General features: G+C 39.3%; 1 protein-coding gene across 1 annotated transcript; it reads right to left on the bottom strand.

The window, feature by feature from the left end:
- Nucleotides 1-14,461: 14,461 nt before the first annotated feature.
- On the bottom strand, nucleotides 14,462-111,705 carry LOC124613094 (nuclear cap-binding protein subunit 3-like). The gene is made up of 8 exons (XM_047141690.1): nucleotides 111,491-111,705; nucleotides 92,093-92,259; nucleotides 91,856-92,007; nucleotides 68,248-68,522; nucleotides 67,953-68,160; nucleotides 67,668-67,865; nucleotides 53,114-53,268; nucleotides 14,462-14,859 (listed from the first exon to the last, which is right to left on the bottom strand). The coding sequence occupies exons 1-8, from the start codon at nucleotides 111,698-111,700 to the stop codon at nucleotides 14,545-14,547; spliced, it is 1,680 nt and encodes a 559-aa protein (XP_046997646.1). The 5' UTR covers nucleotides 111,701-111,705; the 3' UTR covers nucleotides 14,462-14,544.
- Nucleotides 111,706-135,772: the final 24,067 nt, after the last annotated feature.

Genomic DNA, 135,772 nt, shown 5'->3' with positions numbered 1-135,772 from the left:
TTTTCACCGAGATATTTAAATTGTGGGACTCATTTAATTTTGCCATATTTTGTCTCCATGAATTTTGGTGCTTGTTTGATGCAAGTCATATATTCTGTCTTTTCAAAAGATACTTGCAGGCGGACTTTTTCCGTAGTTTCTTTCAGGAGTTCAGTCTGTTTTTTGGCTGTTGAAACTTCGCGAGTTAAGATGGCTATATCATCTGCAAATGCTAGGCAATCTACTGTTAATTTTCCTCTGATGAGAGTAATTGGTTGGTCAATCTTGAGGACTGATTTCAGTTTGTGCCATTCTTGTATCACCCTTTCAAGGATGCAGTTGAACAGTACTGGAGAGAGTCCATCTCCTTGCCTTACTCCTATTTTGATCAGAAAAGGATCAGATCTAACCCCTGTTCTTTTAATATTTTGAATAATGATTGATGACCGACTGAATCATAGGCTTTTTTAAAGTCAACAAATGTGCAAACTACATCTTTGCCACTTATTCTCCGATGTCTTAAGATTAGTTTTTAATATATCCGCTATCCGTGGATAGGAAAATCTCAGAGTGTGAGTTATAGAATTTTTATTTAAACTAAAGTCTTTCTTCAAAATCTACAAAACAATATTCGGGAGGTAGCATGATCCTCCAAGCCTACCAAGAACTAAATCAGACATTCTTCCAAACATAAACTGTCTGTAGTAACCATACAACTTCACCAAACCAAGCCCTGGGCATCTCGTGAAGAGCGGCGTGGAGTCCACGTTGCCGTCACCTGAGTCCGAGGACGAGTAGAGGCCCTGCGAGGATGGCTCCGGTATGCGGGTGGCGGTGGACAATGATGCGGCGGCTACGATGACACCAGTGGGCTCGCTCGGCGTGAACTGCCTCTCCAGGCTCCTGCGCCAGGCTAAATACTGCTTGGTGCATGGATATGGCTGGCTCTATTTGCAGTCACGTGTCGAGTGGAAGGAAAGAGGTCCGTGGCTGTAGTGACCTCTTGCAGCGCCGTGGACGCCTCCTGGTGGCCTCTGGGAAGCATCTGTGTTTCCGGGACGACCGGCGAGGCTGACCCCTACTCGGTTCAGGGCCCACTGTACCGGTCTGCTTCGTGGGAAGCGAGAGTTTCAGGCGGACACAGTAGTTTTAAGTTCAAAATTTGCTCTGGAGATGAACGGCCTGGTCTGAATCCCACCTGATATTCTCCAATTTTGGGTTGTAGTAGTTGTTATGCTCTATCGAGAAGGCACTGGGATAGAGTTTGGTAAGCTACTGATATCAATGAGATTCCCCTATAGTTGTTTACACCATATCTATCTCCTTCCTTGTGTAGAGGATGAATTAATGCATTTGTCCAGTCATCTGGAATTCGTTCTGTTTGCCAAATGTCTTGTATTATTTCTGTGATTTCTTTTAGAGTATTTGGGCCTGGTGATTTGAGGATTTCTGCTATGATTCCATCTTCAGCTGCAGCTTTATTGTTTTTAAGACGTTTGATCTGTTTGGCGATTTCCTCTACATCTGGTGATAATGAGTTTGGGTTTGTGGATTCAGGTTCCTAAGGCAGAAATCTTTGTGTTCGTTCTGGGCAGTTCAGTAGTTTTTCAAAATATCTTCCAAATTCTTTGCAATTTTCTTGATTGTTCAGTGCAAATTGCCCATTTCCCTTCTTGAAGCAAAGATTTTGCGGCTGATATCCTGTGAGTTTTGTTTTGAAATTCTTTTAAAAATTTTGCATGTTGTTTCTTTCAAAGTCTTTCTCAATTTCAAGTGGCTGGTGCTCTTTGAATTTCCTTTTGGTGTTTCTGATTAATTGGGCTGTCTCTTTCCTCACTGCCAAGATGTTCTGTAATTCTTCCCAGCCTTTCTGCTGTTCCACTTACTGCAAACTTTGTCGAGATTGGATTGATTGTTCACTTTCTTCGTTCCACCAAGGGTGTTTTTTTTTCTTTTTTGCAGAGGTATCAGTGTTTGTGCGGTTTCGATTAGTTTGCTTCTGTGTTGCTTCCAATTGTTGGAGCGTTTTTTCTCTAATTCTTCTGTGAAAGATGGTTTGATCTGACTAGTGTCAAATTTTGGGCTTAGTGGCTTCCTTTTTGTGAACCTCTGAGGTTTTAACCATAGTTTGATTCTTATTAGGTAATGGTCTGAGTCTACATTTGCACCCTTTCTTACTTGGATATTCATGATTTCTCTGTGGTTTGGATAGGAAATTGCTACATGATCAATTTGGAATTCACTAATGAGTGAGTTGGGTGATCTCAACGTCATTTGTTTTGATGGTTTCTTCTTGAAATACATTGACATGATTTTAAGGTTGAATATCCTGCAGAATTCGACCAACCTCGATCAATTTTGATTAGTCCATTTATGTGCTGGGCAGTTTCCTATTGTTTTCCTATATTTTCTTTCTTTGCCCAGCTGCACACTGAAATTTTGATGTGGTTTTGTGGAATTTCTAGTGTTTCCCACAATTTGTCTACCTTTGTGCGATCTGTTTTATTGTCATCATTGATATGCACGTGTGCGTTGATCAGTGTGTATGTTTTGCTTGCACACTTTAGGGTGATTGTTTATAGCCTATTATTTACAGGCTTCACATGACCTGCCAGGATAGCCGAGAGCGCTAATGCGCTGCTTCCTGGACTGGGGTAGGCGTGCCGGCCCCGGATCGAATCTGCCCGGCGGATTAATGGCGACGGCCGGTGTGCCGGATAGCCTGGATGTGGTTTTTTGGCAGTCTTCCACATCCTACTAGGTGAATACCAGGCTGGTCCCCACGTCCCGCCTCAGTTACACGACTCACAGACATTTGAAACACATTACCACTATTTCACGATTTACACTAGACGCAGACAGCTGGCGTACACTCATTCCATCCTGAGTGGTACGGGGTGGCGGCAGGAAGGGCATCCGGCCACCCCTTAAAATTAACATGCCAAATCCGGTTAACCATGGCCGACACTGCGTAACTGCAGGACAAGGCGCAAGCGATAGATAGATAGATTACAGGCTTCACATGAGTTACTGAGTTGAGTGTGTTCTTTTGACTGCAAAAGCAAGTCCTAAATGTGGTGTATTTTTGAGAATCCGTTTGTATGATTTGCTTTTGAAAAGTCTATAGTTCCTTAAATCCACTGCATTTTCATCGGTCAGTCTTGTTTCTTGGGGTGCCAGTATTTCCAATTTTTGTTTGTTAAGGATTTTCTCTAGTTCATACAACTTCCCTACCCACGAGAGAGAATTTATATTTAATGTTCCGAAAAATGTTTTGGTATTTGGGCAAAATTGGCCAGAGGTCTCAGCTTCCCTCTGTATGTGTGTCAAGCCAGACTCTCCAGAATCCGATAGTCTGGTTGTGCTGTTGATGGCAGAAGTGGATTGGTTACCACCTGAGGTACACATTTGTTTCCTGTCACGCCTCCCAGTACTTGCTCATCACAAGTTTTGGACGATAGTCCAGTTTCATAGGACTTGAGTGGATAGCTCCAGAACATACATTTTCAGCTGCACCTCTGGTGATCAGATGCTGACCACTTTGCCACTTGTTGCAAGTCAGATGCAGAGTGCATTTAAGTCAGTTCATCCTCCCTCTGTGCCATTAAGGTTTCCCCTCTTCTGCCTTCGAGACCATTGACCATTTTCCTCATTCCCTCAGTTGATCCGCGGGTGCTTATTTGGCTATGCCTTATTCACACCTGTCCTGCATATCTACAGGAATTCCCCTACCAACAATTGGGACGCACCATGTCAGGATTGAGGACCGCCATCCCAGTGTCATACGCAGAGTTATGTCTAGCTCTTACTCAGTTCAGAGCTAGACCCCCATGTAAGCTGACCAGGCATGGCTATTTATTTATTTAATGCTTGGTTAAAGTTGAAAGCGAGTGTTTTGAAATACATGATGAATAAAGTAAGCAGCGCCTATGGTTAAGAGTCGACTGAAGAAAACTAAAGGTAATTGCTGGAACTGACACTTGGTAACCGTGTAATCCCTGGAGTGTACTGATTATATCATATTATTATAATTTAAATATAAAGAGAAAGATTTTTTCCAAAATACTGTGGACCATTCAAACTAATCCAAAAGCAGTTTTTTAGCAGTCCTTGAAACAGGATGAGGAAAATGATTATTAAATATTGATACAGTAGAGAAATTTAAATCTCAGGAGGATCTGTGTGCTTTGCAGATTTTGCAGTTTGATGTACATCAGGTGTCTGAGTTAATTATTTCACTACTTCACATTTCATTTGCTCTAAAGTAGTTTCTTTTACTCTTGTTATCTTCTGATCTTTAACTTGAATGTATCTCTCACTGTCCTGTCCTAATTTTAGTTGTCAAATGACATGTCACAGAGAGACTTAACATAATTCTGTCATAAATATAAGAAACATATATAATACAGAACCCATTACAGTTATTGTATATGACAAGACAGAATTGGCATATACATGATTATTAATGTATATTAGGGGTAAGCAGAATTTTTTTTATTTTTCCTATACTATGACATATTATGACTGCATTTCTATGACAATTTGTAAAGGAAGTTATCACCTTGCTAGTAGCAACATGCGAAGACAGAGATAATAGACAGACTTACTTATAACAATGACTGTTCGAAAAATTATGAATGTATTGTTACTCCATACCATCATGCTTGCAGTAGGTGTACATTAGCATCAATTTTTGGGGTGTGTACAGGTGAAGCTGAGACAAGTCCATTCTGTGTGGTATGCTGACCACACTCCATCCTTTGGTGTCTGGGTGAAGAACCCATTAGCGAAGGGATCATGGGGTGAGGCTGGTACCTATCCTGTCATCCCTCTTGCCATATTCACATGTTTCTATAGCTGAAAACTTTCTTGTACATTGGCCATATTGTGATAAATACAACCTATTAACATAGGATAGCATGAGGCAATAACAAACCTACAAGACAGTCTTGTCTGACACAGACAGTATATTTGGAAGTAACACATATGTACATATGTTAGCCAAGTAAAAAAAAAAAAAGTAAAATAAATGAGGGAAGCACAGGAGTGGAATACATTCCCTAAATGAAGGAATGAAGGTAGCTGCCATGAACTAGCTTATAAATAAAGGTAAAGCAGCAATCCAGAGAGAAAATTGTTTGGTGGCCATATCTGAACATGTTTTTATCTTTAGAGAAGAAACACTAACAGACTGATTAATACACTCCTGGAAATTGAAATAAGAACACCGTGAATTCATTGTCCCAGGAAGGGGAAACTTTATTGACACATTCCTGGGGTCAGATACATCACATGATCACACTGACAGAACCACAGGCACATAGACACAGGCAACAGAGCATGCACAATGTCGGCACTAGTACAGTGTATATCCACCTTTCGCAGCAATGCAGGCTGCTATTCTCCCATGGAGACGATCGTAGAGATGCTGGATGTAGTCCTGTGGAACGGCTTGCCATGCCATTTCCACCTGGCGCCTCAGTTGGACCAGCGTTCGTGCTGGACGTGCAGACCGCGTGAGACGACGCTTCATCCAGTCCCAAACATGCTCAATGGGGGACAGATCCGGAGATCTTGCTGGCCAGGATAGTTGACTTACAACTTCTAGAGCACGTTGGGTGGCACGGGATACATGCGGACGTGCATTGTCCTGTTGGAACAGCAAGTTCCCTTGCCGGTCTAGGAATGGTAGAACGATGGGTTCGATGACGGTTTGGATGTACCGTGCACTATTCAGTGTCCCCTCGACGATCACCAGTGGTGTACGGCCAGTGTAGGAGATCGATCCCCACACCATGATGCCGGGTGTTGGCCCTGTGTGCCTCGGTCGTATGCAGTCCTGATTGTGGCGCTCACCTGCACGGCGCCAAACACGCATACGACCATCATTGGCACCAAGGCAGAAGCGACTCTCATCGCTGAAGACGACACGTCTCCATTCGTCCCTCCATTCACGCCTGTCGCGACACCACTGGAGGCGGGCTGCATGATGTTGGGGCGTGAGCGGAAGACGGCCTAACGGTGTGCGGGACCGTAGCCCAGCTTCATGGAGACGGTTGCGAATGATCCTCGCCGATACCCCAGGAGCAACAGTGTCCCTAATTTGCTGGGAAGTGGTGGTGCGGTCCCCTACGGCACTGCGTAGGATCCTACGGTCTTGGCGTGCATCCGTGCGTCGCTGCGGTCCGGTCCCAGGTCGACGGGCACGTGCACCTTCCGCCGACCACTGGCGACAACATCGATGTACTGTGGAGACCTCACGCCCCACGTGTTGAGCAATTCGGCGGTACGTCCACCCGGCCTCCCGCATGCCCACTATACGCCCTCGCTCAAAGTCCGTCAACTGCACATACGGTTCACGTCCACGCTGTCGCGGCATGCTACCAGTGTTAAAGACTGCGATGGAGCTCCGTATGCCACGGCAAACTGGCTGACACTGACAGCGGCGGTGCACAAATGCTGCGCAGCTAGCGCCATTCGACGGCCAATACCGCGGTTCCTGGTGTGTCCGCTGTGCCATGCGTGTGATCATTGCTTGTACAGCCCTCTTCCAGTGTCCGGAGCAAGTATGGTGGGTCTGACACACCGGTGTCAATGTGTTCTTTTTTCCATTTCCAGGAGTGTATATGAGCAGAAAATGTATCACAGGAGATCCAAGTTATCTCTGAAGAGATAGTGCTGGTATGTAAATCATTTTAATAAATACAATAAAAGGCAGTAGTTATTAACATATTTCAGCTTTTAATCTGAAATCGATGAACTGATGAAATAATAGGTAGGTGTGTTATACCTTACAATTATAGAGAAGAGTTAATATAGAGTAAGACTAAACTTAAATTTTTTTCTTAGTAGGACTCGAGACAAGGCTTTTAATATATAATGCGAGTATGTGTCTCAAAATGTGAAGACTAGAGTATGTTATCAGTAAGATGCCCTCCAGCAGAATGTTTTTTAGTGTGTGTACAATGCGACTGCTGTGGTAATACAGAAAATATGATTTAGTAGTCATTATTAATTAACAGATAGTACTTACACAAACGTAACTTATGACACTGGAGGGAGAATAGGTCAAAGTTATAAAAGAAGGAGTTAGGGAACATATGTTTGGAAAACTGCGTAGAGACAGTACACTGCAGAGAAACTTCATCATTAGAATGTTTAAAGAAAAGGGGTGATTTAAGATGGGGTGTACCCAATTTTGGGTAGGTGTTGGAGATTAAAGGGGATGTGAACCCATGGAAGGAATGGCCTATACCTACGTCATGTGAATACAGAGACTGAATTATCTCTACCACTTCTTTTATGTACAGGTCTGAGAAGAAGGACACTCACTCTGAAGAGATTAAAAGGTATTTATGCAGCATCTGCCCAAAGAATAAAGTGTGAGCACAGCTCTTACAGAGGTATGACACTTTACAGTGATGACTAGTCATGCTGTCAAAGTGTTCTCCAAAATAGTTAAAGTATAATAGACGTAGGGAGACGAAAATTTAATAGTCATGGGTGACTGGAATTCGAGAGTAGGAAAAGGGAGACAAGGAAACATAGTAGGTGAATATGGATTGGGGGTAAAAAATGAAAGAGGAAGCCGTCTGGTAGAATTCTGCACAGAGCATAATTTAATCATAGCTAACACTTGTTTCAACAATCATAAAAGAAGGTTGTATACACAGAAGAATTCTGGAGATACTAGAAGGTATCAGATAGATTATATAATGGTAAGGCAGAGATTTAGGAACCAGGTTTTAAATTGTAAGACATTTCCAGGGCCAGATGTGGACTCTGACCACAATCTATTGGTTATGAACTGTAGATTAAAACTGGAGAAACTGCAAAAAGGTGGGAATTTAGGGAGATGGGACCTGGATAAACTGACTAAACCAGAAGTTGTAGAGTGTTTGAGGGAGAGCATAAGGGAAAATTGACAGGAATGATGGAAAGAAATACAGTAGAAGAAGAATGGGTAGCTTTGAGGTATGAAGTAGTGAGGGCAGCAGACGGTCAAGTAGGTAAAAAGACAAAAGCTAGTAGAAATCCTTGGGTAACAGAAGAAATATTGAATTTAATTGATGAAAGGAGAAAATATAAAAATGCAGTAAATGAAGCAGGAAAAAAGGAATACAAACGTCTCAAAAATGAGATCGGCAGGAAGTGCAAAATGGCTAAGCAGGGATGGCTAGAGGACAAATGTAAGGATGCAGAGGCTTATCTCACTAGGGGTAAGACAGATACTGCCTACAGGAAAATTAAAGAGACCTTTGAAGAAAAGAGAACCACTTGTATGAATATCAAGAGCTCAGATCGAAACCCAGTTCTAAGCAAAGAAGGGAAAGCAGAAAAGTGGAAGGAGTATATAGAGGGTCTGTACAAGGGCGATGTACTTGAGGACAATATCATGGAAATGGAAGAGGATTTAGAGGAAGATGAAATGGGAGATACGATACTACATAAAGAGTTTGACAGAGCACTGACAGACCTGAGTCGAAACAAGGCTCCGGGAGTAGACAACATTCCATTAGAACTACTGACGGCCTTGGGAGAGCCAGTCCTGACAAAACTCTACCATCTGGTGAGCAAGATGTATGAGACAGGCAACATCCCCTGACCTCAAGAAGAATATAATAATTCCAAAACAAAGCAGGTGTTGACAGATGGGAAAATTACCGAACCATCAGTTTAGTAAGTCACAGCTGAAAAATACTAACGCGAATTCTTTACACACGAATGGAAAAACTGGTAGAATCCGACCTCGGAGAAGATCAGTTTGGATTCTGTAGAAATGTTGGAACATGCGAGGCAATATTGACCTCACGACTTATCTTAGAAGAAAGATTAAGGAAAGGCAAACCTATGTTTCTAGCATTTGTAGACTTAGAAAAAGCTTTTGACAATGTTGACTGGAATACTCTCTTTCAAATTCTACAGGTGGCAGGGGTAAAATACAGGGAGCAGAGGGCTTTTTACAATTTGTACAGAAACCAGATAGCAGTTATAAGAGTCGTGGGGCATGAAAGGGAAGTAGTGGTAGGGAAGGGAGTGAGACAGGGTTGTAGCCTCTCCCCGATATTATTCAATCTGTATATTGAGCAAGCAGTAAAGGAAACAAAAGAAAAATTTGGAGCAGGTATTAAAATCCATGGAGAAGAAATAAAAACTTTGAGGTTCGCCGATGACATTGTAATTCTGTCAGAGACAGCAAAGGACTTGGAAGAGCAGCTGAACGGAATGGACAGTGTCTTGAAAGGAGGATATAAGATGAACATCAACAAAAGCAAAACGAGGATAATGGAATGTAGTCGAATTAAGTTGGGTGATGCTGAGGGAATTAGATTAGGAAATGAGACACTTAAAGTAGTAAAGGAGTTTTGCTATTTGGGGAGCAAAATAACTGATGATGGCCGAAGTAGAGAGGATATAAAATGTAGACTGACAATGGCAAGCAAAGTGTTTCTGAAGAAGAGAAATTTGTTAATATCAAGTATAGATTTCAGTGTCAGGAAGTCGTTTCTGAAAGTATTTGTATGGAGTGTAGCCATGTATGGAAGTGAAACATGGACGATAAATAGTTTGGTCAAGAAGAGAATAGAAGCTTTCAAAATGTGGTGCTACAGAAGAATGCTGAAGATTAGACAGGTAGAACACATAACTAATGAGGAGGTATTGAATAGAATTGGAGAGAATAGGAGTTTGTGGCACAACTTGAAAAGAAGAAGGGACCGGTTGGTAGGACATGTTCTGAGGCATCGAGGGATCACAAATTTAGCATTGGAGGGCAGAGTGGAGGGTAAAATCGTAGAGGGAGACCAAGAGATGAATACACTAAGCAGATTCAGAAGGATGTAGGTTGCAGTAAGTACTGGGAGATGAAAAAGCTTGCACAGGATAGAGGATAGAGTGGCATGGAGCGCTGCATCAAACCAGTCTCAGGACTGAAGACCACAACAACAACAACAACAACAACAACAACAACATAATAGACATATCTGGGCACAGATGATTCTTTGTTGTCACATTTTACTTATCACAAATCTGAGATCTGCGGTTACAAAAGGGATTGTAGTTTAAAATGTCAGGATGTAACTCCTAATGGTAAAGATAAAACTAATCATTTCTGTTTTCTTCTAAATAAACTTGAGAAACTTACTGTATTTACTCGAATTTAAGCCGCACTCGAATCTAAGCCGCACCTGAAAAATGAGACTCGAATCGAGGAAAAAAAATTTTCCCGAATCTAAGCCGCACCAGAAATCTGAGACTCGAATTTCAAGGGGAGAGAAAAGTTTTAGGCCGCACTTCCAAATCGAAACAAAGTTGGTCCATTGTAATATGAGACACAATTTAGGTTGAATGAATGACGATACAGCTGTAGTAGTTTGGCTTGAGTCGTAAGCTTAGCAGTTAAGCTTTACCAGGTAGCCGCTGTTATGCTTCAGGCGCTCTGTCCGTATTTATACGGGTACCCTTCCTTTTTCACGTGCTTCGTCTGGTTTGAATTGATTGCTTATTTTTCTTTGATCTGACAAGTGCAGTTCTCTTTGTTATAAGTGTTTCCGTCACTCAAAGCTGAAAATGCATTACAGTACTGTGTCATGCATTGTTTGTCGCATTCTGAAAATGAGGGTTTACGGCCTGTCGCCGCTCGCGGCATGGCTTGCTTTTGTGCACGCTGTCGCCGCTCGCGGCATGGCTTGCTTTTGTGCACGCTACCGCCGCTTACAATTTTAAAAAACAAAGAGAGGAATCGTCTCATCAGCGAAACAATGGCAAGAGATTGCTACTCGTTGCTACTTACACTGCTGCTTTCTTTGATAATGATCAACAAGAACCAAATAATAGATTGCGTATGATAGATGATGTTCTGAACGAGAATTTAGCGAAAATTTTTTCCGTTTGAAAATCTTTGCAGACGCCTCTTTAGTACATTACATTATGCCCAGAAATTAGAGTCATCTTAGATTTAAAAATCTAGTCAATTGCCGTGCTTCATTTCTGACTGTATCACTATTAGGCATAAGAATAATACGAATATAAACATGACATGGTATGTATATTCTTCCGCGTCTGCTGTTGTCTCACTCTAGTTTCGTAGTTTATTAGGCGGACAGGATTTAAATGAGATAGTAGCAAACACGAAAGAATACATGGCAAAATGTTTATATTCGTATTATTCTTATGGTGAAGAGAATACTGTATGTGATTCACAATTCATAAAAGTTCCTATTAGCAACGATTTCTTCTCACAGGTAGGAAAAAATTCAGAAAGCAGAGTTGACCATATTGACAAATATCCCAAACAGTCTTGCCAGTCGGATTTTCGTAGTACATTGAAATGCTGCTACGTTCGAAGAGGAACAATACGGAACTTGTGTTTACTTCGTTGGATAATGTATGAAAATGCAGTGGTCGAAACTCGGGGCGGAGAAAAAAAGCTCGTCTTCCACCTTTTTTTATTTATTTACTGACGCAGAGGTTTTGGTGCCAGTATTTGTCTTTGTGCCTGCGTAGCGTTACATATATTCGACGACAGAAGTTAGTTGTGGCGGCACCTACCAACATTTTTCAGAACTTCCGCTTACTTTGCACTCGATTCTAAGCCGCAGGCGGTGTTTTGGATTACAAAAACCGGAAAAAAAGTGCGGCTTAGATTCGAGTAAATACGGTATGCTCTTATAAATAATAATGACAAAGAACAGTTACACATGAGAAACAACAGTGTAGTCTGGATATGCAGCCCTACTATTTCTCGTATTCTTTGCTGCAAAAAGGGAAACAATGTACACATAAATCCCACACAAAGAGAGGAATAAAATACAAATGGGAAAAATTATTTACTGGAATGTAGGAGATTATGAAGAAAGGGATGAATGATCAATTAAACATGGACAAATATTCCCGATGAAGTATATTACGTACAACTTGATCCTTTGTCTGACTGAACTGGATTGACTGATTGAGATTCATTTTATAAAACGGAAATGGATTTTGTTTTAAAACACTTCAAGCACTGAAAATCATGATAATAGGAATAAGAATAAACCTATTATTATTATCATCTAAAAATATGTTGTTATGTGATGTTCCAATTAGTTAAGTATCTTGAGTTACACATATTTCATCTAAGTGGGTGAATCCATGGTGTAATTTGGAATTCTTTGCAATAACATGCTCCACTTTTATCTTCTTAGACCAATGAAAGATGTTCATGAGATATGAAAACGTAGTTTAGGTAGTTGTAACCCAAAACATCTCGAGGAGGTATCTGCTCCAAAGACGTAGCTGTAGATTTAGTAGTAGTATCAATACAAATTATTGCAACGGTCATCCAGCACTGAATGTCCCATTGTGCACACTCTCATTTTCTGTACATACAGATGATGTGTAAGTCATATCAGTGCTGGGCATTGGCAAGGCACAATGGCAGATAAACTCTCCACCAGCTGTGGTGGAGTACTTGTTTTTGCCGTTAGAGGATCTTGCCAATGAACATGGTATCCACACTGTTTTCAGTGCGGCCATGAAACCATGCTACTCTGAATGGTCAATGCTGGAATGTTCATCTTGATATTGGTTTCCAAATCCATCAGCAGTACTAAATCCTTCACCCTTTTAATAGAGATGTAGGGTCAGCAGTGATCAGACCTGTATTTTACCTGATAAGGGGGAGCATTGTGCAGGTAGCCCTGCCAGAGGCTCCAACAGTGTGTCAGTTTCGGGGTTCCCAACAACAAATTTAAAGCATTTAACAACTGAAGAATTCCGCATTATGGCTTGGTAACCACAAGGAGACCCAAACAAGACTTGGGAACCTGTTGGATACCCACATTCCGGCTTGAGAACCTGCAGTAAAGAAACCCACTCATGGCTGATCTTGCATAGTTATCAGGCATGGCCCCTCGGCAGTGGGGCTACCACTCACCGAGATTAGTAGTGGCATTGCCACCATGGACCAACATAAGGATTTTTCTCAAATTACAAAAAAATTCAATAGTTTAGGTGCCATTTTTGTACCTTACTCAAAGAGACACAAAAATGAAAATAAGTTTTTCTAATAGAATGAAATGTGCTCTGTTGAATGGTGTTAATGAATGTAATGACTTTTAATACATTCATGTTTTTTAGCAAATTTACAGGATGGTTGTACAGTAACTAAACACACAAGCCAGGCCCAAATTTGTGGTATACTAAATACCTAGACAGACAGTAGTTTGGCAAAAGACAGGTCCATAGCGCACTTTCTCCACTACTTATGCCTCGTTAAAGTATGGGACAAATTTCTTGCGACATGATTTGTTGCCACTTTGAACCGAGATTAAGCCAAATTCATTGCTTTCTGAACTCTACTTCCATAATTTGTGTGTAGAGCACAAAACGTTGTACCACTATACCCAGAAGCAAGAGTCTTGCTCTTTTACATTACGAACAGTGGAATGCCAAACTTGAAGATTTCTTTGCGACTTTTCGGTCTCGGTAAAATTGGTCTTCACAAAAGTGGCTCTAGCAACTCAACCAAGTTACAGGTGAGCCTGAAACTTTACATAAGGTCATGTAGGACCCTCAGGTACATACTGTACAAATTTCACCAAAATTTAAGATGGCTGAGCTGGGAGCCCTAGGACACTTCACATGGAATGACCCTACAGACTGGTTAATTAGCACTGCATTTTAAGCAAAAACTAATTTTTCACAAATCTCAATGTTTATAACATCATATTTTCTCAACTATGTGTAGTACAATGATATAAATTTGCAAAGATGTTCAGTGGTACACATGGGTATTGAATGCAAAAACCGTTGTGACTAGAGAGGGGAAGGGGGTACTAGAGAAAAGAAATGATAAATGCCTCATTGTGATGTTTTACTGCATGAACAGCCAAAATGTAGTAAGCGATATGCTTTTCTCTTTTCATCTTTTTGTTGGGGTGACAAGTGAGAAAAAGTTTTGTAAAGGTTCAAAATTGTGTGTGAAGACTGTCAAAAGAAACTAAGTGCTCTCATGCTCAACTACTGGATGAAGAGTTTGGGTAATTTGCACATCATGAGCTACACTGCCTCAGTACATTTACAAAATTTCTAACTGTATTACTTACCTTAACCATGTTAAACATTAAACATATTTTTATACATTTTAATAAGTAATTACTAAAAATTTCTGAATGTTTATATTGTCAATAATTGTATAAAATATTGAGAAACAAACTTTTGTTGGCCTTGGAAGCATTAGATGGGCAACCTGCAACTAGGGCAGTGATTTTTGCCCCAGGTTAACCACTTATTAAGATACATAATGCACAGAAAATTAATAATAAAAACAATTTTATTACTCACATCTACCACACAAATTTTTATGAGCACCATTCAGGCTTACCACTCATCCATTTAAAAATTAACAAAAAAATCTGTACGCCATTTCAAGGGAAGTACTGTATGAGGGAGCAAACTGAAAATTGAGACACACAAATGTATGTAACACTAAAAATCAGTCTGACTTTTTCAACTTATCTGATTTTAATAGCATATGAGTGAATATTATTTCTGTCAAAACAGAAAAAGTATAGTATACAACAGTTACATTCGATCACTTTCTAGAAATTTATAGTATTCATCATTGTCTATTTCTATTCGCAGTGGTGACTTCTGTCTTGCCTTTAGTTTAAGTGTCTTTTTTAAATTAAGCTTTGAGCGGAGATCACTTGTAGTAATAGTATCGGGTGTAACTGCACGACGTGCTTTTACAAGTCGGCGACGCAGATCTTGTGATCGGCTGTGGTCACTTGGTGATGGAGATCGTGTGCGCGGTCGCCTGGTGAGCTGCTGAGATATGGCGCGACGCCTCTCCAATCGTATTTGTTCCTCATCAGCATACATCCGCATTCTTGGAACCTGAAAAACAGTGCATGATGAGGTCTCTGTTTGAAACAATTTTGACTGCCTGACTGAATGACACACTCACTCTCTCTCTCTCTCTCTCTCTCTCTCTCTCTCTCTCTCTCTCTCTCTCTCTCTCTGTGTGTGTGTGTGTGTGTGTGTGTGTGTGTGTGTGTGTGTTTTCCTGGACACCAGACAATACAAGGACACAGAATGGGCACCCAAATGTTTTAAGATTGTGTAGATTCACACGCATAGAGGGAAATAGGAACCCTGTTTGAAGTGCGGGCTATATAAACATCCAATCTCTTTTCAAGGGATTTTGTTGAAACTGTGGCACAAACACATGCATCCACTGTTCTTTGAAATACTGTGCACTGTTACGTGAAATTCTGGGTTGTACATAAATGCAGTACAATGACATTTCCAGCCACATATTTGCATGTGATGACTACTTTTAGAACATAAGCATCCCATCTGGTAACAATTTTTGCTGTCAAATCATGGAACATAAACATAAATATAGACTGTTTAGAAAATACTGAAAACAATAGAATGGTATTGACTATTAAGGTACCTTTGGGCTGTGACTCACAAAGAAATGGACAATACAACACACCAAATTGTTTCCAGAGGAATTCTTTGTTATTCTGTAGTATGGCACTGATGGAACGATAGGAAAATATGTACTAGATTCACAGACCTACACTATAGATGCTCATAATTTTTGGATAATGGGCAGATCATGGAAGATATTTAACTTCACATACTTGTTCATCAAACAACAACAGAACATGCCAAGTAGCTTTCATTGTAGCACTGTAAGTCTAGAATGCTGGATCTTGGTTGGAAACAAGATTTGTAAAACAGGAGGCACTAATCCACATTATCCTGTGACAACTACAATAGATCCAATCATTACTATGATACTGTTGGTACACATCATCACAGTGTTGCTTATGGGTCTGATAATAAGAAGCACGGTTAAAGCAAAGCTTTATATTTAGCCACGGTGTTCTCACATTTTCAACACTCCTGTACAGACTATTTATTTTTATTTATTTATTTATTGTTCCGTGGGACCACATTAAGGAGAAGTCTCCATGGTCATGGAACGAGTCAATACATGAAATTATAACACGATTGTAGAAACAGATAAAATGAAATATAAGAAACATATTCAGGCGACACGTCGTTAGTTTAAATAAAGAAAATCAAGAATGTAACACTGGAATTTGCTTAATTTTTTAGCTCTTCCAGGAGCTCCTCGACAGAATAGGAGGAGTGAGCCATGAGGAAACTCTTCAGTTTAGACTTAAAAGCGTTTGGGCTACTGCTAAGATTTTTGAGTTCTTGTGGTAGCTTATTGAAAATGGATGCAGCAGAATACTGTATTCCTTTCTGCACAAGAGTCAAGGAAGTGCATTCCACATGCAGATTTGATTTCTGCCTAGTATTAACTGAGTGAAAGCTGCTAACTCTTGGGAATAAGCTAATATTGCTAACAACAAACGACATTAAAGAAAATATATACTGTGAGGGCAATGTCAAATTCCCAGACTATTGAATAGGGGTCGACAAGAGGTTTTCGAACTTACACCACACATAGCTCGAACAGCCCGTTTTTGAGCCAAAAATACCCTTTTTGAATCAGAAGAATTACCCCAAAAAATAATACCATATGACATAAGCGTGTGAAAATATGCGAAGTAGACTACTTTTCGTGTTGAACTGTCACTTATTTCAGATACTGTTCTAATGGTAAATAAAGCGGCATTTAGTTTCTGAACAAGATCCTGAACATGGGCTTTCCACAACAGCTTACTATCTATCCGTACGCCTAGGAACTTGAACTGTTCCGTCTCGCTTATAACATGCCCATTCTGTCTGATTAAAATATCAGTTATTGTTGAACTGTGAGTTAGAAACTGTAAAAACTGAGTCTTACTGTGATTTAGCATCAAATTATTTTCCACAAGCCATGAACTTATTTCATGAACTATATTATTTGATAATGTTTCAATATTACACACAAGATCCTTCACTACCAAGCTGGTGTCATCAGCAAACAGGAATATTTTTGAATCACCTGTAATACTAGAAGGCATATCATTTATATAAATAAGAAACAGCAGTGGCCCCAGCACCGATCCTTGGGGAACGCCCCATTTAACAGTGCCCCATTGGGACTGAACATCATTACCACTCTCAATATTGCGGAGAATTACCTTCTGCTTTCTGTTCTTAAAGTAAGAGGTGAACCAATTGTAAACTGCTCCCCTTACTCCATAATGTTCCAACTTCTGCAGTAATATTTTGTGGTCAACACAATAAAAAGCCTTCGTTAAATCAAAGAAAACACCAAACGTTCGCAACCTTTTATTTAATCCGTCCAAAACCTCACAGAGAAAAGAGACTATAGCATTTTCAGTTGTTAAGCCATTTCTAAAACCAAACTGTACATTTGACAGCAAATTATGTGAATTTAAATGCTGCAGTAACCTTGTATATACAACCCTCTCGATAACTTTAGCAAACACCGATGGCATAGAAATAGGTCTATAATTATCAACATTATCCCTGTCTCCCTTTTTATAAAGTGGCTTCACTACCGAGTACTTTAATCGGTCAGGAAACCGACCACTCCTAAAGGAAAAGTTACAGATATGGCTAAGTACTGGGCTAACATACATGGAACAATACTTCAGTATTCTGCTAGATACCCCGTCATATCCATGAGAGCTCTTGGTCTTTAGTGATTTAATTATTAACTCAATCTCCCTCTTGTCAGTATCATGGAGGAGCATTTCAGGTAACTGTCTCGGAACACTTTTTTCTACGAGCGCTATATGATTCCCTGTTGGGACTAGGTTTCTATTTAGTTCACCTGCTATATTCAGAAAGTGATTATTAAATACTGTACGTATATGCGACTTATCAGTAACACGGACATTCCCACTACGCACTGATTCTATATCCTCGACCTGTCTCTGCAGACCAGCCACTTCCTTTACGACTGACCATATGGTTTTAATTTTATCCTGAGACTTAGCTATTCTATCTGCATACCACATACTTTTTGCCTTCCTAATAACTTTTTTAAGCACCTTACAACACTGTTTGTAATGGGCTACTGCATTTAGATTGTGACTGTTTCTAACGTTTTGATATAATTGCCACTTTGTTCTACAAGATATTCTTATACCTTTACTCAGCCACCCAGGCTGCCTGTTTGTGCTAGTACCCTGTTTTGAACGTTCTAATGGAAAGCAACTTTCAAAGAGCACGAGAAAAGTCTTGAGGAAAGGATTATATGTATCGTCTACTGTATCAGCACTATAAACATCTTGCCACTCTTGTTCCTTGATAAGGTTTACGAAAGTCTCTACAGCAACTGGATCAGCTTTCCTAAAAAGTTGGTAACTATATTTAACATGTGTTGCAGCACAAAAATCTTTTAGACTTAAAATTTGGGCATCATGATCTGAAAGGCCATTCACCATTTTGCTAACAGAGTGCCCTTCTAGTAATGACGAATGAACAAAAATATTGTCTATGGTTGTTCTACTGTTCCCTTGCACTCTCGGAAAGAATACGGTTTGCATAAGATTATATGAATTAAGGAGGTCTACCAGCATCCTTTTCCTTGCACAATCACTTATACAATTTATATTGAAGTCACCACATATAACTAACTTTTTGTATTTCCTATAAAGTGAACCAAGAACCTCCTCTAGCATTAGCAAAAATGTTGTGGAATCGGAGTCTGGGGATCTATAAATAACAACAGTTAGAAGTTTAGCTCCGTTAAATTTAACCACACCTGCACAACATTCAAACACCTTTTCAGTGCAGTTCTTTGAAACATCAATTGACTCAAATGGGATGCCGTTTTTCACATACATGGCTACTCCCCCCACACCGCAAAGAGCTCCTCGAAAAGCTGCCAGCCAACCTGTATCCTGGTAAAGGAAGCCTCTGAATTATCTCCTTTTTTAAGAAGTGTTCAGATATACCAATAATTTCAGAGTCAACATCTATAAGCAGTTCACTAACTTTATCTCTAATGCCTTGTATGTTTTGATGAAATATACTAATTCCCTCATTAATCGGATACCTAAGCTTTGTCGAAAGTGGTTTCTTTGTTAGAGAGACTTCCCTTAAGCAGGAATACCTGTCAGCTGACTTAAATCTAAAAAAGGTACAGCTCTAACACCCACAACTACCGGAATTTTCCCATGAGTGATCCCAGCACCCCCACCTATGCTGTCACCTATAAGCATTGCCAACCTCCCCTTTCCACACCTGTTGAGGTGCAGGCCATGTCTAGTGAAGGAAACCAAATGACCCTGCAGTTATTTTTGAATTATTTTGATTTCCTCTCACGGTGTGACCTCATATGGATGCCGTTCTGACTTAACAGCACTTACCAGAGCACATATATTCAGATAAATATGGAGGTACATTCATTTTAGCATATCAGGCAGAAACTATAGGTATTAATGGTGCATTTTTAAAATTCGTTAAGTCATCATGTTCTGTAGATATCATCAATAACAACAACCTTCAGAGATGTGGAATGAGTCCAGATATGCATTAACATGAGACAAAGACACCATAGAAACAATCTGTGTACTGAATAAACAATAAACTAACACAACGTGGCATTAATGCTGTTCACACTTAGGCAACCTAAATTTAATCCACCAAGTCAATAATAAAAAAAAGGCTACCTTGAGAAAAGCTTATCCCTTTATTATATAGCTGCTTTTTATCACTATTAGTAGATAATATTTAGTTGATTACACTGGTATTTTCAAAGAGAATATTAATACATCTATAAAGTCTGCTGTTCTGACCAGTTTTGCCACAACAATCTCTGTGGCTGAAAGTAAAAGAATGTTCAATAGTAAAATGTTATCACTACTATCACCCTACTTTGCATACCACAACTCTTTTAAAAAGAATCCCAAATTTTTGGGGTAGGCCTATTCTGAAATTTGCATACGAAACCATAATCAAAATCACTAAACTCAAGACCTTGGGCCACGAACACAGCTGAACTGCTCTAAGCAGTTTCATAATGGCAATCAAAGCACATCAGGTGTCCCTACAATGGAATGTTTTCTTCACAGATCTTGAAGCTTACCGGACCTCAATATATTTCCCGTCACTTTGGATGAAAAGTGCAAAAATCTGATTACTAGACAATAGCATATAAACTAGTAGGTGCAAGACATTCTTTGATTGGATATCCAAACTGAAACTTCAATCAGAGGACAGGTCATTTAAACTGCAACAAAATAAAATGTTGATATGCAAGACTAATGGCATTGGTGCTGTAGCGGGACTTTGAATTTCGCCGCGCTACACTCGTTCCCTCAGATAAAAAATATCCCGTCGCAGCGGTATGAGCGCTCGACGGCAGAGAAACTACTAAAATTGTAACTCTTTTTTTTGTTTTCTATTTGTTTCTTAATTGTCTCTTGATAGCGGAAGCTGAAGGCAGATGTGATCTGATGCTGACGTAAAAAACTTAATAGCTAGTCTTGATCTGATTGTAATGCGTAGACATTGTGGAAGTTGTTATGAAATTCGGAGCAACTAAAATAAATTGTATTTAAGATCAAGACGGTTTTGTATACATTAGAAATTCCTGGACAATGAAACTTATTACAAGATTTCGGAGGAGACTTTTCACGCCGAAATGAAGATTTTTGAAGACCTGGACGCCGCATGTAAGAAGACATTTAACCTGGTAAAGGATGAACTCTTATCTACGTCATTTCCCCCTGTCAGTTACATTTTGTTATTCTCTGTTCTTTTTCAATACTTTTTGTAGTGGAAATTGGTTTAACTTTTGCTCAAAAACGCCACCAGGACCACCCCAACAATAGCTTTTCCGAATCACAAAGTCCGATAGCTTCTCTGTAATACGAAGTCCGACTTGCTTTCCAATCTTTCCTTTTCTTTTCTTTTCCCTTTTTCTTTTTTATTTTCCACTACAACTGGCGACCGAGACAGGACGCAAATTTCGGATGTGTCGCTTTTGAGCAAATTTGAAACTTTAATTTGTATTTTTTCCCAATAGAGAATATCCAAAAATCATGAACTTTAAAAGGGTAACTAAAACACCAACTTTATTCTACCTAAGCAAATGATCATGCAACAATATTGTAAAGAATTTATGTAACCAATTCAATCTGTTTTTCTTTACATGGGAATCTACTGATGCAAAACTTATTTTGAGACCTTTTGGTGATTATCCGATGGAGATGTATTAAGAAAATCCATATTTTGATGAATACGATTTACGCAGAAGTGATTGACCAGCCACTGCAGGACAGAAAATTTAATGGTGAGTCACACAATTATGTTTCATTCAAGCATTCAATAGCCAACTGCAGAATCCATTTTTCCCTTTCCAGACATCCTGTAGTTTTCATCTACATGTTTCCAAAATTATCTCTCTCTATTGTAGTTTGTGGTAATTATAGTATTGTTGTAGCTGCATATGAAGATCGTGAATTTGACCACCAAACAGTCATTTGTTACGAAAAATTTTGTCCGCCCTGCTGCATCTTTCTCAACCATTGTTTGCAATAGAGCAACCATTTACATTGACGAGAAAATATTTCAACCTAAATTTGAGTCAAATCTTTATTAATAAGACTCATATTATTCCCTTTTGACTTACGATTATACATCCTATTACAATGGAACGTGGTAAGGTAGAGAGAGTTTTGGCAAATGACTTAAGTGAACTAGATTCATTGTGCAACCAACAAGAAAGTCCGCGTTTCCCTCCATGGACGAGTTCACAGATCAATGCAATGATTTTGCCTCAAACTCGCAACATTTGTGATAATACACAGATGGTGACTTTAAATGACGAAATGTGGAATGGACGCGAGACTAGACCGTCAGCGCCATTGTTAACATCAATGTCAGAACCGAATATGAGACAAATTCAGCAATGTGACACAAATCGGACACAGGAAACTGACAAACTGGACCAACTATTAGAGTTATTTGCAGCCATGAAATGAAACGTTAGGCAGAAAATTGACATATTAAACCATACTATGACCGAAAATTTTGAATGGACGACAAAACAGATGACAGAATTAAATAACACCACTCAACAGCTCAGCCAGCGATTTGAGACATTGTCCGATCGAGTCACTAAACAGGAAGAAACTTTGGTTACATTCACACATGAAACAAAAAACAATATCACCCGATGTGAGAATCAGTTAACTCAAATAGTTAATGTGCAGCAGGAAGTGAACACTCGTGTGGAAGAGTTAGCTCAGGCCCACACTTCAGCTAGCTCCACCCAAGAAAAGCTGACTGAAGAAGTGGGAAATATTACCCAACAGCTTACAATGGTAGTTCTTGAACAAACCCACCTCAAAGAAAAGATAGAAAAATTAGAAGACCGAGCGGACCTCGCGTAACTAAACAACAACACCAACATGGCCGAAAGAATCGTACATGAATGTAAATTGTGTGACAACTATCTGGAGAAAAAACTTGAAACAATTACACAGGACATACTTCCAAAAACAAAGATACATGTTAAAGACGAGACAAAACACATAGAAGACGAAGTGACAAAATTACGAGACAATGTTGTGCCGTGTTTGGTGATTGGTGCAAACGCATCGTCAGGGAACGACAAAACAGCTAAAACCATGGCTAATGACACAGACAGAACACCTATTGTGGAATCACCTATTTCCAATCAAAATTACAATGTGCCGCCTTCTTTTCCATCAAACGAGCAATATTACGATACGACATCTAGAGTAGCAAGTGACACAAACTACGTCAATACAGTTATGCCAACCGGCATGGCCGATGACACGTTTGTAAGACATGGATATTTCCAGACATTTTCCAGTGAGGACAAGCACAAAGTCCACCCTATTGTGTTTATTAGATCATTTGACGGTGTTTTCCCACGTAGTTGGTCAGAAGTCGATAAAATCAGATACGTCACCAATCTCATGAGAGGATGAGCAGCTAAGTGAGGTGCTGCTATGAAGCAGCGAGCCTTACGTTTGAAAAGTTTGAACAAGCCTTCTTGGACGAATTCTGGTCCGAGAATGACCAACAGAGTCTAAGGAGAGAAGTGTGCAACCCCGAGGCCTATGACCCTAAAAAAGAGACATTAAGACAATACTTTGAGAGGTACCTAGACAAGACACTGTACTGGACCAAACCAGCCGACTTGCCAGCGATAATTGACACTTTCCATACCGAGACAGATTAATAGGAGTACCGGAGGATGACGTTAAGACATTCTTAAACTTCTTAGATCAAATGGACGTAGTTTACAGAGGCGATTCACGCCATTCAAATTTTACTCATATTAGTAACCAAAATCAGCACCCACCCCAAAGGAACCGTAGTGACGGTGGTTGGTGGAACCAGCCCTCCGTGCCGCGACACAGTACGATGCCTGCGCGCAAAACATATTCAAATGGAAACGTGTATGACGGTAGGAACAACCGCAGAAATTCGTGGAATAATAATAACAACAATAATTATCACCCATATCAAAATGGTAACTACATGCAAAATGAAAATCACACACAGTACAACAACAACCGCAATAGGAGACATGAGAATAACCGGTACAACCCGGGCTACTTTGACAGGAACAAGACATATAACAGACATAATTACCACCAAAACAATAACAATCCCAATAATCACCGACATAATATGTGGAACATGCAAAATTCACGCACGACAAATCATAACCGTCCACGGAGTCCACCGCCGTTACCCAGTACAGTTATGCACTCCCCGCCACGAAGTAGCAATAATTGCGGCGCGCCATCAGCTGACGCGTAGGCGCCAACCGGCCGGAATGTAAACATAGTGGAGCTGGTCAATGAACCCGGCCAAACACAGCAGACGACGGAAAACAGTCGACGACCCAGCTAAGCGCTCGTGCTTCGGTCGTGAGGTGTTCTAAGAGTGCAACGGCTAAGACGGTTTGTTTCCTCAGGTACGACGACAAAATGACAGCAGAACAGCAATTAACAAACCTATCGGGTTGAGGACCTTGTTCTTTTGCGTTCACATCCCAAGTCTACAAAGTTAAAACAACTGAACAGAAAATGGCAGCTATTATATTCAGGTCCTTTTAGAATAGCAAGCATACCTCACCCAGGTTGTTACTCCCTATAATACCCGTTATCTCTCAAGCCGAGGAGGCTGCAACCCCACAGACATTTGAAACCCTTTGTGCACTAAAACAACATAATATAATGACAACTAATTTGAACATGAGCAAGTTTCTGATCATAAATATTTGTACTGAATACACGAACATTAAGTTATTCAGCCTAAGAACACAAACGTTAATATATGGAAATTATATACTGCAGTTACACTTGTACACATAATTATGAAGAGAATGTAAACCCAGGTGAGTACACTTACTGAATGAGAAAAGATATTCATGTAGGAATGAGATCTACACAGGTTACGTTTGTTGTTAATTGTAAATTATAAGGTGAATCAACAACTAGTTAGTTATTTCAAGGCACTATAATGAGAGAAAATAATAGCTATTGAGATCAGTAATGACATAGGTATGTAGCAGAATGAATGAGGATGTAAGAATGAATGATCAGTATGAATGAGTTAATATTTAAGTTAATATAAGAAAGTAAGTTACTGTGAAGTAGTTGATGGAGACAAGAGATTATTTGAGGAAGATGATATTGGAGTTTTAAGAGAATGGAAGTGCCAAATGGCCCCACGTATGTGATATATTAATGTTTGATGAGGAATATGTTTAATGTATAAGAATATATATATTATGATGAATATGTGAGTAAGGAATGAGTGAGAATGTTTTGGTAATATTGTGCTACATCGAGAAGTGAGTAAACAGTCTACATCTTTAAGATTACATAAGAATTTCAGTTTGAAAGAAAACATTTGTGATGAGTTAGAACACGTGAGTACAAGGAGTTAAAGGTGAATCTATTTACAGTGTCCTCGAAAATGAACAAATGCAAGAAAAGCAGAGTGAACATAATGATGATTACAGCTGTTGAAAGAAGTGTAATAAGAATGTGACTCATAAACACACAAGCTTTAATTTATTTCAGAAGTGTAACTTAGTAACCTTTCGTTAAGTCATTGTGCGGAAGAAAACATTTATATTTCGTGTTCAGACAGGAGAATGATATTTTAAGGAACTTAAGTTGAAATATAGTTTTTTACACAGCCCATATATATATATATATATATATATATGGGCTGTGTGTGTGTGTGTGTGTGTGTGTGTGTCTATATATATATATATATATATATATATATATATATATATATATATATATATATATATATCTAAAAAGAAAGATGATGAAACTTACCAAACAAAAGCGCTGGCAGGTCGATAGACACACAAACAAACACAAACATACACACAAAATTCTAGCTTTCGCAACCAATGGTTGCCTCGTCAGGAAAGAGGGAAGGAGAAGGAAAGACAAAAGGATATGGGTTTTAAGGGAGAGGGTAAGGAGTCATTCCAATCCCGGGAGCGGAAAGACTTACCTTAGGGGGAAAAAAGGACAGGTATACACTCGCACACACACACATATCCATCCACACATACACAGACACAAGCAGACATTTGTAAAGGCAAAGAGTTTGGGCATTTTTTGGGCAGAGATGTCAGTCGGGGCGGATGTACAGAGGCAAAGATGAAGTTGAAAGACAGGTGAGGTATGAGCGGCGGCAAATTGAAATTAGAAATTAGCGGAGATTGCGGCCTGGCGGATAGCGAGAAGAAAGGATATGCTGAAGGGCAAGTTCCCATCTCCGGAGTTCTGACAGGTTGGTGTTAGTGGGAAGTATCCAGATAACCCGGACGGTGTAACACTGTGCCAAGATGTGCTGGCCGTGCACCAAGGCATGTTTAGCCACAGGGTGATCCTCATTACCAACAAACACTGTCTGCCTGTGTCCATTCATGCGAATGGACAGTTTGTTGCTGGTCATTCCCACATAGAACGCTTCACAGTGTAGGCAGGTCAGTTGGTAAATCACGTGGGTGCTTTCACACGTGGCTCTGCCTTTGATCGTGTACACCTTCCGGATTACAGGACTGGAATAGGTGGTGGTAGGAGGGTGCATGGGACAGGTTTTACACCGGGGGCGGTTACAGGGGTAGGAGCCAGAGGGTAGGGAAGGTGGTTTGGGGATTTCATAGGGATGAACTAAGAGGTTGCGAAGGTTAGGTGGACGGCGGAAAGACACTCTTGGTGGAGTGGGGAGGATTTCATGAAGGATGGATCTCATTTCAGGGCAGGATTTGAGGAAGTCGTATCCCTGCTGGAGAGCCACATTCAGAATCTGATCCAGTCCCGGAAAGTATCCTGTCACAAGTGGGGCACTTTTGGGGTTCTTCTGTGGAAGGTTCCGGGTTTGAGGAGATGAGGATGTGGCTCTGGTTATTTGCTTCTGTACCAGGTCGGGAGGGTAGTTACGGGATGCAAAAGCTGTTTTCAGGTTGTTGGTGTAATGGTTCAAGGATTCCGGACTGGAGCAGATTCGTTTGCCACGAAGACCTAGGCTGTAGGGAAGGGACCGTTTGATGTGGAATGGGTGGCAGCTGTCATAATGGAGGTACTGTTGCTTGTTGGTGGGTTTAATGTGGACGGACGTGTGAAGCTGGCCATTGGACAGGTGGAGGTCAACGTCAAGGAAAGTGGCATGGGATTTGGAGTAGGACCAGGTGAATCTGATGGAACCAAAGGAGTTGAGGTTGGAGAGGAAATTCTGGAGTTGTTCTTCACTGTGAGTCCAGATCACGAAAATGTCATCAATAAATCTGTACCAAACTTCGGGTTGGCAGGCCTGGGTAACCAGGAAGGCTTCCTCTAAGCGACCCATGAATAGGTTGGCATACGAGGGGGCCATCCTGGTACCCATGGCTGTTCCCTTTAATTGTTGGTATGTCTGGCCTTCAAAAGTGAAGAAGTTGTGGGTCAGGATGAAGCTGGCTAAGGTAATGAGGAAAGAGGTTTTAGGTAGGGCGGCAGGTGATTGGCGTGAAAGGAAGTGCTCCATCGCAGCGAGGCCCTGGACATGCGGAATATTTGTGTATAAGGAAGTGGCATCAATGGTTACAAGGATGGTTTCCGGGGGTAACAGACTGGGTAGGGATTCCAGGCGTTTGAGAAAGTGGCCATCACTTTCTATTCACCTTCTCCTTTTTTACCGTAATCCAGTATACAATTTTATCCCGTCGATATACACTCAATAATACGTAATAATACGTAAATCACTTCCAAACCATAACCAAAAAAAAAAAATTTTTTTTTTTCCGCTTTGCTGCTATAAAATCCACCGTTTCCAGTCCACAAACAGTTCCTTTCAGCTATTAAACAACCCTTTCGGCAGTTTTAATAACTTTTGCTTTATTTCCATTTCCGTTTTTCTCACATCACCGATCATTTTTAGCCGCTTCCCACAGGTTTTAACGTCATTATTTCTTCATCAAACAATTGTTAGCTTCATTTCCATAATCTGCCACCACCAAACCACTCCTTTTAATACATCCTCACGTAGTTTTTTCGAAATTTTCCCGAATTTCTCCACCCTTTAACGTGTTTTGGCGGCAACACAACCACCTAACCTTTATGCACATCATTATCTACCTACACAAGTTCACCACAGGATCAACATAGCCCAGCCCTAACCAACCCTTTTTCGCCTTTCTTCACACCAGATCTCCATTTGCTTTCTAATTTTACCTTTATCTCTCCCCATATATTTTTTCATATTTATTCTCATTTTCATTTCAGCCTCGTGTTCCACTTTCCACCTTCTAGTACCATGTCACCCTCACAACACCTTCACAACGACCCCATTAAGTTTTATTTACATTCCCTCCGCAAACATGCCTTCGCCCTAGCCAGATTACACTCCCATATTTTATTTTCTCAGGCTTGTCTGACATTTGGCATCACCCCCAAAGGCCTCACACTTAAAGTTCCCATCTCTGGCTGCAACCCTTCTTTCCATCAGTCCCTATACCAGTTCCAAACCAAACAATCCATTGCCCTCACCCACCTAATCCTTCACCTACACATCCACTCAGCCAATCAACACGCCCATCAACTCCTATCCTTTATAAAAATCCTCAATCTTTCCTCTCCCACATCCACACCTGTTGTTCAGAGCATCCTCCTACAGGCCAACCGCAAATTAGAGCAGCATGCCACCCTCCACCTTAAAAAACTATCCAATCTCCTGGTTTCCCACCTCCGGAAAGGCAACTCACTCACCCTTCACAACCTTTCCAGCAAACCTCAACCTCCTCTCATTGCACACAAACCCAGTCTCTCCCATCTACTCAATCTCCCACTTCCAGCTCCACTCCCTCCAAAACCTCAAAATTCCAATCAACGCAATCTGGAACCACAACACCCCAATTCAGTAGTTAACCTTTCCTCCAAACCTCTCTCCCAATCCGAAACCTCTGTCCTATCCAAAGGCCTCACCTTCAGCCCCACTCCCAGATTTAACCAAACAGCCCTCGTCAAAGATTTACTGTCCTACACCCGTACTCTCTGCTGGAAATATCACTTTGCCACGAAGAAAAATGATCCTAATCCTACTCCTAAGGATCCAACTCCCCAAGACACTATCCAAATTGAACCATGCCTGGAACAGTTCCGTCCTCCGTCACAGCGGGACCCACCTCCTCTTCCTCAAAATCACCCTCTCCTAACCTTCCAGGAATTTCTGACTTCCAGCCTTGCCTCTCAATCCTTTTTAAAATACCTTAATCCTACTCCCAACATCACCACTGCTGAAGCCCAGGCTATCCGTGATCTGAAGGCTGACCGATCCATCGTCATTCTTCCGGCGGACAAGGGTTCCACAACTGTGGTACTTGATCGTCGGGAGTATGTGGCTGAGGGACTGCGTCAGCTTTCAGACAACACTACTTACAAAGTTTGCCAAGGCAATCCCATTCCTGATGTCCAGGCGGAGCTTCAAGGAATCCTCAGAACCTTAGGCCCCCTACAAAACCTTTCACCCGACTCCATCAACCTCCTGACCCCACCAACACCCCGCACCCCTACCTTCTACCTTCTTCCCAAAATTCACAAACCCAATCATCCCGGCCGTCCCATTGTAGCTGGTTACCAAGCCCCCACCGAACGCATCTCTGCCTACGTAGATCAACACCTTCAACCCATTACATGCAGTCTCCCATCCTTCATCAAAGACACCAACCACTTTCTCAAACGCCTGGAATCCCTACCCAGTCTGTTACCCCCGGAAACCATCCTTGTAACCATTGATGCCACTTCCTTATACACAAATATTCCGCATGTCCAGGGCCTCGCTGCGATGGAGCACTTCCTTTCACGCCGATCACCTGCCGCCCTACCTAAAACCTCTTTCCTCATTACCTTAGCCAGCTTCATCCTGACCCACAACTTCTTCACTTTTGAAGGCCAGACATACCAACAATTAAAGGGAACAGCCATGGGTACCAGGATGGCCCCCTCGTATGCCAACCTATTCATGGGTCGCTTAGAGGAAGCCTTCCTGGTTACCCAGGCCTGCCAACCCGAAGTTTGGTACAGATTTATTGATGACATTTTCGTGATCTGGACTCACAGTGAAGAACAACTCCAGAATTTCCTCTCCAACCTCAACTCCTTTGGTTCCATCAGATTCACCTGGTCCTACTCCAAATCCCATGCCACTTTCCTTGACGTTGACCTCCACCTGTCCAATGGCCAGCTTCACACGTCCGTCCACATTAAACCCACCAACAAGCAACAGTACCTCCATTATGACAGCTGCCACCCGTTCCACATCAAACGGTCCCTTCCCTACAGCCTAGGTCTTCGTGGCAAACGAATCTGCTCCAGTCCGGAATCCTTGAACCATTACACCAACGACCTGAAAACAGCTTTTGCATCCCGTAACTACCCTCCCGACCTGGTACAGAAGCAAATAACCAGAGCCACATCCTCATCTCCTCAAACCCGGAACCTTCCACAGAAGAACCCCAAAAGTGCCCCACTTGTGACAGGATACTTTCCGGGACTGGATCAGATTCTGAATGTGGCTCTCCAGCAGGGATACGACTTCCTCAAATCCTGCCCTGAAATGAGATCCATCCTTCATGAAATCCTCCCCACTCCACCAAGAGTGTCTTTCCGCCGTCCACCTAACCTTCGCAACCTCTTAGTTCATCCCTATGAAATCCCCAAACCACCTTCCCTACCCTCTGGCTCCTACCCCTGTAACCGCCCCCGGTGTAAAACCTGTCCCATGCACCCTCCTACCACCACCTATTCCAGTCCTGTAATCCGGAAGGTGTACACGATCAAAGGCAGAGCCACGTGTGAAAGCACCCACGTGATTTACCAACTGACCTGCCTACACTGTGAAGCGTTCTATGTGGGAATGACCAGCAACAAACTGTCCATTCGCATGAATGGACACAGGCAGACAGTGTTTGTTGGTAATGAGGATCACCCTGTGGCTAAACATGCCTTGGTGCACGGCCAGCACATCTTGGCACAGTGTTACACCGTCCGGGTTATCTGGATACTTCCCACTAACACCAACCTGTCAGAACTCCGGAGATGGGAACTTGCCCTTCAGCATATCCTTTCTTCTCGCTATCCGCCAGGCCTCAATCTCCGCTAATTTCTAATTTCAATTTGCCGCCGCTCATACCTCACCTGTCTTTCAACTTCATCTTTGCCTCTGTACATCCGCCCCGACTGACATCTCTGCCCAAAAAATGCCCAAACTCTTTGCCTTTACAAATGTCTGCTTGTGTCTGTGTATGTGTGGATGGATATGTGTGTGTGTGCGAGTGTATACCTGTCCTTTTTTCCCCCTAAGGTAAGTCTTTCCGCTCCCGGGATTGGAATGACTCCTTACCCTCTCCCTTAAAACCCATATCCTTTTGTCTTTCCTTCTCCTTCCCTCTTTCCTGACGAGGCAACCATTGGTTGCGAAAGCTAGAATTTTGTGTGTATGTTTGTGTTTGTTTGTGTGTCTATCGACCTGCCAGCGCTTTTGTTTGGTAAGTTTCATCATCTTTCTTTTTAGATATATTTTTCCCACGTGGAATGTTTCCCTCTATTTTATATATATATATATATATATATATATATATATATATATATATATATATATATATATATATATTTTTTTTACGAAAGTGAAATTTAGTGCCATGTTAGCCTTTATTATACTTGCACATGACAGAAAACCCTGAGGAAACAAAATATAGGAGAGTTACTAAGGCCGTTTTGCGACTCGTACAACACCTCCACTTAAGCAAACAGATGACAAAATTACATCTACGTTGAAGACATTTGACTTTTCAGGCTATGCAAGGTAAGTGCAAAGGAGCAGTGACTACCCGTGCAACCAACGTCGAGCAACGGACACTGAGAAAGAGACATTTTACTGTCAATTATAATACTATGTTCTTTATTTATGTTTTATAGAAAGAAGTGATATATATACACAACATACATGATGTTTAACCTTCACTAAAGCAGAAGAAAGTTCATGGTTGAACTCTTGAGAGGAAATTTGATATGTTATTATATAATACACATTATGAGAGAGTCAATCTCTGTGAGATATATTTTCCATTTGTATAGACGGTATCCACAAGAAGTGGAGATATCAAGGAAGTGCTGAGCAGAGATTTACTTATGCAAGGATTTGGTAATGTATAATACACTAAGTCATATGAACAATCACAACACAAACAGAGAATCTGTCATGATGTTACACTACACCGACTTGATGTAAGGACACTTACATTTACCCATGATTTGGTAAATTGTAAGCACCTCCTTTCACACACCCCTTGAAGGTGATGCAAACGTTATAATGTATTATGTTCTTTTTTTTATGTATTAGCTGTAGGATTAGGTAGTTTTTAGGTAGTGAATAGTTTCTTCCATTCTATCTTTCTTTCTTTCTCCGTTATCCTACCACCTCCTGCAGCTGGGTATTGTTTGTTTGTGGAATGTAAGAATATATTGTGTGACAGTAATCTTTCCAAGTGTGAATAGAAAGACATGAATATTGATGGCATTACAAGCCTGGTCAACCACTAGCCATGATATGGAATCAAAAGAAAGAAAGAAATAATAAATGAAGGAAAGCCCGTGCTTTAAGTATTAAGTCTTATATCCCTTGGCACGCCCAAACCTGAATTAAAAAAATTAATACCCCAATAAAAGAAAGCCAATGGGACTTAGTATAATTTTTTCAGTGTAAATATTTCACGTGCAGATACTTGTAAATTTATATGTATTTGTATATGTATTAAAACTTTGCATATTGTCAACATATTTTGAAATGTGACCACGAAATGTAAGCTTTCAGAATTAACGATGTAAACATGCTTGGACAAAGTGAACTTTGTTAAAATGTAAATATGGCAAAAATGTGTGTTAAACTGTGAACGTTATAAACGACGAATTTTGTGTTATTTGTGAAACTTATGGTGCATAAACCAAATAACTGTTTGTAAATCGATATAAACTGCAATTTACTTCGACGATAATGAGGATTTTCACACTGCAATTGAACGTTTGTTGGCGAGTGTAAACAACGTGATGATACACCTACCTTTGCGAACATCGACGCCGTTGTTCCTGGCCGGCCTTCAGATGCTTAGGAGACAATAAACTCAGCACCTGTCGTAGGCGATGTGGAGGCTAAAAACTGCATCGACCACATATGCCCCGGGAACAATAGTCATGAAAACGCACAAGGACCTGGAGTGTTGTGTCGTAACAGAAGACATAGACATTGCTTCAGATCACGCACACGCTCAATCTTATGGTGTCACCGGACATAACACGCCATTTATGCTGGAATAACAACTTGTATTGAACACTATGTGAGAGTGAATACTGTTCAAGACTGCCATAACACAGCGATTTCGAAACTGCCGCACGTGAAATTCGGTAATGCTACTGCGCGTGCGCAAAGACTACGTGCTGCCAGAGATGCATTGGGAAACCAACGCTGGGAGCACACAACATTAACTGCGCTGGCGAGCAGCTTGTTCAAACAAATTGTATGTAAATATATATATTAATTGTGTACAAAGGATCCAAACTGTAATAATTGTATTTAGTATATAGGTTTAGAAAGTAAGTGTTGGGAAAGATTATCCCCTATGGATGCACGTGGCCTTTCCAATGAAAATATGCATATATTGACTTTTAGGTTTGCTAGCCTGCCACGCTAAATGTTTTAGCGTGACAGTCGAGGGGGCGCTGTAGCGAGACTTTGAATTTCGCCGTGCTACGCTCGTTCCCTCAGATAAAAAATATCCCGTCGCAGCGGTATGAGCGCTCGACGGCAGAGAAACTACTAAAATTGTAACTCTTTTTTTGTTTTCTATTTGTTTCTTAATTGTCTCTTGATAGCGGAAGCTGAAGGCAGACGTGATCTGATGCTGACGTAAAAAACTTAATAGTTAGTCTTGATCTGATTGTAATGCGTAGACATTGTGGAAGTTGTTATGAAATTCGGAGGATGGAGAGAAACAACTAAAATAAATTGTATTTAAGATCAAGGCGGTTTTGTATACATTAGAAATTCCTGGACAATGAAACTTATTACAAGATTTCGGAGGAGACTTTTCACGCCGAAATGAAGATTTTTGAAGACCTGGACGCCGCATGAAAGAAGACATTTAACCTGGTAAAGGATGAACTCTTATCTACGTCATTTCCCCCTGTCAGTTACATTTTGTTATTCTCTGTTCTTTTTCAATACTTTTTGTAGTGGAAATTGGTTTAACTTTTGCTCAAAAACGCCACTAGGACCGCCCCAACAATAGCTTTTCCGAATCACAAAGTCCGATAGCTTTTCAGTAATACGAAGTCCGATCTGCATTTCTTTCATTCTTTCCCTTTTTTTTCACGGTCATTTACGATTTTAAAACCCCCCCTTTTTTTATTCACGATTTCTTCCACATTTTCAACCTCTTTTCTTCTCTCTTATTTTTGTTCCCTTTTTTATTAACCACTACAGTGCGGCCTTTGCAGTATGAGCAAAAGGTCTTGGTTTAAGACAGATTCAAGATGACAAGTTGAGACCACCTCTCAATTGGATTTTTTTTTGTTTTTTCTGAAATGGTACTACAATGTAATGAACCTCAAACCCAAAGTAACATCTCGTGCATATTGGTGCTATTGTGAAACCTGATTAAGTATATTTAATATGAGTATATGAAAATTGGTATCTCTTCTTTCGGACATGTCTGGAAGAACAGATACCATTGGTGATCTTAAGCTCTCTATGAATGAAATTACAATGAAATCCAGACCATTAGCTGCTTTCAGGCATTGATAAATATCAACGGGGACAGTTGAGCAATGAGTATAGTGGGCAGGGGCACTACAAATGTAGTGTGTGGATACTAAGCTGGAGATGTGAGTCCATGGGGAGTGTGCCAGAGGTAAGTCCCTGCAGTCGCACTATCTTCTGTGTCCTTGATGGCTCAGTCGGATAGAACGTATGCCATTTAAGCAGGAGATCCAGCATTCGAGACCCGGTTGTGACACACAGAATTTCAACTGTCCCTATTGATATATATCAACGTCTGAGAGCAGCTAATGGTCTGGATTTCATTCTAATTTCAAGTACATTTAAGGTGGTGGTTCGGTTCGATGCAAATCATTTGAGAAAACCTAGCTATGGAGAGGGGGAGGGGTGGTGGGGAGGGGGAGGGGGTGGTGGGGAGAGGGGGAGGGGGTGGTGGGGAGAGGGGGAGGGAATGAGAGGGGGAGGAGGGGACAGAATGGCTAGAACACCTAAAAGATGGAGTGAGCTAGAGGAGATACCACATATAAAGACACACAGGAAATATTCACAGAGGCTTCTGTTAAATCTTGGCGATGATGCTACTATGCCTAATGACAACTGTGCTGGAATAACAGCAAACCATTAGACAAGCTAGCTCTCTGGGATGGTACAACTAGGGGCTGAAGGGCATAAAAGACATAACCACAATCGCAAAATTCACTGTTTCTTTGAGCTTACACTGCAAGCAACTCTTATTGACACACAAGTCATAATTCTTTTTTTTTTTTTTTTTTTTAAAAAAAAAAAAAAGGACATTAAGGTTAACCTACTGTCACTAGACTTGAAAAGTGCTTGCATCAGAGCACAAATATCTGAAAGGAACTAAACAACATGAGACAGTTCCACACACATTGTTGTTCTGACATACTTTCAATTTTCTGAATGTCTTGGTACTGAAATGAATAAAAGCCTTAAGGGTATAGAAAATTTATTCAACAATCAAACAAACAATGGAAAATCCACGATGGAACGCAACAATATTTGAAAAGTACAGTTACTACTCACCATATAGCAGAGATGGTGAGTCACAGATTGGCACAACAAAAAGTTTGTCAGAAAGTGAGCTTTTGGCCAACAAGGCTTTCTTCAAAATTTGATAAGATACACTCTCACTCTCTCTCTCTCTCTCTCTCTCTCTCTCTCTCTCTCTCTCTCTCTCTCTCTCTCACACACACACACACACACACACACACACACACACAGCCTCTGGCAGCTGAGACAAAAGCTCACTTTCCGACAGTCTTTTTGTTGTGTCTATCTGCGACTCGCCATCTCCACAATATTATTCACCAACCAGCTAGATTCTACTTTGGACTAAAGACTTCCGCACAAACTATAGAAGAGAAACTTCACTAGTGTCAATTTTAATGACACTACAACTGCATATGACATAGTAAACCACAAGTTAATTAACACAATATGCAACACATTTTTACCAAAAATTTAATTTATAGGCACCTTCACAAAAAATAAATTTTGAGACCTTCTCATTGGAAACTGTATTACATTAACAACAACAAAAATTGCAGCGGGTAGGTGTTTTTTCCTCAGATAAGAAAATAACTGCTGGTTGAAGAAGATGAGATGGAAATAAGTAACCAATCACGAAAAGCCATGGAGAATCCAATAATGCTACCTCCAATATTTGAAGCTGAAGTGTGTAGCACGGATGAAACAACTTACTTGAACATCTTAGAAAACGAAAAATGTAACTTAAATGTTGATCTATCTAAAGTGGGGGGTGCACTCAGCCTCGTGATGCCAATTAAGGAGCTACTTGACTGAACAGTAGCGGCTCCAGTCACAGACAACCATCATAATGACCAGGAGAGCGGTGTGCTGACCACATGGCCCTCCTATCTTTTAGAAAAGAAAACTACAGCATCTGAATTGATTGCTGATGTGTCTGCCACGATTCATAAATAATAGCCAATTTAATTGAAAAATTTTTTGGCAATAGAAAATTTGTTTGACCTATGAAAAATCTTGAGCCAACTGGCGAGACATTTTGTCATTACTGGGGTCTTAAACAATTTTAAAATTTGTGCAGGGAATGACTATCAGCAAAGGCCATTTAGGAAAGAGGCTGCACACATCTCATCAGTTTCGTGGTCCCATGCCAATTATCAAATGCTTTTTCACACACACACACACACACACACACACACACACACACAGTTGCATTCTCAATGTTGAGGCTTTTGTATAAAGAACGATTTAATTTTCAGACAGTGACTAGACAGTTTTAGCTTGGTACTGAACTACAGTGAGCGGCCTTTAAAGTGGGGTACTATTTAATTGTTTAAATGTTAAATGTTTTAATGTTAAAGTGGAAAGAACTAAATCTGGTTCGAGTATAAACTGAAATTCTGTTGGCTTATTTAGTGTATAATAAATAATGTAAAATGGAATGAACAGAAAAAAATCACATGAAAAGAGAGGAAACTTCTATAAAAGTTCTATGTTATCATGTCAGAAGACAAATAGGAGTACCACTCGAAGACTTGTTTGTCTAAGTTTTTAGTGAACCAATCTAACAAGGTAATTATGTATTTCAATGTGGGCAACACTGTCAGTTGATATTTTGTTCACTTTATGGCAAATATAGGATGTGGTGCTGAACTTTCCTTACTCTAAACTTTATTTGTAAGTAACAATCTAAATCATGTTGTTTAATTTTAGTATCTGATAAGCAAATTTCCAATTCTATTTCATTAATCAGAAATTTCCTTCTGCACCAATCCCCCTACCCAATGGCTCCTACCCCTGTGACCTGCTTCACTTCATGACTTGCCATATGCACCCTCCTACCACCACCTATAACAGCTTTGTAACTGACAAAACACATACTATCAAAGGGGAGCCAGATCTGAAATAACACGTCATACACCAGCTGTTATGTAAACACTGTTAGGCCTTCTACATCGGCATGACTACCACCAAATTACCAATTAGGACGAATGTGCATAGGCAGAGGGTGTATACTGGCAACTCACAATATCCCGTCATAGAGCATGCTCCCGACAGTCGTGACCTCGGCGCCTGTTTCACCATACGCGTCATCTGGATTTTTCTCCAGACACCAGTTTCTCAGAACTCCGTAGGTGGGAACTAGCACTCCAACATATCCTTGGTTCTCGCCACCCACCTGGCCTTAATTTATGTTACTTTCTTCTGTCTCAGCATTTCTTCATTGTAACTACTCTTTGCTTCACTCCATTTTAGTTTTCTACACCTTTCATTGTTTTACCCATTATTTTTCATCGTCCCCCCTTGGACCTCCGTTACATACAACGCACTTAGCTTTTTTAACTCTTATTAACCCATGCATGATGTTTAAGCAGTAATCTCTGTCTGCATATTACCCTGTCTTCCACCTTTAAGCTCTCATGGGTGACTTTCCCAAAATCTACCCCTTTTCCTAGACCTCTCCTGTCCTTTTCCTTCACCCCTCCTCCTCCCCCTTCAACCCTTCTGCCTGAAGAATGAGCCACTGGCTCCTAAAGCTTGCCAACTTCAATCATCTTTTATGTGCTCATTCTGACTTGTGTTTCAGATAACTAAATATATATGTTTGTGTTTTCAAAATATTTTGGGTCAATTGAAACAGTAATCATCAGTGTTTTTTCAGAAGAAGGCCAAGAATTTGATGGAAATGAAGAATCACGTGGCACTATTGTCAATCCAGAAGATTAAGCTGTGATTACACCAAGTATAGGAAAAATTATGCAGTAATTTAGATTGTATGCATGTAAAATGTGTTACTTAGAAAGCGAAGAGGTGATGTTGCTTCTTCTTCTTGAGGGGGGGGGGGGGCAGGGGGGGGGGGGTCAGGGGCAGGGGCAGGTGTGTGTGTGTGTGTGTGTGTGTGTGTGTGTGGAGGAAGGAGAGTGAAAAATAAATTTGTTTACTTTAACAGATGAAGTCATGAGATGATGTTAGAATGCTCCTTGTTACTTCTGAGGGTACCAAATTTAGATTTAAAGGCATTTAAACATGATGGCAGTTAAGTTAATGCATTAACAAACCAAGCCCATAAACTTAATATTACAATGAAATAATTAAAAATATAACAATTTTAATTTGAAAAACAGAATACAAATAACAATTCTTGTAGTATTTTTTGTTTTTGTACAAAATGAGACTCTTCTTTAACCAGATAAATTTTGCTTCATATTCTCCTAGATCCAAAACACATTTTGACATGTCTATATTCATCCCAAACAACAAAAAATTGAAAAATAATAATATTAAAACTGCTGTTTCTATTTGTCCCTCTCTTTGGGGTGAACAGAAACAACATTTTTGTATTTTCTTTTTTGTTATAAAAGCAAAAGCTGGGTCTCAAATCTAATAAGTCTGAAGTTAGGCACTACACCTGTAATCCCCTATGCGATTTTCACATTCCATTTAAAATTATGAATTTTTATTCTTTCAAGGTTGAAAACTATCTATTTACCTCCTTTTACAGTAGTAAACAAGGAGGAGAATGTATTTGAAATGTTTAGGCAGATCATAGAAAAAATTACCAAAGTAAAGAATGAACTCAGGCAATCAATAGGTGATACAAATTACACAGGGAATTACAGAGGGAATCGGCGTTAAAAGGGAAGGTACAGAACTTGTTTTCAATAAATAAAGAGTTCAAAGGAAAATGGGCATAGCACTCTTTAGAGTGGATGTTCAGGATCAAATAGGGACAGTGCCTTGTGAGAGATCCAAATATAAACGTGATTTGAATCAGATAATTTTTCAGCTGGATACAAGACAGAGCAGGTTTGCCAGAGAAGTACCCAAAGCAAGACAGCAGAGAGACCAGAATTTTGCCTGGATAAGACCAACAGTAACAGAAGTAGATAACATTAATCAAAGGGAATAACAAGTCATCACATACATTAAGCAGGTCGGAGATTGTGGGGATAGCAAAACTGCCAAGACTCAAGAGTTAGGTCTTAGAAAAGTTACAATCGAAAAATTGTCACGATCACAGGCGTGAGTTTGCCAGCAGTGGTCGGTTCAGTGTTGTTATCCTGGGTTTAAGGAACACAGAAATATTTAATAAAAGTCTTCTATTGAGGGCAGGAAGCTGGAAGAACCACTGTTTCGTGTTAATCTGCCAGTGGTGAGCAGGAGTTTAGAGAGAAAGACAGCTAGTGCAGACAAAACATATTTTAGACAAGATTAAATATGAAATAAAGAAGGGAGATATACACAACTTTCCAATATTTGAATCAAATGGTGATGTCCATCCCACTCACTGTCTTCCTAAGATGATCTCTGAATGCAATACCAGAAGAAGAGCGAGATGCCTCGCAATGGGGCATCACATCACAAAGTTAAAGAGAGTTTCATCTAAGTTGAACAAGTTTCACAAGGATTTAAATCATAATATTAGTCAAAAGGAGCACAAAGAAACTTACACTTTAAACTTTTTAGCTTGAAGTTTAGATGTGGCAAACTGGAAACTTTTCATCTGTTGTGTCTTCTACTCCTACCAATAACCAACTTTTTCCGAATTTTCATTCTATTTTTGATATAATTGCACATGAATTATGAAATATGTACGTAAAGACTTCAAACTGTTATTTAGGAAAAGATTTATTTAAATTTGTTATCCAGTGAGATATATGCTGATTTCAGTGATCCAATTTGTTTTACTTGGAAAACATACTGAGGTAATTGGCAGAATCTGAATATTGTTATCATTCATTTGAAAGCAGTCATTCCACTCATTCTGAGAACATATTCTGAATTATAGAAACTAATTAACTCACGAGATAACTGACATTGAAAGTTTACACATTACGAATTTTCCATTGACAATTTTACCCTTACACTACTAGGTTCTTAACTTTGACACTGTACTTTTGTTGCTATACTTTTTTTCTGAACCAGATACACTCCTCAACACTTAATTAAGCTAAGAATTTAGATTCTGAGTAATTTATCATAATGTAAAGTTATTTTCAAGATGGATGCCACACTCGCAGGTAGGGTATTCACAACCGAGAAGTGTAAGATAATTCTGTACAATTTTATAATTTACAACACATGAAACAAACAGTTATTTAAGTTCAATTGCAAAATAATGAAATCTAGCCCAGATGATTTTCAAAACGCTATGTTGTTTCTGTATTAACAAATATCTGTACACAACTCATTAAATCTGTACACAAGTCATTAAATAGCTCACCACACCCTAAAATTCCCATCCCTTGCATGCTATCAACTGCATAAGAATTATGTCGAAAAAGTCTGTGGGGTTCAGTTGACATGCAAGCATATCTGTGAAAGTCTGGGATCAGACAGCTACCACTTAACAGCTTTGTTTCACTCACTTGTAAAAGACTGCGATTGTCAAGTGACCGTGTAACATTTACATATCTTCTGAAGTCAGATGGAATAGTAAACACACAATACCTAAATGTGAATGTTTCATGAAACCTTCTTACTGGATATTTCAATTATGTTGCTGACCTTTTACACAACAATAATGGGTGCACTGTGTTTGTTATGGTTTATTGTCCCTGTGTCAAGTTTTTATTGTGATGTGCAAAAAATAATGAGTCGCTGTGTTAAAGCCTTTTAGAAGGGGAACTGCAATTCTTTCTACCTGTATATATTGTATATCGTATAGCTGCAATTGGCCATCTAGATTTTCCAAGTGTGAATAAAGTGGGAAGGAACAACTTACTACTGTGTGGCTTGAATGACTTGGCACTATCCTGTCTAAAGTCAATTTTCAGGATGTAATTTTAAAAACATCACGACTGAGACTCTAAGACATGTTGAACTGAATGTGAAACAGGTAGGGGAGCTTCTCAAAGCCGCATAGAGAAATGCTGGGAGGTTACCAACATTTTGTAGAATATCACTTGGATGAAGCTAAGTACTTACATGAACCAATTAATAAATCTCATTTAACAGAAATAATCACCATTTGTTTACCTAATAGAGTGAGGACGACAATGGCTGGGGGAACGGTTGGACAGTATTGGGCAGTTACTATACTTTCTAGATGAGCTAGAAGATAAAAGGGTTGAAACAGAAAGAACCATCAACCTATGAAACAGCAACATGGGGAGGACCATCAATTGCTCAATAAAGCTGATAAATTTCCGTGTGTAGCAACCAATCGGCCTATAAGGGATCCACAACAGGCACTTTCACCTACATGTCCAAATGGCAGCCAGCCTGCAGAAACAGGAATTTGAGTAAAATCAGCAATGCAGAGACTATAAATAAGCACCCAGTGAACATGTGAGAGTTACATGACAGCAGTTGTTTTTCAGTGTTCATGGAATGCACAGATAAAAACACTGGTACGGTACATCTGATCATACTCGGCAAAAAACTCACACAGGACAGCAGTAACATACAAAGCCATGCATTTGTAAGGAGTACTGCCATCTTCGGTGTTATGATGTAGTAATATACTTCTTTCTCATTGCTGATTTCTGGAATTTTTGGGGTTAAGTGTGTTTCCTCTCTGACGGCAGCTTTGTCTTGCTATTAACACCAACAATGCCCAAGCGCTAATGGTCACGTGCATGTATGTGAGCAGGGAATCATCGATGAGAGTCCACAAAACGCAGTCATGTCAAATATAAATTGTCTGAAGAATTTGCAGAGTATGACTTGAAGGTATCACGTCGGTTTGTAAGGCACAAATAATTTATGATTTGGTTTATTCCCAGGTGCACATAATTATTTATGATATTTGAGGGAAAAAAAGTACTGTGGTTGTTGGCCAGTAACTTCCATTGGTGGAACATATTAACATTTAAATAGATACAGCTCACTTCCCAGTAGCAGTGTTAACCTGTTAATATGGAAAGGCAATGTAGCAATGGTTACTTGAGCAAGAATAACTGTTAATAAAAATAGTGTATGAGTTTTGGCATTGTCTGAGAATGTGTTATGTGCCAAAAGGTTAATAAAACAAAGTAATATTGATTATACTGTTATTTATTCTTAATTGAGATTTTCCGATATTAAAGTATAAGAGACGTGTTTGTATCAGGTTACATTGCAATGTTCTTTTAATAACTATGTGTGTTCTCTCTGTAACACTCTCCTACTTGAGTTTGATAGCCACAAAATTAACTCAACTAAATATGTTAGAGGAGATTTAAAGTTGGCATGCAGTGTATGGACCTTTTGGTGAAGGGAAGGGTTTCGGGACACAACAATGGGAAAGTTACAGACACATATGAAGAGAGTAAATAAGTATATTACTGCCAAGGAAATCACACGTGAAAATGAAAATCTATCGCATTTTGGACTGCAGTGGTTCGGGATGACCAACTCAATGATGCACATGGAATGGTGTAGTTTTCTGCAACACACCACAGCACAGCAACCAACAGTTGCAGAAATAAATGTTAGTGTCGCAGGAAAGCCAACTGTGCTTAGTTTGAAATTGCATCTGGAGGCTAAGTTTTGAGTTATTTAGGTGTAACAATCTGTGTGGAAGAGGTAGTAAGGTTTGCATTTTGTAATTATGACTCAAGTGTGAAGACACCTTCTCTATAGGAGCAAATAAAAGTACAATTGTTAATATTATGGGCTGAGAAAAAATATTATTGGCTGAGAAAAGAGGGAGAACATGGTAGTGCAGAATTCGGAAAAAAAAAAAAAAAAAAAAAAAAAAAATCCAGTTCTGAGGACCTTTCTATGGTGCTAACTGTATACAATCAGCAAGAATCAAAAGTGTGACACACCTGACACTTCTACTTTCTCATTCCCTACATTTGTAGGCCTCACATGCTAAACAAGAAATGAAAAATTCCACTGATTGCAAGAAAATGACAGTGTACTTTGCTGCTAGCACTACACATACAGTACACTACCAGTTTTTTTTAACCTTGTACGCACAGTTTGAGACGATGTTCCTGGAAGAATACTGGTATGAAAGCATGAAAGATGAGAGTTTAAATTTGTTTTGCAATCTGAAGTATGACAAAATATACTCATAATTTTCAGGAAAGGAAATGGAATGAAACCAGTACCTTGAAGTTCTGTATGAAGAATGTCACACTGTGTGCTGTGTACTGCAACAGCTGCAATAGAAAGTTTGTAGTCATTTGATTGGTGCAAAAATTGAAATTGAAGAACAGATAGGATAAATATTTGTACATATCAAAAGAGAGGAGAAACAACGGGAGTCACAAGGAAACAAAGGGGGAGGAAGAATAAAAAATCTCTATTACCAATGTGAATGTGCATGAGATGATTACAGCTTGCCTAATTATAAACCAAGGCCCACAAGAAAGATAGGCCACAGCGTGTACGTCACAAAGGTAGGGCTGAGCTAGCTCGCTCGTTCGCTCGCTCACTCAAATCAGCAGACAAACTGTGTTTCTATATTTGTTAGCTCATACTTGGATATTTACGTACAAATAAGAATTTAATATTTTACTGGAGTCCTCCATTGTGGAGTTGTACTGTTTATCAGTCCTAAAACGATCTGAAGTCCATAAGCCTACTAACGCTTTGTTAAGATTGTACTGTATACAATAAAATTAAAATCATGCCAAAATGATTATCGGTTGCATCTTCTATGAAATGAGGACTGTAAAGCAGAGGAGACTAAACGCTATAAACAAGCTGTTATACCATATATATCGAGCATAGATCTTAACTTACAGTATACTGCCCAGTTGTCTATTTATTGTAGCACAAGTAATCAGTAAGACATCATAACAGCAGATTCCAGTAAAAGATGCAATTCCTGTTAGTACGTTAACCCCCAATTAACAGTTAACAGATTTGGAAACGCATTTGGTCTGCTCAAGTGAGCAAGCAAGAGAGCAAGCTCAGGCCTACCCTTGTGATGTACGCGCCACGGCCCGTCTTTCTCATGGGCCTCATTGTACACAGTGGTACAGAAGCGCGTGGAATGACAGAAGAGTGAGTGGCCAAGGTCAATACGAAACATAACATGCAGAGCCGAATGGAGATGTTGCCTGAACGATACACAGAAGTAAATACTATATTGTGGAAGAAGAGAGACAAAAAGAAGCAGAAGAAGATGGTGAGATGGTTGCCAATGATCCGACTGAGGACAATGTAGGCCAGCAAGAAGACTGAGTGGTAGTTATAAAATAAAGGACTATCCAATTTTTGTGAACAGTGATTTATCTAGTGTTTATTTTTTCCTATTGGTGTTAGTGTACTGTCATTCTTGAAAACAGTAGAATTTTCCTTCATTATTTAGCTTGTGAGGCTTACAAATGTAGGAAGTGAGAAAATATACATGTCACACACTTCACATTTTGATTCTTGCCGAGTGTAAAGACACTTAACTATATTACTGTTTACGTGTCACCTTGTGGCAGGGTCGTGGAGATGAGAATCCCACAGAGCAGTCCAGCACCACACCACACCAAGTCTTGCTTGGTGCAATGGACAATCAAGCAACAGGAGGTGTGCAGATGGACTGTGTGCTTGCTCTGTTTACTCTCCATCACCCCAAAGAGCCAAGAAGCCACTGACTGCTGCCATGACATGACAATCGCCACCCCAATGCACTAACCACAGCATTCTCAGCTGTCTTGGCATCTTGTGGTGCAGAAGTTAGTGTTGCTGCTTCTAGATCACAGAGTCTGGGTTTGATTCTCAAGCAGGTTGGAGATTTTCTTTGTTTTGAGACAGGGTACTCACGTTATCTTCATCATTTCATCTCAATTTCATTCACATGTAAGTTGCCAAAGAGGAGTCAAAGAAAAGAAGACAACCCCAGACATAGTCTCCCAGCCAATAATGCCATACAATCATTTCTAGCAGTAATAAATGTCAAAATCAGCTGCTATGCCCATCAGTTAGTGAGTGTCTACATTGTTTGAAGTGTTATGTGGCACAGTAAAAATATCAGTTATGCATGTGTTCATAAGGATGTCGCTTTCAGCAACTTGTATCCATTATGTTTCTCAATGTTTTCCAACAACTGCAAATACCACATTTTCTGTCTGTTTTACATTAATACAGAGAAGGCATGAACTTCTATCTATTTCTTAATGCCCCGCAAGATAACACTTGAACCATGATTGCACCACAAATATTCATGTAATACTGCTTACCATTGACTTAAAAACCATTTTCAATTTTGCTTATATGCTTATAGTCTGCGAAATATGTAAAAAACTTCACTTCTCTTTTATTTGAAATACTGATATAGATAGTAATTACTCTTGTGCCTTGTTTTCTAGTTTGTCTTATTGGCATAATCCGAGCAGACAAATTTAATTTCCAGTTGAGATTTGTTTCCACATTAGGCAAGCTGTTGGTAACTAATTAGCTACCAGTTCATCACTACATATGTTTTCCTTGACTGCTTCAATATACTAAGGTATGGTTAAATGTGTAATTTTCACATGAGTGTAGATTCTTGTTGCATAGCCCGACCAATGTTTACAAACAGGGTACATTTGCAGTACTATCTTTTCGCTGAGCTTTTTGAACAATGTGTAGGTCATACATCACTGCAGTGTTAGAAAGCATTTTTGGTGATGTTTAGCTCGACAAAAGAAAGGTATGCAATGTTTTTGAGTTGTTTATGAGATATTGTTTTCGTACTGATCCTGCATTTGGACAACCTGTCCACATAACATCTGCAGATTTTTGTGGATATGCCTTTAGAATAGTAATATAACACCTGAATCACAGGAAAAGTTGATCATTAGGATGAACAATATAAGAGAGATTTTATTTAACTGCCTCAAGTAGCTTTTGACTAATTCCATGACTACTGCAACATCTGCATACAGGATTTTGATATTTTTGTTGCTATTTGGGTTAGATAAAAAACCAATTTGATTTCCACATTTGTCCCTCTACTTATCACATATACGTATATGTCAAATGTACACAAATTGTAATTTTCAGTGTAGGGACAAGAAAATGTGAGGTTTCTCTGATATTTCTATCGTAATGTAAGTTTCTTTATTGTGAGACTTGCAGCATATATTATGTCACAGTAGGACATTATGCAGAGAACTGGAAAACTGTATACTGTATACTACTCAATATTTAATTTTGGTATATAAGCTTATTTCAGCTTTATTGCCTTCATCAGTACGTGTCCAGAAGTCGTAAATGGACATATATCAACTTTGAGTAAACCATTATTGCTGTCTGTAGTTGTTGCCTGTAATACTATTTTCGGCAAATTTTTATAACTGTTCAATAATTTGCTGTTGCACTTATAACACATTTTTTACTATCTGACAGTTGTAGAAATACAAGGTTGACAGTTAGCTGTTTATTAAACGATGTCGGAGTAAACAATCAGCTATCAACCTCGCATTTCTACAACTGTCAGATAGTAAATAACATATTATAACAGACGTGCAACAGCAAAGTATTGAACAGCTATAAAAAGTTGCCAAAAATAGTATTACAAGTAATAATTACAGACAGCAATAATGGTTTACTCAAAGTTTGTCCTTCTACAACTTCAGGACATGTACTGATGAAGGCAATGAACCAAAATAAAGTATCAAGCAGTATACTGTTTCCTAGTTATCTGCATACTGAATTACAGTATGATAACTCTGAAGGAGGGAGCCATTGCTGGCTAGTATGTGGTTATTTTTTATTTCGTAGACCTTGTCGCTGGGTCAGAATTTTCCACAAGTTTTAGTTTTTACTTTCTCAGTTTTCTAAAAACTTTTTTTTGTATTTTTTGAAAGAAACCTACTGGAGGGATGTTAGGTGTACTGCTATCTTTGATGTTATGACATAGTAATACAATACTGCATATTCTTCCCCGGCAGGGACATTCTCTTGCAGTTAACATCAACAATGCCCAAGCGCTACTGGCCACACACAATACACGGGCTGGAAGTTGCCATTGGGGTTCCATAAGAAGTGGTTACGTGCAGCTGCATCGTACACAAACCGTCTGAAGAATTTGCTAAAGAGCTGATTATGAGTTGTAGGTATCAAATCGGTTTCTAGGATAAAAGTAATGTATGTTTTGGTTTATTCCCTGAAAAGTGCACATAATTATTTATGGTATTTATGGAAGAAAAAATGTTGTGACTGTTGGTTAGTACATTCCATTGTTGGAACTTACTGATATTTGACCAGATACAGAAGAGATTCTGTGAAAAATGGTACCTTGATAAATTAATATGAAAAGGCAATGTAACAATGGTTACTTGAGCATGGCTGTATTTAACAATGAAGGATGTTCTCCCTCATACTTGAGGCTGATGGCCACAAATAAATTGAATACGTAAGAGCTGCTTTACATATTGAACATGTCATCATTTGGGAGGAGAAGAGTTGAAACAGACACTTTCAGCACTAAAACTGCAAATGGCCTAATTAGCAGGAACATAACTTCTCTAATCAATCTAGAAGCTTACTTACGTAAGTCCTTAACAATAATGCAAGAGATAATTCACCATGCCAACACTTTTCTGCTCGAGGAGGAGAGGTTATCAACAATTGAATGTTATGAGCTGCTAGTGTCAGTAAAGAGGTATTACAAGAGGACCACAGAAGAGGATGCAAACAGATTGGGATTACTGGCAATTAAGCTGTCGATCGCTTAGCCAGAGGAGCCACTATGACAGAACATACCATCTACACTGCAATCCCAACTACAGACTTCAATATGTCCTACACAGGTGCATGGTGGAAGATGGACAACAGGTATGGGAGGAAACAACAAGACACAAAGGCAAGAAGAATGCAACGACTCACATGTCGGTCCTCTACGTCACGAAATCACATAAAAATTCAATATCTAGGCAACTCACCACTCTAATAGCCAGAACCAAATTAAATCCAGATGTTTCCATAAATATTTTCACAGGCTACACATTGTAAAGACACCTTGCTGTTCTTATGGAGAAAAAATGGGGTGCAGATCACCTTTTATTAGGGTACCCTAGACTACATGGAAGTACTACAACCCTTTTAAAAGAACGTGTGAAGCTTGGTCATCCATTGTCAATTTGCATGACAGCTTTGTTAGAAACACAAATTATAGGCTTTTCCCAACAGTGTGCAGATTCACTCTCACCGCTGGTATCCACAGCTATGGATAACAACACTGGCAATGGACTGCACAAAAGTGTTCTGCATCATTTGATTTTACAATGATTATACAGTTTTTCTCTAAGTATATTTGGTATATTTAAGACTGATAAATTCAATTAAAAAAAAATTACTGGATCACAATTAGACAAACATGACTATACAACACTAGAAAGCCGCCAATATCATACAAATGCAGTGTAAAACAGAAGGGGGAATGGTGTAGGAGAATTGATCGAAGAGTTAGACAAATCATGGAATATTCCCACCTCAGCCCCTATACTTTCACAAAGTTCCAGTAAGTGGCAGTACTACACACAGCCTTATAAATAGCGTCTGAAATTGCGGTGCGTTCAAAGCAGAGATGTGTCATTGAGTTTCTTTGGAGGAAAGCCAGAGTATCACAGACATTCATAAACACTTGCAGAATGTCTACGAGAGGGTGAGACATCTGTCATTATTGCAACAAGGTCGCACAAATCTGTCTGATCCCCCGCGTACTGACTGGCTGCACACAGCTGTAACTCCTGCTATGTTGGAATGTGCAGACACACTCACAATCAAACACCTCACTGCCCAACTAGACATCTCTGTTGTAGTGCTGACACACTCATCCACCAGTTGGGGGTACTAAAAGATGTGCGCCCTCTGGGTTCCTCACCACCTAACAGAAGACCACAAAGAGCAACGAAGGACCATCTGTACAAAACTACTTGCACTTTATGAGTCTGACTGTGATGATATTTTGTCGAACATCATCACAGGTGTCAAAACATGCATTCATCACTTTGAACTGGAAAAAAAATACAGCAATCTATGGAGTGGTGCCATATCACCTCTTCTACAAAGAAAAAGTTGAAAGGCGCACCCTCAGCTAGTAAGCCATGGCATTGGTCATCTGGGACTCTAAAGGATTTATTCTGTTTGATATCCTCCCTCATGGTGCAATGATGAACTCTGAAGTGTATTGTGCTACCCAATGGAAATTGAAGAAACGACTTCAGTGTGTTTGTCACCACAAAAATGCAAACAAACTTCTCTTTCCCCGCTGCAACAGAAGGCCTCACACTAGCCTGCCTACACAACAATAGTTCAGAAAACTTTGTTTAGGGTGGCTACTCGAACTGGGGGAGAGGGGGGGAGCCAATGACTGAGATTACCAGGTATGGAAAACAAGATGACTTCACAAAACTTTACTGATAAATTAACAGTGGGGGAGGGGGCATCTCACAATAACGACTTTTCTTTCCCTCAGGTGAGAGTAATAGCCATAAGCAATAACCCATTGTTTGACTGCAGTTTTAAATATCAGTAGTTTATGCGGAATAATATTCATATTATTAACACACTTTGAAATATTATGTATTTTAAAATTTGTGATTTATAGAACTCAACAAAATTAAATTCCAATACTTGGTTAAAAACAGAATTCCCAAAGATTTTATGGAATTCCAGAAATTCCCCAATATTTCCCTGGTTTGGTAAAACATAATTCCCTGAGAATTCCAGGTTTTCCAGACGATTAGTGATCAAGTTTATTGGATCGTTCTTCCTCATCCACCCTACAGCCCAAATCTCACACAATCAAACTTCCATCTGTTTTGTCCAATGAAAGATGCACTCAGCACGAAGCAGTATGTGGATGATGGGAAGGTTATTGATGCAGCAAATGCTGGCTCCAATGTCAACCAGTAAAGTGGTGTCACGCCGCATACAGGCATGACCAGTACAATGGCATAAGACTGTCCTATTGAACAGAGATTATGTTCAAAAACAGGGTTTTGTAGCCAAAGGAGTAGGGGAATAACATGATGTACAGGAATCCTGAATAAAACCAATTTGCTTTCAGAAAAAAATGTATTGCATTACTTATTGAATGTCTATCGTTTCTACACTATGTGATCAAAAGTATCCGGACACCTGGCTGAAAATAATTTACAAGTTCGTGGTACCCTCCATTGGTAATGCTGGAATTCAATATGGTGTTGGCCTACCCTTTGCCTTGATGACAGCTTCCACTCCCGCAGGCATATGTTCAATCAGGTGCTGGAAGGTTTCTTGGGGAATGACAGTCCATTCTTCATGGAGTGCTACACTGAGGAGAGGTATCTATGTCGGTCGGTGAGGCCTGGTATGAAGTCGACATTCCAAAACAACCTAAACATGTTATATAGGATTCACATGAAGACTCTGTGCTGACCACTCCATTACAGGGATGTTATTGTCGTGTAACCATTCCGCCACAGGACGTGCATTATGAACAGGTGCTCGATCGTGTTGAAAGATGCAATCGCCATTTCCCAATTACTCTTCAACAGTGGGAGGCAAGAAGGTGCTTAAAACACCAATGTAGGCCTGTGCTGTTATAGTGCCACGCAAAACAACAAGGGGTTCAAGCCCACTCCATGAAAAACATGACCGCACCATAAAACCACCGCCTCTGAATTTTACTGCTGGTACTACGCACGCTAGCAGATGACATTCACCAGGTATTCACCATACCCACATACTGCCATCGGATTGCCACACTGTGTATTGTGATTCTTCACTCCACACGTTTTTCTCCTGTTCAATCGTCCAATGTTTAAGCTCCTTACACCAAGTGAGGCTTCGTTTGGCATTTACCGGCATGATTTGTGGCTTATGAGCAGCCACTCGACAATGAAATAGAAGTTTTCTCACCTCCTGCTTAACTGTCATAGTACTTACAGTGGATCCTGATGCAGTTTGGAATTCCTGTGTGATGGTCTGAATAGATGTCTGCCTATTACACATTATGGGCCTTTTCAACTGTCGGCGGTCTCTGTCAGTCAACAGACGAGGTTGGCCTGTACGCTTTTCTTATGTACATGTCCCTTCACGTTTCCACTTCACTATCACATCAGAAACAGTGGACATAGGGATGTTTAGGAGTGTGGAAATCTCATGTACAGACATATGACACAAGTGACAACCAATCACCTGACCATGTTCAAAGCCCGTGAATTCCGTGGAGTGCCTCAATCTGCTTTCTCACGATGTCTACTGACTACTGAGGTCGCTGATATGGAGTACCTGGCAGCAAAATGCACCTAATATGAAAAACATATGTTTTTGGGGGGAGTCCGGATACTTTTGATCACATAGTGTGTATTAACAGTGGTTCTAATTATTATGTTGCATACACCATATAGCACTTGAGAGAAATGTGGCTACTGCAGACCCACCTACGACCCTACTAGTGAGAAACTGGACCACAGGTACTCCTGAGAGCCAGTGTCTTGTGGCCTATATAAGTTTTACGATAATGATAGAAGTTGAGGAAATGAATTATAATTTATGCCACAGCCAGAACTTGAACCTGGGTCTCCATGCTTACTAGGCAGGTGTACTAGCCATTACACCACTGCAGCAGTACAGGTAACACAGCTGCAAGGACTACCCTAGTCGAATGTGCTCCCCAACGTGAAACGTGAACTTCAATTCACATGTTCAGCTTATTGAAGTTTGTGTTTTGGAGGGCATTGGACTAGGATAGTCTGTGCAGCTGTGTTTTCTATACTGCTGCAGTGGGTGTAATTGCTTGCATACCTGCCCAGTAAGCAAGGAGACCCGGATTCAAGTCCTGGTCGTGACACAAATTTTAAATCATTTTTTCAGCTTCTATCATTATGGTAGATAAAGATGAGACTTAAATGTCTCAAGGAAATTTTAACAGTACATAAGTTTTATTGAGAGTATGAACTCCAAGGCAGCCATGGTAAAATGCTGACATTTAGAATATTCTATACATTTCTGCTGATATGCTGGAAGATATGAAAAGCAGCATGTTTCGATTCTCTAGCCAGATGTAGTTTTTGGGTGTAATTGACAAAATATTTTATAGAATCATACTTGGACATTTTTGATGATGGTTAGAAGGCAAAGCCTTCTGCCTGTGTTTTTTGTGGTTAATACACACAGATTGGAATTATTAGTGAAGTAGTGAGATTATTAGCTTTCTTATTCATTGACTCAACATTATGCAAATCAGAATACAAGTTTTAATGAATAAAAACAAATTCATGGTCCTGCAACACAAGTTGATATTTATTGGTGGACAGAGTCTGTTCCTTCACAATTGCGCAATTTTAACTTCATAACAGACAAGACCCAAATGAGAAAAAAGTAATACTTACCTTTGAACCTAATGTCAAGCAACAACATTAAATATGATTAACATAAGCAGCCAGACACAAAATAAATTTTAAATTTAAAATCCAAGGATTTTAGCATTTTATTGTGTTTAAATGACAATAGTATTTTTTCCTGGAGCAACTCGTTGCACTGTGGCATCTCTCTGTCAAAGATAATGGTTGAAAAGGCAGCTGCATAAAGATTTCACATGAACGTACTGTGCTCTGTGAATCTCATAATAAAAGTCATAGCGCCATAAAGCAATTAAGGCTAATGGGTTCCTTCGAAACTATAGTACTGATTCAGCTATGACTGTAACTTCCACGGGGTATCAGATAGCACAACATTAAAGACATACAGAGCCAAAACTATTAATATCTAGTGCAACGTATTTGACGATTCTTGTAACAGCTGCTTTATGTAGTCAGCAATAAGAAAGTTATAGCGTCTGATTACATGATGGGCGAGGCGGTTCAGTGAGCCAATTTTAACTTCAGTTTCAGTTGAAAATATAAATATTTTGTATAATTTAGAATATGTTGTGTACGCAAAATTGCTCCTAAGTTTCTAGTGTTTACTACTCTTTATCTTATGCATTTCACGTTTCAAATGGGGGCATAAATGTGACAAAAGGACTAACCTTACTACGTCGAGTCCATCTCGCATCATCATGGTCAGGAGAATTATTACCATTGCTGCTGTTATCAGAAGAATCATTCTGTTCCCGATGTCGAGGAGGAACTTGTCGTGGTGGTGGATCTGGAGATGGGGGAGGAGATTCACTCTCGTAAGGTCCTACGACAGAATACAGAACATTATCATAACAGATATACATATTTTCCAGAAGAATCTCAGAGAAATAGCTTACACAAATAGTGCTTATCCTATTCTTCACAAAAAAGGGGTCAAACAACAACAGATTATTTTCAAAAGTCCTCAAACACACAACAGACTTTCAGTTACGGAGTGGCACTTTTAGTCGAACTTTTAAGCTCAATTTGCAAAATGTCTGATTTTTTAAGTGTGTGGTTCATTATTAAGCACTTATTAATCTGCTCAAATTTTCTTTCATCCAGGAGAGTTAGTCTTGAAGGGCTTCTGGTTGGCTTGGGCTGCGTAGTGGTTTGTTACACTTCACCTAATGCACCAGACACTTTAAGTTGCCATCTGGACACTCCTTTTATATACAATGAATATTGCTTACTGAATATTTGGTCAATGTTAAGCATCATTAGTCAGTTTATGTGCCCTGAATCCATGTGCCTTCTTCATACACCTCGGCTCAGACTTCACCTGCTTACGGGCTGCAGATAAAGCTGCTTAAAATTAACTTCTCATTCCCATTCATTGCACCACATAAACAAGAAATGAGATTCAATTCACTTTCTTATATTACCTTCAAAATTACAAGCCAATATATGACAAATGAGGGCAGCTACCAGCTCGTATACTGCCTCTCTATACTATGTACATAATAGATCTGATATTCCACTTAATAATCAACAGTTACAATACATTTACTATCTTTGACAGTTCACATTCTTAGATTTCATGGAGCTCTTTCTTCTGCACCGTCCACTCCACCTAAGCAGATAGGGTCTTCTGACTGCTATTCACTTCTGTACAGTTCCTGGATCCTTAGCTCTGGTATCAGCCCGTACAATTTAAAACATCTACCAACAGTGAGGTGCTCAACACTTATACACTACTCTCAGTCACGAACATCTTTTCTCTGGCATATGTATTTAAGGGTATGACACTTCTCATTCAAGGAATGGTATGTATCACTAAAGTCCTGCAAAGCACGCAGAAGAAATCAATAAAAATATATGTGAAATTTCGAAGGTAAGAGGCAGCTACTGGTAGAATTGAAGTTGTGAGGATGTGTTGAGAGTCGTGCCTCGTTAGCTAAGTTCATAAGAGCATTGATCGCAAATGGCAAGATTTCTGGTCCAAGTTCCAGTCCAGGACATGTATTTTGTAGCTATTTTTCAGATAAGCATGATAAAAATATGGCAGACAGTGCAGTTCAACGTATTGAGAATGCTCTAATTAAGATCGGAAAAGTGCCAAAAGGAGGAGGATATAAGAAGAAGGAAATGAAGAACGAATTACTATAGAGGCGGTGAAAAAAGAAAATGTTTAGAATCTTTGAAAAACGAAACAAAAGCAAAGGAGGAGGAGAACAGGAAGCCTACAAGAGAGGTTATGAATAGCCAACAGGAAGAGATCAGCGAGGAAAAAGACAGCTCCGCTGCCTGACAAGTAGAGACATCTATGGGAGAAATGTGGGAAACAGCACATAGTGGACAGCAGACTGCAGAACAACTAGCGACATCTATTGGAGAAACGCAGGAAACAGCACATAGCGGACAGAGGCAGACGGAAGAGGCACCTACAGGATCTAAGAAGAACTTCAACAGAGACATCTTTGGAGTGAGTAGCTCTCTGGAAAAAAAGCAAAAAAAGACAAAAATAACACAAGTGGGGAAAATTGAAGCATAAAACGGAGGAGGTAACAGATTTCCTAAAAAACGAGCTAGGGATATTAATACAGGAGTAAATAAACAAAACTCTAGAAAAGGGAAGTCACTTAGAACCAGAGTAAACCAAAACTGATGGAAACAACATACAAACTAAGTATAACAACAGAGCCAAACCATGGGGAACAACAATATACAGAAATCCTCTGTCCCAGCAACAAAATCAGGCACAAGTCGAAATCAATGCACAGGAGCAACATCATGAAACCTAAAATGAGGTTAATGAACTAGAGGGACCATCTTGGAGTACTGTGATAGGAAGGAGCTAGTCCAGGAGAAGAAACCGGAGTATTAATCAAACCATAATGTGTACAAAAAAAGACAAAGAAATGCAAGCAGCAGAAAAAACAATGTGGCTATATATCAGTAACTTAAAGAGAACCTGCACAACTGATACAGTAGTGAAATACCTCAACAAGAATGGAATACTAGGACAACTAGAATGTGAAGAACTGCACACACTGGGCGACAAAAAAGCTTTTAAAGTAGGGCATTCCGTTCTAAGACCTACAAATTACACAAGAACTAGGATTCTGGTCTGAAAACAGAAAAGTACATTGATTTCATTTCCCAAGTAGATCAATGGAAGAGGGAGCAGAGCTCAACTAAATCAAGAAGAAAACAAGGAGAGCAATAAATGAAAGCCATTTATGGAATACAGAGGGAAAATAAAAAGTGCTCTTAATCTAACACAAATAGACATTCTGCGAAACTTGGATCTTGCATTTCTAACAGAAACTTTCCTGACAGACAACTGGCAACATAAAGATTTCTACAATTTTCACCTAACGGCAAAGAAAGGAGAAAGTGGACGACCAATGGGAGGAATATCTATCCTGCTGAAACCCTGCATGACAACCACCAAAAAAATCATAAAACAAGAAAACAGTATGCTAGTAGAAGCATCAAACATAAATATAATTGCGGCCTATTTCCAACAGCACACAAATGCAGTAGAAATAATTGACAAAATAGTCATACCTATCAAACAATGCGACAGCAAACCAACCATTATTGCAGGCGATCTCGACTGCAGAATAGACACAGAGCACTATAAAGCAAAACTGGTCACTTAAACCCTAGTAGAAGACGGTTTCACCCTACTGAACAACAGACAAATACCTACATATATGTGCCATAATGGAAAAAGTACCATTGGTATCACATTAACAAGAGGAGAAATAAAAGGAAGTATTCAATAAATATGGCATGACTCCATCACTCCTATACAAAAGCACATTCCATTGAGGATAAAAATAAATATCTCCACCTCACCACCAGCAAGAAAGACTCACCAAATCACACAAGGAAAAATAGATAAAGAAAAAATAAAAAACCAAAAAGAACAAATAACACAAATAGAAACTTTAATAGAGAAAGGAGATCTTGAAAAAGCAACAGACAAAATAGAAAACCTCCTAAAAAATTCAGTGATAGAAACAAGCCCAAAAACAAGGACACCAAAAAGATGGTTCGATTTTGAATGCTATACCAAAAGAAATACTGTTCTAAGAACGCACCACAGACAGTGAAAGCAGCACGACGAGGAAACATGCAAACTATACACAAAAGGGGGAGAGGGGGGGGGGGGGGGGGGAGACACACAAACGAACACAAACATACACACAAAATTCAAGCTTTCGCAACAAACTGTTGCCTCATCAGGAAAGACGAAAGGATGTCACAACGGGTATACACTCGCACACACACACATATCCATCCACACATATACAGATACAAGCAGACATTTGCAAAGGCAAAGAGTTTGGGCAGAGATGTCAGTTGAGGCGGAAGTGCAGAGGCAAAGATGTTGTGGAATGACAGGTGAGGTATGAGTGGCTGCAACTTGAAATTAGCGGAGATTGAGGCCTGGTGGGTAACGGGAAGAGAGGATATATTGAAGAGCAAGTTCCCATCTCCGGAGTTCGGATAGGTTGGTGTTAGTGGGCGGCGGACAAGGGTTCCACGACCGTGGTACTTGATCGTCGGGAGTATGTGGCTGAGGGACTGCGTCAGTTTCAGACAACACCACATACAAAGTTTGCCAAGGTAATCCCATTCCTGATGTCCAGGCGGAGCTTCAAGGAATCCTCAGAACCTTAGGCCCCCTACAAAACCTTTCACCTGACTCCATCAACCTCCTGACCCCACCGATACCCTGCACCCCTACCTTCTACCTTCTTCCTAAAATTCACAAACCCAATCATCCCGGCCGCCCCATTGTAGCTGGTTACCAAGCCCCCACAGAACGTATCTCTGCCTACGTAGATCAACACCTTCAACCCATTACATGCAGTCTCCCATCCTTCATCAAAGACACCAACCACTTTCTCGAACGCCTGGAATCCTTACCCAATCCGTTACCCCCGGAAACCATCCTTGTAACCATTGATGCCACTTCCTTATACACAAATATCCCGCACGTCCAGGGCCTCGCTGCAATGGAGCACTTCCTTTCACGCCAATCACCTGCCACCCTACCTAAAACCTCTTTCCTCATTACCTTAGCCAGCTTCATCCTGACCCACAACTTCTTCACTTTCGAAGACCAGACATACCAACAATTAAAGGGAACAGCCATGGGTACCAGGATGGCCCCTTCGTACGCCAACCTATTCATGGGTCGCTTAGAGGAAGCCTTCTTGGTTACCCAGGCCTGCCAACCCAAAGTTTGGTACAGATTTATTGATGACATCTTCATGATCTGGACTCACAGTGAAGAAGAACTCCAGAATTTCCTCTCCAACCTCAACTCCTTTGGTTCCATCAGATTCACCTGGTCCTACTCCAAATCCCATGCCACTTTCCTTGATGTTGACCTCCACCTGTCCAATGGCCAGCTTCACACGTCTGTCCACATCAAACCCACCAACAAGCAACAGTATCTCCATTATGACAGCTGCCACCCATTCCACATCAAACGGTCCCTTGCCTACAGCCTAGGTCTTCGTGGCAAACGAATCTGCTCCAGTCCGGAATCCCTGAACCATTACACTAACAACCTGACAACAGCTTTCGCATCCCGCAACTACCCTCCCGACCTGGTACAGAAGCAAATAACCAGAGCCACTTCCTCATCCTCTCAAACCCAGAACCTCCCACAGAAGAACCATAAAAGTTCCCCACTTGTGACAGGATACTTTCCGGGACTGGGTCAGACTCTGAATGTGGCTCCCCAGCAGGGATACGACTTCCTCAAATCCTGCCCTGAAATGAGATTCATCCTTCATGAAATCCTCCCCACTCCACCAAGAGTGTCTTTCCGCCGTCCACCTAACCTTCGTAACCTCTTAGTTCATCCCTACGAAATCCCCAAACCACCTTCCCTACCCTCTGGCTCCTACCCTTGTAACCACCCCCGGTGTAAAACCTGTCCCACGCACCCTCCCACCACCACCTACTCCAGTCCTGTAACCCGGAAGGTGTACACGATCAAAGGCAGAGCCACATGTGAAAGCACCCACGTGATCTACCAACTGACCTGCCTACACTGTGACGCATTCTATGTGGGAATGACCAGCAACAAACTGTCCATTCGCATGAATGGACACAGGCAGACAGTGTTTGTTGGTAATGAGGATCACCCTGTGGCTAAATATGCCTTGGTGCACGGCCAGCACATCCTGGCACAGTGTTACACCATCCAGGTTATCTGGATACTTCCCACTAACACCAACCTATCCGAATTCCGGAGATGGGAACTTGCTCTTCAATATATCCTCTCTTCCCGTTATCCACCAGGCCTCAATCTCCGCTAATTTCAAGTTGCAGCCACTCATACCTCACCTGTCATTCAACAACATCTTTGCCTCTGCACTTCCGCCGCGACTGACATCTCTGCCCAAACTCTTTGCCTCTGTGTATGTCTGCTTGTGTCTGTATACGTGTGTGTGTGTGTGTGTGTGTGTGTGTGTGTGTGTGTGTGCGCGCGCGAGTGTATACCCGTCCTGTTTTACCCCTAAGGTAAGTCTTTCTGCTCCCGGGATTGGAATGACTACTTACCCTCTCCCTTAAAACCCAAATCCTTTCGTCTTTCCCTCTCCTTCCCTCTTTCCTGACGAGGCAACCGTTGGTTGCGAAAGCTAGAATTTTGTGTGTATGTTTGTGTGTCTATCGACGTGCCAGAGCTTTCGTTTGGTAAGTCACATCATCTTTGTTTTTAGATATATTTTTTTCCCCCGACGTGGAATGTTTCCTTCTATCATATATATATATATATATATATATATATATATATATATATATATATATATATAATAGAGGGAAACATTCCACATTGTTTCCACGGTGGAATGTTTCCTTCTATCATTTATATGACGTCAATATAATAGAGGGAAACATTCCACGTGGGAAAAATTATATATAAAAACAAAGATGAGGTGACTTACCGAACGAAAGTGCTGGCAGGTCGATAGACACACAAGCAAACACAAACATACACACAAAATTCTAGCTTTCGCAACCAACGGTTGCCTCATCAGGAAAGAGGGAAGGAGAGGGAAAGATGAAAGGATGTGGGTTTTAAGGGAGAGGGTAAGGAGTCATTCCAATCCCGGAAGCGGAAAGACTTACCTTAGTGGGAAAAAAGGACAAGTATACACTCGCACACACACACATATCCATCCACACATACAGACACAAGCAGACATATTTAAAGACCAAGGTATATATATATATATATATATATGCAGAAATCAACATCACAGGGCAAAAAATTAAAATCTCATCAGACTTTAAATACCTAGGGGTGACATTGCAACCAACAGCCAAATGCTTCACAAAATATACAACAGAAAGCACAACCCAAGCAATAATAGCAATACAAGACATCAGAAACATTACTCAGTCTAGAAACTGCCATGAAATTATTCAACACAAAAATCTTGCCAATCCTGGCCTACGGGATGGAGGTTATATGGGATCACCTGACAGAAAAAATCTAGAAACACTAGAAAATGTAAAATCAACTTATCTAAAAAGAGCACTAGTCTCTCAAAGGCATCATCTAGACTACTGTACCTGCTAGTGAGAGAGACCTTCCTAATTGAAGACATCAAACTTCGATATATGATGCCACACAGAAATCAACTGAAGATCATGGAGGATAACAAGAAAAAGTACGGCCGGAGCTCTATGGCACCGAAGCAATGACAAACTGCTCATTGACAGCACCAAACTTCGAACTGGGACAGGTACTAACTAGATTATCTATTCACGGCTTTCATCATCTAATTTGCAGAAACAAAAATTATCACGCCTTACCACAAAATGTGTGTGTGAACTGTGTAATGAAGCGACAAGTAAAAAAAATCATAAAAATTGCTTAACTGCATCTTATGAGTAGGTCTCAAAATCAGTTGCAACAAGATAAAAAGTTTACTTAGGGCAGCTGAAGGCTACTTGATGGGGAAAAAAACTGAAATGAATGTGAGAGTAAAGCGGCCAAGAGCTATTGTGATAAACCAAAATTTCAAAACTAAGCTTCCAGTATTCCTCAAGGGGAATATTTACAATTACATGTACTGTCATTTTAGAATTATGACAATGAGACACCCAAGTTTAAATAAAAAATTGAGGAATGTGAATAACTGGGTCTATACCTTCTGCTTCACAGTATATTTACTCTTTAATGAAATTAATCATGTGTAATCTATGCATTTTTCCAACCAACAACTTGCATTACAAGTACTAATTAAGCAATACAGAGTAAGAATAACTAGAGTCTACAGGAATTTCATTTGTTCCAAAGAGGTATGCATTATTCAGGGGCTCACATTTTCAATAGCAATTGTAAACTGTTTGATTGCTAATGAAGAACACGATAGTGGGAGCTTACAAGACTGATCTGTGAGCTACTTCTCCTATTCCATAACCAAATTTACTAGCTGACATAAGTTACATGCTGTGACCAACATCATATAAAATTAGTTCCATGCGACAGCTTCTGCACACTGTAAGTGGATTTATTTTTTAAAAAATGTACATAAAGATTACATAATTTCAGCAGTGCCATTCTCACAACAACATAGAGATTATTTTAGCAATTGTAAGTTTACATTTTTGTGGCAATTACAGCATTACTTTCAAATTTTAAGGATACAAGGTACTTTTCCGGCTCAATATTATGTGAAAATCAACACCTATTTCTTTCAGGCACTGTTTATAATGTATATGTTTTACAGATTTTTTGTCGATAGTACGTAACACAGCACACTTTCGAAACAAATGAGAAGTATTTTGGATATTTTTGAACCTGCTTAGGGTTATTAAAAATATTACAAAGAAACTGATGCAATTTTTTTTTCCAAAATGTTTCCTCAAATTGAGATACCATTTAATCCAATGTTATACACTTGAAGGAGACAAAATTTTTACCAGATATGCATGACATGATGGCTGAGGCACTAGACCTATTTAATTTCACCTATTATGTATATTATAAGGATAAAAAAAATATCATGCCTTACATTTTAATTTTTATAATTTTTTCCTACTAAAAATGTTATTTTTTCTATAATTTAGTTGATTCTTCAATAAAGCTCAGGTCTACTACGTAAGTATGGACTATTGCAAGTTAGAGAAAGAAAAACAGAGCAATGCTTTATAAACTATATGAAATATTTGTACCTGAATTCCGAAAAATACAACTTCCAGGAAATTGCGAATGAAGATATGAGTCCAATTAAACTGTGCCTCAAAACATTCCTGAAGCACAGGCTTCATCCTGCAGCATTTCTTCATCTTCCAGCCTCCTCTTGGCATTCCTTTTAGCACTTCTTGCTTTTTAGGTAACTTGAAGAGCAAATCTTTCAGCTTCATGCATCCGTTGCCTGTCACATGCAAGTAATTGATCTTCCATATTAGAGCCTCATTTTATGCCTAAATTTCTCAGGACTTCCAACCTTTCATCATTGAAACATATCACTGCATCTAGTACACCAACTTTTATTGTATTTAGTCCTACAAAAACATTATTGGGTAGTCTTTCGAATATGCAATGGTTGAAACTTTTATTTGTATTCTGAGTGCCCCATGAAGACATTTACTAAGCAATACAGGGTCACTCAGGTATCTAAAAATTGGTTTTATTTCATTCCTAGCAAGCTCAGGATGAGAATGCTTATGATAGTATATTTTACCACTTTCTTTCGCTTTTTGGTAACCACACAAAGAATCTGCTCCTTTAGGGCAAAGTCCGTGAACAGAGTGTTCATCTGTGGACAGCTTATGAAAGTAGGTGGCCCATACAGCTTTTCTCATTGCTGTAACATCATTCAGAGGTGTGGTTCGTCTAATGGCCAGTCCATAATAACTCTGAAGAAGGTTTATTTCAGTCTCTGTCAATCTGCCTCGACCAGGCAAAGATTTTCCATCAGATAGCAACTTTCCTTTCATTTCCATTTGTAGCTTCCTCAATCTAGTACCCATCATCTTTTGCACATGTCCATAACACTCCAGTTTTGTTACCACAGTATCACCATAAACATTGAACTCATTAATTTTATTGAAAGCTTTAGAGTCTCCATCGCCTAGGTACTTGGTATATCTAATGTTATAAACTGGCACCGACCTCCGTAATATTTTTAGAGCTCCATCACACTCCATACCTCCACTGTAAACATCATAATTCTTAGAACACTGATGTTCAATATGTCCTTGGGTGTTACCATGGCACGAGTGGCAGTACTTAGATAAGCACTCAACATCAACAAATTTTCCACTCTCGAGAGAAGTAGCACTTACAACACCATTCAAGGAGCAATGTCCCTGGGTCCACTAATATTTACAGTTTCTTCTACTACACATTTCACAGATGCTTTAGAAACAACAGTCAAGGCACCTGAAAGCATTTTTATGTACTTGCTGAACACACTGGGGGGAGGAGGAGGAGGAGGAGGAGGAGGAGGAGGAAGGTAATTCAAACCACAAAATGTTTGAGCAGCCTTTTTTCCTTTTCCTATTGCATGCAGTGAATACATTAACTTCAAATTCACATCATATGAATAATGCACAATGTTCACAGTTATTTTAGAGGCAAATTTATTGCAGGATCTACACAGAACAACTAATTTTGACACTAAGCCCTTCGGTTACTGTGTTGTTCAGTTATTTCCAGACAGCCTACTTCATCACATTGTTTACATTTCGCCACTTCCTTTATCAGAGAAGATAAGATGCCCACATCAACAACAACACATCCACTAGAAACAGATTTATTGTTAACACAAAAATTTTAATCACCAAGAGGCATGTAGTGTGGTTTGCTCTGTTTGTGAACTGGTTACCACAGAATTTCCTTTTATTGAATTTCTTGATGTGTGGCATAGCTTGTATTTATTACACACTAAAGGATATGTACTTCCACAAATATATGTAGCACTTTGGCAACAAACATTCAGTAACATATGAACAAACTGCTTCAGCGAAACGAAAGTAAATACTAGTAAAGATAATCATTTACAGACACTAGAAACCTGCACTGTTACCAACATATACAATGTATCACACGTATAATCGCTAGACACATAAAGTTCACAGTTCTTTTCGAAATAATACTGGTTTCTGTGACAGAAATAAAGGAGGAGTGGCGGCATACATGACCTTAACTTTAAAATTTGGTATGTATAGGTCATTTTTGATTTGAAACCCTATAATGTATAAATCAATCCAATCAGGAAAGACTATAGAATTTAATAAAGTCATAAAAAAGTACCCTGTATCCTTACATATGTTACAATTTTTTGACTTATTTCAATTCCCATGAAATGAACATTAAATTGAAACATATTATTCTAGTATAAAATCTATATTCTATATATATTTTCCCTGACATGGTAACATTCACAAGACTCTTCTCACTATGAGCCTTCAGAATAAGAGGTGTTTAATCTAACAAAGGAGACAAGATTTCACAATTCACTGTAACTGTGCAGGGATATTAGTCATAGTCAAAACAGCAGCATTCAAATTTCTGCACAAACTCATGAATATAATACTTTTAAGCTAGGTTTATTTTCTATGGTACGTCCTAAGAATTTAAAATGTTGAATTTCACTGGTTACTAGAGCATTTCGTATCAGTACAGTCTTAGAAAATTTATGCGTAACATTTTGTTGCAGTTAAAGTGTTCATAAGCCACAGCCCTGTTTACAAGATTGACTGATTATGAGGTTAAAAAGATGAAACAGTGAGTTCATCCAGAGCTGCTTCTTTTAATAATCAAAGCACAGCAGTATATAATGTGAGACATAGAACCAGGTAAGAAGTAGAGTGAACGAAAAGCAACCAATAAAAAGTAATAAAAGACACTGAGGAAGGCGACCAGAATGCTCATGTCGGGGAACAGTAAAAACAAAAAATTATAAAATCAAGGACGAATACAAAAACACCGTGAAGACCTTGAGTCATCCTGGTCAACCATTCAGGTGTGGCTAGATAGATCATTCGATCTTGGGAAGTTTCCTCTGAAACACTGAACCAAATACACAGTAAAGTATAGATGTAGAAACATAATAAAACACAGTTAGGCAAGGGAGGTGTGCTTACCAGAAGTAGCCAAAGGGTCTCCCAGGCCTACTCCCGTGGCGGGAGATCACTTACTGCACCCGGCCTCTAATACCCCACTCTCTGTGCAATACAGGCAGAATGCTCACATCACAGAATAGCGAAAAGAGTACTCAAGATCAATGTGCTGCCAAGTATTCTACAGTAACAGTAGGTACAGTATGAAAACTATGCCCAAGAAAATACCACGATTACTGGTTGCCAGCTGGCAGCCATAGATACAATGCAACTGGGCTCCTGCCAGTGAAGATGAGGCATGGGTCCCTATGGTAGCAACATATATCTTAACCCATTAGCGCCGTGCGTTGCCTTATGGCAACATTTGTAACACTTTTTTAAAATCGTTGATTCCACGACATCAACGAAGCGAGAGTGTTGGCAGCACTGGATTCCATTCCGCAAGACTGTAAAGATCACTACAACGCAACAGTTTTAACAATACATTTAAATTCTGCGGCTTAGGCAGTGTTGGAAGTCGTCGTCTGCTGAATGACGAAGAAAAATGGAGTATAAGTTCAAGTAAGTATGTTTTACACAGTAACTTACGATATATGATTTGGTTTTTTAGTATGGTTGTGCTTTAAATACTCAAATATATATTCTTTGGAGGTTACTGCTTGCTGTATTGACTGTTTTATTCCATTTCATGTAAAATAATGCTGAGTTCAAGATTTGATTTTTGATTTTTAATTGTTCTGTGTTATAAAGTATCAGTTGTATAATGAAGACTGAATAATAAATTTGCACAAAACTTGTATATGTAATAAGAAATTTCAATAACCTACTTATTTTAGTTGAAGTTTTAATCCGTATAAATTTAGGTAGTGAAAACGCCTAGTGTTGCAATATGTCAACTTCAAATACCTCGCTAATGGCGGCAATGACTTTTGTCGAAACAACTCTGTTGTGTAATTTATGCCTTTTACAGACATAATAACACAATTTTTGTTTTTAAATCACAAAAAAGTTAATTCCGGCGCTAATGGGTTAACATTTCTTCAACTGGTTGGTATTTTGTGAGATAGTGTAGTTGAGCGCACAGCCTTTTAAAGTCAGATTGGCAATGCCTAGGTTGTTGGAGCACCTGCCTGCAAGCTTAGATGGCCTTGGTGGTTTGATGTGTGTACCGCATGGGACAGATTTCTGGTAAGATGTTCCCAAGGAAAAGGGGATTGTTAATTCTGCTGCTTTTAGTATTGTGATATGTAAGGTTGCGGATATAGTTACTCTTTGAGTATCAATATCTGCACCTTACATGTAGCAGTCTAGTGTAGCAGCACCGCTGTCAGGGAAATCCCTCAGTGATCAAGAAGCTCAGCTTGGGGCAAACCATTACAGGTGGTGCAAAACGCAACGAGTAGTGGGGTGTCGTGGATGAAGGTCAAACATGGCTGAATGATAGAAGGCCGTTTGCTGTGAGAAGTTCAATAAATTCATTAAATATTGCAGTGTTTGTGGGCAGGATCATGAACTTATCAATATTAAAGGTGAGTCATTAGCAAAGATTGGCAGAAGCAATGGTTACCTAAGGAAAGTAATAACAAGCCCAAATAAGTTTGACCATCAACACATACATGTAGAAATGTTATAAATGTGTCTTGTACTTGTGACAAACCTTTCTGTTCTATGAAGGTAGGGTCTCCTTTCGAATCCTTTTCATATAATTAGAACTGATTGAGTGTGAAGATTTTTAATGACAAGTGTGGTAATTTTGATAGGACATATACCAGTAGGCACACAGTCCCATTTTGGTCTTCAGGTGCATAATCTTTGTGAGCGAGATGTCAACTCTACCCTGTGAGGCATACACACTGGTCCAAGCACTGTGGTTACATCAACACAGCTGGTTTTAGAGAAAACTCAGCCATAATAGACACGAATAAGGAGTAAGCATCTTACATGTAGTTGTAACCTGTAGTATGTAGTCAATATTGCCTTGTGGAACAGTATAAGATGGAAAGGCAGTGTTGAAAGTATACCAATTGGCTTTCTTGAGATCCCACTGTGGTGGGTACTCTGCCAGGTAATGGTGTGGAAGTGTCATGACGATCAGGAAATGACCACTCTCACAGAGGCCATCATGGGCTCTTTATTGGATTGAGGGGATGTAGCCGGAGCTACAGATCAAGAGACAGATAGCTGGACACATTCCCTTTACCACACTAAAATGAATTGGAGTGATACTGTTGAATACGTGTAAGTCAGAATCTGTGATTACTTATTTTGCTAGAATGACTTGATCAAAAGTCATAGCACTGCCCCACAATGGTTTGTGGGCACTGAAATCAACCATTACTGGGAAAGGCAAGCGTTGACAAACAATGTTAACTATCTCTTGATATATCAGCTCCATATCTGATGGTAGATGGACATTACAGAGAATAAAACTCACAGTGCTACATGAATTGTTGCATGCGGTCCCCGTGAGACTGGAATCAACAAGGAAGCCATCTTACAGACCAAGTAAGGAAAAAGGATTGCAGCACAGGAAAGAAAAAGAGTACAGGAAAGAGTACAGCAATCGTTTGAGGCCTCATTCTCACCACACATTCACTGTCATCACATTACTAGGCAGAATTTCAGAGCAGTAAGTTTCCTTCAAAAGTGGTGTCATTCACTTCCTTCAATTATCAAATGATCATATGTAAATTAATTAAAATGTATTGATAATACATGAGACACTACAGTAAGAAAAAGTGCATCTTGACTGACAGATACACAACAGACCAAACAAATACAATTTGAGATTTACAACTTAAAAATAGGAAAACTGATAGGCACAAAATGATTATTTTCAGGTTACTTTACCATCTACTTCTTTTTTTATTATACCATTTTCGCTTTAACAGTGCCTATATCAATTCATATTTCTGCCTGCCTTTTCTTCCAAAAAAAAACCTATATATAATTCCAAAAACTTGGGAGACACAATGTATTTTCTCTGTCTGTGTACCTGTCAGTACTACTGTTTTCCCTCTCTCATAGTTCAGTAATTAGTAAGTATGTGCTTCTTTCACAGGCCATGTGGTGATGCTTTACACACAACTAAAGTAGTTCACATTTAAATATTACATATTCGTTACTTACTTGGTCTTCTAAGCAAACTTTTATCCATTGTACTCCAGTTCTTCGCTAACACACCCCAAGGATTCTTACTGTTAGTTTCTTGAACTAAATCAGCTCGAACACTTGAATAATCACCCAGATCATCATCAAACTTTTTTTCATTCATATCAATGGCCTGGAAACGTCTTTTTCTTGAAGTTGTTATAATACCTTTCACACCTATGAAAAGTCAAGACTTACATGTTTTTACAGACAAAAAATTTTGCAACACACACTTTGAAAAAAAAATTTAAAAAAAAATCATACCTCCATAGTTGGGATTTCCATGTTTTTTATAATATTCGCTTAACTTTTCGGCATGCCTATACTTCTTGTCTGCTCTAGTAGAAAATCGAAGCAGAATACATTTAGCCTTAGGATAGTCAGCACCTTTTCGCCATAAGCCAGGTGGTATTGGTACTGTGATGTCAACAGCATTAACAGTATCCTTTGCTTCATTATTTGATGACACTTGCTACAGAAAATTAATTTTAATATAAATGCCAGCAATTTTTTTTTTTTTGTTTTGAAGTTAATAGCTAAGTATGACATAGTAACTCACAGCAGTATTCACTCTCACATCTTCAGATGGAGTATGTACATCAGATTCAGCATCAACTTCATCCACAACCATGATTATTTCACCATCTTGAGAGCGAATTTGGTCCAAAACAACAATATCATCATTTTTATCACTCTCCTTGTTTGCTGCCTGTCTCTTTTCCTCTTTCCTATATGGGTCAGCTTTTGCATGAAATGCTTCAAGTCCTTGTATTTGTTTAGAAAGACCGTGGAGAGCTCTTGCAGCAGATGCTTCATCTAACCACACAACATTACCTACAGAAAATTCAGAGTTCAGTGTTGGAAACTTTCAGATTCAATAGTCAGTAGAGAGAGAGAGAGAGAGAGAGAGAGAGAGAGAGAGAGAGAGAGAGACTAGAAACAAGTAGATACTGAAGCTTGACAGATCATAGTGATTATATCTAGGTTGGTGCTGTTCCACATAAAGATTTAATACACTGTTTTTTATTTATATACGTATGACTTATAAATGAGTGTCAAACACAAAAATTATGTCATTGAGTAAGAAAGACAAATTCTTAATCTACTGTTTGGTGTTGAAACTAGACATCAACAGTTCTGGTGATACTATTTCTAACCCATTTCTTTCATTTTTCCATCTTTTATGTTTGGAATTCCATTGATAGCAAGGTCATTCAAGATGGAGCATTACTGACACTAGAGGTATACTGGAACTGGAACTGTTAATGTCTATTAAGAAAATCAGACTCTTCTTCACTCTGAGTAATATAAGGATTATAAACTACACAATTCTGTTGCTTCAGATGTAATGGCCTTTCCTCCACTGAGAAACTTACGTTATTTTCCATTCAGCATTTTAATATGTCTGTTTTGCACTCACCTGACAATCAAATAAATGAAATATATTATGGAAAATCCGAGATGGAATATCAATATTATGAGAAGGAAAGTTGCTATTTACCATATAGTGGAGATGCTGAGTAGCAGATAGGCACAACAAAAAGACTCTCACAATTATAGCTTTGGGCAATTAAGGCCTTCATCAACAATTGACACACATACGCCCCCCCCCCCCCCCACACACACACACAAAACATGGTGCTACTGCTCGCAGTGTAGTTTCAAGTTGCCTGAGACTGCAGTCTCGTGTGTGTGTGTGTGTGTGTGTGTGTGTGTGTGTGTGTGTGTGTGTGTGTGTGTGTGTCTTGTTGACAAAGGCCTTAATGGCCGAAAGCTGTAATTGTGCGAGTCTTTTTGTTATGCCTTTCTGCGACTCAGCATCTCCTCTATATGGTGAATAGCAGCTCCCCTTCTCATAATACTGAAACATATTAGTTATCTTTGATGAACCATTATGACACGACACAAGTGAATCTTCATTCCATGACCTTTCATTTCTATGCCAGCAAGATCAACAAAAACCTGGATAGACAACTTTGACACATGACTGATTTTACACAGAATGAGAACTTTAAGCTCTGCAACGACTTAGTGGGTATTATCTAGCTTTCCTTTTCATTAACTGCTTCTCACATAGCTGCCAAGACGCTTGTTTTAACAGTTTGTTGACAAGGTTTTAACATCATCTGAACCTTCTATGAATCTCAAATCTCTCTCTGTTCTTGTAGTAATTTTCCAAAATCATCACTTACCTGATTGTTCACACTGTTTGGGAGAAGAAATCCCCATTACATTTAAAAACGTATTTCTCATTAACTAAAGAAGAATGAAGAAACTTTAACAAAGAAATCAGTTGTGTATGACAAGATTGCTGTTATTTAAATCTTCTCTCAGGAAGTGACTTGGCAAAAATGAATTCTGCTAGCAACACACACTAAATGAAATAATGTCTGTCTGTGCTTTCCTGTAACCCTTTTTTTCTTTTCTTTCCTTTTTTTTTAAACATACTCCTACAGGTTCATAGCTCCTTTTAAAAGAAAGACATATATGAACTTGAGAGCTGGAATACATTTATTTTACACACAGAGTAGAACTGTAGCGGTTTTAAAAATCCAACAGGATTGTTTGTGCTAAATAATTACCAGAAATGACTATTTCCCGAGAGAGAGCCCAATGCATAGAGTGGTAAGCAGAAACAAAATTACCCACTGCTGTCCAAAGAAATTTCCCATGTGAATTTCAAAGGGAGCCACCAGGTGTTACAACTACTAAAGCTCGGTATGACGATCTCCTATCTACTGGGCGCATATACAGACACACAGGTTCTGGCAGAATAGCACTCTTCTGATGAAATGGCAGAGGGGACTGTTAAAATGCCACTCTCTCCTCCTGATTTGAGTGAGTGTTTTCCACCTACATATTCCACCACTCAGAATGTCAAGCCGCTAATTAAATTTTTGTTCTTGAAGAATTAGAAAAAGGATAAATTTACATCTTACATGTATGTTAATTGTAGCTGTAATTATTATTTTGTGTGTACTGTACAATGACTGAGCAAAGTGTGGCAACAGCAGAACCACCCAACAGAGCTAACATGGACCACAGAAGCTGTTGGGCATTATTTCTCTTGCAATTTTAAAGTCAACATACTTACAAGAAACCAGCAATAACTTTCAAATAATAAGTCAAGCACTTACACTATAGTCAGATGTGTATCAATTTAAAATAAGAAATCACAATTAAAAAAAAAAAGATACAATGATATCATTCCTTTCGTGCCACTTTCTATTCATTGAAGTCCCTGAAGCAGAGATATTGTTTTTGAATAATAAATACAGGAAAGAATTGCACTAAGCATATCTCACAATAAAGATCACACCGAATACCAAATTTCAATAAGAAGACTCTACACCAAGCATATCTCATAAAAAAAAGGAATAAAATTATCGGCTATGACTACCATAATCCCACAGAGCGTGTCAGATACTGTTACATTATAACTGTAGATGGCCAAAATTATCATCAGATCATGCGACATATTTGACATACATTATCATGAGTACTTTACGTAATTAGAAATAAGAACAGAGAAATAAGGTACCTGATAAGATAAGAGAGACCTTCCAAAGAAACCCATCACAGCCATTTACTGAGCATCACAAAAGCTTAAACATCCATCAATGGTACTTACAAGGTACTGCACAAACGGCTTTGCTTACATGCTAGTACTGAAGTGAAGTGACTTGCTGCTTCAACATGAATTAGCTACTGAGAAGGATTGGATCAGGTAAATTCCAGCTATCTAGGAAATGTTATTTTGAAACTCGAAACTTCTGTCATTTTCTCTGACAAAGCAGTCTTCCACACATGTACGAAGGTTAATCAAGTACAACATTTGCACCTGCAGTTCAGAAAAACCTGACAGTTTTTCCAGAACATATCAGAGACAGCAAAAAGGTGAATGAGTGGTGTGCACTGATGAAAGACAGCATAGTCAGACCAGTATTTTCATAAAGAAAACCATAACATAAAGCGACAAAATAATTCACAGGTGAACTGCCTGATGTCAGTATCCAACAGGCCCAATATTTCTGCGACCGATCACATTACCATCATCAGGTACACTGATGAACTGATTGCCTAAGAGTTGCCCAGAACTTCTACTTTATCTTCCCCCTCCCTCTGACATGGTGCTGCAAACTGCACAGTCCACACCCAGGAAAAAGCATGCAGCCAGTATTTCTTCCCCTCCTCCTCCTGCCAACACATTGCTACATTAGCAGTCACATCCAGGGATTCAAAGTCTATTTGTCGTAAGATATCTATTTTCTCTTCTGAATCACACTAAGTGTGAGTTCCGAGACTTTACTAAGGATGTGGCCACTGTCACAATTGATCATCAATTCCCTTGCTCAAATCTCAATAGATTCTACACTGAAGCATCAAAGAAACTGATATAGGCATGTGTATTCAAATACAGAGATAATGTAAACAGGAAGAATACGGCACTGCAGCCGGCAACACCTACATAAGACAACAAGTGTCAGGTGCAAATGTTAGATCGGTTACTGCTACTACGATGGCAAGTTATAAGATTTAAGTGAGTCTGAACATGGTGTTATAGTCAGTGCACGAGCGATGGTACATGGCATCTACGAGGTAGTGACGAAGTGGGGATTTTCCCATACGACCATTTCACAAGTGTACAGTGAATATCAGGAACCTGGTAAAACATCAAATCTCCGACATCGCTGCAGCCAGAAAAAGATCCTGCAAGAACGGGACCAAAGTGACTGAAGAGAATCATTCAATATGACAGAAGTGCAACTCTTTGGCAAATTGCTGCAGATTTCAATGGTGGGCCATCAACAAGTGTCAGCATGCGAGCCATTGAACGTAAAATCATCAACATGGGCGTTCAGAGCCAAAGGCCTGCTCATGTACCCTTGATGACTGTGCAACACAAAGCTTTATGCCTTGCCTGAGTCTGCCAACAACAACTATGGAATGTTGATGACTGGAAACGTGTTGCCTGGTCAGATGAGTCTCATTTCAAATTGTATTGAGTGGATGGATGTATACGGGTATGGAGATAACCTCATGAATAAATGGACCCTGCATGTCAACAGAGAATTGTTCAAGCTGGTGGAGGCTCTGTGATGGTGTGGGGCATGCGCAGTTGGAGTGATATGGAACCACGGATACATCTAGATACAACTCTGATAAGTGACACGTTCGTAACCATCCTGTCTGATCAACTGCATTCATTCATGTCCATTGTGCATTCCAATGGACTTGGACAATTGTAGCAGGACAATGCGACACCCCATACATCCAGAATTGCTAGAGAGTAGCTCCAGGAACACTCTTTTGAGTTTAAACACTTCCGTTGACCACTAAGCTCCTCAGACATGAACATTGTTGAACATAACTGGGACACTTCGTAACGTGCTGTTCAGAAGAGATCTCCACGCTCTTTTACTCTTAACGGATTTATGGCAGCCCTGCTGAACTCATGGTGTCAATTCCCTCCAGCACTACTTCAGACATTAGTTGGGTCCATGCCCTATCATGTGGCATTTCTGCATGCTCGGGGCGGCCTACACAATATTAGGCATTTGTACCAGTTTCCTTGGCTCTTCAGTGTATAATGACACAGACTCAGATCAGAGGGGAAAGGGGGGAGGGAATATATGCCCTACACCATCCCCCAAGTGATCAATTCATTAGCACACCTGATGATGGCAATATGGTTGGTTGACAAAATATTGTGCTATTTGGTTGACGACATCGGGCCCTTCGAGTGTGAACTATTCCATCACGAATTACAATGGGAGAAGTTGAAGAGTCACACCAGCAAGAAAAATTTGTCTGCACATACTTGAGCTATTTGCTGTCCCTCAGCATCTTCAGCAAAATGCAACCTTCCAGCAGGTAGTGGTCCACCGCACTGGAGTTTATATGCTCATGACTTCCTGTACCAAACACTTCCACAGTGATGGATAGGATGTGACAGACCACCCAAGAAGGCACCTCAATTTGTGGACATAACACCCCCGGATTTCCTCCTGTGAGTATATGTGAAAGACATTGTGTTTGTTTCATCTGTAAATAACCTTGGAGATCTCCAGAGAAGATTTGTGGATATAGTAGGCTCCATAACCCCAGACATGCTTGCGCGCGCACCGGTTCAGACAGAACATTGTTTCAACACTTTGTGTGTTATGGAAGGAGTCTATGTAGAAGTGTTTTTTGTACAAAACTTTTTGAGTTACTTTACATGATGCCACAAACTGCAAGTATCTACAGCTCAGTTATTATTGCATTTAGAAATCTGAGAGGTATGTAAGTCAAATCACTGGTGGTGGTGGTGGTGGTGGTGGTGGTGGTGGTGAATGTACTGTAAACATAGGATCTTATGTCGAGGCTATAAGGGCTTCTTAGAGTAATGGCGTATTGTGACGCAACACAAATTAACTGGTTTTTCACATCTGTCATAGCAATCTCCCAATCTTTCTTTAATTCACTAATACCAATATCCATCAAGTTGTTCTATTTCACAATTCTTTGCTACAATTCACAGTGTTGTGAAACTCCTCAAAGCTCCTTTTTTCTACTCTTACAGAGCAGAAAAAAGAAGTTTGGGCTGTAACTGGTGCCAAGTTAACACATCATGTTCTGCCTCAGTGTCAATTCTCCTCACTGATGCCCAACTCACTTTAAAGGTGAGGAACTTTTTGTGTAAGGATGGTTAAGCTAAGTTCCTCACAGACTGTTTCTATATGAGGGTGGTTATGCCAAGTTCTTCACACTTTGAAAAGCACAGTGTTCCATTACCATGCCTGAATATGGTTTCCGCAACAATTACAGCTTATAGTATTTCTAAACTAACACTGTTGGGTAGACTTCAATTTGAGAAACATGGCTGAGCAAATATGAGCTCATTCACTGCATTCTGATTAAAATAATTCCAAAAAGGGGGGGGGGGGGGGGTAAAATAATCGAGACATACAAATCACAGCTGGAAGAAAGGAGAAAACCACAAGAATGACAGAAGGGCAACAAACACTAAAATGGACAAAATTGGACAAGAAAATCACAGAGACACGCAAGAAACATGTAGAAGAGATCAAAACAAGAGAGCAGATTACCATGGCTGGCTGACCATGAGAATAAAAAGGAGAAGCCAGCCACTCTGCAACACATTAAAACCTCCACCCTAAAAACACTAGGGTGGAAGACACAGAGGGTCAAAGGACATGCGCTAAAATTTAGATCAAATGATGAAACCCACCATCTCGAATAAAATGTAAAACTAAATCTGCTGTTGAGGCATTGTTACCCAACACCGAAGGTAGGATGCAGGAAGTTAAAAGTCCGTCGCAGAACGGCTAAAAGTGTGCAGTCCAGCAAGAGGTGGACGACCATAATTTGTGAGCCAAAGGAACACCGAGGTGCATCCTCGTGAAAGAGGAGGTATCCATGTGTTAAGAACGTATGGCCAATGCATAGCCGGCAGAGGACAACTGATTCCCTGTGAGAGGACTTTGTGCACTACTTCCACACATTCGTAGTTTCCTTAATGACATGCAGTTTGTTGGAGCCTCTTAAAGGCTATTAGGTGCTCTAGGGAAGGGTGCCACTTTTGTAGCTCTAGAGCTTGTCGGCGCTCTTTAATTGCCTCAGTGACTTATGGAGACCACCAAGGGACTGTTTTTCGCTGGGGGCACCCGAAAGAATGTGGGACCGCGTTTTCCGCTGCCGAAACTATCGTTGTAGTGAGCTGTTTAATGACAACATCAATGGCACCATTTGAGGGACATTCAAAGGTGACAGCAGAGGTAAAGGCTTCCCACTCTGCCTTGTTTGAAGCCCATCTGGGTAGGTATCCATGGGCATGATGCCAGGAGAGTGACAGGAAGATGGGGAACTGGTCACTACCCCACAGGTCGTCATGTGGTCTCCAGTGGACAGATGGGAGTAGGCCAGGACTGCAAACTGAGACATCAATGGCTGAATATGTGCCATGTGCCACACTGAAATGTGTGGGGGCACCTGTATTTAAGAGGCAGAGGTTGAGGTCGAGTTGGGACAGTAAATTTTCAACCTCCCTACCTCGGCCTGTAAACACAGCGCCACCCCAGAAGGGGTTATGCATGTTAACATCTCCCAAAAATAGGAAAGGTTTAGGGAGTTGATCAATCAGTGCAGTCAATATGTTCAGGGGTACTGCACCATTTGGAGGGAGATATACATGGCAGACAATTATTTCCTGTGTCGTCCTTATCCTCAAAGCCACAGCTTCAAAAGGAGTTTGAAGGGGCACAGCCATTGCTGGTGAATTAAATAAAAATTTAGTTTCTACAGGAAATCATATAACTTTCTTGGCAAATGCCTTTCCAAGATTGATGTCTGAAATACTCCTCTGTGATACAGACAAGAGTGAGAATGAGTCAATAATTAAACCACTCAAGACTAAGGACTCTCATGGTTATGATGGAGTGTCTAGCAGAATATTAAAGTACTGTGCTGCACATGTTAGCTCTGTATTTAGCCATATTTGTAATTTTTCCTTTAGGAATGGTCAGTTTCCTGAGCGATTAAAGTACTCAGTAGTAAAGCCACTTTATAAAAAGGGAGAAAGGGATAATGTAGATAATTTTAGACCTACTTCTATGCCATCAGTGTTTGCTATCAAATGTACAGTTCAGCTTTAGAAGTCGCTTAACAACTGAAAATGCTATATTCTATTTTCTCTGTGAGGTACTGGATGGGTTAAACAAAAGGTTTTGAACGCTTGGCATATTTTTTGATTTAACTAAGGCATTTGATTGTGTTGATCACAAAATATTGCTCCAGAAGTTGGACCATTACAGAATATGGGGAGTAACTCACAATTGGTTCACCTCTTACTTTAGCAACAGGCAGCAAAAGGTCATTATTCACAATGTTGATAACGGCTGTGATGTGGGGTCTGAGTGGGGTACTGTACTGTCAAGTGGGGGGAGGGGGGGGGGGGGAGGGCAGGGCAGGGATCAGTGTTGGGGCCACTGCTGGTCCTTATTTATATAAATGATATGCCCTCTAGTATTACGGGTAACTATAAAATATTTCTGTTTGCTGATTACACTAACTTCGTAGTAAAGGATTTTGTGCGCAACATTGGCTCGGTTTCAAGTAGTGCAGTACATGACCTCAGTTCATGGCTTGTAGAAAATAAACTAACACTAAATCACAGTAAGACTCAGTTTTTACAGTTTATAACACACAATTCAACAAAACCTGACATCTTAATTTCACAGAACAGGCACATGATTAGTGAAACTGAACAGTTCAAATTTCTAGGTGTTCAGATAGATAGTAAGCTGTCATGGAAAGCCCACATTCAGGGTCTTGTTCAAAGATTTAAAACTGTCATTTTTACTATTCTAACGGTATCTGAAGTGAGTGATTGTTCGACACGAAAATTGGTCTACTTTGCTTATTTTCATTCGCTATTGTCATATGGTATTATATTTTGGGGTAACTCTTCCCATTCTAAAAGGATATTTTTGGCTCAGAAATGGATGGTTCGGGCAATAAGTGGTGTGAGTTCACGAACCTCTTGTCAACCTCTGTTCAAGAGTCTGGGTATTCTGACATTGGCCTCTCAATACTTATATTCCTTATTGTCGTTTCTTGTTACCAATATTAGTTTATTGCCAAGAATAAGAAGCTTTCACTCGGTTAATACTCGGCAGAAATCAAACCTGCATTTGGATCGGACTTTCTTAACTCTTGTGCAAAAAGGTGTGCGGTATACTGCTGCATCCATTTTCAATACGCTGCCACTTGAATTCAAAAATCTTAGCAGTAATCCACATGCTTTCAAATCAAAACTGAAGATTTTCCTCATGGGTCACTCCTTCTATTCTGTCAAGGAGTTTCTTGAAAAATTAAGCTGATTTTTTTGTATTGCTGATAACGTTTACTTAAACTTATGGACTGACTTGTTTAAGGTTCATGAACGTTTATTCTTATCTGTTATTACGTTTATGTTGCAATTTCATGTACTGACACGTTCCATGACCTTGGAGATTTGCTCCTCAATTTGGTCCTATGAAACTTGATGTGTAAAATAAATAAATAAATTCACTACATACTGAGTGCAAGATAGACACAAACTCCACCCGACACACTATTATAGTTGCTACGGTTCCTGTAATATCGCTTACAGCCGCGAAGGGCAGGGGTCCGCATTGCCGGGAACCAGGTTTCCTGGAGGGCAATGCAGAAAGCAGGTGTAAAGCTTAACAGTTGCTGTAGCTCAGCCAGGTGATGGAAAAACCATCGCAATTCCGCTAGAGGATTAGGTTATCATGAGACTAGGAAGGCATGAAACACTCAATGAGGCAGTCTACGCCTCAGGGTCCCTGCTGTCACAAGATGAGTACCTGTGCAATCGACATACATTGTGACTGAGAGCCCAGCGAGATCTACGTCCTCAGCGGACGCCAGAGACTCCACCTCATTCTCAGACACAGAGTTTGTAGGCAGTGGTGGTGTGAGTGCCGCTGCAGTGCCTTGGCTCTTGGGGGTATTTTCCGTTTCAGGTTTCTCTCGCTGCTCCTTAGGTTTTTCCGGTAGGGAGGACTTCACTGATTCAGTCTCAGGGAGTGAGGAGGACTGTGAAGCCCTACGACCAGCTAACTGTGGTTGCTTCAGCCATTGCAGGAACCTGGGAACAAAGTGACCCAAGGGATCTGGTGATCCCTTCCTGATGAGAGGAGCCGAAGAAGACTTACGCTTCTCCGGCTGAGAAGTGCGGACTGACGACCACGATGGTTGGGGGGGGGGGGGGGGGGGGGTTGTTGCTCCTGAAGTAACTACTGCAACTTACATCCTTCAGAATCTGCTTAGTGTATTCATCTCTTGGTCTCCCTCTACGATTTTTACCCTCCACACTGCCCTCCAATACTACATTGGTGATCCCTTGATGCCTCATAACGTGTCCTACCAACCAATCCCTTCTTCTAGTCAAGTTGTGCCACAAATTCCTCAATTCTATTCTGTACCTCCTCATTAGCTTTGTGATCTACCCATCTAATCTTCAGAATTCTTCTGTAGCACCGCATTTCGAAAGCTTCTATTCTCTTCTTGGCTAAACTATTTATCGTCCATGTTTCACTTCCATACATAGCTACACTCCATACAAATACTTTCAGGAAAGACTTCCTGACACTTAAATCTATATTCACTGTTAGTAAATTTTTCTTTTTCATAAATGCTGTCCTTGCCATTGCCAGTCTACATTTTATATCATCTCTACTTCCACCACCATCAGTTTTTTGCTCCCTAAATAGCAAAACTCATCTACTACTTCAGTGTCTCATTTCCTAATCTAATTCGACTACATTCCATTATCCTCATTTTGCTTTTGTTGATGTCCACCTCATACCTCCTTCCAAGACTGTTGATTCCATTCAACTGCTCTTCCAGGTCCTTTGCTGTCTTTGACAGAATTACAATGTCATCAGAAAACCACAAAGTTTTTATTTCTTGACCATGGATTTTAATACCTACTCGAAATTTTTCTTTTGTTTCCTTTACTGATTGCTCAAGATACAGATTGAATAACATTGGGGAGAGGCTACAACCCTGTCTCACTCCCTTCCCAACCACTGCTTTCCTTTCATGCCCCTCGACTCTTGTAACTACCATCTGCTTTCTGTACAAATTGTAAATAGCCTTTCGCTCCCTGTATTTGACCCCTGCCACCTTCAGAATTTGAAAGACAGCATTCCAGTCAACACTGTCAAAAGCCTTCTCTAATCCTACAAATGCTAGAAACATAGGTTTGCCTTTCCTCAATCTATCTTCCAAGATAAGTCGTAGGTTCAGTATTGTCTCATGTGTTCCAACATTTGTACGGAATCCAAACTTATCTTCCCGAGGTCAGCCTGATAGTTTGGTAATTCTCACACCTGTCAATGCCTGCTTTCTTTGGGATTGGAATTATTCTATTCTTCTTGAAATCTGAAAGTATTTCACCTATATTATGCATCCTGCTCACCATATGGTAAGAGTTTTGTCAGGGCTGGCTCTCCCAAGGCACCATTGTTGTCTAGCAGTTTGAAGCAATAGTCATCACAGCTTCACTGAAAAATTATGAGATTTAGCAAGAAAGAAAAAACATCCTTCTGATTCTTTATGTTGAAAAGTATGACAATAGTCATTAAGTGAAACAGAAATAAAGATTGTGAAATGAGTAGTTTTTGATGAAAAAATTTCTGTAATTTGGTAAAAAAGTCCTTTAGAAACTACATTCATTGCAGATTTGTAGCTATTTCTATGCACAATTACAGCACTTTAATCATTTTATGTTATAGTTCATTCTTTTATCTTTCCAATGACACAAATTTAAATAACATTAGTTCACAAATAAAAAAAGCTGTAGTGGTAACAAACTCATAAGCCATCTTGTCTCTCACTGCCAATTGGTGAAAATGACCCCATATTCCAAAATTTATCTCCTTAACATAGTTTTGGGCAGATTTTCTGGAAAAAATTATTTTAACCCTCTTTCATTATGTACAATCTTACATCAAATTTTCACTAACATCTGTGTATAAGGGCAAAGGCCACAGGGTGATTTTGTGTGAAAGGACCTTCTTTCTCTGCTGAAATAACTTTATCTATCATATAATGTGATAATTTAATAATCTTGTTGGGTGACATCTTTGTTTATCTTGTTTATTATGATTGGTATGTTGCTGCATAGTATTTTTCTATATCTTTTGATAATTTTATTTCACATAATTAATCTTATAAAAAACCATTTATCAGGGTAAATATTCACAACTCAATTGTTATGTCACAAGCTTACACTCATTCTGACAAAACATAGTATATGACTCATAAGCCAGTCAACCTGAAGGACCTTTAGAGATTAGAAGTTGCTTTCATGCTTCTTAATGGCAGAAAAGGTACTGCTTACGTGGAAGTGGCCTTAATTCACTAATAAGTATCTTTACAAGTGCTTTTCTGTTTGACTATTTCATTGAGGCCACTGCTTCAAAGTCAAATTAAGTTCCTTTTCTTTTTCATCTGTGCTTGTCTTCAACTGACAAGTTTTATATTTATGTGTATTATCTACTTACATGTTGATTTCATAACTGTGTATTTTTCTTGACATTATATTCCTTTACAAGTTAAATTTATGTTAAATACACAATGCATACACCCAGTTATAGGCATGCCATGATGTTAACGACTGATTGATCTAAAGATCAATTGCTACTTGTAATCTTTCTCGGACAACTTGAGTGTTTTGGTTGGGGTTTGTTTTTGGTTTCTTTTCTTGGATTTTTCATATGTACATGGAATCTACAATCAAAAATTCATGAGTTCTGTGTTTGTGAGGCCACAGTCGCTGCTCTTCAATCAACATAAAATAAATACCGTACAGCCTATGTGAGGCGTGACAATGTATAGCTGAACCCGTCTGATCACAACAATCAGATATTATGATGTTGGTAAAGGGAATGCAATGCAGTAGTAAGAGTTGTCTTTCAGAACTGCCACGATTGGTTTTCGCAGAAGCATTAGCAGAAAGTGATTAAGAGCCGTCCCTCATTTAGTGCCACAATGAATGTTCGGTTACGTGCATAAAGAATACTCAGCATTACTGTGAGGGTAAAGAATATCGTTCAGGATTGAATCATTTCTGAATTCAAGGTGTTAAAATCTTGTGACATGATTTCATTACTCTGATTCCATAATTGCTGTTCATTAAGGAAATAATCCCCCCCATTAACCATGGACCTTGCCGTTGGTGGGGAGGCTTGCATGCCTCAGCGAGACAGATGGCTGTACCGTACGTGCAACCACAACGGAGGGTATCTGTTAAGATGCCAGACAATCGTGTGATTCCTGAAGAAGGGCAGCAGCCTTTTCAGCAGTTGCAGGGGCAAAAGTCTGGATGATTGACTAATCTGGCCTTGTAACACTAACCAAAACGGCCTTGCTGTGCTGGTACTGCAAACGGCTGAAAGCAAGGGGAAACTATAGCCGTAATTTTTCCCAAGGGCATGCAGCTTTACTGTATGGTTAAACGATGATGGCATCCTCTTGGGTAAAATATTCCGGAGGTAAAATAGTACCCCACTGGGATCTCCGGGCGGGGACTACTCAAGAGGACATCATTATCAGGAAAAAGAAAACGCGATCTATGGATCGGAGCGTGGAATGTCAGATCCCTTAATCAGGGAGGTAGGTTAGAAAATTTAAAAAGGGAAATGGATAGGTTAAAGCTAGATATAGTGGGAATTAGTGAAGTTTGGTGGCAGGAGGAACAAGACTTTTGGTCAGGTGATTACAGGATTATAAATACAAAATCAAATAGGGGTAATGCAGGAGTAGGTTTAATAATGAATAAAAAATAGGAGTGCAGGTAAGCTACTACGAACAGCATAGTGAGCGCATTATTGTGGCCAAGATAGACATGAAGCCCACGCCTACTACAGTAGTACAAGTTTATATGTCAACTAGCTCTGCAGATGATCAAGAAATTGATGAAATGTATGATGAGATAAAAGAAATTATTCAGGTAGTGAAGGGAGACGAAAATTTAATAATCATGGATGACTGGAATTTGAGAGTACGAAAAGGGAGACAAGGAAACATAGTAGGTGATTATGGATTGGGGGTAAAAAATGAAAGAGGAAGCCGTCTGGTAGAGTTTTGCACAGAGCATAACTTAATCGTAGCTAACACTTGTTTCAAGAATCATGAAAGAAGGTTGTATACATGGAAGAATCCTGGAGATACTACAAGGTATCAGATAGATTATATAATGGTAAGACAGCGATTTAGGAACCAGGTTTTAAATTGTAAGACATTTCCAGGGGCAGATGTGGACACGGACCACAATCTATTGGTTATGAACTGTAGATTAAAACTGAAGAAACTGCAAAAAGGTGGGAATTTAAGGAGATGGGACCCGGATAAACTGACAAAACTAGAGGTTGTACAGAGTTTCAGGGAGAGCATAAGGGAACAATTGACAGGAATGGGGGAAAGAAGTACAGTAGAAGAAGAATGGGTAGCTCTGAGGGATGAAGTAGTGAAGGCAGCAGACGATCAAGTAGGTAAAAAGACAAGGGCTAGTAGAAATCCTTGGGTAACAGAAGAAATATTGAATTTAATTGATGAAAGGAGAAAATATAAAAATGCAGTACATGAAGCGGGCAAAAAGGAATACAAACGTCTCAAAAATGAGATCGACAGGAAGTGCAAAATGGCTAAGCACGGATGGCTAGAGGACAAATGTAAGGATGTAGAGGCTTATCTCACTAGGGGTAAGATAGATACTGCCTACAGGAAAATTAAAGAGACCTTTGGAGAAAAGAGAACCACTTGTACGAATATCAAGAGCTCAGATGGAAATCCAGTTCTAAGCAAAGAAGGGAAAGCAGAAAGGTGGAAGGAGCATATAGAGGGTCTATACAAGGGCGATGTACTTGAGGACAATATTATAGAAATGGAACAGGATGTAGATGAAGATGAAATGGGAGATGCGATACTGCGTGAAGAGTTTGACAGAGCACTGAAAGACCTGAGTCAAAACAAGGCCCCAGGAACAGACAACATTCCATTAGAACTACTGACGGTTTTGGAAGAGCCAGTCCTAACAAAACTCTACCATCTGGTGAGCAAGATGTATGAGACAGGCGAAATACCCTCAGACTTCAAGAAGAATATAATAATTCCAATCCCAAAGAAAGCAGGTGTTGACAGACGCGAAAATTACCGAACTATCAGTTTAATAAGTCACAGCAGCAAAATACTAACACGAATTCGTTACAGATGAATGGAAAAACTGGTAGAAGCCGACCTCGGGGAAGATCAGTTTGGATTCCGTAGAAATGTTGGAACACGTGAGGCAATACTGACCCTATGACTTATCTTAGAAGCTATATTAAGGAAGGGCAAACCTACGTTTCTAGCATTTGTAGACTTAGAAAAAGCTTTTGACAATGTTGACTGGAATACTCTCTTTCAAATTCCAAAGGTGGCAGGGTAAAATACAGGGAACGAAAGGCTATTTACAATTTGTACAGAAACCAGATGGCAGTTATAAGAGTTGAGGGACATGAAAGGAAAGCAGTGGTTGGGAATGGAGTGAGACAGTGTTGTAGTCTCTCCCCGATGTTATTCAATCTGTATATTGAGCAAGCAGTGAAGGAAACAAAAGAAAAATTCGGAGTAGGTATTAAAATCCATGGAGAAGAAATAAAAACTTTGAGGTTCGCCGATGACATTGTAATTCTGTCAGAGACAGCAAAGGACTTGGAAGAGCAGTTTAACAGATTGGATAGTGTCTTGAAAGGAGGATATAAGATGAACATCAACAAAAGCAAAACGAGGATAATGGAATGTAGTTGAGTTATGTCCGGTGGTGCTGAAGGAATTAGATTAGGAAATGACACACTTAAAGTAGTAAAGGAGTTTTGCTATTTGGGGAGCAAAATAACTGATGACGGTTGAAATAGAGAGGATATAAAAATGTAGACTGGCAATAGCGAGGAAAGCGTTTCTGAAGAAGAGAAATTTTTTAACATCGAGTATAGATTTAAGTGTCAGGAAGTCATTTTTGAAAGTATTTGTATGGAGTGTAGCCATGTATGGAAGTGAAACATTGACGATAAATAGTTTGGACAAGAAGAGAATAGAAGCTTTCAAAATGTGGTGCTACAGAAGAATGCTGAAGATCAGATGGGTAGATCATATAACTAATGATGAAGTATTGAATAGAATTGGGGAGAAGAGGAGTTTGTGGCACAACTTGACAAAAAGAAGGGACAGGTTAGTAGGACATGTTATGAGGCATCAAGGGATCACAAATTTAGCATTGGAGGGCAGTGTGGAGGGTAAAAATTGTAGAGGGAGACCAAGAGATGAATACACTAAGCAGATTCAGAAGGATGTAGGTTGCAGTAAGTACTGGGAGATGAAGAAGCTTGCACAGGATAGGGTAGCATGGAGAGCTGCATCAAATCAGTCTCAGGACTGAAGACCACAACAACAACAACAACAACAACAACAAGGAAATAATAAACCATTAGTAGTATCTTAAGCTGTTGTAATTTCTGAGCCTCATCCACCAATAATTAAATGATATTACATCAACATCCAATTCTGCATCTGTACTCTGCATACCACAGTGAGCTACATGGCAGAGGGTACATGTGATTGTATCAGTTATTAAGGTTTCATCCTGTTTCACTCACATACGGAGTGCGGGAAGAATAACTGACTGAATGCCCCCCCCCCCCCCCTCTCTCTCTCTCTCTCTCTCTCTCTCTCTCTCTCTGTGTGTGTGTGTGTGTGTGTGTGTGTGTGTGTGTGTGTGTGTGCAGTAACTGTTCTAATCTTATCCTCACAATCCCTATGTGAGTAATTTGTAGGGGGTTGTAGCATATTCCTAAAATAATCATTTAAAGCCAGTTCTTGAAACTTTTTAAATAGACTTTCTAGGGGTAGTTAATGTCTACCTTTATGGGGCTTCAAGTTCACTCTCCCAGGGATGAAGCAAAACTGTGACCATTCATGTTGCCTTTGTCTGTATACAATCAATGTCTCCTGTTAGTCTTATCTGGTATGAGTCCCACACACTTGAACAATATTCTAGAACTGGTCACATGAGTTATTTGTAAGCAATCTCCTACATAGACTGATTGCACTTGCCCAGTATTCTACTAATAAACCAAAGCCCACCACCTGCTTTACCCAAGACTGAGCCAATGTTGCACCAAGGCACATATTTGAAAGAACAAACACCATTTGTATAATTCAGCAGCTGCATATGTAGAATGAAAGAGAAAGTTTCAGATCTCAGGAAAATATGGGCATTGCATTAAATCAGGGCTTCACAACATACGTGCTCGCGGAGCAAGCTGTGAGCACCAAGGCGCGAGCACGGAGCAGCGCGAGCACGCTACCCCCTACCCCCACTACCAGACCAGCGTGAAGACTGGGAAGAGTCACGTGGGGCACACAACAGCTGCCGCCAGTCAATGTAAATCCGCGGCCACCTGCAGGGATATCACTCACGAATGACTACTGCGACAAATGAAACAAATAAAGGAGAATGTACACGTGCCACATAATTTTATTAGCTTAGTGTATGCCTCTACATTCGCATTAATTTGTGAACAGTTACACAATAAAAGGTGTCACTGAAGTGTTGGATTCTCAGTTATTGTACTTTTTGCCCTTTAAAATTGCGTCTATGTTCGGAGTAATTGTTCTTGTGCATTGTAGGCGCAGCGTGCAGTTTAAATTTCAATCAGACAATGCGTTTCTCAGGCGCGTCTTGTTACATTTCATTGCAGAGAACAGTTGTTCACAAACATACGTGGAACCGAACATTGATATTATTCTAGCCGCCAGTTTGTGCAAACGAGGAAATCTATCCTGAGGGAAGTGTCTGTAGAATTCCAAAATGTTTTTCTTGTTCTGAAATTTGTCTCTGTATTCTCTGTCACACTGCAGGTCAATAATTTCTAGTTGCAGCTCAGGACGAATCTCTTCAATATTCGCTGAATATGGAGAGGAGAACAGATCAAAATCACTGTCTAGTGCTGTCAGATCTTGAAAGCGTCGATCAAATTCTTCCTTAAGGGCACTAAACTATGTGAATAACGTTCATAGTCTTTGTGAACATCTTGCATGGATGATAATTTAGGAGAATGAGCTAGATTTCCTGTTTCCAGCTGAGTCACCCAAAGTGTCAATTTCATTTTAAAAGCTCGTATTCGATCTATGAAATGAGTAATTAGCAGATCTTTACCTTGTAGTGAAATGTTCAAAGCATTCAGATGGCTAGTTAAATCTGCTAAGAACGCGAGATCACATTTCCATGAAGGCTCTTTCAATTCAGGAACACACATGTTACTTATTTCCATGAACATATTTATCTCATCTAATAGGCAAAAAAATCGATTTAATAGTTCGCCATGACTAAGCCAGCGGACCTCGCTGTAATAAGGCAGGCTACCATACTGGCTTTCTACATCCTCAAGAAAGCTTTTAATTGCCTGTGTTGTAGCCCATGCTTCCTTATATAATTGGTTGTACGAACAACAACACTCATCACATTTTTTAGAGTGATACTCTTTGCACATAAGTTTTCCTGGTGGATCACACAGTGAACGCCCCGTATTTCATTCGGCACAGTCAGTTTTTGGATTTTCTCCTTCAACAGCGCAAGGAAACCTGAGCTTTTCCCTGTCATCGCTGGTGCACCGTCTGTAGACACTGAAACTAAAGAATCCCACGACAGTCCTATATTTTCAACACTTTCTTCAACACTACTTAAAATATCACCTCCGGTTGTAGTGTTCTTCATGGCTACCACATCAAGGAGCTCCACCCTCACCTGAAGATCTCTATTAACACCTCTAATAAATATGGAAAGCTGAGCTGTTCCAGTGATATCAACACTTTCATCCAGAGCTAGAGAATATGCCATAAAATCTTTACAGATATTTGCAAGCTGGCTCTGGACATCGTCTGCCATGTCCTGTATGCGACGCATAATGGTCATGTTAGATAATGGCACAATCCGAAACTGTTCAACTTGAGATGGACACAAATGTTCCGCTGCAACTATCAAACATTCTTTTATTAAATCGCCATCAGTGAAGGGGCGCAGGGATTTTGCTAGAAGCAAAGCAATTTTGTAATTCACTCTGAGCGCTGCCTCAGTTGATTTTTTTTCGTCATCCAGATCTTCTTCGGATAGCTTCCTTTTAAGTTTAATAACTTCCTGTGCATGATCTGGTCCATCACATTTTCCACTTCCATAGTCTTTCGCGTGTTACGATATATACTGTCGCTGCAAATTAAATTTCCTAAAAGAATTCAGAATTTTGTGACATACTAAACATTTTGCAGCACCATCTTTTCCTGTAAACAGATACAATTCCTCCCAATGGGGGTTGAACAGCGAAAGCATTGTTGGGGTTATACAATGGCGACTTGACATGATTCTTAACCAGCGAAGTGACTGTTAGAGCTGATCGTAGTACTTTAAATGTTACACAGTCGGTGCGAATTCAATAGGCACGCTGCGGCCCTATTCAAACATGCGTGCGCATTTCCCCTCCCTCCTATCCCTCCCTACTCCGCGACCTTGTACCTGCTCACGAGCACGTGCCCGAGCAGACGCGAGTGCTCGCGCTCAAAACCGGGCAGGTGTTAAGCCTTGCATTAAATGAATCACTACATCTATAATGTGTCGCATGCGGAGATTTGGGATGGACAGGAGGCATGCTCAGATGGCCGAGGCAATTAAGGTGACCGTTCTAGAGAAGCCAAGCATCCAGGTTCATGTCCCAGACTGGCACAAATTTTCACATGTTTACATTGCATTTAATGGAATGCCCATATGCAGCTGATATCTGATTTTTTTTTTTGTTTCATGCTAAATTACATTAATTAAGGAACAATTGATCATATATTTTAAAAGGAGAGATGTATTTCTCTCCAAAATAGGCACATGGCGCCACCTCATAAGCCCAAGCAGAAATTAATATTCCTCTGATAGGGGAGGGCTTCTTGGGATTAACAAAAGTTGACCATTAGAGGTACGCACTATTATCTATTTAACAATGTTTTGTAATACAAGATACAATGTTAAAGTCTCCATTTTTTGATAATTTCAGAAATTTGCTATTCCTTTTAAGCTCTGCACCTTGGTGACAAGAAGTTTACCTGGCATAAATTGTTGGAAATTTAATGTGCTACAATAAAAGGTCCATGTGCATTTGGCTGAAGCATCCAAGGTAAAAATGTTAAAGACAAAAACAGAAAAAAAAATAAAAATAATAATAATTTTGAGGTCCCCCCCCCCAACTACCACTGGGGTCTCAAGGTTGAAAACTTGGATTCTACACTACAATTTCAGAAAATTGGGAACTTTTCTTAAGGCAGTTCGCTTGTTTGAGTATGCATCAAATGGCCAATGTGTCACTACGTTAGCAATTTTCAGCATATCGTGTCTCCCACATGCCTTTAATTATAATTTACTGTCATGCAGAATTCACACGTACCTTGGTATAGAGAGCAGAATGACTAGTCATGATCATGGATTATTTCTTTGTTTGCTACATGCTTTGAACAGCTTGAAAAAATGCTGAGAGAAATGAGCAAAAATAAATTTCAGGTCATGATCACGTCATCTCTACTAACATTTCTTCAGGTGCAGAGATGTTAAACACTATGATCTTATTTTATAAACATTTTTTGGAGCACATTCAAAGAAAACCACATACCACTCACAATAAGTCTCCATTTACACCAATCTGCATAAATTCCACAGACATGTTCATTACTTGAAACTAAACATGAATTTAAAACACAGTCTGGAGTGCACTCATTTTTGTACATCAATAAATCTACAGAAAACCCATACATTAGTTGCGACAGAGTTGTGACAGTTACCAACAGTCCATGACCAGTTTGGAGTGATGGCTCACATAGCATACATCGAGTCAGGAACTACTGGACACAGTTTCACTGCATGAATATCGTTTTCCCACTGCACATGCACATGACTGTTTAGGGCTTCTGTTTGAACGGACCACTCATGAAATGTGTGAGAAAAGTAGATAGATTGATTTTTTATCTATCAAAGATTTTATTTTTTTCAAACAACAATATTTCCACTTTAAAGTAGTTCCCTTTGACGACTACATACCATCAGAATCGTTGTTCCCAGACTTGGTAGCAGCACTGAAAGGCTTCAAGTGGTAGGGCCTCTAACATGGTGTCAATTTTTTTTATGTTCTCCTGAGTAACAAAATGACGTCCTTTTAAGACATTTTTCAATTTGAGGATAAGAAAAAGTCACAATGACTCAGATGAGGTGAACAGGGGGGCTATGGAACAACAGAAACACCTTGTGAGGTCAAATATTCCATGATGGAAGTGGCCATGTGACATGAGGTGTTGTCATGATGTGGCACCCATTTGTCTGCAATGTGCAGTCTCATTCAATTCATCCTTTTCCTGGGCCTTACAAGGACATCTTTATAAAACACTTTAATGTAAGTGAATAGATAAAAAAAATCTTGCACTCAAAAATCCAGGATTCCTGCTGTTCGCGATTGAACCACTCATGGTCATTGGCAGTCCTCTAAAGAAGATAAACACATACGTTTCTTCGATTGTCTTGCTCAATTGCGAGGTTTTTTTTTGGCACAAACCTTTTGCATGCACAAAACCAAGAACAAAACTTGATGTACAGTGAAATTGTTTAACAGGTCACTCATCATCCTCTTCTTAAATGTCAATCTGATCTCACATGAGCACACATACATTCAATGTTTCATTGGTTTTTGAAGTTAAAAGTCTCTCTGAACAAGGTTCATCTTGAACGTGTTCTCAGTGTTCCAGAAATGATCTGTGTCAGCAAAAAATTTGTGCTCTTGATTAAGAGTGTTCCCCATAGGCCTGTTTCAACTTTTCAAAGATCAAACTCTCAAATTCCCCAAGTTTAACGCAAGACCTGATTGCATAACATCGCTCTAAATTCTGCTGTTCCATTTTTGTAACATACAGCAAAAACATGACTTCATTGCTGGCACCCACAAAAATCATTTTATGGCTGTATGGAGCTGAAACTCAGACTGAGCATCTGTAAGGGATGAACACAATGGTCCACATTAACAGAACAACACAACACTGTCAGATTGTTCACAATGTTATCAGTCTCATTACTTTTCTCATTCACCTCATATGCTGAGTCAGACTTCTTTCTCTGATCCCTCCTCTCTCAAAAGTTGGCTCGGCACTGGGAGGGGAGGGGGAGGGGGGGGCTGGTGCTTTGTAAAAGACTTGAGTCTGAAGTGCTACTCATACAGTGTGTGATCAAAAAGTAATGGGAAATCTTAAATTTTATGGGATTTATATACCCATCTATCAATGTTTTTATCTTCTCGGTATACATGTTCCTGAGGTACATTTGAATTTTCAGCTGTTTCGAATGTTTAAGATTATTGTTGACAGTTGAAAAGGTTATACATGTTTCTGAGTACTCAGCAAATTTTTAATTTTGAAAAAGATGGTTTGAAGAATTTTAATTAAATTCTGCTTGAAAAATGGAATAACGTGCAGCACCATATCCTTTGGTTCGTGCCAAGGAATTTTTTCGGCCGTTATGGACATGAAACGTAGCAGCACAATTTGTTCTGAAATTCTTGAATTTCAAGCAAAAGCAATGTTACACAGACATCGCTCATGAACTGGTAAAGGAAATCAACAAGGAACAAGAACTTCTAAAGGAGATTATAACAAGTTAAAAAAATTAGGTGTATGGGTATGATGTTATAACGAAGGCCCAATCTTCCCACTGGGCACTGCCTGATGAGTCCAAACTGAAAAAATTTCAACAAGCTTGATCACGTGTTCTTTTTCTTTCTTTTTCTTTCTTTTTTCTTTTTTTTTAATTACAATGGGATAATGCAACACGAGTTCCTGCCTTATGGTCATATGGCCAATAAGGAACACTACCTGAAAGTTATGCGCCGTTTGCATGAAGCAATTTGAAGAAAACAATTCTTCGAAATTGTATCACGATAATACTACTGCTCACACCTCAATGCTTGTTCACGATTTTTAGGCAAAAACAAACCGTAATGTTGTCTCACCTGCCATATTTGTTGGTCATGGCCCCCTGCGACTTCTTTCCATGGAGTGAACCATGAAAGGATATTGTTTTGCCACCATTGACAAGATAAAAATGGAACTGCTGAGGGAGTTGAACAACATAATGAAAAGTGAATTCCAGGAGTACTTCCAGGATTGGAAAAAGCACTGGCAGATTTGTATTATATCTGAGGGGAATTTCTTTCCAGGGGATGAAGTTGATGGTGATGAATAAATAAAGATTCTTTAATAAGGAGAAAAAATTCCCGCTACTATTTAATCACATCGCATAATAATTCATCTTTCAAAATATCTTCAGAACCAAAATATAAAAACATCTGTGTCATAAACAAAATGACTGATGGACATATGTAGTGGAGACATAAAACAGAACATGGAATATGAATGATGTTTCAAATAAAAATAGTTAAAAAAAGAAGAAACATGAGAAAGAGAACAAAATAAGGTACACTACAAGACTTACAACTCATCAGTTTCTAAGAATTTCAGGAATTGTGAATAATGGCAAACCTTACACGAGCAGTCGTTTATCCACTCAACAGATGCAGGTCCATAATCCCTGAAGTAGCTAAAAATGTCTTGAGTACTCATATTCTCTGTACCTCGCATGTGTATGGCATTGAGTCGATAATATTTTTCAACATTCTCAGCAGGTTTCACTCCCAAACTGTTGAGAAAAGTCAATGAATCATAAGCAAACATTAACATCGGGTAAAATGGACTGACACGATCATCTTACATGAGATTACAACCTTGCATACAGATCTTTCAACTGTTGCTCTGTGAGGGCTTTGCTCTCAGAAGGACTGAGTCCAAATCTCTTGGCTCGAACATCAAGTTTCTTCCTTTCATCTTCATCAAAAATGTCTACTCCTGTCACAAAACCACCAGCTTTATTCTCATATCTTCGCTCGATATCCTGAAATAATAAACTTAAAGTTTTATGGGATGAAAATTTTAGATTTATTTTATAACTAGATATGAATTAAAACAAATTATGAACATTAAGTAAATTTATTTCATATTCATGCATATAACTAACAAACAGCAGTCTAGCAAACCTAGCAAAAACAGATAGGTCTCGTATCTCTGAAATAATGCACCCACTGTCGTGGAAGTAATATGGCAAATTATTTGTTCAATCATTCCAACAACAAGGTAGACAACTCAGTTTAGAATGAATTATTTGCTCAGCAGTAGAATTTCTAAACAGCAAAGAGGGGTTGTTTAGACAACAGTAGAATAACTAAAAAGTGTACAACAGAAAATTATGCTTACGCCAAAACAAAACTTATACATTTCAATGTGATAAACTATAGAGTTGGTGAAAGGAAAAGGTATAACTTCCACCAAATCTGCTTTGCTCTCCTACTAGGCTTACAGTTACACCACAATGGTCTTCTGTGAGTGTACATCCGGGTAAAGCCTATTTTACACAAATGACTTGCTCAAAATCAACACTTGCCTTGTGCTTGTGCATAAATCAGCTGCCACCTGCATCGAGTGGCTCAGTGACAGCAATGCTAGTCTGATTTTGTAAAGTGTGAAGTTCCAAAATCCAGAGTATGTACAGAACGGGACTGTATTGTTGCCTGCCAACATCTTGAGTCAATTTATTCTCATCGAGCTCTCTGCTATTAAGGTATTTTGTGCTTTTTGTCTTCTTAATTTTTATTTTGCTGTCTGTACTGTTTTGATGACACACAGCAAAGGTTGCGCAGGAACCTAGTATTTTTCCTACTAGCCTTCTCCCACAACAGAAATGAAATATCTTAAAGCAAAGAGGTATTTCCATTTTACAATACCTGGACAGAGAAAAGCCTACAATATGCACAAAAAAGAATAAATGTCTTTAATTAAAACTGTCTGATGTGTATTTTCTCAAGGAGACAAAATGATGTAGATGTTCTCAAAGGTTTGAAATATCCCATTTCTATTCTTTCTGTCTTCAAGAGTGTGGAGAATTTACTGTACAGCCTTTGTCAAGAACATCCATGATGTATTTTGCTTCCGTCATTAATAAACTGTAGAGTATCATTGCAAAATTTGAGTTTCTCTCGTTGATTGAACACGACTCCTGGGCCCAATGGAATACCTATAAGATTCTATACTGAATTTGCTGCAGAGTTAGCCTCTGTTCTAACTATATTGTAGATCCCTTGAACAAAAAAACATGCCCAGTTGTTGAAAGAAAGCACAAGTCACACCCGTTTACAAGAATAGTAGTAGAAGTGATCCATGAAACTACCGTCCAATATCCTCGACACTGATTTGTTGTAGACTCTCAGAACATATTCTGAGCTCAGACCTAACGAGGTATTTTGGACGAAATGACATTATCTATAGTTATCAGCATGGATTCCAAAAACTTTGATCATGTGAAACCCAACTAACATTTTTCTCACAAGACATACTAAAAGCCAGGTACATGCAGCACTTCTCAATTTCCAAAAAGCATTTGACTCCAGTACCATACCCATGCTTACTGTCAAAAGTTCAATCACATGGTGTATCACATGAAGTCTGTGACTGGATTGAGGACTTTTTGGGTGGGAGGACGAACTGTGTTACTGCGGATGGAAAGTCATTATCAGGTGTGGAAGTAACTTCCGGTGTGGTGGGAACTTTGCTGTTATTAGTGTATATTTATAACCTTGTGGACTATATTAATAGCAACCTCACACTTTTTGCAGATGATACAGTTAACTATGATGAAGTATTGTCTGACAGAGGCTGCATAAATATCTTGTCAGATCTTCATAAGATTTCAAAGTAGTGCAAATTTTAGCAACATGCTTTGTGTTCAGGAAAGTCAAATGGTGCACTTTACAAAATAAAAAAAAAAAAAATGTAGTGTCCTATGACTATAATGTCAATGATCACAGTATGAATTGGCCAACTCATACAAATACCATGACGTAACACTTTGCTGGGATACGAAGTGGAATGATCCCGTAAGTTTAATCATGGGTAAAGCAGGAGACATACTTTCGTTTCTTGACAGAATACTGGGGAGGTGTAATCAGTCTACAAAGGAGATTGCTCATAAATCACTTGTGCATCCCATTCTAGAATACTGCTTAAGAGTTTGGGACCCATACAAAATAGAGATAGCAGGGGATATTGAACGAATACAGAGGACAGCACAAATAGTAACAGGTTTGACCCATGGGAGAGTGTCAAAGAGATGCTGAAGAAACTGAAATGGCAGAATCTTGAAGCCAGAAGTAAAGTATCCCAAGAAAGTCTACTCCCAAAAATTCAAGAACCAGTTTTAAATGATGACTCTAGAAACACACTAAAGCCTTCCATGAATCACTCACATAGGGATCATGAGGACATGATCAGAATAATTACAGCACGCACAAAGGCATTCAATCATTCTTCCCATGCTCCAAATGTGAATGGAGCAGGCAGAAATCTTAATAACTCGTACAATGGGACATACCCTCTGCTGTGCATTTCATGAGATTTGCATATGCAGATGTAGGTATATAAAGAGTTCAAACAACTTACGGGAATGCAGCTAAGTGATATCTTCAACAATCACCACTATTTCAACAGGTGACCACCCTATCTTTTCCAAGCCCCAAATGCAACAATAAAGAGCTGTTCAAGCAAATTTAATCCCTAAATAGATGGGGCCTATGCCAACCAAGAAACACAGTACATGCAGATAAACACACAAACTATAAACAACTAGTGCCACCACACAACCAAAGATGACCATTTTCTGAAATTATCAGTAGTGAGTATTGATTCCCAATGGGTGAACAGGCAGTAAATCTGTCCCTTTGTTGTTTGATCAGGGAGGGAGCAGGATTGCAAGCAGAATTTAAGCATAAGCCTCTGTTTCTACTTATAATGTCAGTTATTAATATAATCTCAAGTGTGTCGATTAGAGGAATTGCATTTGAATGACTGTGATATTTTAGTAACTTTTTATGTGCTCTCTTTCTTGTGTCCTCTCTCTGATTCATTACCATTAATTGAGGTTAGGTTTGTTGTTGAATTAACTATCTTATGACAACATATGTTGACTTCAACTTACTTTTCATTCAGTGACCAGTTCAATGAGCAGGTAGATGGAGTTGAGATGGGAAACCCGATGGGAAGCCCTATGGGAAGCCCCCTTTCTTGTTATTGCGAATCTGTTTACGACAGATTTCTAAGAATGTACCCTGGAGCCAGCATAAGTGAAATCTGAATGGTTTTGTTTTTTTTTACATGTAGCTGATATTTTTAGTTATTGAGTCTCATGGTAGAGAGAATCTGAACAGCTTTTTAGAACCCAAACTAGCTGTTACCCGTGGCTGTGCTTGGGTATCAGTAGTTTTAGTGATTTTGTTGTGATGAGTGATGATACTTAAGTAAGCTGTCTTGTGTACAATAATATCAGCTGCCCTCATGTGTCTGCTGTTCTGGCAAGCAGTAAGCACAGCTACTGATATGTGATTGAACATCCCCCCCCACAATCATTCCACTCCCCCAACACATGATGCAGCAGCATGCACAGTGTCGCTGCCAAGTGTTGTGTGTGGAGGTCATGGGCAGAACTACATATCTATACATCTTGTAACTGAAGGAGTAACTATACATCATACAATGTGGACATTACCCAACAAATTTAATAATTGTCAAGAAGTGAGCTTTTGGTTAACAAGGCACAGACAAGTGTGTGCGTGTGGCCTATTTTACAAGTGTATGTGCGTTTGGTCTATTTTCAAATAAGCCTTGTTGGTTGAAAGCTCACTTTCTGATAGTCTTTTTGCTATGCCTATCTGCGACTCAGCATCTCCACTATATGGTCAGTAGCAACTATCCTTTCCATTGTTTGGGGGGGGGGGGGGAGGGGGGGGAGAGAGAGAGAGAGAGAGAGAGAGAGAGAGAGAGAGAGAGAGAGAGAGAGAGACAGCGCGCAAAAGCCTATGCTCTTCCTCTGGATTCAAGCTCTCTCCATAACATTCAGCAGTTTAGTAGTGAAAAAGTAACATAGTTACTTTCACATTTAATAAGATTAGTACGGAAGTTCAGAACAAATAAGTTGAAGCTTGCATAAACATTGCATTCATTACACTGAATCATATTAGGTAGAACATATCAATCAACAGAAGAATTTTCACAAATATGACAGTTCAAATGTCAAAGAGTAAACAGCTTTTTCTAAAAGTAAATATGTTACCCTATGTTGCGCTTAACTCTTCAAATTAGGTAGAAGTTTAAATTACAATTTTTTTTCTCTGATCCAATATTGATTAAATGTGTCCTATATGTTGCTCCAAGCTACACTCAAAGTTATCTGTGAAAACCCAATGAAAATTCGTCTAGTAGTTTTGATTATTTGCACGTTGAAACTGACATATGCGATGGTTTTGTAGTCTTATTATTAGTACACATAGATTTACAACATGTCAGTAAAGGATACCCACATACAATTTGAAGGTTTAGACCTACATTGTAAAAAGCAATTGTGTAATACATTTCACAATAAAATGAATCTTTTAGACTTGTACGAAAATTTTCCTAAATATAAATTTCCACAGCTACCCAAGTTTGTAGCTACAATTTTGTCAATGTTTGTATCTGAGTGTGTGTGTGAGCAACAGTTTTCTGCATGGAGAGAACAAAACTTGCCCACAGAAGCTCATTGACAGAATTAACTTCAAAGATTACCTTCAAATTAGCAACGTAAATACTCATCAACAGCCAGTGTAGAAATGTTATTAAGAAATCCTAGTTTTTAAGTATGGTTGTGTGAGTTCAACTAAAAACCAATGTGTTCATTAATGTTAACACTAAAAATGTACACATATCGCATAAACTGACTCGTTCCACATCATTTCAATAAAGGAACTGTTAAATAACCTATGGATATGTAACTAACTAACTTTGTGAATAAAACAATCATAAGTTGATGTCAATTTAACCTTCGTCAGAAAACAACATTTAACATAAGGCTTCACTAATTGTAAAAAAATATCATGTTTGGTACTTAGCTGCACCATGTTCTTCAATTCAACAATTAAAAGAATGTAAGTTTTATTTTGCTGTTATTTCTCATCAGTGCAACAGTCTTAGAAAATAAATCTGCCATAAAAGAGGATTGGGCACTGTGAAGCCATACATCTCCATAGAACTAAAATTAATGGCTGTCTAATAGCAGGGTTGCCACAAGTTTCCAGAAGTTAAATTCCTTGATATTTCCCTGACTTTCAGACAAGTTTTAGGATTTTCGCCTGACAAATTTTGAGATCTCAAGGGTAAGTTGTATGTAAGTTGACAATCCATCTTTGCAGCTATGGTACAAGAAACAATAGTACACACAAGGAAATATCCAAAAAAACTTAAAAGCAGACAGGGTTTCCTGATGTGAGCAAAACTCTTAAGTACTAACATCAACATCTTTTGTAATGAACTGGTTTTAGATAGAGAAAGCAAGCCAAATGGTATGTGTGTTTCATTAAGGGGATACGGAATCACCTATCCCCGCAATGTTAATATATGCCTACTATAGGGAACATTTTCTCACAAACTACTGGAGACAGAGAGGTAAAAATTTTACTGTATGTGCATTCATATGTTACAACAATACTGAAACAACAGTTTATTGTCAAAGTATTTTCTTACAGAGATATTGTACATTTATTTTTAAGTAAATTTTTTCCATCGCTTTTTACTAGACTATCACCCCTAAGTCTTTTGTAAATCAAGTAATTAAAAAATCGTTGTTTCAGTATGTAATAGGGACCTATGTCACTACGTCATAAAAATTTCAGACTTCTAGGTTGACCAGTACCTGAGATAATGTTCCTAGATGAAGTAAAAAGTAAACTTACGGGAAACGGAGAAAGAAGATTAAAACATTCCTGATCCGTAGCTAATACCCCCTTCACAGTCTTCATAATCATCTTCAAGTCTTCTTTTGGCACCCCTCTGCACCTGTCTTGCTTTTTTCACTAATGTCTTGATTATATTATCAGCATGCCTTAGTCTGTGCTGATCTAAAAAGAACATAGCACGTACCGTACGGGAACCAACACACATACCCAACTTTTGAAGGACCTGGCATTTAGTTATATTTCCAAGATTGAAGGTTGCCACAGCATCATACACACCAAAATGTAGTGTATTAATTCCGACAAACACTGTTTTTGGGAGACGATGCCATATCACACTATTCAAGCACTCGTTGGGGTTCTGCGTTTTTCCGTGAAGACATTTCATCAGAAGACTTCTGTCAGCCAGATCTCTGAAAATGGGCTTTATTTCTGCCGTGATGGCTGATGGTAGACTGTGGTGGTGAATGTATTTCTCTCCTGTTGTTAGTCCCCTATTGTATTTACACCAGCTGTTTTCACCTTTGGGGCACAAACCATGTTGTGGATGCTCATCCGTGGATGCGGTGTGGAAATATAAAGCCCATATAGCTCTCCTCATTTCTTCAAGATTGCCTGTATTTTGCCTGATTGCAAGGCCATAGCAGTTCTGAATGTGGTCTATTATGGAATCAGTCAATCTTCCTCTGCCATCCAAGGTTTTCCTATCATCTAGTTTTTTCCCTTTCATAACTGATTTTAACCTTCTCAGCCTGGCACCCATTCTCTTCTGCACATGTCCTATACATTCAAGTTTGCTTATATTTACACTGTTCCCATATGGTTTGCTTTCCAAAACTTCTTTGAATGCTTTAGAGTCACCATCTCCCAGATATTTGACATAGCGAACATTATACCACTGTGAAGAGCGATGAAAAATTTTCTTCACCCCAGCAACCTCCATGCCACCACTACTACCATAATAATTAGCAATACAGTCATCACTGTGTTCATTTTTCAGCCTGCCTGTGCACCTACAGTATTTAGACATTATTGCAACATCAATAACCTTGCCAGTATCAACACTAGTTGCTGTTACAACACCATTGTTGGAGGTGTGGCCCCTTTTCTGCCACGTGCCATCAAACGCCACTGTGAGGTCACGACTGCCGTCATTTTCTTCCACTGCTTCTTCCACAGCAACCTGCATTGACTTCTGTGCTACATCTTCAACTGCAGATCCTAGTACATAATTGTAAGCTTCAAACTTTGAAGGTGCACTTGGAAGATTTAGAACACCACATAGCATATCACCAGCTGCTTTGCCCTTACCAATTGCTCGCAATCCATAAACTAACCTAATATTTACACTATAAAGTTCAGTTTTCTTGTATCCATTATTTACAGTTACTGAAACCGAACTTGGAAACTTACAGCTGTATTTACAAACACTGCATATTAAATTAAACTGGGCAGCCAGGCCAACATGGGATTCTACCTTCAGAGAAACGTTTCCATGACATTTTTTGCAGCACAAACTGTTTTCAAGAGCTTCACACAATATATTCCTATCAATGAGTTCAAAAACTTCATTCCCTCTATCAAGTAAATTATATTTCTCTTCCAAATCTCTTAGTTTTTTATGAGAAGCACTGTTTTCATTTGGTGTAAGTTCGTTCGGCAAATCAGTAATAAGTGGATTCACATTTTCCAACAGTGATGATGATGAACTGCTTTGCTTTGCTAATGAATCATTATTTCTTTTCTTTTGCCAGTTCACACGCTTTTTAAATACTTTTGCTTTAGCTCTAGGCATTTTCACTGCGAAAAATGAAGCACTAAATACGAAATAACTCAACAACAACTACTTTCTTATATCACACTGTTTAGAAAACAGTCCCGCCACAAAGTCAAAGAGTAACTTGAGGAAACCAGAGAGAAACATTTTCGGGCAACTAGTGTATAAATAGTCGCTGGAAACCGGGGTATTTGAATTCATGTCACTTTAAAGGTACTGCCAAAAAGTTCATGGTCAGCCACGAGAGACGTGTATAACTAAAGCGCAATACCCGATCTCACAAATATATAAAAATAAAATAGTTATAATTGTAGTAGAGCTATGTATGATACGTCATTTTAAAGAGGAAACATGGCAGAATATAATACGCTAATAAAAAAAAATTCGATTTTTTAACCCAAAATCCGATTCCGTATCCCCTTAAGGTGACTGATGTTATTTTATTTCAATAAAATGAAACACATTTGGTGACAAAAATACGCATTTCCTTGGAGTAGCAAGACAGATTTAAAATACCCTCACTCATTTCAGAAATAACCTCAGAAAAAAGTAGGCATCTTGAAAGAAGTGTATAAGAAGAGGAAGAATCATGTAAACTAACACTGTACGTGACCGCCAATGGAATTTTGGTTCTACTACGTTCGTTATCGTCGGTTATTACCCACTGTGTTATAGCTGTTATTTCGCAGGTATTGCGTGATTCTTCTTTCGAGAAATATATGAGTACATAATGTACAAACTGCCAGCAACTGACACAATTTTCTTCTTCCTATCATCCATACTTTGTAACATATAAACTCCTTTCAAAATACCAAAATGTACTAGAACAAATAAAAGTCTATAAAATGCCACACTGCACAACGTACTTGCGATGAAACAGTCACAACTCATGAAATGCATCACCCATGGCCTCTGGCCTGCTGCGGAGCACTGCAGTCCTGGGTCCATGGATAAACCACAAAAATTCGCTGAATTACGCCACACACAGACCTGGCCTGCGGGCAGATTGGTGATACTAGATCCAACGGGCAGGGCCTGCACATTAGTGGGAACCGAATGGCTTCAGACTGGCATGCCTGATCCATTACAGATACCTGCAAAAACAGCCTGCGGTTTTGGCCTGTCATGAAAATCCACTCGTGTGGCCAGCTATTCATGAGCCACAGACAGCATGTCGACGAAATGAGACTGTTGTGATCAATCCAGGCAACACATAACTAGTTCAAATACTCTGAGAATCAATAATAATGAGGAAAGGTAGCAACTCACCGTGAAGATAATTGCTGAGCCACAGGCAGGCACACAGAAAAGACAATCATCCTCTTCAGCCATTTTTCACTAAATTTTCAGCCATAGCTTTTGTCAGATAACAAGAGCACACACACATTCACATAATCACTCAGACACAACTCATGCACACATGACCTCTGTCTAAGGCCACTGCGTCTACAGTCTCTGAGAAGGGAGTAGGGAAGCAGTGCAAGTATTCAGCTGCACTCAGCCAGCAACAATGCATGATACCACAGTAAGCAAACCATTTAATCTACCGAGACAAAAATGAGATTTCTCCAATGTGTTTTTTTTTTTTTTTTGTTCAAATTTCTCTGATGTGTTTGATATTCCCTGATTTCCAGAACCTGTGGCAACCCTGAATAGTCCTGTTGACATCAGTTTTTCCTGCAGAGCTAACATGCTCCAATTCCTCCCTCCCCTCCTCATCCCCCACTGTTAATCACCAGTAGTCACCATGAGCCAGCAGTTTGCTCACTGCTGTGGTGCTAGAGTGAATCAGCTTGTATGTGCAGATTAGCAAACAGACCAGGATTGAGCGTAAGCATCACATATTGTTGCAACTATTGAGAAAAGCTGCTGTAGCGAACATTGTCTCCGTATCTGTTACCCTATGGAGTATAACACAGGCATTCTGGCATGCACTTCCAGCTATTGAGACAGTGTAATTAACTGCTCTTATAATTAAAGACAGAGATTTTTTCTTAAATTCTGCTTGGTATCTTACTCTCTCACCCTTGATCAAATAACGGGAGAGTAGGTAAGGTCAGTAATTAATTTTCACAACCGATAACTTCTGATATTGGTCATCTGGGGTTGTGTAGTGGCACTGTGTGTGTGTGTGTGGGGGGGGGGGGGGAGGAGGAGGAGGAAATGTACAACATCCCTAACATATGATTTAGTTCACAAATCTACTTCCGGGCTGAAAATCGGATATTCTTCTTGCACTGCACGCAAGCAAACAACTTGGGCTAACTGTACTCTTCCTTGTTAAATGTTTGCTTGTAGTCATGCTTATTTGATTTTGTCACTCTCTCAATCAAAGGATCTATTCTCGGAGGCCCTAGCTCCTTTGTGGCTAACTTTTCCTGGTAATTTACCTTTCTGTTCTCAGAATGAGATTTTCACTCTGCAGTGCAGTGTGTGCTCATATGAAACTTCCTGGAAACTTAAAGCTGTGAGCCAGACTATAACTCAAACTCGAGACCTTTGCCTTTCGCGGACAGGGTTCTACCGAGTGGGCTATCCACGCACGACTCACAACCCATCCTCACAGCTTTACTTTTCTGTTAGCATTTAAAATAGATTCAACGTCGTTCATGTGTATGCTCCACATGAAAGCCAATTCCTTCACAATAAACAACCAACTCCAAACATAAAGTGCCATTTGTAGAGATGATTAATCGCAAGTAGTAATGTCTACCAACATGGGTCACTTGACTAGAATACAAATGGGAGGCTAAGATCCAAAAGAGCCTAAAGCACACTGCTGTCGATTCCACATTTAAGTGAATATCAAGGCAACCAGTGATACAGCTTTTCATGAATTTCCATACATACAATGTGAGTTACAGAACAGATAAACCTGACTCACTATAAAATAAACAGACTTCAGAAGCATGAATAAATGTCACAATCTCTCAATCAACAGTGATGTGCTTTAGGACCTTACGATTCTCACATGGTAAATTCCCCATCACACTCCCCTCAGATTTAGTGGTAATACAGCCCAGGACGAAGGTGTACTGAAGTATGTAAAAAGAAACAATCAAAACAGTGTATGGTCAAGTTTAAGAAGGGCAACATAGAGGGAAATGCAAGAAGCAAGGTGTCGTGCCTGTGTGGTCATGATATTAGACTGCCATGCAGAAGACGGGTGTTCAAATCTCCATCGTGCCCCACTTTCTTTTTCACAAATTTATGAATAGTCTGTCCAGTCAATTACATGTCTGTTTTCCTTCTGTAGTCTTCAAAATTGTCATACCATACACTGGTTATAGAACCTGAGTCATGTGGGAAGAATACATTGCTGTCTTAAGTATATGTGATGAAGTGAGAGCGAGAGACTGCACAGATCTCTCACAAAAATGAAAACGTCAAGTAAGTGGATGTGAACTATAAAAGGAATTCAAGAGTCAAAACTTCCAAAACGGAACACAAGAGTCATAAAAAGTGGTACTCGTGTAGAACAGATAGGAGATACGTACATTTGGAGGTTCCTTCATTAATTGAATACAGCGATTAGACACGTCAATGACTGGATGGACTGTTCATAATTTTGTAGAAAAAGAAAAGGAAAAAAAATGAGGTACAAAGGAGGATTGAACTCAGATCTCCCCCTTTGTAGTACAACACCATAACCACAGAACCACAACAATGTTGTCAGTGACATTTGGTCGATGTTGCACATGTTGAGCTTAGACTGTTCACTGTTTATATTTTGCTTCTCTTTTCGTAATTCAGTATATCTTCTTCCTGTTTTTATGCTTGATCTAAGTTCAGTTTCTGAAGGGCTATCCACTGAGCCATTGTACCACCAAATCTGAGGGGGGTGCAATTAGGAGATCCTTGTCAATTTCCCCAATGGATTACTGTATGATAAAATCTATAACTTAACACACTATAACTCATTCAGCAACGAACAAAATAGGTTTACTGTCAGTACAACTTTAACATTTATTTATGTCCGATCTGATTTTACTACAGCATACAGTGAGTGAAATAACATATCTAACGAGACTGCTATAATCTATCACGATTTATGCCATGCGAATGGGGATAAAAGTCTGCCGCAGTGTTCTACTGCCTGGTGGCACTGATGTAATCTACTAGTCAAGCGGCAAGGGCTAGCTGTGCACATTGTGAAACGTTCACGTTGTTTATCAAATCTGCATGTTTTTGACCTATAAGACAATTATGTCGCACAAGTTGTGCATGTGTAAAAGCTCCTTAAAATGTGCACTACTGAAAGTGTGCTCGCAACCCTGACACCAAGTTTCATGGAGCCTAGAGAAGCTGTAGCACAGTAGATTTAAGTGCTATATCTTTCATATACAGCATTCACAGAAAAATAGCCAATAAATCCGCAAAGTGTCAAAAGTTTGGGTGTTCAGGTGCTTCCGTGCTCTTACACATCGGCTGCCACTGAGTAATGTAGTGTAGAACAGTTTCTGATGTCAGAAATAATAATATACTTACGAAATCACAATTCGGACTGTAGTAGCATGGCTCAACTGATAATACTACCTATACTTCATACACTAGAATTTACATGGATTAAATAACACACCATTCCTGTCAGTATTTTTGTGTGAAAATCACAACATTTTGTTTCAAATGCTGATGTCTTATGGAATTAATGATATGTCACATATGGTGCATTTCATAATTAACCAAATCAATGCAAATGGTTGTATCTTAATTCAAGTGTAGGAAACTGATATTTTTCTTGCGTCATTAAGGTTTCTGATCCGAAACATTCAATACTGGGTGCCAGCGTATCTCTTACATATGTTAATGATTTCCCATTTAATACACATCAAGCATGATTACTTCTTGTTCAGATGACACAGGTATTACAATCAAATGCAACAAACAAACAAAAACAAAAGAAATTGTAAATAATGTATTGAGGAGGAATACTGACTGATTTTCTGTAAATGGTCTCAAAACGATACACATTCAATTCTCCAATTCAAAGGGTACGACATCTGCATTAAATTTACAGGATAAGCAGGAATTAGTAACCAATGCACAATCTTATATACATGTGGATTTACATACTGATGAGAAATTAAGTTGGGGGGGGGGGGGGGGGGGGAGATAGATGAATAAACATTCTTTGCTCATTTTTATTCAATGACGACATACGAACATTGTACTCTGTGTTACCCTATCTTTAAGAAACGAAGTATGCATTGCACAAAAGTATGCAATAAGGATAACATGTGCTCATCCACAATTGTCTTGTAAACAACAGTTTAAAGAGATAGTATTTTAACTATAGCAGCACAACACATTTTCTCACAAGAAATTTGTTGTTGATCATCTGCTAAGAGCTCAGTATAAATGATGTCATCCATAATTACAACGCTAGCCAACAGCTTTGCCTCAGTGGTAACACTGGTTCCCATCAGATCACCGAAGTCCAGTGCTGTTGGGCTATGTCCAGCACTTGGATGGGTGACCGTTCATCCCCCCCCCCCCCCCCCACACACACACAAAACCTTAATACGCACAAAATACAAAACTGTCAATCTGGACCAGAAAATGAAAATGTACACATTTTGAAATACAATATGAAACAAACTAGTCAGAGAAAGGTTTAAAACCTTCAGCATGAAAAGGACGGCCGCAACAAAATGTGAACTGAATTCGGAGTAGAGCCAACAATAGCCAAAATTGTAAAATCCACTCTGCACTTTTACTGTTGCTACTTAAATGGTGAACAGGTATGTCAAATGCTGGGCTGAGGCAACCGACAGCCTTCCAGGCTTCACAACATAAAGCTTATTGCTCCTCACTTGAGCTAAACATTTTTATTTGTTGAAGAACAGATAAATTAGTTGCATGATGATTGCACATTTTGCCATAGTCTTTTTCTTACAAGCCTCCTTTGATACTATATTCACTGTCTTATTCACCTGGATTCCCACACAGCAAAGAAACTGACAAATAGTGTCTTGAAGTTTCTATTCCTGCAGAGTACAGACAATGGATGCACATCATATGAGTAGCTGTTAATCAGAGCAAATAAATTTCATTCTTTCATCATATTTGCCGACACTACTGCTCTTAAGACTGTAGAAAGTTCTACATCGAAGACAGTTTGGACAATTTCTTCATGAAAAATGTGGATTAAATCTATCACATTAAATTTAAAAAATTTTTTTGGCCTTTCAAACAACAAAGCAATGACCTATTACTTTGTTGATCTAAATTGCAAAGAGCTTTGAGCTTCGAGTGAGAGAGTGGAAGTTGGTTTGAGTTTGATAGTAGTCCCTCCAGATCTTAGCTGTGGTGACTTACATATCCATGGTGTGGCTCAAAGTATAGGCTATACTGGAATGTAACAATTTCATTGCGTCTGATGAAGCCAATGAACATGACTGCGAAATAAAGGTTGTGGTAATAAATTGATTTGTAACGTAGTATGATGTCTATGTTAACACCATAAATTCTCAGGTAAGATGAGGTACAGATGAGGTACATAAAAAACTAAAATAAAAATACATCAATTAATATTTATGCTAACAACTTTGTTTCAAAAAAAAGTAAAATTGGGGTCTTCTCCCATTTTTCTAGGCAGTTAAGGGTCAGCTGCAGGTTGACAAGATTCTACTGAATAATCAGTGGAAGAATAGAAAACTATCCACATACCCCAGTGTCTTTCCTAAGAATGGTCAGAAAACCTTCTCTGGTGTTCTGCAGGAGAGTTTTCATTTTGTGCTCATGGAGTGAGCAAAAATTAAGGCTTCTCATCGAAAATTTCATGTGATAATAGTATCAATGGAAAACACTATTTTCCACTACAAACAAAATAATGTATAAAATTAAATGTTACATGTCCAGCTGGCAGGGCAGTCTCTAATTAGACTGTGTAATATTCAGTTCAAGGATACTTATTGACAGTGATAACAGAAACATGAACAATAATCAGTGTTATTAGCAACAAATGAGCAAGACTCTTTATAACGCACTTAACACGACACCGTAAAGCATGACTCATACATCATTGTGTGCAACACTGATTATTTTTCATTTCATTGCCACAGCAAAAACCACCTCACGGGACAGCATGTTAACCATCCCCTTAATAGGGTACACCAGTCAATTTGGATCAGTCAATCATTTAACTCTCCAGCACAAGGTGAAGTCATAGCAATGAAGAGGCGTGTAGGAGCCAGCTATATGGAATTGACATAATAGGATGGGTTGATGTAAGGCATGACAGAAATGAGCCAAAGTGTTAAGATGCGCCCATGACAAAACCATGAAAGTTTGACTAATTTTTTGGTGTATCAATGCAAGCTGACCAACATATTTACAAGGAGTGATGTGCCACTCACAGCCATATACCATGTCATATGAACACTAGTCACCAAAGCCAACAGGGACTGGAAACAACTGTCAATAACGAAGAACAGTATGGTTTCCGCAGTACAAGAAATGCAATATCAGCCATTACACAGTTCACAAAGTGGTACTTGCAGCTCTTGATAAGAGTGACTGCATAACAGGCATATTCATAGAGTTGTCAATGTTTTTGACACTGTTGATCATAAAAGACAAGCTAGAAGGTCTAGGTGAAGGAGGAATGGCAAACAAATGTTTCCAAACAGGGTGCAAAAGGTAAAAATAGTTTACACACCTGCTGAAAACAAATTCTGAGTAAATATCAAATAGGACTTTCTAAATAATGTAAGAAACGGAGAAGTAGTTTTCTTTGCTGATGACAGCAATATCGTAGTCTCGGATAAAGCACCAGAATTAATATCAGAAAACAACTGAAACCCTCAAGAATGTTTATGATGGGACAACACGCAATAAATTAACATTGAACAAAAAGCAAACAGGGAAAATAACTCTGTCGCATTAAGCATATTGTTAATCTATAGACTGTGTAGCAAATGAAATATTTAGATGTGAATACTGACTGTCAGTTAACACAGAATGAATGCACACGGGCAAAAATAATGATATCAGCATGTTATGCTCTTAGGGTTCTATTACCAGTTTGTAAACCATTGTCTTTTAGTGACATGCTGTTCAAGTGTACACACTATTCCTACATATACTCAATTCTTAGATATAGGATTTCTTCCTGGAGATTGAAGATCCAAACCATGAAAATGATGTCTAAACTGCAGGATGTATCTGTAGGCTAAGAATAACAACTAAAAGTAGTAGGTAGGCCTTTTGTACATAACCAGGAAAAAACTGGGAATCCTTACTGCACAAGTAAGTAAATCTGCCAATGTGTTGTGCAAATCAGTATTTCACTAACAGTTCTATCTTGGAACAATAGCCAACATGGACTCATACTTACAAAGAAAAAACAAACAAAAACCTGAAAACAGCATTTGGAAATACGGAAGTGTCCGATCCCGCCTGCCAGCTTTGACCCATGACGTCACAAATATGGCAGAAATGACCAAAAACCACGATTCCAATATGGCACATATAAAGTCGTTACGTACACATTATGAGGACGAAAATACATCAAAAAACAAACACACACACTTTCCACAAAAAGCCTAATGACGCTAATGGGGCAAGCGCGGAAAATGGGGCGTTTTTGGGTGGGGGCAAACTAAATATAAACAAATTTAGACATCCACCCCCATACAAGATCACATAAAACAATAATAAAAATCGATATCACAAAACTCCCCAAATACCACTAAACACAATATCATCTGGAATCGGACACTTCCCTTGACCTATATAGCTAAACAGCAGCTCCCGATCCCTTAGCCTATATAGCTCAAAAACATCTCCCAATACCAATACCAACATCACAGCCACACACTGGGATCAAACACTTCCCTTGACCTGTGCAGTGTTAATTTTATCCGTCATATCCATTCCTGAACAAAAACAACAACAGATTAATTTTACTAAAATTACCACACGGCATACAGCGAACAACACTAAATTAACCTTCACACAATATCGTTAACTCACTGAAACGAATTCCACTACAAACACAGCCGACACTCGAACAATTCTTGATAATGAGCAAAAGCAAACTGAGCCCATTACACCACACAAACTAAAACCCTGAACATACCACCAGAGTGCACAATAAACCACAACACGACGAGATCTACAAACACACCACACTCACAAACCAAACTCCGCGCCGGCATAATGTCACACACGACAACACCCTTACGTCACGGGTCAAAGCCGACGCATGGGATCAGATGCTTCTGTCAACCTTAGCATTTTCTATCACGGAATATATCTACATAATAAATCACCCTAGGAAAATGAAAAGGTTACAAAGATAAATCTATTAAAAAAGGAGCTAAAGCATTCTTCACAAGTAATGCATACTACAAAATTACAGGACAACTGAAAATTGCACACCACCCATCAGTTTTGACCCATGATGTCATCAAATTGGATAACATCCCTATGTCAAGTTTGCTTAATATGGTGACCGTGATGTCATTCACTACACACGCAAATAGACACAAATAAAATGGGAAATATTTAATTGCAGAAATAATGTGAAACAATGATCAGAATTAGGGGTTTGTGGGTGGGGAGAAACTAAATATAATGCACCCACACCAATAAGACATACCAAAACAAATAATAAAGCAAAAATAGGCAATGAAATCCTCAGCAATCAATAAAACCACAATGAGATTTTCACTCTGCAGTGAACTGCGCACTGATGTGAAACTTCCTGGCAGATTAAAACTGTGTGCTGGACTGAGACTCAAACTCAGGACCTACTGCCTTTCGCGGACTAATGCTCTACTGTCTGAGCTACCCAAGCATTCACTTAGTAGGATGTGGGAAATGACCTAACAACCATATATGGGCTAGCTGGCACACGCCCTCTTGCAGTTAACTTGCCATGTGGATTTGATCCAGGACTGGCACAGCTGGCCCCATCCCTTAAGCAGCACTTGAATGCATAAAGCTGTCCAGGCAGGTATGAAAACAGACATCATACATACAACAACAACAAAACAATAAAACCATAGAAATGTTACATAAAAACAAAAGTCATCCATATAAATCTATCAACAGTAAAGAATGATATGTCATTAACATAATCTCTTTAATAGCCAGCCTTGGCTTTTCAAACCAGGAACATATTTGGATAGAAAGCCATATGTTTTCCTGCATACATCACTTGATGTAGTGGTCACTGGTCCAACATGCAGCAAACCCAGTCAAACTCATACCTTCTCCACAAATGTAACACTTCACGTATTTGGCAATTAAACTGAATGACCAAAGGAATTTAATCGTGGTCAACTTGTTGTCCCTCACTGCGGCATTCAGGGACGTACCCACAAACTTCCTTGTAACATGCATAACCAACAAAAAAATGAAGCATAAAATCAAATTTCCAGCTACAAACAACACACTGCACTAATAACATCAAACCCAAAAACGAATCTAATACCCATAACTGCCAATGTGAATATAGCCCACTAACAAACTCCCAGAACCTCTTCTAATATTATTCTTACAAACAGCACTCAATAAGTCTAATGAATCACTAACAGCACTAACAAGCAATTTAGAAATAAAAATCTCACACTAGAGAGCATCACCACATACTCCAACACTCTTGCAAACACAATCCACTACCACGACGTCACACAACACTACACACTTATGTCTCGAGTCAAAGTGGACAGGTGGTACCAAAAACTTCGGTTGACTCCACAGCCACACATTGGGGTCGAACACTTCTGTCGACCGCAACTTGTCTACAAAATAAAATCAAGCCTTACGGAATTTGATCTCAGGAAATATATATAATTTAAAATTTTAGGAGTTTTATAGTGGAGAGCTGCGAAATGTTGTAAGGGGCTCTGTAACTGTTATAGTCAAATTCAAGACTGCTTAAAACAAACTAGAAGTAATGTAAGATAAGGTTTTATATTAGATGTATTACTCCTTCTGGCACTAATTGCGCAAGCCTTACAAAATCACTATTTAAAATCAACCATAATTCCTACAAATTCACAAATTTATTTTTGAAGTTAAAAAGATGTTTTTTTCTTTACTGTTGTTACGACGTAATGCACGTGCCAGTTTCGTAAGCAACTCCGCAGAGATTGTTACAATGAAAACGAAACAACGTAATAACGCAAAACTTAATAAAGCATACAATATCATTAATGAAGAGTGTAAATACACAAAGTCTTACATGTAAACATAAGGTATCTCTCGTTAAGACACTGTAACTTAATGCATGAACTGCAATGCCCTAATTTTGGCACTTCTGTATCATACCACAACATAGTTTGTAAGCACGCAAATGAGCAGTTAAACTGAGAACCTGCGTGATTTTATAGTCATCCGAACACTGCTTCGCCAACTTCACATACACACCGTAACTACGAACCATTTAAACAACTTTACGAACTATTTTATTTGCAATGCCACGACAACGTACTTGGTATCATTCTCTTACTATAATAATGGAAAAAGGGTGTGACTTTTAGTTCAAATACACATGTAAACAATTAGTGAATAAAATCAATTTCTACCCGTGATGTGTGTGTTGACACTGTGGGCCTTGGGTCCACATCTTCAATTGTGTCCCTCGAATCACTTATTTCACCTTCTTCCATATCATCTTTCAAATATTCGGTTTCTATGTTTGCCCTGCAGTCATCCGTTTCCATAGGTTCTTCAACATTATTTTCAATTTCTATTTTCAAATTTGGTAATTCATCTACACCTTCACACGCCGCCATGTTTACACTTGTGAACTGTCAAATAATATCTATGCACATGAACCACATCGAATGAAGTTTGTGACAATAAAAACGACGGAGGAAGCAATTTATTTCAATCTCACTTCGTTACTTGCAGAATATGACATGTGTCTTCATCTTGGTGATAATCTTCTCGTTATCTAATTAGTTTAAAATTAAGGTTATAATTAGAGTATGTGTGCGTCTATTTTGTTTAATACACTGTAGTGTGCAGAGCAAAAAAGGGCTGAATCTTACACAATAAAGTCAATTAATTTTCCTGATACAGCAGTGCCTTAGAAGTAGCAGGCTTCATAATTTCTATGTGTCTGAACGGTTGAAATCATGTTTTGTGACCTTACCTCACCGGTTTGTAGATGGTCACTTGATAGTCTCCAAATTCCTCGCAGGTCACAGGTTTGAAAATAAGTTATAGTGGAACCTAGTTCATAGGGCATTATAAAATAAACGTACAAGCGAAATTAACGATAAAATAAAACTTCGTAACATACTTGTATTAACTTTTGAATGCATGAATAGAGAAGGTACATATACCGTACTGATATTACTTCAAACGGGTGTACGTATATCATGGACAATTGAAGTAACTTAAGCCTAGTTAATGAATCAGCTGTGCGTTTTTTTTTTGGAAGAAACGCTGCATTCATAGGTATAGTGTTCATATCAATCACTGTCCACATTTCGTCATCGCTTACGTTTCTCGAACTTTTGTAATGTGTTGCTTCCAGTGAAATAAGGGCTTCTGACAGTCTGAGATAATCCATACATTCACCATATGATTCTTCGTGTTCTTCATAACTGCTTTTTCTGCTGATAGTTGTTCAAAGTCTTTAATTATTTCGTCATTTTGCACAAATTATACGACAGTATCAGCGTCACAACGAACAATATCATCAAGGCCAGTTTCATTTGAAATACGCCTCGTCTTGTAGCTGTCTTCCGGTACTTCGAAATATACATCAAAACCTTTAACATTTTCGTGCTCAGCTTCAGTTTCATCCTTTGTAATCACATTTTTTCGAAAGCACTTGCCTGTTGTGTTTCGCTTCATCTGATCCCAAGTAGCTATGTAATGCATTGCTAGATATGTAAAAAAAATAAAAAATAAAAACTGCATACCACTGCTATGTATTATTGTTGTCAGACCCCAAGCCGTGTTCCCTCCTCCTCTTATCTATGCCACAATGTCATGATCCACAGCGTCACCACGTGTACTTGCTAAGGCTTACAATAATGATTGAAAGTCTGCATACAGGCAGTAAACCAAAGATCACTAACCACACCATATACGAAATGTTTCGTGAGAACTTCTTGGTCTTTCTAATAAGTGCAACGAAAATAACTGTGGGTGAGAAAAAAAGGGTAAAAATGCGAAAACGTTTAAGTGGAAAACATGAAACTGGAGTAACTTTGCATCCAAAACCGAAAAAGTGCACAATATACAACGTACAAATGCGAAAAACGCAGAGATGATAAATGTATAAATGAGATTTCAGTGTATATGTAAACATACCACTTTCCTACAACCGATACTAATATTTTAGATGTGATTTATCTTCCAAGCTCGGTCATACAAACATTTTACAAGGGTGGATTTTACTTTATTTTCCTAGTTTCAGGGGTGTGTCACCTAGTGATCTGCCCCTTCCCTCTTTGCATCACCCAGTAGTTCGGCTTTGTTACACTACATCTGGTTATGTGTAACAACCATTTCTGTAATTGTGAACTTGTGCACAGAAAATGGGCAGAGGGTGTTTTAGAGGTGTAACCGACCGTCTGCGGAGCAGGCGAAACGTTAGCTGACAGTGTTAGGTCTTCTATGTCAGGATCAGGATTGACCATCATCCTTCCACATGTGTCAGCCGTAGCTTGTGGGAGATGGCGGCCAGCAGCAGCGATGGGCAGAAGCCCACTAGCCACACCAGAATGTGCGGACACCTTCAAGCACAGCTCCGACCTTTGGAGGCACATACACAATGTCCTGCAACATCGAGGGACATAGGCTCAAGCTCAGTCTGTGTCGTCCTCGCGACCTCAGGTGTTAGCAGCTTGGGGTAGTGGGATACAAGGGTGCTCTCTTGGACATCATAATTGGCAGCCTGGTAAGCACCCACTAACTCTGCATGCAATGTGCGATGTCAGGCTAGGTCACAATTTGGCCTTTGTCAATACAAAGTCCCACATCATCATAGTACAGCTACACATGCAGAAGGCAGGTGACAGCTATGCCATGCTTCTCTGTGTTGACAGTTGTTGACTGCTGCATGGTCCCACTCCTCAGGCCTCCCAAACGCCTTGTTTTGGACGTCACAATAGTTTTTCATCAATCTTAACACTAACGGCAGCACTGTGGCTTGCAGTGGCAGTGACCTCGTGGCAGAACTCAGAGTTCAAAGACTGTCTCAATGAACACATAATGCTCTGACACAGGTCCCACCTACAGGCTAGTCAGCTGGGAACTGACTACGAGTAGATCAAGTCAGTGGATAGTATTAATATTTATACAAGCACTGTCTCAATGCATTCCTATTGTGAGGTGATGATGACTTCATATGGACGGGTTTTCTTGATGGTGCATCTTTCTGGTCATTTGAGCTGTAGGTGAAAGGTGTTTTCACTTCACCTTTTCAGAAGCAGTGGTGGATGTCTTCTGCAGTTTCAGCGCTCTGAATAACCGTTATTATGACTGATTTAGTACTCATTACTTCACTCTGTGTGGTCAATACTGACAGCTTGCTCCTCTTTCATTCTCCTGTGTTGGCATTTTGGACACCCAGTACTTATGTTGTGTAGTAGTTTACTGTGTCTTCTGGCTGTATTGCATATAGTATTAGCAGTCCTTTATATTTCGCACTCTGCACAACTGTTGTGTACTGACCTGCTTCCTAGAACTTCTCAAGAGATAATTGTTGCTAAATGCATTGCTATATGTGCACAAGACCTAAGATCTTATGGAATTGTAGGAGGTGAAAGTTTGTTTGATCTTGTTCATTAGTCAACACTGGACTGTCTTGGCATCCACTAAGACTATGACACCTCATTGCACAACTCTGTCATGGCACATGGCAGAAAGTGCTAAAAGCCTAACAAATATATTTGAAATAATTGCTTATACAAAAGAGGTAAATGCTTGACAACTACAGATGTGCTGACATATAGTGCAAGAAGAAGCCATTATTTAACATGTATTGTCTCCTATTTTGTTGACTGTACTCTTTGACCTCGAATTCTCTTCACAGCCCAGCTTCCACATCAACCACAAATGGGTGATAACGTTTGAAGAGAACTGTTGAGCCGATTTATGTCCCTAGATATCCACGAGACTGCTTTGAAAGAGATGCTTTTATAAAGATATTTTTAATATCCTGCTCTGTGCACTTCTTAGCAAGGTAGCGATGTACCTTTCCCTTTTTTTTTTTTTTTTTTTTTTTTTTTTTTTTTTTTTTTTTTGACTCTGTGATCGACAAATTGTCTTTCTCTCAGCGATGACACAGATGTAATCAGAGATTACTTCTGTTTAATTATTTGTGGCAGATTGCCGCTTCTTGTAATAGTCTTACTCACCATTTTGTGGAAGCATAAAACTATTAATTATTACTGTGACTTCTAACATATTTAGCATATAAAAGTGGTACGGGTGAGAGCATTTTGGCAAATGACAATCTACAATGATCTAAAGAAAATGAAAAAAAGGTAGACAAAGCTTTCTTCACTACTAAAACCCTTAGATATCCATGTTCGCAGAATAAGCTGCCAGACGGTGACAAGGTTGTGCAAAATATAAATTGCTTTTGTATCCCATTTGTGCAGCAGAAACAGTTGCAATAATGTCAAAGAGTCTTTAAATTCAACATAAAATTTGTTTATTAAATGTCAAATTTAAACTTAACAAGATACGGGAAGTGGCGACTGTGACGGAACTTAGGAACTGCATTTCCATTGGACCTGCAGAACACCTTGAAAGATTTTGGTAAACCTTTTTGGAACAGTGATCAATAAAGTATTATATTTTAACTAAAGTTAAGTCTTGATCACAACACTTATCTCTCAATAATATAGGTTATGTTATTGAGACATAAGTGTTGTGATCAAGACTGAACTTTAGTTAAAATACAATACCTCGAAAGATTATTGCTAATTTAGCTATTTCTCTTCTATTAATTTAACTGTAGATAGAAAAACTAACCCATATTTTGTAAATTTTGTTGCACATTCAACATGGTTACCAATAAGAATTTAGAATATAATTGTGGTCCATTGATAGTGACCGGAACAAATATCTCACGAAATAAGCACCAAACGAAAAAACTACAATGAACGAAACTCGTCTATCTTGAAGGGGGAAACCAGATGGCGCTATGGTTGACCCACTAGATACCATAGCTCAAACGGATATCAACTGCGTTTCTTTATATAGGAACCCCCATTTTTTATTACATATTCGAGTAGTACGCAAAGAAATATGAATGTTTTAGTTGGATCACTTTTTTCGCTTTGTGATAGACGGCGCTGTAATAGTCACAAGCGTATAAGTCCGCCAGTGCGGACGGTATTTGCATCGTGATACATTACCCATGTTAAAATGGACCGTTTACCAAATTGCGGAAAAGGTCGATATCGTGTTGATGTATCGCTATTGTGATCAAAATGCCCAACAGGCGTGTGCTATGTATGCTGCTCGGTATCCTGGACGACATCATCCAAGTTTTCGGACTGTTCGCCGGATACTTACGTCATTTAAGGTTCAAATGGCTCTGAGCACTATGCGACTTAACTTCTGAGGTCATCAGTCGCCTTGAACTTAGAATTAATTAAACCTAACTAACCTAAGGACGTCACACACATCCATGCCCGAGGCAGGATTCGAACCTGCGACCGTAGCGGTCGTTCGGTTCCAGACTGTAGTGCCTAGAACCGCACGGCCACTCCGGCCGGCGTCATTTAAAGAAACAGGAAGTGTTCAGCTACATGTGAAACGTCAACCACGACCTGCAACAAATGATGATGCCCAAGTAGGAGTTTTAGCTGTTGTCGGGGCTAATCCGCACATCAGTTGCAGACAAATTGCGCGAGAATCGGGAATCTCAAAAACGTCGGTGTTGAGAATGCTACATCAACATCGATTGCACCAGGAACTGCATGGCGACGACTTTGAACGTTGCGTACAGTTCTGCCACTGGGCGCAAGTGAAATTACAGGACGATGACAGTTTTTTTTGCATCCGTTCTATTTAGCGACGAAGCGTCATTCACCAGCAGCGGTAACGTAAACCGGCATAATATGCACTATTGGGCAACGGAAAGTCCCACGACGGCTGCGACAAGTGGAATATCATCGACCTTGGTGGGTTAATGTATGGTGCGGCATTATGGGAGGAATGACAATTGGCCCGCATTTTATCGATGGCAATCTAAATGGTGCAATGTATGCTGATTTCCTACGTAATGTTCTACCGATGTTACTACAAAATGTTTCACTGCATGACAGAATGGCGATGTACTTCCAACATGACGGATGTCCGGCACATAGCTAGCGTGCGGTTGAAGCGGTATTGATTAGCATATTTCATAAAAGGTGGATTGGTTGTCGAAGCACTATACCATGGCCCGCACGTTCACCGGATCTGACGTCCCCGGATTTCTTTCTGTGGGGAAAGTTGAAGGATATTTTCTATCGTGAACCCCCGACAATGCCTGACAACATGCGTCAGCGCATTGTCAATGGCTGTGTGAAGATTACGGACATCATTTTGAGCATTTATTGCATTAATGTGGTATTTACAGGTAATCACGCTGTAACAGCATGCGTTATCAGCTGTAACAGCATGTGTTCTCAGAAATGATAAGTTCACAAATATACATGTATCACATTGGAACAAGCGAAATAAAATGTTCAAACATACCTACGTTCTGTATTTCAATTTAAAAAACCTACCTGTTACCAACTGTTCGTCTAAAATTGTGAGCCGTATGTTTGAGACTATTACAGCACCATATATCACAAAGTGAAAAAAGTGGTCCAACTTAAATATTCATACATCTCTATGTACTACACGAATATGTAATAAAAATGGGGGTTCTTATTTTAAAAAACGCATTTGATATCCGTTTGACCTATGGCAGCGCCATCTACCAGGCCAACCATAGCGCCATCTGGTTTCCCCCTTCAAGCTAGACAAGTTTCTTTCTTTGGAGTTTTTTCGTTTGACGCTTATTTCATGAGATATTTGGCCCAATCACGATCAATGGACCACCCTGTATATAAAAGAAACCAATCCAGACATACTCAGTAGGATTACACATGAAAGTTGGCCAATATTTTTTAAAATTTATTAAAATTCACATGACGATTTCTACAATGAGTAATTTCAGTAGAAATTCTCTTTCAGCTACATTAATAGATAAGAGTATCTTTAATGTACTGCATTCTTGCCATGTAAGTTCTCTACACTTTTCTATTATTTTTAATTAAGTCACTTTGTAGATATAGTGTTAACATTGTGTTGTCTGCAGCACAATTTCTTAATTGATAACTTATCATGTAGTGCAACTAACGATTATCGCTAATGGTTGTGTTTAACATCACTAATTATTGCAAATACCTGAGAGCATTTCATATAATAATTTTGTGGTTTAATGAATATATTAGCTTTCATGACAGATTTATGTAGCAGTTCTTGGTCTAGGTCGGATGACATGAGTTACCAGCTTCCAAATCTGAAACTACCCAAGGAAGCATGATCATATTAACTAGCAAGCAGAAAATAAATGATATGATGACAAAACTAGAGTGAATAATAGGTGTCATGGTTTGTATAGCGACCAAACTAAATATAATGGATTTCATCAAAGAAAATAAACTCTCATTGTGACCAAAGTAAATGTAACAGAGTATATCACAGAAAAATTAAATACAACAGATTTTATCACAGAAAAAGACAAAACGATTGTATCTAAATTGGGAAAGATCACGGTTCTGTCATGGAGTAGATGAGATTTCAATCGGAATAGACAAACAGATAGAGGAAAAACTAAGTGAGCATGTTTTTCGATGAAGAAACAAATGTTGTGTGGCTCACAAAGTAAAAAAAAAGGAAACTATTGAAACTAAATTCTCCACACTAGAGCCGGCGTACAATGATCACATTGTGCAGTGGAGTGAGGACCAAAGCACACCAACAAATGCTGAAGTCCTAGAGGCACTTTGTTAACGTTTACATGATATGGAAGAATGCGTTTCCAGTGTTATGGTAAAGAAAGTACCAAAATATGATGTGGGCCACAAAAATTATGTGGACCAGTTATGCAAGGAAATTAAATCCACTACCTTTAAATTACTTACCTGAAAAAAATATGAAACTACTAGAACCTGGTACTTCAGTGATTGATGTGGCTGACACATCTAGTGTAAGCAACCATGTCACACCATGATGGTGTGTGCTCTGGTAGAGGGTACAGACAAGTAGAATCAACCCTTGTACATCATGTTATGTGGGTCATACCACATATTCCTACATATTTCATGGTGGAAAACATATTCCTGCAGATACAGTTTTCTACTTTTTCACCCTATCAATGGGATACACACCTCATCATATTCATTAAGTCATTAAAATTTCTCATTCCGAATAGCTGGAATGACATGCAGAAGATTAAATTTATGGCAGGTTTTCTGCATTTTGATTCTGCCTTACAGGTGACTGCTGTGTCTGAAAAATATCTAAAGTATGATGACCTTGAAAAGGCTTTCTTGAATATGCATTGGTTCAAGGGCGAACAAGAGAGACTAAGAAGAAAACTTACTGGTACAGATATCACTATACCAAACTCTTCCACACATCCCACCTCCCATAAAAAAGCTGCATATAGATCAGTGCTATACAAAGCCCACATATTTCCACTTCAGCATACAGAACTCCTACAAGAAACAGCGCACTGTAAAAAACAATGGATATGATCCTTCATTCACTAATGCAAAGTCACAAAAGATTAAAAATAAACTGAACAAACAACACCAAAGTACACTCACAACTGAAAGAAGCCCACCAATTAAATATGTAAAAATGTCATACCTTGGAATAATGTCTGCTAAATTAGCAAGGCTATTCAAAAACACAGATGTAAAAATAAGCTTCAGCACCAACAACAACCTAAGTAGGAAGCTTATTCACAACATAAAACCGCCAGATACAAACCTTGATACATCTGGCATTTGGATAAAATCTTATCAGTTTTCAAGCTGCGTCAGTTCCAATAAAATTCTCGATCTTTCGATCGCTAACTCTGCCATCGTTTTCATGAGTAAAATTACTGACTGCTGGGGCTGGAACTATTTCTCACTTATATACCCACAATTATCGCTGCTGGCACCAATCAGAGGGGGCTGAAACCATGCGTGCAAAGAAGCCAAGTTGAGCAGGTCGAAGTAGCTCTCTCCCGCCGTGGGACCGAGTGATGTCAGGTGGCGCGAGGGGCCAGCGCCACTTTTGAAACTGCTGCTCCCTCCTTCCTACAAGAGTTGCTTCCTTTCGACATTTAAAGCCCACCACCATGCCCTACTCAATGTGTGACCTGCCCTCTGTTGAAATTGATGCTGTTAATTCCAATCTGAAGTACCTCTTTTATAGTGGAGTCCCAGTACATTGACGCATGAGTTAAGACTCTCATGTTCTCAAACTGTATTTTCTGTCCATTTTCGAGGCAATGCTCACCAATGGTCACTTGTCGATCTCCCGTTGCTTAATATGCCTCCTGTGCTCAGCACAACTCATGGCAACTGTACGAACTGTCTGGCCTATATAAATACTGCTGCACTCGGAAGGGACACAGTACACACCGGGCAAGTGAAGAGCTATGTTGTGTTTAGCAGGGCACGACATATCTAGTATCTTGGGGGCAGGCTGGGACAAATGTCTCTGCAGAACACATCCTATCTTGCTGCTTGTTGCCCAGTAGTGTGGTAGGAAAGCTGCCAGCATGGCTTCTTCTGCCACCCCCAAGATATGAGATAAGTTGCACCCTGTTAAAGACGATTTATTTTGTCCCACATATACACTCATTTGAAGATCTGAGTATTGCTTAAATCTATTAATAATTCCTGATTCACTCCTTTTTATCAGAAGGCCACATACAAGTAAACTGGATTTTGAGAAACTACATGAGAAATAAAGGTTGTGGTAACAGACAAACGTGTGGCATTGCCTTATTTAAATCCAGTTTCCCATATTTAACGCATTTTTCCTAATAAAAAAATAAAACTACTCGGTCATGGCCGAAAACATATATTAGACAATGAACAAGTATCTGACGTGTATTTTGATGCATATTACATATATACATCATTCACAAACTACAAAAATGCAAGGGGCGTTTCACTATGTACCTTTTACCCGCATTCGGTATGTTTTTCTGTATTTGCTACTGCTGGAATGGATGCAAAGACAAATTAGTTAGGTATTGCAAACATCTTGTAATGTCCCCACAGAAAATACCTTCTACCACGCACCAATTAATCATTTTCAATCAAACCATCCACATTCATTCACTTTGGAAAAGTTATCTGATCTGATTTTCTCGTAATATATGCGGCGACAGCTCTATGACGCCAAAGTATTTTCTAGTGCGTTTATTGTTTGAAATAACAGAGATGCATATATGCATTCTTCATGGTTGTTAAGAGTGGTAACTAGGACAGCTTCTGGGGTATCTGTTGAGGTATTGACGTGATTCTGAGAGATAAATATTCTGCTTTTTTTCTCGCTAAAGCGAGCCAATTAACATTTCTGCCGCTAGCGGTTTGTTTGAAGAGAAAGAGACTGTAAACGGAAAATAATTAAGGCGTGGAATCACCGGAGATCTGGATATGTAATGGAGATGGATTTAATACACAATTTCCCCCATAAATAAGGTTTGTGACTTTTTTGTTCTGGAGTGAATGAACGAATGAGCTTTTTCTGAATCATTTGATGATCACGGTGGCCCTGTAATCAGTGGGGAAGTTTCAGCTGTGTCGAAGAGACCCTGCAATCATTGAGTCTGTGTTAAATCGTCCAAAAAGGCTTCGTACACATCTGGAGTTCGAAATCTTTCGTAAAAGGAACAAATTGTCCGAACGATTGATTCTCCCGACTGACTGCAGTGTTTAACAGTAATAATAAATGTAAAGATCTCTTACAGCAAGCCAGCTGCTGATTACCAAGATGAAGGACTCCACCAAAGATCCTATTTGGGTGATTTCACGTAATGAAATATTATATTAAAAACTGTACATAGATAAAGGATAGAAAGAGAGAGAGCGAATGAAAATAGAGATAATGTTAATAATCCTCCATTAGTGTAATTTTTCGCTTGTCTTATAATGGATCAGCCAAAAACGGGGAGGGCCTTACTTTACTGTATAGACTTATGGGTGAAGGTGAAGTGATCTTAAAGGCAACAGATACACGTCTATACAGACAAGACATTACACAGAGATAGCGGCTAGCTGCATTCATCATCTATTCTTAGATAAAGAGATGGCAACTTATTACCCGAACATTTAAAAAATGTTAAAGTCTGAGTGATAGTTATATCAGTAAGCTGCACTTAATACGTTAAAAAAACATTTAGAGACATTGTCCTGAAGACATAATATTGTGTGCTATGCTAAAAATCACTCTACCATTCAACCAATAATTCGTCATCAATTGGATCCAGTCAATCACAAAAGACTATAATCTGTAGCTCTGACTACGCTACAGATTAGTATGTCACCATAATCGAGATTATTCACATTCAGACCTGGTTTCCACATTTAATTTTCATAACAGAAGCCTCATTCAAGCAATCCGTATTGACTTGACGTTCCAAAATGACGGCTGATGGCAGGTCTGTATAAAGGCTGTGGTCAATAGGTGACTGACATTACTTACGTTAATAGAGCTGCTTACACCTCCAGTCACCAGGCGGCGGTGTCACGCCTTTGGCCTTTTTGATAACGTCACGAAGTAATTCCGTGGGGCCTGCAAGACTCACGTTAAGGAAATAAGCGCACGTCCTTGGAGCCTGCGAAGGAGTATCGACTATCGATTTTTATATTGATATTCGCGATACTGACTGCCTGGCCATACTGCCTGGCATACTGCAGTTGGGAAATGTGTTTTATTCATCTCATAACACACAGATTTTCAGAAGATATGGCCGATATACAAGAGACATTTCCAGGTTACAATTCGCTTATTTGAAATTTTTTCACACTTACAATATTACTTTGTGAATAATTTACTTACTTAAAATTTGTCAAGCTTACAATATTTACATCCACTATAACTATTGCGAATTTTTATTACATATTAGGAATCGAGCTAGAAGTATTACTTTGCTCTTCATGAAATCTTCCACAGAGTTGTAGTGTCTTTCGATTAGAAAATTATGTAATTTGTAGTCTAAAATATTTATCTTCTTATTCATTATGTTACAACCTTTTATTAAGTTGTGAATTTTCACCACTATGTACTGAGGAGTCTGAGCACATAATTTTAAATGATGTGAGGTGAGCATGAAGCTTTATTTGTCTTGTGTTATATAAGTGTCCAAAATGTCTTTTCTTTATTAATAGCTCAGCTCTGCTACTTAGGAAAAGAATCACCTCAAAGAAGTATAAAGAGGGTACAGTTAATAGTTTTAGCTCTTTAAATAATGGTCGACATGATGCCCTCAGCTGTGCAGTGCACATGTTTCCAGTGATTCTTTTTTTACAACTTTCAAATTCGTATATTATTTACCGAGTTTCTCCAAACATTATGGCATATCTAATAACAGATTCAAAGTAGTTATAGTATGCTATTTTCCTGGTGTCCATATGAGTGGCACTCGCTAAAATTTCCATAGCAAATGCAAGGCTGTTGAATTTATTTGCTGGATACTCTATATGTGAATGTAGTTTTTGATTGTTTGGCTTCAAAACTCTCCATGCTGATTTTTCAGATGATTAGCCTGAAGGCATTTACATTGAACCATGTCTCCAAGTTACTTAATGTATTCATGACATTCTGTGGTATACTGTCAGAATTTTGATTTTCAATTAGGGTGTAAGTATCATCTGCAAACAAACTTAAATGAGTATTTATATTGAGAGGCAAGTCATATACATAGAACAGGAACAAAACTGGTCCACGAATTGAGCCTTGAAGAAAATCTCTGACACAGTTTTCTGTCTGAGAAGTAATCTTCTATATTTGATTATTACTATTTGTTTACTCTCCATGAGATATGATTCAAACAATTTCAAAGCAATAACCCTTATTCCGTAACTGTTGAGTCCGAAAAGCAGCAGGATATGGTTAGAGAGTCGAATGCTTTTGTAAGACTACAGACTATTCCTGCAACTTATCTTTCCTATCTACTAATGAAGTAATTTTTTCAATAAATTCATTTATTGCATCTACTGTGTTTTGCCTTGTTGAATGAAAAATTGGTGATTGAAGTAATATCACACAGAGTGCTGAAGTTTTGTATTTGTAATGCAGAAATCTTTTCAAATATTTTTGATGTGACTGGAAATACAGAAATGTGATGATAATTGCCCATATCATCTTTTGAATCTTTTTTAAACAATGGTTTTACTTCTGCGTATTTCAAGAGATCAGGGAAGTAACATTCCTCAAATGATTTGTTTACTAAGAGAGAAAGAGGATGAGCTACTGTCTTGTTAACTTTTTTAATTACTTTGGTGGGTATTCCATCCCAATCTGCAGAGTCTTTGTCTTTTAAGGAGAGTATGACATTCTCAACAAATTTTGTTGAGACTGTGTTGAATTTTTTAAGACATTCACTGATATTGCCATTCAATCCAAAACTGTTTACTTTCTGCTCGTAATTTGTTACATCTAAATCACATTTTGCTACATTTGTGAAGTACTCATTGAAGCACTCAGATATTTGAGCTGGATTTACAACATATTTTTCCTTAAATTTGATTTCTGAAATCTTTTGTTAGTGATTTTTGACTTCACTGCATATCTTATTGCCCTTGTTTTATTTTTTCCCCTAGAAAGAATGTATTATTTGCCATTTGTTTTGAAGTCTTCACAATTTTAAAAAAATAGTTTATAGTCCCTGACATATTTTACAAAACCAGGATCTCAGTTATACTTCAGCTGATTGTGTAGCTTCCTTTTACTCTCATTGGAAATTTTATTCCTGGTATGATCTATCTTATCTTACTTGTTGTTTTATTGCAATATGATCTTTGTGGGAAAGTTTCATCAAATACTCCAAGAAAACTGTATAAGAATGTACTGAAGTATTCATTTGTTGAATCAGAATCCCTGAGAGACCACTTTACTAAGTTTCTCATAGAATATTTCAGTATTTATTTTATTGAAACTTCTTTTGACATAAGTTTTTCTTAGATTATGTTTATCATTGTTTGGCAGTTTGACAAACAAGGCTGAGTTATTAGAAAGTCCAGAGTTGTGTACTTCATCAAAGTAGTAATTTGTTACAATGTTATCAATGCATGTTGCTGAGTGAATACTTTCTCTGGCGAACACCAAAAATTTAGTTTAAAATCAAATGTTTCTATTCAATCAATAAATTTTGTTGATTCTTTATTGTCATTTGCAGTGTCTGTATTAAATCCAGCTGCTACTACAATTTTTTTCTTACTTTCTTTCTTTAATTTATCTAGCAAGCACTGGAAATTAGAAAGGAATGGTGTGACTAATGCCTTTTCTGGGGTTGTATAAATTGTAACTACTAACTTATTAAGGTCTTTAACATCTATGCAACTGCTTTCAAATATACAATCATCATTTAAACGATTATAATCTGTATTTACTTCATAGCTTATTGAAGAAACCAGTAGTATGCAGCAACCACTGTGAGTTGTTTTCTCCCTGCAATAGCTGCTTGCAACACTGAAATTTTCAATTTTATTTAAAATATTTATTGTATTGGAGCAAAGGGGTACTGGAGGTGTGTGTGCTGCTAATGTTGAAATCACTTGGTCTGAGAAACATTTATGAATAATCCACCAAACTGAAAATTTTGAAATTTTTTTACATATAGAGTGGTTAAGTATTGCAGTTATGATGGAGTGATATTGGAGTATCTTTTCTAATGTCCTTTTTTATTAATGTCCCAACCTTTTTTACAAAAAATTGCTTTATTTAATCAAATTGAGGTGAAATTACTGAACATATTGCCAAATGGCCATGTTACAGTGTAAATTCGACCACTAGGAGTATTGTATAAAAATTTCATCTCCCTACTTTGAGCGGATTTTGAGAAAATTTTCCTTTCATTCAAAAAATTCTAATTTACGAGAAATGGCTGTCAACGTTTCTCAATATATACCTGTACTGTAGGGTGGATTATCAGAGTCTTCTCCTTCATCCTCAGAAAGCTTCCTTTTTGGTATTTTTTTTGGCCTGTTGTTCCATTATATTGCATATAGCTTACTCTTCTTTCTGCTCCTATTATCTTCTCTCTGTCAATACTTCTTAGTGCTCATAGAGTGTTCACCCCAGCTGGAAATCCTAATGCCTTCAATACTTCACACTTCACACTGGTTCCTTGGTTGTAGGTTGCTATTGCATCATAAATGCCAAAGTGCAGTGTTTTTAAGCCTACAAATACCCTTTTAGGAATCACTGTCCAAATTAAATTGGTAATGATCTCATTAGGATTCTGTGTTTAACTATGTAGACATTTGTGTAACAATTTTGGCTGTGCTAAGTCATGAAAAATTGGTTTTATTGTCTTTATCCTAGCTGCTGGAAAACCATGCATGTGATCATAGTCCTTTTGGGCTCAGGTTGTGTTGAGGGCATTCATTGGAAGAGGCAATATGACGGAACAATGCCCACACCGCTTTTCGTATGTGTCTAGAATTACTAGTATTTTGTCTTATCACATACCCATAGTATCTCTGCAGACATTCAATCACCTGATCAGTAAGCCGTCTTCTCCGTCCTATTGCTTTCCATCACTGGGCTTAATCGAACACAAAGTTTGTTTGAGCCTTCGAAGCTGTACACACATATGTTTCTGCACATGCCCAATGCATTCCAACTTCTCAACTACAAATTCATTTCCATATGGTTTCAGTTCCACTGTAGTACTGAAACACCATCCCCAAGGTAGTATTTGTACCTAACATTGTATCTCGGAACAAAAATTTTTTCACTGCTTCCACTTCCATTGCTCCTCTTGATCCACTAAAATTTGCCTCACAGGTACCGCTGTGCTCTCCTTTGATTTTATTTTTGCACCTACAATGTTTAACAATATTGCAACGTCTATCACTTTTGTATTACCACCACAAGTAGCAGTTACGACTCCATTCAGGGATATATGACCCCTCTTTTGCCATGAACCATCTAATGCCATTACCAAGTCCCTAGAACCACCACTCATTTCTATAGATTCCTCCACTGCTTCCTTCGTGGTTTTCAAAGCCACATCTTCAACAGAGGACCCTATGAGCTCATAATAGTACCCAAATATGCTTGGAGGCGATGGCAAGTTCATAATACCACAAAATAGTTTGCCAGCAGCAGACCCTTTTCCGATGGATCGAAGAATACATACAAGTCGAACATTTACATCAAACACTCTAGATGGCCCAGTTTCACCATTAGATTGGCATCTAAACCAAAGTGCTTTGTTATTTATTTATTTACACGTCAAGTTCCATAGGATAAAATTGAGGAGAAAATCTCCAAGATCATGTAATGTGTCAGTATATGAAATTACAATATAAAAGTAATAACAGATAAAAGTAAAATCTTTATGAAATCGAAAAAAGTCAACCCGTACATTTAAGTAAATGCAATTAACAATACAACAAGAATCAGCTTAATTTTTCAAAGAATTCCTCGACAGAATAGGAGGAGTGGCCCATGAGGGCCAACCGCTGGTGGCCAAGCTGTTCTAGGCACTTCAGTCTGGAACCGCGCGACCGCTACGGTCGCAGGTTCGAATCCTGCCTTGGGCATGGATGTGTGTGATGTCCTTAAGTTAGTTAGGTTTAAGTAGTTCTAAGTTCTAGGGGACTGATGACCTGAGATGTTAAGTCCCATAGTGCTCAGAGCCATTTGAACCATTTTTTGACCCATGAGGAAACGCTTCAGTTTCGATTTGAAAACCCATGGATTATGGCTGAGATTTTTGAATTCAAGTGGTAGCTTATTGAAAATGGATGCAGTAGTATACTGCACACCTTTCTGCATGAGTTAAGAAAGTCCCATCTAAATGCAGGTTTGATTCCTGCCGAGTGTTAACTGAGTGAAAACTGCTTATTCTTGGGAATAAGATAATATTGGTAACAAGAAATGACAGTAAGGAATATATATATATATATATATATATATATATATATATATATATATATATATATACACACTCCTGGAAATGGAAAAAAGAACACATTGACACCGGTGTGTCAGACCCACCATACTTGCTCCGGACACTGCGAGAGGGCTGTACAAGCAATGATCACACACACGGCACAGCGGACACACCAGGAACCGCGGTGTTGGCCGTCGAATGGCGCTAGCTGCCCAGCATTTGTGCACCGCCGCTGTCAGTGTCAGCCAGTTTGCCGTGGCATACGGAGCTCCATCGCAGTCTTTAACACTGGTAGCATGCCGCGACAGCGTGGACGTGAACCGTATGTGCAGTTGACGGACTTTGAGCGAGGGCGTATAGTGGGCATGCGGGAGGCCGGGTGGACGTACCGCCGAATTGCTCAACACGTGGGGCGTGAGGTCTCCACAGTACATCGATGTTGTCGCCAGAGGTCGGCGGAAGGTGCACGTGCCCGTCGACCTGGGACCGGACCGCAGCGACGTACGGATGCACGCCAAGACCGTAGGATCCTACGCAGTGCCGTAGGGGACCCCACCGCCACTTCCCAGCAAATTAGGGACACTGTTGCTCCTGGGGTATCGGCGAGGACCATTCGCAACCGTCTCCATGAAGCTGGGCTACGGTCCCGCACACCGTTAGGCCGTCTTCCGCTCACGCCCCAACATCGTGCAGCCCGCCTCCAGTGGTGTCGCGACAGGCGTGAATGGAGGGACGAATGGAGACGTGTCGTCTTCAGCGATGAGAGTCGCTTCTGCCTTGGTGCCAATGATGGTCGTATGCATGTTTGGCGCCGTGCAGGTGAGCGCCACAATCAGGACTGCATACGACCGAGGCACACAGGGCCAACACCCGGCATCATGGTGTGGGGAGCGATCTCCTACACTGGCCGTACACCACTGGTGATCGTCGAGGGGACACTGAATAGTGCACGGTACATCCAAACCGTCATCGATCCCATCGTTCTACCATTCCTAGACCGGCAAGGGAACTTGCTGTTCCAACAGGACAATGCACGTCCGCATGTATCCCGTGCCTCCCAACGTGCTCTAGAAGGTGTAAGTCAACTACCCTGGCCAGCAAGATCTCCGTATCTGTCCCCCATTGAGCATGTTTGGGACTGGATGAAGCGTCGTCTCACGAGGTCTGCACGTCCAGCACGAACGCTGGTCCAACTGAGGCGCCAGGTGGAAATGGCATGACAAGCCGTTCCACAGGACTACATCCAGCATCTCTACGATCGTCTCCACGGGAGAATAGCAGCCTGCATTGCTGCGAAAGGTGGATATACACTGTACTAGTGCCGACATTGTGCATGCTCTGTTGCCTGTGTCTATGTGCCTGTGGTTCTGTCAGTGTGATCACGTGATGTATCTGACCCCAGGAATGTGTCAATAAAGTTTCCCCTTCCTGGGACAATGAATTCACGGTGTTCTTATTTCAATTTCCAGGAGTGTATATTGAGAGGCCAGTGTCAAAATACCCAGACTAGTGAACAGGAGTCGACAAGAGGTCTGTGAACTTACACCACTTATTGCCTGAACCACCCGTTTCTGAGCCAAAAATGTTGTTTTAGGATGGGAAGAGTTATCCCAAAATATAATACCATACGACACAAGCGAATGAAGTAAGCAAAGTAGACTAATTTTCATGTCAAACTATCACCCACTATAGATACCGTTTGAACAGTAAAAATTGGTAGCTTTAAGTCTTTGAATAATATCCTGAATGTGGGCTTTACATGACGGTTTACTATCTATCTGAACACCTAGAAATTTGAACTGTTCAGTTTCACTAATCATATGCTCACCTGTGAAATTAAAACGTCAGGTTTTGTTGAATTGTGCGGTAGAAACTGTAAAAACTGAGTCTTACTGTGATTTAGCGTTAGTTTATTTTCTACAAGCCATGAACTTAAGTCACAAACTGTGCTATTTGAAACAGAGCCAATGTTGCACACGACATCCCTTACTGCCAAGCTAGTGTTGTCAGCAAACAGAAATACTTTAGAGTTACCCGCAATACTAGAGGGCATATCATTTATATAAATAAGGAACAGGAGCGGCCCTAACACTGATGCCTGTCCCCCCCCCCCCCCCCCCCCAACCAGTTGACTGAACTCCACTCAGACCCCACGTCACAGCCATTCTCAACATTGTGAATAATGAATTTTGGGTGTGTGTTGCTAAAGTAAGAGGTGAACCAGTTGTGAGCTACTACCTGTATTCTTCTGGAGCAATATTTTGTGATCAACACAGTCAAATGCAGAGTTAAATCAAAAAATATGCCTGCCTTTCAAAACCTTTTGTTTAATCCATCCAGTACCTCACAGAGAAAAGAGAATGTAGCATTTTCAGTTGTTAAACGACTGCTAAAGCCGAAATGTAGATGTGATAGCAAATTGTGTGATATAAAATGATCATCTATTCTTACTTACACAGCATTTTCAGTAACTTTAGCAAACACTGATGGCATAAAAATAGGTCTAAAATTGTCTGCATTATCCCTTTCTATAAAGTGGCTTTACTACTGAGTACTTTAACCATTCAGGAAACTGATCATTCCTAAATGAAAAATTACAAATATGGCTAAATACAGGGCTAACAAGTGCAGCACAGTACTATAATATTCTGCTAGGCACTCCATCATATCCATGAGAGTCCTTAGTCTCCAGTGATTTAATTATTGACTCAATCTCCCCCTTGTCTGTATCGCAAAGGAGTCTTTCAGTCATCAATCTCTAAAAGTCATTTGCCAAGAAAGTTATATGATTCCCTGTAGAAACTAAATTTTCATTTAATTCACCAGCAACGATCAGAAAATGATCGTTAAGTACTGTACTTACATCTGATTTATCAATAACAGAAATATTTTTACTGTAACTGACTTTATATTGTCGACCTTGTGCTACTGACCAGACACTTCTTTCACAACTGACCATAGGGTTTTAATTTCATCCTGTGAATTAGCTATTCTATTTGTATACCATACCACATACTCTTGGCCATCCTAATAACATTTTGAAGCACCTTACAATACTGTTTGTAATGGGCTACTGTAGCTTGATTGTGACAACATTTTGATATAATTCCCACTTTGTTCTACATGATATCCTTATCCCACTAGTCAGCCACCTGGGCTGCTGATTATTGTTAATTGAAAGCAACTCTCAAAGAGCATGAAAAATGCAATAAGGAATGCATTATATTTATCATTTATGTTATAGGCACTACAAACACCCTGTCATTCTTGTTCCTTGACAAGGTTTAAAAAACTTTCTGTTGCTGTTGGATTACCTTTCCTACACAGTTTGTAATTATATATGACATTTGTTTGGGATAGTATTAAAATCTGTGCATCATGGTCTGAACGGCCATTCACCCTTTTACTAACAGAATGCCCGTCTAGTAGTGAAGAAAGAATGAAAATATTGTCTATGGCTGTGCTATTGTTCCCCTGCACTCTATTTGTAAATAATACAGTCTGCATCAGATCATATGAATTTAGGAGATCTACCAACATACTTTTTCTTGCACCATCATAGAAGTTTAGTTTCACTTAATTCAACTGCCCCTGCACAACATTCAAATATCTGTTCAGTGCAGTGCTGTGATACATCTATGGGCTCAAATGGGATACCGTTTTTTACATACGTAGCCACTCCCCCAACCCACAAGGAAATCCTTGAAAACAGTCAGCTAATCTGTATCCTGGTAAAGGAAGCCTCTGTATTGTCAAATTATTTAAATGGTGGTCGGATATACCAGTAATTTCAGATTCAACATCTATAAGCAGTTCACTAACCTTATCTCTAATGCCACTCATATTTTGATGAAATATGCTAAATCCTTCTCTACTTGGAAACATGACATCCTCTGAAAGTGAGCCTTAGTTAGAGGGGCTTCCTTTAAGTTGCCTATCAGCTGGCTTCAATCTAAAAAAGGTGCAGCTCTAACACCAACTACTACTGGAATTTTTCCATGTGTGATCCTACCACTACCCACTGCACTGTCACCTATAAGCTGCGCCAGCCTACCCCTCCCATACCCATTGAGGTGAAGGTCATGCTTAGTGAAACCTGATCTACTGATGGACCCAACTGGCACCACTGAAATGTGACCCATTCCATCTGCCATCAGTGCCCTCTCCAGCCCCATGTTAATGAATCTAACAGCCCCATTAAGATGAGGCCGATCATGACACTGAAATAGTTGCACGAAGGGCACAATAGTGCCACCAGTTTGATAAGCCATCTTTACCAGGTCACCACCTACAGCACATTTCCCATCCCTATAAAGACTGTTCCCTGCTCCATCCACTATCACTACCTGATCCTCCTTCATAAAATTCCTTCATAACTCCTCTGCCAAACCTGCACTACGCTTCACCATGCTGGTGACATGGTACTCACTCTCCAACACTTCCTGCAACTTCTAGCCCACACCTCTACCATACGAACTACGTAGCAGGAGAACCTTCTTCTTTTTGTTAGAATTTACAATTGACCTAGGCCTCCTAACTGTAGAGGACTACTGCATGTTCCCTGCATCTACAGCTAGAGGAGGCTCCTCTCCACTCAACTCTGACAGTTGATCAAATCTATTTCATGTATGCAAAGTATAACTGACTGAATACCTCCTCCTCCTCCTAGCTCCCTTCTTGCCAACTGCCAGTTCCCTATCTCCACCACCCTTCACCCTTCTCAACCTATCTAGTTCCTCTTTTATGTGTTGTAACTGCACCTGAAGGGCACCGGTCTTACGTTCCCGCTCCTCTATCAACTTATTTCTACTACAGATTCTGCATTCCCAGGAGAGGAGCTCGCTAGAATGCCTACTGGCTTCCCCACTGCATTCCCCCCAGTGAAAATACTTTGAACAAATCACACACTGTAACACACTATTCACAAACGTATGACAGAACCCATACTTCTCACACATGGAAAAAATTCCTTAGCCACTGAAAAAAACTATAGTTCTACATCATCTAAGTTCAGTTATACCAGTAGAACTATTTATAGAACAAACAATAGTGGTCTCGAAATTCTCTGTCTACTAAGAGAGCAACTACTAGTATTAATACTACTACATCAGAGCTAATACCAATACCAACAAAACTTCACAAAATTATTAGCTAAAACCAAAAATTCAAGTGGTCACTGGAATACTCAACGAAGTTAAAACACTGAATGAAAATTTCACTGAAATATTTCACAATAAACAATAAGAAACGTCAGCTGAAAACTAAAGCACGAAATTTACTAAACTATTTCAACACACAGAAAACTCTATAAAACACAGCGAATCAGCGTTTATCTCTAGTCCCACTCTTATACTTGAACAAATTTTGCACAGAACACTTTCTTTCAGCACAGGAGACAATAGACCAATATTCAGTACTTCCTTAATATTATCATAGTCACTCACATATTCACAAACTCTGTAGCTTCCACCAGTCATCTTCTTATTAGAAGATGTCTCAGGGCTATGGTCAGACATGTGTTACTTAGCAGAAGAAAGCATTGTTTCCGTAATTGCAGCATCACAACTTGGTATTAGTGCTAATTTCTTTTCCTCACGTTCTTCCTCCTCTTACATGCACGACTACTAAAACGTGGCGTCGTCACCAGAAGGACACTTTACACAGGAAGTATAATATTACCAACAACAGTCGCAACACTGAAGTAATTCGAATCAATCAATAACACAGAGACGATGTTTGGCGCTTTTAGCGCTGTATTTGCCACAGAAAACAATGTAGCCATTCCGTGCACGCTCGCTGTATGGGCGACATAAGGAAATATTCAACTTCAGGACGAGAAAATGCCAAGTAGTTCGCCAAGAAGTCACAAGAGGGTGCTAGATGCATTCAGCGGCCCGACCCAAGTCCTCTGCAGGCGTGGGAGAAAATGGTAATAACTCCACTTCCAGGCTGATTAGAACAATAATTCAAAGTTTACATTAAAGAGGAATGTTCCAATTAATTTTTTATAGCCAAAAATCGCAGTTTTTTGGATTTGACCACTTTCGGCTCGCTTTAAACAAATAACTTTTATATTTTTACATTCTGAGAGAAGAATTTGTAAGTCATCAAGTTTGTAGCTTAGGCTGCTGGAAGATTTCGAATTTAAGCTATTTATATTCCAGTGCATCAAATAAGAATTTTGCCTTGTTTTAATTGTATTAAGCATACATTTTCCATATACGTTGTTTAGCAGTTTTCTTTTCAATTAACAGGCGTTTTTCTGTTACATCCTCTCCAGTAAATATTAGTTTCCCTTGTTTCAATGATTTTACAAACATCTATAAACATTTTGCTGAACCTCATCGATCCTATATCCCTTCATCATAAGAATAACCTGAAGTAAATAAAAACAAACGCGATGATTGATCAGAAGCCATAGCAACGTAAACTGGCATTATTACGCTCTTGGAAATAGGTCCTGCTTATGTACTAGATATATTATTACTAAGTTGCACTAAATGAAACTTTAAGATATTCAAATGTATTAACAGCTAACAACGTTTTTCTTAATCACATTTCAGCTACATAGTTTTTATTTAAAAAATCGTGTACAATCACAGACTCTTCAGCATCGTGCTCTGATTGTCGCACTGTTAATGTGCAGTATGAAAATTGCTGAAGCTGCTTTTTGTTGTGTAGTAAAACACACATGTGTGAATACGATTTATAAATGCTGAAAAAAGGCTGTTCTTATTGTTTTTCATAAATTTACGTACATAATCGGCTTTGAAGTTTTCCCAGCCACTGTATATAACACAATTGATACACAAAGCCACATTGTATGTGTCATGCAGTCGGTAATGTAATGGAATGTCAACCAAATGCAGTTAGTGCCATCATCCCCCCCTCCCCCCCCCCCCCCCCCCGCCCCGTTCACTTTGAAATACCTACATCTCACAATCATAAAACTTATAATTTTTTATGAATAATGCGCATCTACTTGTTTTTAATTACACATTGGACTCGAAATTCATGTTATCATTTCAAATACAAATTCTTAATTATCTAAGTTTTATGAAAGAGAGTTAATAAAAGTTGCTTAAATTAAGAAAACATGACAATTTAATTTTTAAGGCGAAAATGAAAAACCAAATCCTCTTTATATGGACTATATCCATCGTTTTATAGCACAGAGATAGATAACTATCGTAGAAACATGGAAAACAATCATTTTCACAGCATTGGGCACATCATACAAATGCTGCATTTTTACATTTGCTACACTACAATTACAATATAAATCCAACAGAACCGATCTGGAGCCAAGTTGCGGGATTTGGTCCAAGAAATAACAAGACTGTTATGCTGCCAGACATACTGGAACTAACACATCCAGCTCTTTTACGTGTCACTCCCGAAAGATGGTGGATATACGGGGTTATTGTGATTAAAGTTAAACTTTCAAACCCCTATAGAAATAACACCACTAGTCAAAATGATGTCAAATTGCAACAGCATATTATCTGAGAAGGTGGAAACGTATGGTAGAAGAAAAATAAATTGTTACAAAATGTAGCAATAGATAGTGCAGTAAGCATCATAATTTAATAGTGGTCGACTATAAATGTCAGATGAATCATACAACAATGCCTAAGGTGTACATTTGACATTAAACAAACTGTAACACTCAGTGTGCAAGGGTGTGCAAATGTGATACTTTTAGTTACATAACCCGATC

The sequence above is a fragment of the Schistocerca americana genome, chromosome 1 (assembly GCF_021461395.2).
Source record: "Schistocerca americana isolate TAMUIC-IGC-003095 chromosome 1, iqSchAmer2.1, whole genome shotgun sequence".
Classification (NCBI taxonomy): Eukaryota; Metazoa; Arthropoda; class Insecta; order Orthoptera; family Acrididae; genus Schistocerca; species Schistocerca americana.
Note: the sequence above shows the minus strand (reverse complement) of the source record. Positions and strands in the feature narration are given on the sequence as shown.

Excerpts from the sequence above, each read along its gene's own strand:
- LOC124613094 (XM_047141690.1), bottom strand. The coding sequence starts at position 111,700 with ATGGCGGCGTGTGAAGGTGTAGATGAATTACCAAATTTGAAAATAGAA. Across the intron at positions 92,008-92,092 it reads TTGAAAGATCTGTATGCAAG|TTTGGGAGTGAAACCTGCTG; the intron begins GTTGTAATCTCA and ends TTTTCTCAACAG. Across the intron at positions 68,523-91,855 it reads GTGGATAAACGACTGCTCGT|GTAATGTTGTGTGGTTAGAT; the intron begins GTAAGGTTTGCC and ends AATTTTCTGTAG.